Genomic DNA, 142,337 nt, shown 5'->3' on the forward strand with positions numbered 1-142,337 from the left:
ATATTAAAAAAAAAAAAAAAAGGGCTATCTTACCTAAGCTTGTCCTTAGTGTCTGGGAAAGGGAGGAAGAGCTACACGGCTTCCCCAACACTACCCAGCAAGTTTTGAGTAGAGTCAGGTGTAGGACCTGTCTACTCTTGGACGGTCTTGGAGTAGATGGTCTGCAAGAACAGCCACAATTCCCCCATCCCTGTATGTGCAGGGCTCCCTTTCCACCAAGAAGTAGACTTCATTTCCCTTCCGGATTTGTTTGCCGGGCTGTTGTAACAAAGTACCACAAACTGGGTGCTTAAGACAACATAAAGTTGTGGGCGCCTGGGTGGCTCAGTTGGTTAAGCGACTGCCTTCGGCTCGGGTCGTGATCCTGGAGTCCCAGGATCGAGTCCCGCGTTGGGCTCCCTGCTCAGTGGGGAGTCTGCTTCTCCCTCTGACCCTCCCCACTCTCATGCTCTCTCTCTCTCAAATAAATAAAATCTTAAAAAAAAAAAAAAAGACAACATAAAGTTGTCTCACGGCTCTGGAGGCTAGAAGTCTGAGATCAAGTTGCAGCCGGGGCCACGTTTCCTCTGAGCCCACTAGGGCAGTCTCTGTTCCAGGGCTCTTTCCTAGTACTTGACAGGTGTGAGAGCATTAACTCCAACCCACCATGGCATTCTCCTTGTGGAAATGTCCAAATTCCTCCTTTAATAAGGACACCAGTCATATTGGCACCCTACTCCAGTATGACCTTCCAGTTAACGCCACATTCTGAAAAAGCAAAAGTTAGAACTTCAGTGTATGATCTTGAGTGGGTAAGGGCCACGATTCAACTCGTAACACCTCCCATTGAAGCTGGGTCTTAAGGCCTAGGTCTTCAGAGTCCTCCGAGCTTCTGTCTTCATGCTCTGGAAGCTGGCGACTATGTAATGCCTGACTACACCGACTGGATGAGAGACCTGGAGAGAAAGGGAGGTGCAGGCCACCCCCAGACCTCCATCACCTCAGCTAAGGCATCGGATGTATGAGCGAGGCCGTCTTGGAATTCGGGTTGCCCCAGCCAAACCCACGGAGCAAGGGTGAGCTCCCACCACCAAGCTCTGCCCCAATTACAGAATCATGAGCAAATAAATGGTTGTTTTAAGCCACCGAAGTTTGGGGTGGCTTGTTTTAGATGGAAGGAGAGCACAGCAACAAGGCTCCAAAACAGGGCCTTCATAATTAATACTGGATTCTTCCTGCTGGAAGCCTTCTGCCAGAGCCAACGCCTGCCTATCGCTCCGATAAAATATTTGGGTCTCACTGCTGGCTGAGTGGCTGGGAATTAGGACAAAGTTCTGCTTGTATATAATGAATGACACCCTCTGACCTACCTAGAAGCTTCTGAGAGCACGGGTGAGATGCTGAGGCTCTGGCTGCGAGCAGGAGTGAGCAGGGGAGGGGGCAGAGAGATACTGAGGGGTGCTTTGTGTGGGTGGGCCTACAGCCAGAGCTTGGACGCACAGAGCCAATTGTGTGGGCTCCAAAACACTGGGACTTGGGGAGTAGAGGAATGCAAGTAGTGAGAGGTCTTGGCTGAAAGGAAAATTGGAATAATTAACTGCTGAGAACGAGTATCTTCAAAAGAGCTTAATTTGGGGGGGGGAGGAAGAGCATCAGGGAAGACGAAGAAGTGATTACTTAGAATAGGAACAGAGAATTATATATGGAGAAGTGATGGAAGATGCTCAGACCATACAGAAAGTCCCCTTCTTCCCCCTCCAGTGGGTTATGCGAAGCGCCATATTGCCGACAGTGAGCATCAGTGAACACTTGCTGTGTGTCCCAGGGACTATTCTAAGCACTGTAGATTTTATCCTCATAACCACCCTAGGAGGTAGGGTCTGTTGTTTTAGGTTCATTTTATGGGTGAGGAAACGGAGGCCCAGTAACCTGATAAAGGCCACACAGCGATTAAGTAGCAAAGCTGGGATTCAAATCTAGGCATTCTGGCTGCAGAGTCTGTGTTCTTAATCATGAGTTAAGCTGCTCTGTGCTTTTTAAAGCCAGCTGAATGGATTTGCACACTGCCCCTCACACCTCTGCAGTCTTAAATATAGCAATTAGACGTGACTTGTGCTTAGGGCTTATGAAATCCACTCCAGGGGACCCATCCCCCATTGGGGATGGGGACTAATCCCTGGTAAGCTGCTCGTTAGAACAAGGTGACCAAATGGGCCAGGGTCTGCTGTTTCCCCCTTAGTTGCTGCTGCACGAAGTCCTGTATGGGACTTGCCTGCTGACTTTCTGATGTGATAATCTAAAAGCAGCCCCTCCCAGAAGAGGCAAGCCCCAGCCTTCCAAGGAGTCTGCCTGAGGCGGGGAGCCTGCTCAGGCTTGATGGGAAGAACCAGACTCTAGATCAGCAAGAAAGAGTCGTGTGTGCGCGCGCATAGGGGGAGGGGGTGCCTACCCCTTGGACACCCCCATCCCCGGATTTCTTCCTTGCTGCCTGGGTTCTGTGTCCTTATACACAGAGACATGGGAAGTGTCCTTAACTGGACATCTGGTCCATGTCCCTCAACTTACAGACAAGGAGTGTCCAGAGGAGGGGATTACTTGACAAGGTGTCCACCTCTCCTCTGAGAAGTGGGTCATCTCTCTTCCCAGCCTGCTATCCTGCATGGTCTTTCTTCTTGAAGGCTGGAGTGAAGAGGGGAGAGGAAGCAGGGCAGGCTGCAGGCTCCCCCATTCTTCCTTTCAGTGAGGGAATCCCACACTACACCTCGGCTGAGTCCTGCCAGATCTTCCCGAGCATGTGTTCGAGTCACGGCCGAGCCAGCATTCAGAGCATCTACCTGCTCCTCGGGGTGGGGGTCAGAATGTCCCAGGAAGTGGCAAAAGCAGTCTCTGCTTGAGGCTGGGGCCCAGAGCTCGGTCACCAATTTTGTTTCCAACTTTGTTCTTTTTCCCCAGTAAGAATGAGCCAGCCTCATTGTGAAGTGGGAAATAAGGGGCCAGGGATATGGGCAGTCAGCAACATTTATAACCGTCCCTTAAACCTCAATTCCCAGACTTCTGAGGTCTTAGGCGGCCACCACCTTCTGTCCCTAACAGGGCACTCTGGCTCCCATCTTCCTGACTCACACCTGAGTCCTTCACCCTAGCTTAGTACCCAAATGTGCACCAGGGGCCCGTACTGTGTGGGGTGCGGCCAAAACACAGACCCTGTCCTCAAAGGCTCAGGCACAAGAAGAGTCCTTTCTTCTCACTCTTTACCAGGACCTCTTTGGGTGGGGAGACAGTTATTTTGTGAAGACATATCCTGCTTCTGTAGAATTTTCCCATTTCCCACCATTCTGCCCCGAACCGTCAGCCCTGGCAGCAGAGAGCTAGCTGGAGTAGTTGTGAGATATCATGCTGTGTCCCCTGCCTTGTTCCTTCCTGGCCAACTCCTATTCAGCCTTTAAAACCCAGTCAGTCCTCAACCCCACAGACTAGATTCTGGATTTTATTCACATTCCTACTCATCTTTGTCACATATGCGATCTGTTCACATAGCTTCCTCTTTGTGTTTCTTCCCTTCTAAGCTTAGACTCAGGTGGCCCCCAGTGCCAGGGACCCCTTGGTAGTGGCCGTGTTGAGTGGTCTAGGACCCTGAGGGCTCAGAGGGGGTGATGCAATGTCTGCTGCTGGATGCACTGACCATTTTCAGATTCACTGGGATGCATCCCTGCTCTCTACCCACTGTTCTCTCTCCACTTAGATGCTTCTTCCCATCCCCCCAGAAGATCAAAAGTCTCAAATAGTGTCTAATTCTCTTCTTGCCATTCATGTAAATGAATCAAAGATGAATTCTACTTTAAATAAAAAATAGGGGTGCCTGGGTGGCTCAGTCAGTTAAGTTAGGATCCCAGGGTCCTGGGATTGAGCCCTGCATCGGGCTCCCTGCTCAGTGTGGAGTCTGCTTCTCCCTCTGCCCCTCCCCCCCCGCTTATGCTCTCTAATAAATAAATAAGTAAATAAACAAACAAATAAAAATATTTAACAAATAAGAAACAGAAGCGAGGAATTCCAACCTCCTATCCACAGACGTATGTGTGCAAGTGCCCATCTGCCTCGGTCCCTGCGGTGTCAGACTCTGGTCATCCCACACCCTCACCTCTGTGCTGGGCCTCTGCCCGGGGCTGGGAGCTCTCTCCACCCCCGTGGCCAGCAGCGCTCCCTGGGCCATCTCTGTCCTTCGGCTCTCTCCACAGGCGATCTCACGCCCTGACCCTCAGTCTGACTTCCTGAGTTTCAGCAGCACCTCCGGGGGCTCAGCGTTGCTCTGCCAGGCCCCAGGGGACTCAAGCTCAACACTGTCTGTTAGGGCCTGAACTGTGCCCCCACAAAATTCACATGCTGAAACACCTCTGAGTGGGACTGTGCTGGAGATAGGACCTTTCAAGAGGTTATTAAGATAGAGTCATACGGTGAGTTCTAGATGACGGGTGTCCTTGTAAGAAGAGGGAACGAGGACACAGACAGGCACAGAGGGAAGACCATGTGAGGACACAGGAAGATGGCCATCTGTAAAGCAAGGAGAGAAGCCTCAGAAGAAGCCGACCCTGGCGACAGCTTCCTCTCGGACTTCCAGCCCCCGGAACCGTGAGGACGTTAATTTCTGTTGCATAAGCCCCCCAGTCTGTGGTCCTTTGTTTATGGCAGCCTTAGAAGATGGATACAGTGTCTAAAGCTGAATTCATTTCCAAATCCAAACAGAATAACAAGGAGGGACAGCATCTCACGCCGTCCAAGGCAGAAATCCAGGCACCCACAACTCTTCCCATGGGCTGCATCAACTGGTCACTAAGTATTGTGATTCCAACCCCTTCTCTTCCCCATCTCGCTGCTCTGGTTGAAGCATTATGCATCACCTTGCTTACCACAACCGCCCCTCTCCCTCTAGTGTGCTGTGCTTGGAAACCGACCCTTCTTGCGACTGCCAAGCAATCCTTTAGGGCAAGGTTTTCAGTCTCAGCACCACTGACATTTTGGGGCAGTACAAGTCTTTGTTGAGGGGAGGTCTGTCTGTGCTCTCTACCCACTGCACACCAGAACACCCCCTCTCCAGTCGTGACAACCAAAACTGTCGTGCCACATCACTCTAGGTTGCGAACCATTGCTTTAAGGACAAGTGACCCTGGATGCTGGCACTTGACAGCCACTGAAGATTTTATACAGGAGAAAATTCAAACTCCTTTGTTGCCTCATTGGTTCCCTCTAGCATCTAGAATAATTCATGCCACATAGTAGGCGCTCAATAAATATTCGAGAAAGATAAGGCAAAACCAAGGTCCTTTTTCTTGAGCTCCCCCTTCTTCTATCTCAAGTTTCAGCTACAAACTACTCACCACCTGAATAGAACGTACCTGTGCTTCCCATATCTTTTCCTCTGCCAGTCTCTGCCTGGAACAGCTAGCCCTCTCTCCACCCCAACCCACTTTTAGTATCTGGCTCAAGTGCCAGTCCTCTGGGAAGGAGGAGCTGGGGATTCCCGTGTCCTCTAGGCGCACCCTGCACGTTTCTCACCCCAGTTTGAGCTTTAAGGAAGAGGGAAGACAGAAAGAGACAGCAGATCGGCTCCTTGCCGTAGGCAGGACGACTACCGCACGCCACCCAGTGCTTACAAGAAGCAAGGGGACTCCCCTCACGATCTCCAAAATGCCGAGGACCTGAAGCCCTGGGGAGTTCGGAAGGTGGGGCGGGGGGGGGGAAGCAGGGAAAAGGCAAGAACAGCAAGCCTAGTCAAAAACTTTCACGAAAAAGCAGTCAGACCCCAGGACCCTGCTTTCACCTTAGAACTGGCAGGCACCCGTGAACACAACCAGAAGAAAACAGGGTTACACCTCGGAGCAGTCAAATCTAAAAGGCTCTGGGGTCGGGCATCTCGGGCACAGCTCGGGGGGAGAGGTGAGGAGCAGCCTGAATACTAGGCATTACTGAAAATCTGCACCAGGGAAAGAAACAGCCAAGGCCTCCACACTGTTTTGAGGGCGGGAATTTTTTGTTAAGCTTCTCATATGGGCGAGCTGCTGTAGAGATCCTCTAATCTTCCCTGTCATTGAGGCTAATGCCTTTTAGTGTCCTGTTCTGATCACCAGCAGGATAACCCCCCTCCTCTCCAAGGACTCCACAGAACCAACTTTCCACCGGGCTCCGGGGTCCTGGGTCGGTGACAAAGGGAAGGTGGTGGTACTTGCAGGAAGTTGTCTGGGTGTAGACCGTGCTATGGCCAGGGCCAGAGCGCACCCGCCGCCAGCTCTGGTAAAAACACCTTCACGAACACCCCAGCCCAGCAAGGGTAATGCCTACTTCAGGTTCATGCTTTAGGTAGAGCACTTGTTAAGACTTTAGTGCTTTCAGTTTCAGACCGCAACCCCCAAGGCAAGAATTTCTCTGCTTCTCCATCATGACCCCACCAAGGACTCCATAGTTGGAAAGGAACCCAGGCAAGCCTCTCCCTGGGGACCCAGGGACATGGCTCTGTGTGGGGCTCAGCAGTGGGTGTCGGGGGAGAGGGGCTGAGTCCAGACACAGACTTAAAAGACTCTTCCTGCTTATTTCGAAAATACACACAAAAAAGGGGTAAGAAGTGGGGCGCCTGGGTGGCTCAGTCGTTAAGTGTCTGCCTTTGGCTCAGGTCATGATCCCAGGGTCCTGGGTTCAAGCCCATCGGGCTCCCTGCTCCGCGGGAAGCCTGCTTCTCCCTCTCCCACTCCCCCTGCTTGTGTTCCCTCTCACTCTGTCTCCCTCTCTCTGTCAAATAAATAAATAAAATCTTAAAAAAAAAAGGGGGGGGTAAGAAGCAAGAAAAGAGAATGTGACTTACATCTGTTCTAGTTTGGGACCATGAGAGAAGGTGAAGGCAGCTCCAAGTTTATCTAAATAAATTATCCGGCTTGCTCCGCCCACTTGTAATTGACTCACCCGTCCGGTATCTCATCACAAGAGAGCCTCAGGGTTAGGTGTCCAGCCCTCATTGGCCGTTCTCCTTCCCAATGCCTGGGGCTCCTGTAGGGCGAGGAGGGGTCTCTCTACTTAGTGGTTTGAACCCACAGAGGAAGAACTGCTAGTATGTACGAATTCATGTGTCCGGTGAGGGAAAAAGCCGGGCAAGAAAGAGGAAAGAAAATGTCAGCTCTTGGTTTCTGGGTGAAGATACCAATAGTGCAGGCCAGACGGACTTGCTGAACATTGACTGATCCAGGTCCTTGAATAGGCACTGGCCAGGTTTTCCTAACCTCCTTCCCCTTCTACTATACCTTAACTCTACCTCTAACCCAAGCCTGTAAGTCCTTGAGGACCTTCAGAAAGAGACCCATTCAGTTGCCTGGGCTGGACAATTTGCATAGGTCCACAACTCCTCTTAAAGGCCTGCAGCTTAACAGGTAGGGGTCAAAGTCTATGGATCTGAGCACTGTGTTAATGAGCTCTAGGACACTAAACAAGCAAGGCTCATAGATATTGGGAATCAGTTCGTAGGTTAACATTAAGAAACTTGTCCCCTGAACCCAAAGCAAGGCCACTGGGGACACATCCAGGTAGCCCCAAGGCTCACTGGTGCCTAAAAAAAGCAGAGACCCATCCTGAGTAATATGCTAGAACTCAGTGTGTGAAAAAAATCAAAGCAGGTAGATTCAGGCCAAGAGTCCAGGCCCTACCCTTCTGGTGGGGGCTGGGCTGGGTTCTGCTCAACGGCCTCGCCAGGGGCAGAGCATGGTCCCATGGAGATGTCCCACCTCTACAGAGAATACATTTCTGTCTGGCTGAGGGGCTTTTCAAGCACAGGAGAGAGAGACCTCCTTGAACCTGGGCCGTGCTGGAAGGGACCAGCCAGTTTAGTCCTTAGGTCCTGCCAGGCCCTTCTACTGACTAATACACTGATTGCTAAGACTATATGTGGCTAGGTCCTAGAACTATAATACCTTTCTCATCAGGGACCCCTTTAAAAATAAAAAAATATAGACTTTTTTTTTTTTTTTTTTGCCTAAAAGGCTCATAGACACTTTAAAAAGTATTTCAGATGTTCAACAGCCCCAGGCTAAAGACCCTTGGTCTTTTGGAATCCTGGTTCTTGGACCCTGTGCCTTTACTTTATATGGCATGGGGCTAGAGCCCTAAATTGTAAGATGGCTGCTGCAGATTGGCCTGTGAATTCATGTGGCTTCCACCTCTACTGCCCTCTGTTGGCCATGAGGAGGGAGGATAGGTTAAAAACAAAAAACAGAACAAAACAAAAAAACCACTTGACTCCTTCCTGGCATTGAAACCCAGACAGACTTTCTGTCCCAGAACGCTAGGCGCAAACTTCCAGCAAGCTTTCGCCAGAACCTCTAGAAGGCTTACCTTTCCTTGAGGTGGGTTGGGGATAAGGGGGTACACACAGGGAACCACCCCATGAAGTCAAAGCACCACAGTCCCGGTCCTGAGCCCCTGAATATTTGTCAGAGCGGTCTGATCGATCCTCCGTTATGCATCCCCTGGCTGGAACCACCGGACGCAGAGGCCACCCTGCCCCTTAACTTAGAAGGACGACAAGGAAGTTGGAAAGTTAGTGAAGGCCCATGCCTGGGCAGAACTCCACATCACAGAGCTCCACATCGCTTGAGACACTGATTGTATTTGTAGGGGGTTAGGGAAACAGTGGAATGAGAAATACAAAACTAGGGAGAGAGCGGACGTCGCAGATGCCAGGACCCCCTAGAACTCCTCGCTCTCATCCTCGCCGTCCATAGACTCTGTTCCCACTTCTTCATAATCCTTCTCCAGGGCAGCCAGGTCCTCTCGGGCCTCGGAGAACTCCCCCTCCTCCATGCCCTCGCCCACGTACCAGTGTACAAAGGCCCGTTTGGCATACATCAGGTCGAACTTGTGGTCGAGGCGGGCCCAGGCCTCAGCGATGGCGGTCGTGTTGCTCAGCATGCACACGGCCCGCTGCACCTTGGCCAGGTCGCCCCCGGGCACCACGGTGGGGGGCTGGTAGTTAATGCCAACCTAAGAAGAAACAGCAAATAGTGTCAGCCCCTGGTTCTGGGTTCCCGGGAAGGGGTGTGTGGAAGGATTCCCAAAGCTGGGAGAGGGGCAGTCCCCTGGTGTTTGGCATTTGCCAGTCTGCAAGGAACCCAGGGATAAGGAAACAAACAAATCCGGAATGTGGGACCTTCAAGACACTAAGACTAGTCCCTTCAAAGTCACCATCAAGAAAAAGGGTGGATGCTTTACATTAAAAGACTGAAGAGACAAATATAATGCCTGGGCCTGGATTATAAACTGACTTTGAAAAACGGATATAAAAGACATCTGTGGAAATGGGGAAAAGTTCAAATACTGACTTAGGTATTCTTATTTTGGAGAAGGATTATTAAAAAACAAACTGGTGGGTCATAGATAGCTGTAAATGAGTTTAAATGGGTCAGCAAAGCAAACATAAAGGAAGCCTAGCAGAGCCAGATGTTGAATCTAGGTAGTGGGTATATAGGTGTTACTTGTAGCAATCTCCCCACTTTCCTATAGTTTACAAAATAGCTTAAAAAATATAAAATCCTGTGAAGATCTCCAGTTGGATCTAAACTTAATCTACTTTAAACGTTGCTCTATTCAGAACATATACATTTCATATTCAGTGTTAAAAAAAAAAAAAGGTCCACTTCCCCCTTACCGCCTCTACGGACAGCAAGCTTACTACTTCCTGAAGGCAGCCTTTCTTCCTCTGAGTAGCTGAAGCTTTCCTAATATGGAGCTAGAAGAATCTGCCTTCCAGACTTCCTACCCCTGGTCTCTAGTTCTGAGCTACAGGACAGCTCTTCAGTCCTATCACACGGCTGTTGGCTTTATGACCGGAGTCCCTGAGTCCTCTCCCGTCGTGTCACGTCTGTGACAGCGTCACCGGGCAGGGAAGCTGTGGGTTTCCTAAATGCCACAGCTGCCACCTTTAATCTTTCTAATCTCACCCTGGAACAAAACCCATAAAACTTAAACTAGGTCACATGCCCAGTACCCTCTGGGAATGTGGGGAGAGAAAAGAAAGGGGCATAAACAAATTCTTCCTCATTACTCCAAAAGGAAGGGGCTGTGTTCCCAGACCTTCTGACCCACGTCTCGCCCATTAGCTGAATGGAAGGCCTTTCCGCGCTTCCAAAAGCACTCCCTTCCGGGCGGGAGCCATATTGGGTGGGTATGTCCCTGGCACAGGTGAACGGTCCCAACCCGACTGGCAAACCTAGGGAGTGCCCATTGGCCAGGCCGAAAGACATGAAACCTACTTTTTCTTTCATACAGGCAAGCTTTCGAGTAGAATAAAAAAGCTGTTATTTGCCCGATTCTCCCCATCCCTAGCACTTCTGTCGTCCTGCCTGCGGCTCTGTAGGAATCTCTCCTCTCAGCGCGTACACAGGCCGCATGCTCACCACCTCCCCTCCCCCCCCATCCGCGACTTCACTCCTCACTTGCCTTGAAACCTGTGGGACACCAGTCCACAAACTGGATGGTGCGCTTGGTCTTGATAGTGGCGATGGCAGCATTCACGTCCTTGGGCACCACTTCTCCGCGGTAGAGCATGCAGCAGGCCATGTACTTGCCGTGACGGGGGTCACACTTGACCATCTGGTTGGAGGGCTCAAAGCAGGCGTTGGTGATCTCGGCCACCGACAGCTGCTCGTGGTAGGCCTTCTCCGCTGAGACGATGGGGGAGTAGGTCACCAGGGGGAAGTGGATGCGGGGGTAGGGCACCAGGTTGGTCTGGAACTCTGTGAGGTCCACGTTGAGGGCCCCGTCGAAGCGCAGGGAGGCCGTGATGGAGGACACGATCTGGCCGATGAGCCGGTTGAGGTTGGTGTAGGTGGGGCGCTCGATGTCCAGGTTGCGGCGGCAGATGTCATAGATGGCCTCGTTGTCCACCATGAAGGCACAGTCCGAGTGCTCCAGGGTGGTGTGGGTGGTCAGGATGGAGTTGTAGGGTTCCACAACCGCTGTGGATACTTGGGGGGCGGGGTAGATGGCAAATTCCAACTTGGACTTCTTGCCATAGTCAACAGAAAGCCGCTCCATCAACAGGGAGGTGAAGCCTGAGCCGGTGCCACCCCCAAAGCTATGGAAGATCAGGAAACCCTGAAGCCCGGTGCACTGGTCTGTCTGGGGTAGGAGAGAACAGTGTTAGGATGCAGATGACCCACCCCCGGGCCCCAGCCCTCTTCTCCTGGCGGAACCCTCCTCTGTCGGCAAAGCTACTGTAACCCAACTGCAACTGTATTCCTTCTGGATTTAGGAAACAAACAAAGCAAAATAAAACTTTTAAGCATAATTTGTACTTAAAGCGTATACATTTTATTGCACGTACAATGAACGGTTTGACAAGGGTATATACCTATATCACCAAACTAATCAAGATACAGAAATTTCCGTGACTCCAGAAAGTTCTCTCATGCTCTTTTGCTTTGCCTCTGTAGAGGTGAGAAGAGACTACCTCCAGGGGTTTGGGGTTCTGGGGGACAGATGACCTCGAAGGGCACTGCTGTGTGCGTGAAGTGGCAAGTGAGGGATGGTGGGAGGGGAGAAGAGAGGAGAGGAGGGTCAGGTGGGACGGAAGACTGTCGTCAGACAGCTGGGCCCTCTCAACTTCGTGGCTTTGCGCCCTGGTTGCAGCAGAGTGGGAGGTGCGGGGAGGTAGTGGTGGCATCTTGTTGAACATAGAGATTCACAGGCCCCCCACTTCAGACTGTAACCCAGGGACCTGCGGGTTTAACAAGTACCCCCGCTGACTTCTGATGTAGCTGGTCCTTGGACGAGAAGAGCGTCAGTCTATACCAGACGCACGGGGAGTAACGATATAAAAATTCTCCATTTATTTGTGATATATCCATATATCGATTCACTATGTGGTACACCTGAAACTAATGCTATGGTAATTATATCTCAATAAAAATCAATTAAAGGAAAAGCAAACTTGATGCAAATTGATAACAACTAAAAAAACCAAAATACCCCCCCAAACAAACAGAAAACCCAAAAAACAAAACAACTCCCCCACCGAAAAACCTCTTAAGAAAATCCTAGGACACCTGGGTGCCTCAGTCGGTTAAGCGTCTGCCTTTGGCTCAGGTCATGATCCCAGGGTCCTGGGATCGAGCCCCGCATCGGGCTCCCTGCTCAGCGGAGAGCCTGCTTCTCCCTCTGCTCCTCCCCCCTGCTCATGATCTCTCTCTCTCAAATAAATAAATAAAATCTTAAAAAAAAAAGGAAAAGAAAAAAAGAAAATCCTAAACCCAGGGGGTACTTTGTTTTTGCAAGCACAGAATCCCATTCCTCAAGTCAATGAATGGCAAGTCCTCAGTCTGAACTAGTGAGCAGCACAGAGTAGGTCTGGACAATTCCTCTAGAGGACCAGTGCCAAAGTACTGGCTCCTAGTTGGCCTCGCTCCTGGTTCTCAGTGCCTCAGGCAAGGGATGGGGTAAACTGGGAAGTGGTTAAAAACTAACCAGTAAGCAGGAGCCTCTCCCAGGTGTAAAGTTCTGCTTAGGAGTCTAAGAACAAGCTGACCTGCCAAGGCAGCTTCCACCTACCTGCTGGGGGAAGAGAGGGATCAAAGCTCAAAGAAGGCTTGGATTGGACAACTAGACCTGGCAAAGCTACGAACCAGCAGGGCAGGAGCCTGAGTCCACAGACTCAAGGCAGAACTGGTTAGTCAGGCTTCTAACCCTAGATCCACACCCAGGACACGCAGCTCCCCCTAGGGGAAGCGGAGGAGACAGACAAGCCAAAGGAGCCGTCAGGACACCCCGGGCGCCGGCCACAGCCACAGCCACAGATCTGTGGTTTCCCTTTCTTCCACACACGTCCAGCCTCCCAGGCCAGGAAGAGAGAGTCAGGACACACGGATCTCCTGACGGTGTCAAGGGCACTTGGTCCGCTCACCAGTTTTCGGATGCGCTCCAGCACCAGATCGATGATCTCCTTCCCCACAGTGTAGTGGCCTCGGGCATAGTTGTTGGCAGCATCTTCCTTGCCAGATATCAGCTGCTCAGGGTGGAAGAGCTGCCTATAAATGCCAGTTCTTACCCCATCTTGAGGGGAAGAAAGAGGGCAAAGGTAAGAGAGGCTGGTCCCATCCCCCACGAGGACACAGGCGTTAGACCTATGCTGCTAAGCTCCCCCACGTATAACTGCAAAAGGGAGCATGGATGGCCAACAGCCTTCCAGGGACCCACTTGCAAAGTCCAGTTAGTCCTCCCTGGGCCTGAGAAGGGGTAAGTCAGGGGGCCCCTTTAACTCTGCCTTCCCTCAGAGCCACCTCTACGTGGTGAGGAATCAGACGGGGTCTAGGGGAATCTCACTTCACTTTTGATTGGGACTAGAACATAGACTGATGCAGAAAACCCAGTCCACAGTTTACATCTACAAAACTATCTTTGGAAACATGGGGAGATGGGGGAGCGACTGGGTGGCTCAGTTGGTTAAGCGTCTGACTTTGGCTCAAGTCAGGATCTCAGGGTCCTGGGATGGAGTCCCGCACTGGGCTCCCTGCTCAGTGGGGAGCCTGCTTCTCCCTCTCCCTCTGCCCCTCCCCCCGACTCATGCTGTCTTTCAAATAAGTAAAATCTTAAAGAAAGAAAGAAAAAGAGAAAGAAAAGGAAAAAAGAAAGAAAGAGAAAGAAAGATGGGGAGAGGGGTAAAGTTTTCAGGAACAGGAAACTGAGGCGACCCAGATGCAGAAAGGAGGAAGCAGAGAACACCCTGGGAGCCAGCAACAGCCAAGTTCACATGGGTCCACATACTATTAAGGGGCCCCTTTCAGTTAAGGCTGAGCAGGGAGCCATTAAGAATGTTCTCAGTGCCCAGTCCCTTAGGCAATGTTATCCTCAAGAGTGTGCGGGTAGGAAAAAGGAAGTTTAAAGTTTCTTCTTCCATATCCATTCTTTTCTGCAGTCCTCATTCTGGGTCTGACCCCTGACTCAAACATCTGGCAGTTTCTGGGCAGAGCGGTTTGACTGATATCCGTCTCAGCACAGGAAGCCCTCAGGACCCCTCCTGAAGTCAGAGTCTAGACAAAAGCAACAGACTTCAGTGTTGTTCTTGGCAGGGGGCTGCCTGCATTCCAAGAGCTTTTCCCCTAAGCAGGGCTCCCCACTGACTTTGGGGCTGGCAAAAAATACAGGCTGGAGAGGGGAACCCCCGCCCACTCACCTATGACAGCAGGCTCCAGGTCCACAAAGACAGCCCGGGGCACATGCTTGCCAGCCCCGGTCTCACTGAAGAAGGTGTTGAAGGAGTCATCGCTGCTGCCCAGCGCCTTGTCACTGGGCATGGTGCCATTGGGCTGGATGTTGTGCTCCAAGCAGTAGAGCTCCCAGCAGGCATTGCCCATCTGCACGCCCGCCTGGCCCACATGGATGGAGATACATTCACGCTGTTGGGGGAAGCAGAGAGATGATGGGGTGTGAATGGACAAGGGAAGCAAGTGGGCCTTGAAAAGGCCCTGGAAGCACCCTTGTATCTTTCCTCCCTGGAGACTGAGGCCTGACAGTGAGTTACATGTTCCCAAACCCAAAGACTGGGTTCCCTTTCCTGACCTTCCCACACTTTAAGCCAAATGATCTCATTTTCTTTTTCATTTACTGAGGGCTCGAGAACGAAGGTGGCTAAAGCCCAGGTCTTCAGGGGCAGGAACTAGAGAAAGCCGATACCAAGCAGCCAAATCCCACTGCCTAGTGCCCTGTGTGCTGGCTGGGGTGGGACAAGGAAGCTCAGAGTCCTGCACAGCAAGATGGAGCCTCCAGCACTGGACCCCTAGGGGAAGAGGTCTCCCACGGTGGGGACTCTGTGTCCTCTACACTCTGAAGGGGCAGAAGACGAAGTTCAGGTCTGTGGATTAACAGAGGCAGTGGCTCTGGAGTTAGAGCTAGTTTGAAAGCTCACCTGCAACCTCCCCTTTTGGGGGGATAGGCCCTGACTCTGGACACTTGTCCTTGCCCACTGCACTACACAGTCAATCCAGGTAAGTACTGCTCGATGGTCACAATGGAGCCAGAAGACTCACCCTGGCCCTTTCAGCTCTCCTGAGGTAACTCCTACAATGGACAGACTCTCATCTTCTGGTCCTTCACCCCCAACCCACAGTCTATAGGATCCGTGTGAAAGGGCGGCACACTTCCCAGATGCAGAAGGGGTCTTCTAAGACAGTCGGCAACAGTTTAGCAATTTTAGGAGCTATCCTTCAAGGCAGCCTCAGAGCCTTTACAGGGGCTCAGGACACAGGCGGGCATCTGATGATTCCTGTGAGGCCCTGAGGCCTGACACGCCCCGAGCTCTTTGGTTTAACTGAGGGACTTCACGGGCTTGGGCATCAGAAGAGGAGAGAAGTGGAGTAAAGGATATTCCTCCTTAGACACCAGGAGCTCACGGACGTGCCTGACCAGGGATGGGTCAAGGTCGTGCCCCTCTGACTTCTGGCCGCGAGTCCGGCCGCGCCAAGACAAAGGCATTCAGAGGAACAGTTCAGAACTGGAGAAACCTGCTGGAGTTTGCGGAGCGGCCCAGGTCCGGCCTCCAGCGCGGGAGTGTGACTTCACCCGGAGGCGGGGACTGCGGCTGGGGGCGGGCGCCTCTTTGTCCCGGGCCGCCGCGGGAGAAAACTGGGGCGGGTCCAGGCTCCCGACTCCGGAGCGCGCCGCACAGCCGGACCGGGGTTGGGGGCCCCAGGCTGCGCGCAGCGCGGGACGCACCCCGCCACGCTGGCGCCCCGCCGACCCCGCGCCCCGGCGCCACCTCCCTCCCTTTATCTTTCCTCCCTGGAGACTGAGGGAGCGCGCAGAACTTCTCCAGCTCGCATCCGCCTCTCCCGGGCCAGGGGCTCAGAGAAGCAGCGCTCGGACGCGGCGGGCGTCCCCGGCCTTCCGCACAGCCCCCCACACCGTGGTCACCGTGACCGCCCAAACCCCCCAAGAAGCCCCGCGCAGCCCTTCGCACACACCCTGGACTGCCCCGCGCCCCGGGCTCCCCTCCTTCCCGAGCAGCTGGCCCTTACCGGGGACCCTCGGGCGCCCCCAGCATGCTCTCCCGCGCAGTACCGCCCTCATCGTGGACTCCGCCAGTACCCCCCAGGTCCCTCTCACCATGGTTGTTCCGACAGGTGACGTTTGCGGAGGGTCGTTGACCGCAGACGCGTTACGAGTCTCCAGCAACACCACGAATCCCGGTGCAGACAGGCTAGTTGGGGCTTATATATCCCCGCCCAGCTGCCGGCCATGCCTCCCAGCGGGGCTCCCATTGGGCCGCAGCCGGACGGGGCCCGCCCCCTCCGCGTCTCTCATTGGGCCAGGTTCCCACCGAGGCCCGCCCCTCTCTCCGTTATTGGGCGGGCGCTTATGAAATATCCCCGCCGTAGCCGGTCATTGGGCAGTTTGTAAAGCCAAAGGGAGGGAAAGCCTCCGGGGTCCGAGCCCTCCAGGTCAGCTCTACCCTCTTTGCCCTCTGTTGGAGGTGTGCCAGGTCTGAGAGGTTGGAGCTTTGGAGAAACACCATTGTTCCGTTGTTGCCTTAGCTCATTATACGGGTAACATGGCGGACCTAGTTCGAAAAGTGCATAAACCTTGGACGGTGGCGCAGACTTGAAATCAGCAACCGCTAGAGAAGGAAAGATGCTGTGATGAGAACCAGGTACTGGGAGCGTCTGGGGAGAGACAAAAATGCGGCTCAGGTGGGGGAGGGGGGCAGGCAGGTGTGGGAGAGAGCATTCCAGGAGCGGGTAATTGAAATTTACCTCCCTTTGCGGCAAGAGCTTCAGATCAGGTGACTCAGATTGCAAGAGAGCAAGGAGTCCAGGCTGGCTAAAGCAGATTGAAGAGGACTTGTAGGGTGAACATAGATGTTACTTTGAAGAGTTTGCACACAATTCCACTGGCTATGGGGCTCCTTTGTGGACTCTTGACTAGAAGAGTGATGTGCTAAGCAGTATTTTCGGCAGTTCATAGATGTTACCTGTGTTTTTTTTTTTTTTTCCGGTTGTGGTTTCTTAGCTGTCTGAGATGAGGTTTTACTTCTAAATACCTAAGCAAAACAAATTAGCCCATTTCCTAGTTTGGGAGGGTTAATTGGCATTTGGTTTTATCAAATGACTGGACACCCCACAATGATTACCTTAATATTTGTTCAGCACATTCCAGAGGAATCCAAAGCATCTGTCATCTCCTGTTCTCACTTCCCATTGGAAAGGTGACTGCACCCAGATTATGCCAGTCAGGCCTGGAGATTTGAATTGTTGCTTTAGGAAAATCTATAATGACTCTCTGTTGATACAACCCAGGAAGACTCAAAGTTACTGTGTCACTCACCAATGTGACATCAGATCAGCTGCCCCCTGGATTCTTGGCACCTGTTTTTCCACAAGACTCTAGACATGTTATTCAAAAGTATTCTGAAATATTTTGAAACTAAATGCTTGTCTAGGTGGCTTGGTGGTTTAAATTCAGGGTGCAAAGGTTAACTTCAGACTCTGAAGAGTGTTCTTTGATCTCAACCCTTGTGTTTTATGAGGCTGCCAGCTTTAAAGTGGTTATCTCTGGTCAAGGGATAAGGTGAGAGAGTGTGGGTGAACATTCAAATAAGTACTTTGAAAACCCTTGTATATACAAAGCTAAGACCGTGGTTATTCATTGTCACAGGCCCAAGCAAAACAACTCAAATGTTACATCTTACTGAATATGGGCATATCAGTGATTAAAATGAAGCTATCTGGCCATAAACTCAAAAAGCCATAAACTCAACACCATCATCTCTTCCTTGCCTGGTCCTGTTAGGCATTCAGCCCACCAGCTGGTAGTGTCTGCCAGTTCAAAATGTCCTTCCATTTCTTTATTGAATAGAGTGAGTGGGCTCTACCCCCAAAAAACTATATTTGCAACAATAATCCTGTGTTATTTGTGGAAATGACACAAACCAACCTCCCTTGACGATATGCTTCTTTATAGAGCACAAATTAATATTAGTTCTCTTATAAGGTGTTTGGATTTATTTCTATTATATAGACGGCTGCGAAGCTTAGATTCTTTTTCTAACTTTCATCATCTTTTTCTCTATAGCACTCCACTGATCTCAAGCTTAGTGCCATTGCAGATGTGCCATTTTCACACAGTTCTTCAGGAATTTAAGATATTCCAAAGTTCGGAGGGAAAGGTCATAGTTACCTCTAGGTTTCAGGCAATTGAAAGATTCCTGATAAGTCTGCATCCTTTCTCTGTAGGTACTTGCTCCCTATCCTGCCTTGCCATAAAGAATCAAATAACACTGAATTGAAAGGACAACCACAGTCCGACCGGGCGAGGGAGGGACAAAGAAGATGGAGAGGCTTTGTGGGAACAAGAATATCCTGTTCATCCACTGGTGAAGAATCAAGGTAGACAGGGAGACACCAGGGCCATACCTGAGCTATTCATTCTTGAGTCAGTGCCAACATTGTAGAGGTAGTGCCTGGTTTTCAAATGACTGAATTATTTAACAATTGATGGTCACTCTAGCAAAGTTGCCAAAGTTTGGTGTGTCCATGAGCTCACTTCCCCCCCCCATTGTCTTATCTTGAAATTCATCTACCCTGTGACTGGGGCAACTGCTCCCTAGGATGGAACATCCTTTCCACCCAATCCCTATTTCGCATCTCATACCAGAATCCATTTAGGACAAAGTAGGGAAGGGATGTATAAACTTATGGGAGTTGATCACTCTCCCCTCACTTCCTTAGGACCATAAGTGTCCCTAGCCCACATTCTGTCTCCTCACTAGTCCCCCCAGGTCATGGTTCATCCTGGCCCCCAATCTGAAATAGGATGTCTGGGGTCACCAGGTCTGGATTTTGGAGGGACCCTGCTCTAATTGTAGCAGAGGACTTGTTCCTGACATGAAGAAATTAGAACCATTGATTGTAATATTGTGCTTTGGGTACACGTAGTTTTGTGTCACAGGCTACTAATTACTCATCATGGATAATACATTGTTTCTATACAAGGCTAAATGAATTCTTTTTTTTTTTTTTAAAGATTTTATTTATTTATTTGACAGAGAGAGAGAGAGAGCGAGAGCAGGAACACAAGCAGGGGGAGAGGGAGACGCAGGCTTCCTGCCGAGCAGAGAGCCCGATGCGGGGCTCGATCCCAGGACCCTGGGATTATGACCTGAGCCGAAGGCAGACGCTTAACAACTGAGCCACCCAGGCGCCCCAAGGCTAAATGAATTCTAAGTTTCAATAGATTTGAGTGAATTTAGTGGATACTTCTCTCACCTAACCTTAAATTCTGACATTTAAACACATTTAGACATATTCCAGGAATTTAATTCTCCAAACACAAGAACACCTTGGTCACAATGGAAAGATTCACAGTACTGAAGTTAACACCTTTATTTTCTTACCCTATGAAGACTTAGATGTGGTCATGACCACATAGATGTACTCTGTGCATGATCCTGTACCACATCTGTTTTCATGGTCTTTATCAAAAAGCTTTGGGGAAAAAAAAAAACAGTGTGGTACCTAACCTCTAACTCACTATTATTCACTGCATCAGAAATATAATTCATTTTAGAGACGCCTGGGTGGCTCAGTCAGTTAAGCATCTGCCTTCGACTCCAGTCATGATCCCAGGGTCCTGGGACCGAGCCTCACATCAGGCTCCCTGCTCAGCAGGAAGCCTGCTTCTCCCTCTCCCACTCTCCCTGCTTGTGTTCCTGCTCTTGCTATCTCTGTCTCTGTCAAATAAATAAATAAAATCTTTAAAAAAAAAAAAAAAAAGAAATAAGTCAAAGTTTAGGATGATGACATTTTTCTCCAGAGTGCGTTTTTGTTTGCTTATGCCAAGGGTTTGGGGAAATTGCCACTTTGGGATCAACTTAATCTAATTTCAAGGACTGATATCATTGGAAGCCAAGCTACAATCCCCTAAGAGAGCCTTTCTATTTCCTACTTCTGGCTCACCCCTATTCTTGGGGTGCAAAAGACCGAGTGCCTCAACCCAATGTGACAAACACTTACCAGGTCTACCACTCTCTGACAGGCCCAGACCCCTACTTCTGGAAGGCTGTCACAGTCGCCCACCAGCCTCTGACCTGCCCCCCTCCACATTGCAAATGCCCCCAACAGAAGAGTGGCCTGTAATACTGGGCCCACTTCTCAGGGCCTCAATCTTCTCAGTGGTCCTGGTCCAGTAATTCTTTAAACACTTTAGCTCTCTGATGCCTTTGGATTTTTAAAATATTTTGTCCAGCCTTTCTAGTTGCCCTCAGTGGGATGGTCATCCAAAATTACCTATCCACCATTATCAGGAACAGAAGTTCTCATTGGTTACACATTGGAGTTACTTGAGTAGGTTCACACACGGCATAGTAACAATATGTAAAATGTCAGTACACCGCTGTCCACCTCTGATTCTGTGTTAAAAAGAATTTTGTAGAAACAGTGAGGCCTTGGAAAAATCAATTGCTCTCCCTAACAGCAACTGCAGGTTTCTGTACTCATAGCAGCAGGTTTCTATACTCATGGGCTACTTCTTTCTACCTATGACAAAGCGGTTAATGATTTCACAAGTCTTTATTGAGAGCCTATTATGTATAAGGGGAACAAAGAGGTGACATCCTCATTTTATAGCAGACACTAAATGATTAATTTGTTGGAAGACCTCAAGAGAAACCCTAAGGTTCAGGTTGCTGCTCTCCTCTGCTTTTTCAAATTGCATATTCTTCCCAAGGACATACAGGAATCTAACTTCTACTGTTTAAATGCCTTTATTTCAAATTAAACTGCAAAGGCAGAATAACAACTTGATATTTTTGGCTATTGGGGCAACAATGTTTGGCAGTTCTTTAAAAAAAAAATACAAATGACCAATAAGTGTATAAAAATTTCATTAAACAAAATAAATGCAAATTAAAACAATGAGATGCTTTTTCTATTAAAGTGGCAAAATAGTCTTTTAATGATAATAAATACCCAGTGTTAGGAAGGTATCAGAGAAACGAGTGCTCTTCTACACTGCTGGAGGAGGTGAACTAGCACAGCTGTTTCTGAAGAATATGTGTCAACAGAGCAAATCCATGAAAACATGCATACCCTGCAATTCTACTTCTAATAACGTAGGAAATAATTGAGAATGTGTATACAGATTTAACTATAAAGTTGCATGTTACATCACATTGTTTATAAGAAACTGGAGACAATCTAATAGTAGATTAAGTAAATTATAATACAGAAATACAATGGAATACTAAAAACAAGGGTGTCCATAGATGGTTATCTGTTAACATGGGAAGTCAGTATGTTGTCAAATGGAAAAAGCAAGTTATAAAAGAGCACAGTATGATATAGTATTTATTTTTAAAAACCATATATGTTTATATATACATATAGAAAAACACTGAGAACCGGAGTTTCACCACATTACCAGAGGCAGTCTCTGGATGGTGGAAATGAATGATTAAAAAAATGTTTATACCCATTTTTGTATTTATCTGCAATGAACGTGTACTATTCTGTGATTAAAAAAGGAAAAAAAAGTCAAAGTCTAATTTAAAAAAAATGCTTTGTGTACGTTTTGGCTTGTGATAGGAGGGGCCACATGCCCCTAGAGGCATCTACTTGGTTTTGTTCCTTCTGACCTGAGTGGATAATTCTCACAGTTGTTTTTCTACAAATGCCATAATCATGGACATTTGACCGTCTAGAGAACAGTTCTCTCATTTTCAGCTAGAGCTCACCGAGGCTATGACTGGGGAAGGAAGCCACCTTTCTAGAGTAGGTTGGTTGCAAAACCATGTCCAAGGCCTACACTTTAGTTGGGGAACCCTTAGAAAAGTTCTGGGGAGAAAGAAGGTAGAAGCAAGCAGAAAATAGATACAGAAGGATGGGCTGTAGATTGTAGGATTTCTATTTAGTCCTTATTTCAATTTTAGGGTCTCCTCAATCTTAGAGGTAGGGCTTATGGGAGGACACCTGAGACCTGTTCACAGAGATTCCTAAGATGTTGAGTCACTTCAGAAGAGAAATGAGAGAACAAGTGACAATCATACTGAAAGGTTAATAAGTTTGCTAACATTGAACTGTTAGAGCAACCCCACAGCGATAGAGATAGTGGCATTTGGACAGAAAGTTTGTGTTCTGGGTTGGTACAGGGATTCCCATTGAACCACAACTCTGAGGACCATGCTTAGTAGGTTCAGTAAATGATGACACTATCCATTAGAGAAGTCTCTCCTAAGAACAAAGGAAGAGTTACTTGCGCAGATAAGACAAACCTGTAAAGTCATGTATAACGTGGCAAAGGTCTGTCCCTCCTATTTCCCATATTCTCCACTCTGAGTCAAAACCAGGGCTGAGTTTTCCTGGGGTGGCTGCCAGATAGGGCTGAAAATCTGATTCTCAACCTACTTCTAATGTAAAGAGAAACCACGGCAAGATTTGAAGGGAAAAGGGGATATATTCATCTTCACAATAAAAAGTCACTATAAACCTAGGGACTCGGCTCTCAAACATGGTATTACAGGTGTGTCCGAAGTAATGTGTTTCTTATTAGTTTAAATACCGAAGTCTGTAAATGCTATACTTTTAAAAAGAATAAATTACTGTAGATAAAGTTAGTCATACAACAAAGTCACTCTCAGACACTTGTATGCTTTCTTGAATGAGACAAAAATGTGGAGTTTGAACTATTAGCACGAGCATCAGCTGTCATGTGTCATCTTGGCTAAAAGGCTGAATGCTGCTCTTACAGAGCAAGACACCAGGGAGCCCAGGGTCAGAGAGCCCAGGCAGGATGCCAGGGATGAGAGCAGATTTGTAGACCTGTTCCAGTGTCCTGCAACTGGGGGAAAAGGGAGATTAGGAGATGTGGGGACGCAAAGTGAGCTATTTAAGAGGCATGCACTTGAGGCTTTAAGGAAGCGGGATTAGCCCTATGCATGTTCAACCGGACATGTCGATACTCATAATTTACATTAGTACAGAGAAGGTGGCGGCAGAGTGGTTACACCAGGTTAAAGGCCAGTTCTTGAGGGGAGTAGCTTTTATAGTTGGGGGTGGAGCTGTGTCCCCCTCCCCTCAGTTACTCATGGGAAACCCGTTCCAAGGCCACATAGAAACTGTTCTTGTCATCTAGGCAATGCCAGCCAATTGGTCCGATTTCACAGTCTGCGCACACCAGAAACTTGATGTTGCCCACGTCCTTGGTGAAGCCCACGTTCTCGAAGATGAACATGTCATCAACCAGCCAGTGCTCCTGGAGGAGATCGCCATCAGGATTGCTGCCATCAGCCAGAGCTGGCTTCTTTCTCATGGAGGGAAGGAAAAGCTGCAGGGGAAGAGAACACAAAGAATACGCAGGCTGACTGGCCCAGTCACATCATCACCCCCATTCTGCTTATACTTTACATTGCTTCCTGGCAGTTTCTTGGAATGAAAACGAGATCAGCAGCCCTAACACTAAGTTATAGACCAGAATGCTGAGTGGCTTCTCTGTTGCCTCTAGTCCATGCCCGGATTCTTAAGACACAGGAAAGAGGTAACGTGCTGCTGTCATGTGGCTTCACTGCTGTCCTTACCATGGTCTGTAAGGCCCTGCCTGTTCCTCATCTCCGTCTAGGTCATTCTGCTGCAGCCACACTGGCCTTCTTGCCTCCTTCCGACAGGGTGAGTGTGCTCTGCCCTCAGATCTCGGCAAAGCTGGCTCCTTCATGATATTCAGCTCAAATGCAACCTCTTCAGGAGGCCTTCTCTGACCAAACAATGAGTAAGATTCCCATACTGCCCATTGTATTTTGTTTTTTAAAATGCCTTTCCTGCGTGTAATCGATACATACACTGCACATATTTAAAGCGTACAATCTGATACATTTTGGCCCATGCAAATACTGATAAACCACTCCCAGCAAGATGACAAGCGTATTCGTCACCCCCGAAAGTCTCCTTATGCCGCTGCCTCTTTCTTATCATTCTCTGAAATTATTAATTTATTGGCTTAGTTATTTACCATGGGTCTCCCTCCACTAGAATGTAAGCCCCAAGAAAGCAAGGAGCTTACCTTTCCTGTTCACTACTATAACCCCAGCGCCAAGAATAATAACGGATACGGAGCAGGAACTCAAATATTTATCAAAAGAATACATACAGGATATCTGGCTTTGCTCTAGTCTATCAGTATGACGTATATGCTGGATTTATCTTACCAAAAGAGCATTAAAAAGGAAAATCTAGTTCTAGAATTTGGAATATTATCCCGAGGATCCTTGTACCCCCTAATCAACATGCCTTCCCGATCATTAGGACAAAGCCTCACACACATACACACCCTTTAATTTCTTCCCTATAAGGTTAGTTTACGCACTTTTAGCTGCCCCAGCGTACTCGAAGATACGATGCCAGCAAAGCTTCTTACCCCTCTGCTCCTCATCATTATTGCTGCTGCCAGTACACTTATTTTCCACCCCAGGGTACGCTTCCACTGCATCCCCAAACTCTAATAAAACAGGATGGCCTCAATGTGCTAGTCTGACATTAGCAAGCAGAATAAAAGCAAAAACCAGGTTTTTTTTAAATTAAAAAAAAAAACTGGACCGACATCAGTCCAAAAGAGGCAAATGCTTTGGTAGGGATGAGCAAGCCTCTTCCTGAACTCGACTGTTAGGGAATCACAAAGCTGCTAGTATGTATTAAATACCCTGGAGTTTGCACTTCTGAACTCTGGGCCAGATTCTGGCCAGTGGCTGTCCCTAATAGGGAGGAGAGAGCACTGATCCAGAACATTCTACTCCGCATCTGCCCAGCACTTGGCTTAGTAAAACAGGTATCTGTGCACTACCCTACGTGGTGTCACCTGAGACATCATCTGAGGACATCACAAAATAGGACAGTCCCTCCTCTTATATTGTCATTCCAATCACCCTTTTCACCTCATCTAATGTTTAAATGAGTCCCCATTGCTTTGTTTTACCCTAAGTGAAAATGGGAACAGGCAGAAGCAAAGAGGAATCAAAATTCAGGGACCAGGAAACCTGGATTCCAAACCTAGCTGTATCTCTCTGGATTTCCTACAAGTATTTCTGGCCTATAGTGTAGGTGTGAAATCATCTTAACTAAACATAAGGCAAGTGAAACTTTAAGGGGAGAAAAATCAAAGACTTTTTAAACATTAGCCTTTAAAAAGTGTCTAAGAAAGGAGCATCAGCTTCCCTCCCACTGTTTTTTGTATTGTTTTGTTTTTATAATGCAAAACACCACCTCTGCAGTCTCTTTTTTGAGTAGTGATTTAAGGGAAATACTATTAACCATTCATTCAAGGGGTCAGACTGGGTCCTGTTCCCTCTCTTTCTCAACATTCCCATTTTTATTTAAATCCTGTAAGTCAGATCCACAAGGCTAGACTTATATATATATGTACATTGTACGTGTATCTGTATGGCTCTCAACCCATTCTCTGCAGTGCCCAGGGCTATTGCAGGGTCAAGTTTTGGAATCTAATATTTGGAATACAATTAGGCTTTCTAGATAAACATTGGGGTGGAAATCAAAAAATTACTATCTAATTTGAGGCTGCTAACTTAGCTGGTTGGAGGCCAAAGTTGCCAGTTACATCCCTGACCAGGTGGGTTAACTGCTCACGACCCCAGCCAGTACCCTAATCCTGGACCATCTCCTCAGAGAGATGTAGAATACCCCCAACTCAGTGAGATTGTCAGTGGAACTCCTTTTCCTTTTTCAAGAACTGCTAACAAGGGCACCTGGATGGCTCAGTTGGTTAAGCATCTGCCTTTGGCTCAGGTCATGATCCTGGGGTTCTGGGATAGAGCCCCGCATCAGGTTCCCTGCTCAGTGGGGAGTCTGCTTGTCCCTCTACCTGTGCCCCTCTCCCTGCTCGTGTGCTCTTTCTCACAAATAAAATCTTTTTTTTTAAGATTTTATTTATTTATTTGACAGAGAGACAGCAAGAGAGGGAACACAAGCAGGGGGAGTGGGAGAGAGAGAAGCAGGCTTTCCGCTGAGCAGGGAGCTCGATGCGGGGCTCCATCCCAGGACCCTGGGATCATGACCTGAGCCGAAGGCAGACTCTTAACGACTGAGCCACTCAGGCGCCCCACAAATAAAATCTTTTTTTTTTTAGAAAAGATTATTTATTTGTCAGAGAGAGAGAGAGAGAGAAAGAGCACAAGCAGGGGGAGCAGCAGGCTCCCCGCTGAGCAAGGAGCCCAATGTGAGACTCGATCCCAGGACACTGGGATCATGACCTGAGCCGAAGGCAGAGCTTAACTGACTGAGCCACCCAGGCATCTCATAAATAAAATCTTTGGGGAAAAAAAACAAAAACTGTTAGCCACCCTTTTAAAAATATTTTCTTTGTAAAAATCCATTCTCATGGTAGAAAACTTGGCAAGCATGCTACAATATAGATGAAAATAAAAACTGTTACAATACAGAGCAAACTTGTGGTAACTTTTTTGAAACTTTCTCCCTTCTGTGAGTATTTGTGATGGTTTTAAAACGTGCACAGATTCTTTGACAATCCTTCCACCAGGAGGTGGAGTCCATGCCTCTCTCCCTGAGCCTGGACAGGCCCCTTTGCTAGCCCCTGATGATTCAAGTGCGGTGGAGGTGACAGGCTAGGTTAGAAAAGGCCAGGCCACTTTTGCCGGTTTCTGTGGGACCACTTGCTCCGGGAGCCTTCAGCTTCTATGTAAGAATTGCGGCTCCTGAGGCCACCACGTGGAGAGACCATGGGGACAGATGCCCCCAGAGCCTGTCCCGGTGCTCAGGTGTTTGAGTCTTCCCAGTCCACAGGCAGACATGTGAGGGAGAGAGCGTTTCAGATAACCCTTCTGCCTGCACACGAAAGACCCCAAATGAGAACTGTCTAGCTAGGCCCAGTCAACTCCCCAGATTGTGAGCAAAATAAATGTTAATGTTTTAGGTCACCATTCTTGGGTGATCTTGTTACACAGCAATAGAGAACTAGAATATTGCCTAACATAGTTGAAATGCATGTTCCATTCTAATTCCTAATTTTTGTGATCAACTATATATACATACCATAAAACATCATTTTAAAAAAAGATTGTATTTATTTGAGAGAGAGAGAGTGTGTGTGAGCAGGGGAAGAGGCAGAGGGAGAGGTAGAGAGAGAATCCTCAAGCAGGCTCCCCGCCGAGTGTGGAGGCTGATGTGGTGGCGGGGGGGTGGGGGGGTAGTGATCCCAGGACCCTGAGATCACAACCTGAGCCAAAATCAAGACTCATGCTCAACTGACTGACCCACCCAGGCTCCACTAAAACTTACCATTTAAATCATTTTTAAGTGTGTGGTTTAGTGGCATTAAATAAATATATATATGTTGTGATGCAACCATCACCCCCTTCACCACCATCTCCAGAATTTGTTCATTTTCCCAAACTTGGTACCCATTAAACACTAACTCCCCATTTTCCAGTCCATTGCAACCACCATTGTGCTTTCTTTCTCTATGAATCTGACTACACTTGGTACCTCATATGAGTGGAATCATACAGTATTTGTCTTTTGGTGACTAGCTTATTTCACTTAGCATAATGTCCTGATTTTTAAAATGTTTAATCAGGGGCGCCTGGGTAGCTCAGTCGTTGAGCGTTTGCCTTCAGCTCAGGTCATGATCCCAGGGTCCTGGGATCGAGCCCAGCATCGGGCTCCCTGCTCTGCGGGGAGCCTGCTTCTCCCTCTCCCACTCCCCCTGCTCGTGTTCCCTCTCTCGCTGTGTCTCTGTCAAATAAATAAAATCTTTAAAAATAAATAAATAAAATGTTTAATCAGTTTTAAAGTTGTTGTTTTTTTTTAAGATTTTATTTGCTTAACGACTGAGCCACCCAGGCGCCCCAGTTTTAAAGTTTTATTGAGGTAACTGTAGGTTCACATGTAGTGGAAGAAATAATACAAATAATATACTAATTAGTTCTATATTAAGAAACAATACAGAAATTCCAGGTACCCTGTGTTTGGTAATAGAGTTTTCCCCGATGGTAATATTTTGCAAATCCAGAGTATAATATCACAAACAGGACATCAACACTGATACACTCCATTGATTTTATTCAGATTTCCCCAGTTTACTTGGACTCATTTCTGTGTGTAATGTGTGTGTATACAGTTCTGTCAATTTTACCCCGAGTAAGTTCACGTATCCGCCACCACAGTCAAGACACTGAACAGTTCCACCACCAGGAGGATCCCTCACGTCACTTTTATAACCACACTTACCAAAGCGCCCAGCCCCCAGTTCCTAGCCCCGGCAATCACTCATCTGCTCTCCATTTCTAAAACTCAAAAATGGCACAGAAATGGAATCATACAGTATGTAATATTTGGGGACTGGCTTTTGTCACTCAGCATAATTCCCTGGAGATCCGTCCAAGTTGTATGTATCAGTAGCTCACTCCACTGTAGTTCATTCCAGTGGATGGCTGTACCACAGTCTGTTTAGTCATTCCCCTGTTGAAGGACACCTGGGCTGTTTCCAGTTGGGGGACAGTATGAATAAAGGTGCAATGAACATTCATATACAGGTGTTTGTGTGAACGTAAGTTTTCATTTCCCTGGGATAGAGGTCCCACAGTGTACTGGCTGGGTTGAAGATTAAGGACATGTTTTGCCTCAGAAGAAAGTGCTCTTGGGTGTGCCCTCAGGTCCTCTGCTCTCATATTCTTCACCAAACACCGCTCTATACTTTCTCCTATGAGTTAATCTTCCACTGCCCACTCCTGCCACAAATCTCTCCCTCCAAAAAATGTAAAACAGCAAATTACTCTCTTCTATGATAACATCATCACTGTTTCCTACATTCTCAAACTTTGGTGAGGGTTCCCTTTCCTCTTTGTCTTCATGGGGAAGTAAGGCTCTTTGCTGAGGACACCAGCACTGGCTCCCCAGTGCTGCCCATTCTCTGACACTCCACCTACTTCAGGATCAGGAACGGGAACCAGTGCTCTCCTTGCTTCCAAATTATTACCCCTACATCCTCACATCCACCTCTGCTCCTTTAAGGTTTCTGCCATCTGGTGACCCCTCACTCTCATCTGAGGTGGCCTGGTCACTCTGCACTATCCACAGCTGACTGGCACCTGGCTCAGTCTCCTTTGTGATTCCACATCCTACCCCCACTTGTGAGCTTCTACCCCCCCAAGGGGATGAGTCATCCCCAGAGCTCCCTCACCTCCTCTATTCCAATCACCTTAACTCCATCTGGCCTCGTTTCTTGCCAGTTTTATTACATCCTGTGTTCTGGCCAAGTTGAACTTTTCAGTTCTTTAAACATACCAATGCTTTTTCTAACAACTGTGACACATCACACTGCTGTTCCCTCCATCTCTATTCAGCTTCATTATAATTTCCTCTGTCATCAACTTTAGATAAGATTTCAAGAAGTACCAAGTTCAAGGGTATGAACATTTTATATGTAAAACCAAACCAGTTATAGGGGCACTTGGGTGGCTCAGTCGCTTAAGCGGCTGCCTTCAGCTTGGGTCGTGATCCCAGGGTCCTGGGACTGAGCCCCACAGAGGGCTCCTTGCTCAGCGGGGAGCCTGCTTCTCCCTCTGCCTGTCGCTCCCCCTGCTTGTGCTTGCTCTCCCCCAACCTCTGTCAAATAAATAAATAAAATCTTAAAAAAAAAAGTTATAGGGCTTACAAAGAACACATGCTGCACCAACAGTGACATACTAATCCATTCTCACCATGCTAACCCATTATTTACACTGGGCTAATAGCTTTTGTTCACTAATTTATTTAAATCTAAGTATCTATTAAGATCTTACTTATGTGCACAGTCTTAAGTGTAGGAGATACACAGGTGGACAGGATACAGGACCTCATAGGCTAGTGCTATAAACAGCAAATACTAACAATATCGTAAGATCAACTGAGATTATAGATGTGAATGTGCTTTGTAGTCTTTAGGCCATGGTTTCTCAATCTCGGTACTACTGACATTCTGGGATGGAGAATTCTTTGTTGTGGGGCCAGGAGGAGTGGGGGTTGGTGTCTTCTGCTTTGCAGGATGCCTCGCAGCATTCCTGGCTTCTACCTACTAGGTGCCAGCAGCACCCTGTTATAGACTGAATGTGTTTCCCCCCAGATTCTTATGTTGAAACCTAACTCTCAATGTGATAGGTCATGAGGGCAGAGCGTATTTTTAGGGACAATTTTGAGTGATAGGCTATGCACATAGCTGAAATGAGATTATACTTTACACTTTCCTGTGGGTATGTTACATCTCAATAAAAATTTACCAAAATAAAAAACTGTTCTCAACTTTCCCCTTTGGGGTGATGTATGAAGGAGATTAAAATCTGTAACTTGAAGAAAAGATTAGAATAGAAATTAAATCTTTCTTCAAAATTGATTTTCGGGACTTGATGTGTCCATCCCACTTGAAACAGGATTCGTTTGAGAAACTGCGTTCCACCCAGCACCCTGGTAAAGCGTGTAGGTTACGGGAGTCATCTGTCACATCCCCTACACCAAAGTTGTTTCTGGAGCTCCTTCTGGGGCGGAGGGGCGCCCGACAGAAGGGAGACCGGCGGGTGCGGTGTGATGCGGGCCGCGAGTCCAGGTACACGGGCGCCATCGGGCCGCTCCGCAGCGTGGAGCTGCAAGAGCTGCGGGCGTCCCGGGCCGCCGGGCCCTCGGAAGCCGGCGGGCTCGGCTCAGTCCTGCACCGCACGCGGAGCAGCAGCGTCCACACCTAGCGCGGGGCTAGGGCCGGGGGTCCGGCCGGCCCGGGAGACCGGCCCCGGGCTGCGCTCCGGCCGCGCAACTCCGGCGCGGGCAGCCTCGGGCGGAGCCGGGCCGCGACGAGGGGCGCGGTCTCCGGAAACGCGCGCGGGTACCCGGACTCCAGCCGCCGCGGCCCCCTGTGAAGGCGTGCGGGTGAGAGCCGCCTCCAACCTGCCTCCCTACCTGTCGGCGGGAGAAGAGAGCGGTCCCTGGCTGCAGCACCCGGGAGCCACAGCGTTGGCACAGCACCGCCTTCCGGTTTCGGCCCTCGGCTGACACTAAGTCGTTCAGCGGCTCGGCTGGTTCCATCGCCGCTACCGCCACTGCTTCCTCGGCCACGACCGCGCAGGCGCTGTCTCTGCGGGATCTTTTCGGAACTGCGCTGGCGCGGCTTTCAGAGACGGGGCGGGGAGCGCGCGGTCACTCCCCCTCTGCGCAAGCGTCCGCTTCCCCCGCTCTGGATTCTACTGCGCAAGCGCCTCATTCATTGCTTAACCTGAGTGGTTAGGTGTCCGCTGGCTTTGTGACAGGGTCACTCACTTCCTGGGACGTGACAAATCCTGTCTTCATACTCACCTGGTCACTGGCCTTCCCTTACTATTGAGTAAAACCCGGGTAGATAATTCACGAAAGTTGACCATACCTTTTAGTTTACTGAGATTTGAATTTAGTCTTATAAACGAACGGGGACGTTTCTGGAGGCAATGTGAAGGGAATCTGGGTTACACTACACATCAGCAAGTTTTACCAACATTAGTTTCTTCAGTAAGAGACTACTTAGAGGGACGTGTACCTTTTTGGTGTTGGAAAAAGATGCCTGGAAACTTTACTTGCTGGTCTCTGTTCTGATCATAGTGACCATTTACTATGTGGCAAAACACCGTGTTGAAATGCTTTAGAAACAAACCTATTGAATCATCACGATTTCCTTATGGGGTTGTCACTAATTACTCCCAGTGCACAACTGAGGAAGGTGAAGATCAGAAAGGTTACTTTCCAGGGTCCATAGATCCAGGCATGGCTTTAAAGCCACTGCTCTTGGGGTCATTACACTACTTTCCCGTTCCATTTGATTAGTCCATAGATCTCTAGCTTATCAGTTCTAGTGCATTAGGCCATGGATATCCTGAAATGGCAAGGGAAGGAGAACATGAAGGGGAACTAAGCCACTTGATTAGGTAATGTCTAATCTACTCATCACCCCCATCTGTTTTTCTTTTTCCTTTGTCCTTCAGTAATTCAACATTTAGTGAGTCATTCTGTAATATAACTAAACCCTGAGGATACAATGATAACAGGCACCCTATATTTGAGAGCACAGTCTAAACAGGAAGACATACCCCAAACCAATGACATATGATAAAGACAATCATGGGAACAAAGATAAATGGAAGCCAGGATTAGGGAATAATCCCCAGCTGGAGAGTCAGAAAAAGCTTTACCTAGGTGACATCTGAATTAGGCATCAGAGTGTGACTGGGATTTTGTCTGAAAAGCAAGACTATTTCAGATAGAACAGTGGAATACCTGAACAAAGGTGAAAACAAATTTAAGAATGGTTAGTAGTCCACAACACATTATACCTAAGCTAAGAGAGAATAGTAGAGGGAGGTAAGATCAGAATGGTAGAGTGGGCCCAGAGCACCATGGGTCTAAAGTCATGCGACGGAATTTGAACTTTATAATATGGGCAATGGAAATCTATAGAATTTTAGGCCAGAAATAACTTTGATATTCACTGAATATTTGCTGTATATTAGGTATTGTAATGATCCTACTTGTACTTTCAGAAGAACACTGATGACAAAATGGAGGGGCTAGACTAGAAGAAGGAAGAGTAGAGGTAAAGCAATCAGGAAGCTATTACTCCATGAGTCTGGGCAAGAGGCCTGAACTATGTGGTAGCGGAGGGAATACAAATATAGGAATTTATTTGGAACTTTTAAAGATAAAATCACGTAGAACGTAGAAATGAACTGGATGTCTGTATTGTAATGGGGATGACACAAGATAAATAAATGACAGATCTCTGAGGCTGGATAACTAAGTGGCTGGCTGCCATCTAAGAGAGCTAGAAAAACAAGAGGAACCCCCAAATTAGGGGTACCTCTGTGTATGTGCATGAGCAAAGTGTGTAAGACTGGCAAGAGTGGAAAGAGAGCAAAGAGTTTCAGTTTTCTGCAGAATATTCAGTTGTGGCTGCCATATGAAGAACTATTTGGGAATTTGGTCTGAAACTCGGAAAAATCAGCAGTAAAGATAACCATCAGTTCTTTACTCCCCACTTCTCTGCCTCCCCTGCATCTCTTCCTGATAGGAGGAGTCACATGTTTCATAGCTGTGGTTTGATCAGCAGGCTCCAATCCATCTGCTGAGGAAAAGTTGGCAGGCTCCTTTAGAGAAAATAACTTCCCCTTGGCCTCCCCCAGCCCTTTGCTCTGGAAATACAGGATTTTTTGCAGTTTTGCAGGCCTTCTGCATAGTTGTTTGTATAAATCTAAGCAAACAGAAATAGGACTGGAGTGACTAAAACCCTAAAAGTCAAGTGAGTATTAAATGAGCTGAAGATTGAGTCTTTATTCTATTTGGCATTCAAGTAAACTCCAAGTGTGAAAGGAGTCAATAAATATGCAATTTTATATAAATATTTTACTGATGAGAATCTCCGCAAGGGTAAAGGGGCTACCTCTTACCTATGTCTAGTACAGCTAGTTGGCTAACACATACGGTGAACGGGGAGAAGAGACAGGACATACAGCTGATTGCTAGGCCTGCTCCCCCCAAATATCTGCAACACAGTGCTGGTCAGCCATAAACTCTCTTACAGGCATTTGAGACAATTGATTTTTAATATTTTCTTAAAAAAATACAAAGGAAATGAACTCTTGAGGTCAATACAACTCAGGGAAAGAGGAAAAAATGAAATTTTGGAATAAAGGGAAAGTGCATCCTTGTATAGGTTATCACATCCCCAACACTCCCAATACCCCACAAAACCAAGAATTTCACTCCAAAACACAGGGGAACCTTGAATGGTGGCTCAGAAATGGCGATAGCAAGTACTGGAACAAAAGGATTTTGGTTGTCCTTGATTATTCTGTCCTGGGATGAATAAAATCCACTCTAAGGACAGGCGAGGGAAACTTATAGTAGGAAAAGGATTAATTGTACCAAACACAGCAGTAATAAGCACTCCTCAGCAGAAGGGTGCCCTTAAAAGAATGGGGCAGTAATCAGGTAGCTGCCCTTTTAGGCTGCTGCCACCCCCACCCCATCCCCAAATAAATAGTAATGAAGTATAATAGTGTAGTAGTATTTGATTCAACACAGAAAGATAGTGTCTCACCCACTCAAGGCAAACCATGCCATGGATAGGTGAGCCCTGGCAGGAAATAAGACGATTGTAAAATCACAGGTACTTCTAGTTTGTTCCCAGGCATACGGAACTCCCACATTTATTCCATGTCTGCTCAGCCCAACATCTGTTCACTCTTATTCTGTCAGTCTCCAGTGCCAAGATGCGCACCATTCTAGTTCAGAAAGACCATGGGGAAATAAAAAGATCCCTCCAATAATATACCCTTTAAGTCCTCCAGGTTATACTTCAGTGGTGTTCTAGGTTCACTCAAATTCCATCAAATTCCGTTGACTTCCCTTACTCTAAACCCAGTTCTGATATACCAACCCTGTCCCTTAAGGGAGTGCCAGGTCTCTCCCTAAGCCCCCCAAAATTTTGACAGGGGGCTTTTCCCTTTGTTATCCTCCTGAATGGAACTGTGTTGCCCCTAGCTACTGTAGACTAGGAAAGATATTCCTGGAAAACGAGACTTGGATTTTACCCAGCTGACTCAAGTTCGTATCCTTCCAATCATCTACGCCGGATACCGCCCACATCTAGTAGGTCACACTCACCTTCCTTCTCTGCAATACATGAGGCCCAACAGACAGATTCTCCTGAGCACGTAGAGTGCTCTCTAGACCAGGAGGAGAGGTGATCTGGCCTCTCAGATCCATTCAGTGTGCACGGGCTTCCCCTGAGTGTCTATTACCCACCCTCCTCAGGGACAACAACCAGCGCAAGGCGCAGTGTGTATCAAATAAGTACAATCATCACTGCACCGGTGCTTGTAATCACCCTGTGCGCACAGTGAGAAATAGATATTCTGGAAAGGATCCTTGACTCTCCCATAAATTGTCCCGTGGACTGGTCACTAGCCCTGGATGGTGCTCCAAAAATGGTCACTTCTCTCGAAGAACACACACGCCAGCATCACAGCGCTGGGTTCCCATGGATGTCACTACTTCCCAGTTGTCGATGATAGGGTCATAGCACTCAATGCTACTCAGCAGGGAATTCCCATCATATCTGAGTGGGGAAGAAGCAAAAGAAGAAAATGAACTTTCTATTCCTTTCCATACAGTCCCTACATTAAAGGCTGCCACTGGAGATGTCTCCCCCAACCCGAAGGCGGTCTTGATCCAAAACTTCCGATTGGATCATGTGGTCCTGGACGCATGATGACTCTAGTGTGGCTTCCAAATCCTTACCCTGCAATAGCATAAAGTCTCCCCCGAAGCACCGTGGCCCCTACATAGCATCGTGGAGTGGTCATACTAGTGACAGTTGTCCAGGAATCGGTGCGAATGTTGTATGCTTCAACAGAAGAAAGGTGGGCTGTACCATCAAATCCCCCCACCACATAAATATGGTCATTCAGCAGGGCTACTCCTGCACCTGGGGGAAAAAAGGGCATAGCAAGTGAATACTACTAAGCTTAGGATCAGAATTTGAAAAACAAAACATGATCACTGATGGCTAGCTGAATTCTAAGGTAGCTGAGGGATGTGGACTAGGGCCAGACAGGCCTAGAATAATCTAGTTGTCTTTATTATCACTATATTTAGAGAAAAGACAGGCAAAGAGGAAAATAGAACCTCACTCCTTTTACTGTAAGTGTTCAGTGAAGAAAGAACCACAACTCTGATTTGCTGATCCCCTATTTTTGACAGCAGCACCACTGCACATATAAAGATTTGTCAGCATGGTCTACTGTCCTCTCCCTTAGATATGACTTACCAGAGCGCTTGGTGGCCATTGGTGTAACATTAGTCCAGTGTCCTGTGTGGGGATCATATTTCTCAACTGAATTTAAGATATTCAGGCCATCATATCCTCCTGAAAAAGTAGAGACCATTTCAGAAAGAATGGGAAATCCTCATGCCCATTCCCAGGCTGCCTTTCTCTGAGTGTTTCAACTAATTCTTTTAGTTTCAGTTCTTAAGAGTTTCAATAATCCAAGGGCGCCTGGGTAGCTCAGTCATTGGGCATCTGCCTTTGGTTCAGGCCATGATCCCAGGGTCCTGGGATCAAGCTCTGCATCAGGCTCCCTGCTCTGCGGGAAGCCTGCTTCTCCCTCTCCTACTCCCCCTGCTTGTGTTCCCTCTCTCCTGTCTCTCTCTCTCTCAAATAAATAAATAAAATCTTTTTTTTAAAAAAAGGAGTTTCAATAATCCAAAGAGAAATCTGACACCCTATTTTCTGCTTCCACAAAAAAGATAATCCTAGCTAACAGAAAAGATACAAGGATAGACTATGATTTTAGTTGAAAAAAGCCTATGAACATTTAAAAAGGGATCCCCACCCAGAGGTTGCCACCTATTAAGTTCCCTCCCATCTCTGCCTCCGAGAATGAATACCTAGACAGTAGATCACTCCGCTGGCCACAACCAGTCCAGCGCCCTCCCGGGCTGTTTGCATATCTCCTAGCATGCTCCACTGGTCAATGTTTGGGTCATATCGCTCCATACTGGTATGACGCCTGCTTCCATCAAAGCCTCCAGACACATAGATCATATCTGCTCAGAATGAATGAATCATAGACTATTAGAGGATGAGAGATTTCTAATAACTCTTCTCTTTACAAATTCCCCACAAGTACTTCAAATGTTTGGGAACAAAAACAAAGTGTTTTTCACAGGTAAGTCAACTACCTGAGTATAGATAAGGAAGACATCACAGTTAAGACACCTAAAAAGATGGGGTGCCTGGGTGGCTCAGTCAGTTGAGTGCCCGACTCTTGATTTTGGCTCAGGTCATGAGCTCAGGAGGATCGTGGGATGGGGCTCCATGTCAGGCTTCATGCTCAGCAGGGAGTCTGCTGGAGATCCTCTCCCTCTGCTCCTACCCCCCCCAACACCTCTGCTAGCGTGTGCACTCCCTCTAAAATAATAATCTTAAAAAAAAAAAAAAGACATCTAGGGGCACCTGGGTGGCTCAGTTGCTAAGCGTCTGCCTTCGGCCCAGGGTCCTGGGATCGAGCCCCACATCAGGCTCCCTGCTCAGCGGGAAGCCTACTTCTCCCTCTCCCACTCCCCCTGCTTGTGTTTCCTCTCTCGCCGTCTCGCTCTGTCAAAATAAATAAATAAAATCTTTAAAAAAAAAAGTGTCTAACTTCGGTTTAGGTCATGATCTCAGGGTCCTGGGATTGAGCCCCTAGGATGGGCTCCTTGCTCAGCAGGGAGTCTGCTTCTCCCACTGCCCCTCCCCCCACTCACGCACGCACTCTCTCTCTCTCAAATAAAATCTTAAAAAAAAAAAAAAAAAGACACCTAAAAAGAATGGGGTCAGATGGAATCCTCAAAGATTAGCTGGAGTTTGAAAAAAACACAACTAGTGCCAGTTCTCCACTCAGCACACTGGAACATGATTTACCAACTCTGTTGTCAGTGTTGAAATATCCATTAATACTGAAAAGCTTTGGTAAGTAACATCAGTATTTCCAAAAGCAAAAAGGAATATTTAACCTTACCAGTATCCTCCACATTTCACTCTCCTGCCAGATAACAGGAGAGGTATGAACCCCGATCCAGCCACAACAAAATGGAAACACTGCCCTGCACACCAAGCATACCTCCTAGGGTGGTGGCTCCAGCAAGGCCTCGTCGGACATTCATAGGGGCTACAGAATACCAGACTCCATCCTCATCTGCTGTGTAGTCTAGACATTCCACTGAACTGAGGCGGGAACGGCCATCATAGCCACCAATTACATAGATCCGATCATGTAGGGACACTGAAGCCACATAACGTCTCTTACGAGTGATGCTCTACAGATTTAGGAGAGAAGAGGTACAAGTCATTTCAGGCATGCAAGTCTTAGACTTTACCTTTTGCTAACCTTCCTGTTTTTATCTACATTCCTCTCCTTCACTTGTCACCATGAACCCTTCTTGAGACGGTTCACCCTCAAGTGATCTCCAACTGCCTACTGAATGGATACCTCTTGCTTGCTATAATGCTTTTAAAGATGCAACCCTTCTGGACATTTGCCTCTTTCCAAGGCTTCCAAAAAGTTTAATGTCTTTCCATTATCCAGTATCTGATTCCTTTCTATTCTATCTATTCCAGGGCTAAAAACTGATATCCTTCTATAAGACAGGAAAGTATCCCCAAAGTGCTAATCAGAGGGTCAGGGATCCTAAAAGTTAGCAGGATAGATTAAAAGATTTCCATGTTTTCTGCGGTACCTGGGTAGCTCAGTTGGTTGAGCGTCTGACTCTTGATTTCAGCTCAAGTCATGATCTCAGGGTGGTGCTATCAAGCCCTGAGTTGGGCTCTGAGTTCAATGGGGAATCTGCTTCTCTCCTTCTCCCTTTCCCTCTACTCCTACCCCTACTCGATCCCTCTCTCTCTCAAATAAATAAATCTTAAAAAAGAATTTCCATGTTTTCTCAGAATTATTATTGTTCATCCAGCACTAAAGACACACGAAGGGAGATACAAACTTCAGACTTCAAATGAACACTAGTTCAACTTATTATTAAATTATTCCAATTTATTGTATGAAATATTGAATAATTATTACTCAATAATTTAACCCTGAGTTCAGTTTAACAGAGCGTGATAATAGAGCATGCTGGGAATTACACAAACAGCTCAGGAAGGTGCCCAAATAGTGGTGGGCCAGGTAAGTTTAATTTGACACAGGGCCTTTGATATTTCTGAAGTCTGATCTTCTGCCTAAACGGTAAATATCCACTGACTGATTGACTGACTGATCTAGAACTAACTATGTGCATGACACTGTTATGAGGAGCGTCATGCGGTAACTAGGCTTTGCTACTTTTAGGGCTGGATTAGTTATGATCTAGAGTTAGGGACTGAAGACATTTAAAATCTTTCCCCATGACTGGTTCCACCACTACTTACTGGCAAAAAGCTCCACTCCTGAGTCTTGGGGTCATATTTCTCTACCACATCGATGGGAGACTGCTGGCTTCCGAAGCCCCCAACCACCAGAAGCACTTCATTGGCTCCTGAGGACAAAGAGAGAAAAAGACAGATAGGTTACTTCACCACCCCAGGGGAAACAAGTTGTAGGATTTTGTTTTATGGGGCACAGAGAAGCAATCTGAAATAGGACATTCATCATAAGGCTGCCTAACAGGAAATAATTTCTTTCTGAGGCTCTAGCTCTTGAGGACCTGGATCTCAAATTTCAAGACAACATTAAAACTCCAGAAGGCAAACTTGAACACACCACACCATTCCAACCTATCTAGATGACTCTGGTTGACATAAGTGAGGTTCTCAGTGAAGGTAGGGGGGCTAAAGGAACTCCTGTCCCTTCTCAGCCTGTAAAACTCAAAATGGGAGTTTTTTGTAATGGGGAAAGAACATTCTCCTAACATTGTCTCAAGAAAGTTGGAAGTTACGGTTTAAGAACAAAGTGATAGGTTTTTTTAAAAAAGATTTTATTTATTTGACAGAGAGATAGAGAGAGAGCACAAGTAGGCAGAGAGGCAGGCAGAAAGACGGGGAGAAGCAGGCTCTCCGCTGGGCAGGAAGCTCGATGCGGGGCTCCATCCCGGGACCCTGGGATCATGACCTGAGCTGAAGGCAGCCGCGTAACCGAGCCACCCAGGCGCCCCCAAGTGATAGATTTTTAAAAATCTCTTTAAATTTTTCCAATTTAGCCAACTTTATGACCACGTTCCCTGCCAACTCATCACAACTACCATAGGTAATCATAACAGTAGTCTTTTAACGAGACACTTTTTTTCTATTATTTCCCCAAAGAAGGTATTTTGATGGCCTTTATATCTTCCCCTCTCCCATAAGGCCTTCTTGTGATAAAATATCTCCTCCTTGGGGCGCCTGGGTGGCTCAGTCGTTAAGCGTCTGCCTTTGGCTCAGGTCATGATCCCAGGGTCCTGGGATCGAGCCCCGCATCGGGCTCCCTGCTCCACAGGAAGCCTGCTTCTCCCTCTCCCACTCCCCCTGCTTGTGTTCCCTCTCGCTGTGTCTCTGTCAAATAAATAAAGAAAATCTTAAAAAAAAAAAAAACAAAAACCTCCTCCTTTGCCTCTTTCCAAAGAGCAAAGTCTTTTCAGAAAATCCTCTGTACATGTGCTCTACTAGAGCTCATGGAGAGAATGGAGCATTTTGTACAATTCAATTACTAGAAGGGCACTGAGGAGATCAAAATGATCTTATAAGTAACTGGACTTGAAAGAGCAAATGGAGTACCTTTAAACTGACAAAAACACATGCGCCCCCATGAATAATGGCTCTGAAAATTATAATCAATGGCTACTATAATCACTAGGGAAAAGCAAAACTACTACTTTATAATGCTCAATAGGAAGTACACCACTATCACCGATGAAGTATTCTTGCTAAAAAAAAAAATGAACCCGAATCTTGAAACTAACCAAGTCACTAGTCTAACCACCAGTTTATAGGCAATTCAGGGGAGAGAAGAACATACTAAATGACACTACACAGATGCAATCAGCAAAATCCAGAGTATGGGAAATTCTGCAAGTCAAACAGCCTGGTTTCTTCAACAAATAAATTGCAAGGGAATACCAAAGTAGAAGGGAAAAACCTATGGATTAAAAGAGACTAAAGAGAGATAGGAACTCAATGCAACATATGGACCTTATCTGGATCACGACTGGGGCAACATAAGTGTTCAAAAACAAAAACTGGGGAAATATGAACATGTCCTTGGTATCTGTTGAAAATAAATAACTGGTTGTGGGTTTTCTTTGAAGAGTGATAATGCCATTTTAGATGCATTTTTAAAAAGCTCATCTTTCAGAGATACATATGAAAGCATAATATATATGGATGGAATTATATCCCCTAGATTTGCTTCAAAATAGGCCATGAGTTGATAAATTGTTGAAACTGGATGATGGGTATGGGGAATCATTATATTATTCTGCTTCTGTGTGTTTGAACATGAACCCTTAAGTTTAACCTCATTAAAGAGGGCATCTGTCTTGTGTACTTGCCAAATAAAATAAGTGGACCCTTTTCCAAGGTGAGCCAGTAAGCAGGTCTCAGGTGTCAGTTCCTTTTAGAAAAGCAAAGCATTTGAACAAAGGGTCCTTTCATATTATGCTTATTTGTGCATAAAATTCCTTCAAGCTGGGAGAGGCCACGACCACAAAGTATTTGCTTCTTCCTTGGGAGCATTATTCCCCTATTTGTCCCTTTCTTACGGCATCTCTTCCCTCCCTTTGACTTGAATAGAGAAGATAAAAGCAATCCTATCCAAACACATTTCCCTTTACAGACAAATATGATGCTAGGGCACGCCTGGGTGGCTCAGCTGGTTAAGTGTCTGACTCTTGATTTTGGCTCAGGTCATGGTCTCAGGGTTGTGAGACCGAGCCCTTTGTCAGGCTCCATGCTGTGTGTGGAGCATGCCTAAGATTCTTTCTCTCCCTCTGCCCTCCCCCCAAAATAAAAAAAAAATAATAACAGATCTCTTTTTTTAAAAAGTGATGCTAGTGAATGATATCTGTATGGCTAAGACAATGAAAATACTCTGCAACTGAGAAGTATTTTATATGCTTTGCACATTTAAAAAATTTCCACTGATTTTCAGCTGTAATTCCTGTTGCTTTATGTAATTCCCAGAAACAAAAAATGACAACAACAACAACAAAAAACCAAGGGAAAAAAACCACTCTTTCTTGATAATGTGATTTCACTCAGGCAGCTTTTGAAGGATGGGGACATAAAAAAAAAAAAAAAAGGAAATATTTAGATTATGCTACAAAACCCAGAGAACTGACAGCACTTCCTCTTATTTCAAAGTTTCTCAGTAAACATTCTGGTAACTCTATGTCTGTAGTGGGACTGAGACAAAAGTCTCAGTGTGAGTCACTCAGTTATTTTATGGTTCTAAATGCCCGGGGCCCTAGACCATTGGTTCCAAAATTTCTTTGCCACGAAGGACTCTTTTCATTACTTTCCCAAGAGAGACCTTGTGTTCTCAAAGACTAGCTACTAACTTCCCCATTGCTGCTGGAGTTACAAGTAGGTGCCAACAGAGCTTTTGTTAAGTGTGAGAACACCACTGTTTTCACAATGAACAGATATACTTTTCATCAATTCTGATGTCTTTTTTTTTTAAGATTTTATTTATTATTATTATTATTATTATTATTATTATTTTTAGAATTAGGGATAGAACACAGAGCTTTTTTTTTTTAAGATTTTATTTATTTCACAGAGAGAGACACAGAGAGAGAGGGAACACAAACAGGCGGAGTGGGAGAGGGAGAAGCAGGCTTCCCGCTGAGCAGAGAGCCCGATGCAGGACTCGATCCCAGGACCCTGAGATCATGACCTGAGCCGAAGGCAGACGCTTAACGACTGAGCCACCCAGGTGCCCCTATTATTATTATTTTTTAAAGATTTCATTTATTTGACAGAGAGACACAGCGAGAGAGGTAACACAAGGAGGGGGAGTGGGAGAGGGAGAAGCAGGCTTCCCGCCGAGCAGAGAGCCTGATGCAGGACTCGATCCCAGGACCCTGGGATCATGACCTGAGCCGAAGGCAGACGCTTAATGACTGAGCCACCCAGGCGCCCCAATTCTGATGTCTTTATTTAGCTTTGTCTAGCATGAAAGCCATTTTTTTTTTTGAAAATTTGAGAAATAACTCGAGAATTAGTATAATTGTCATCCTTACTTGCATATTAACCCCCATTGGTTAAAAAGATTTAGAAATTGTATTTCTTGTGATTATAAAACGTAAGTAAAATACATGCTCGCCGCTAAAAGAACTCAGAAAATATAGACAAGTATTATGAAAAATGTTTACCCATAGTTCCACAACATGAAGACACACCAAAATGTAAGAGATTATTCCCTCCCAGCCTTGTTTCTGAATATTTGTAAAATATTTATTATTATTTTTTTATGATTTTATTTTATTTTTTAAGTAATCTCTACATCCACAACCAATTTGGGGCTTGAACTCACAACCCTGAGATCAAGAGTTGCCCCCCCACCTGTTTATATTTAATTTTCCCAAGATAATAACAAAATCTTTTAATACAAAATTTTATTATTCTTAGGCATTTCAGGTGTTTGTAATTTGGGACTATAAACAATCACATATAGTCCTGTGATAAATACGCTTGAATATGAAATCCCAGTTATTTTCTTAAGACAGAAATGGGAGGGCTGCTGGGGTGAAGAACATGAACTTTATTTTTTATTTTTTTAAGATTTTATTTATTTATTTGACAGAGAGAGATATAGTGAGAGGGAACACAAGCAGGGGGGTTGGGAGAGGGAGAAGCAGGCTTCCTGCTGAGCAGGGAGCCCGATGCGGGACTCAATCCTAGGACCCTGGGATCATGACCTGAGCTGAAGGCGGATGCTTAATGACTGATCCACCCAGGCGCCCCAGAACATGAACTTTAAAAAAATCTTTTAATATACATTGTAAGACGGTGCCTGGAAACCTGCTTCTCCCTCTCCCACTCCCCCTGCTTGTGTTCATGCTCTCGCTGCGTCTCTCTCTGTCAAATAAATAAATAAAATCTTAAAAAATATATATATATACATTATAAGAGGAGCGCCTGGGTGGCTCAGTTGGTTAAGTGTATGCCTTCTGCTCAGGTCATGATCGCAGGGTCCTGGAATAGAGTTCCAAGATGGGCTCCCTGCTCAGCATGGAGTCAGCTTCTCCATCTGCCTCGACCACACCCTCCTCCCCCGCTTGTACGTGTGCTCACTCTCCCTCTCTCAAATAAATCTTTTTTAAAAAAATATACATTATGGCGTGCCTGGGTGGCTCAGTCATTAAGTGTCTGCCTTTGGCTCAGGTCATGATCCCAGGTCCTGGGATTGAGCCCCGCGGGAATCCTGCTTCTCCCTCTCCCACTCCTCCTGCTTGTGCTCCCTCTCTCGCTGTGTCTCTGTCAAATAAATAAAATCTTAAAAAAAAAAAAAAAATATATATATATATACACACATTGTAAGATTACTTTCTGAGGTTAAACCAATTTATATTGCCATCTACACTATAAAATTGCCAATTCATCCTACTCTCTGTAGCTGGATATTGTTTTCTAATCTCTGGTGCTTTGGTAGACAAAAAATTGTATTTATTGTTTTAATTCTTACTTTATTACTAATAAGATTCTATTAGTAATTAGGTTGAATTTCCCCCTTTATATTTAGTAGTCAATTGTATTCCCTCCTCTGTGAATTGTACACTCAAGTCTTCAGTGTTTCTCTCATGTATTTTTATTATGAGCTCCTTATATATAAATGAGTTTAATTCTTTGCCGTGGTTGTAGCAAATCTACTTTCCTATTTGTCTTACAATGTTATGCATGATTTTTATTTAGTCAAATACACTGACCTTTTCCTTTGTGATTTCTTCTATTACTTTGTGCCTAGAAAGTCTTCCTCTCCCGGGAGAGCTCCTAAATGTTTCAAGGTCTTCAGACCCTAAGTTGGGGACAACTACTCTAACAAACTAATGTGAAAAGAGCTAGTGAAAGGAATGACTAGAAGGAAGCCTGTTTGTTCTCTGCCAATGAGTTGGGGGTGGGGGGGGGACTTGTTAAGTTAGGTTTTCTCTTTATCATGAAGAAAGTATGTCTAAAACACCTGACAAAAACAGTATGAAAAACCACATTAGTAGAACCGAGGCATCTTGACAATGCCATTGTCATTACTGGGGGCAGGAGTGCGAGTGGACTGTGGTGTGCTGTTAGCAGATAGCCTGCAGGACTGCTAACATCTCAGCTTTCAGAGACTACATTTCCACATGTATTGATCTTTAGCTCAGAAAAGGAGACTGTGACAAATTAGAAATGGCAATTTCCACTGCATCTTCTGTGAAAAAGTAATAGGTAAAAGGTAAATAACTAAGACAAAATCCCCATCCATTATTTGGCATGCTATTTTTATGTAGCTGTAAATTTAATTTTCTAATGCTGTATGCAGAAGAATCATTATTCTGGTAGCTGGTTTAGCAATCTCTGTGAAGAGAAATGGTAGAAGACATGATGGTAGGAACAATTTACTTTTTTTTTTTTTTGACAGAGAGAGACACAGTGATAGAGGGAACACAAGCAGGGGAAGTGGGAGAGGGAGAAGCAGGCCCCCGCAAAGCGGGGAGCCCGATGCGGGGCTCGATCCCAGGACCCTGGGATCATGACCTGAGCCGAAGGCAGACGCCTAACGACTGAGCCACCCAGGCGCCCCAGAACAATTTACTTCTAAGGCATTGACAAGGAGATGCTAAAATAAGAATCTAGTTGGAGACAGCTTCAGAATTTCTTTTACTGGCGCTTCTGAAAAATAATCTGACAACTCTAAGGGCATGTAGAATCATATTCTAATCTCTCAAGATCTTCTCTGTATTTCTAACATTTCTACACTGACCTACATTGACATAGTACTTATGCCATTAAAAAAATATAGGGGACAAATCATCATTCTACTTAAAGCGATCAGTAAACAGCTTAATTATCAATTAACACCTTCATATACATGAGTCCACAGTTAGATAAAAGTAGACAATAACAAAAAGAAAACACCACCCCATAGATCATTTATAACCTCCAAGAGTGGAATAGGGAGGACAGGAAACGGAAGTGAGGTAATATCTGAGTACTTACTACCTGTCAGCCTAAATGCCAGGCATCTTATATATACTATCCCATTTAATCTCCACAACAACCGACTGAAATAAGACATTAGTATCCTCATTTTATTTTATTTTTAAGATTTTATTTATTTATTTGACAGACAGAGACACAGCGAGAGAGGGAACACAAGCAGGGGGAATGGGAGAGGGAGAAGCAGGGGAGAAGCAGGCTTCCCGCTAAGCAGGGAGCCCGATGTGAGGGTCAATCCCAGGACCCTGGGATCATGACCTAAGCCGAAGGCAGACGCTTAACAACTGAGCCACCCAGGGGCCCCTAGTATCTTCATTTTAGAGGCAGAAGCACAGGCTCAGATAAATTGATATCTTACCCAAGGTCATACAACGGGTCACTGGTGGAGCTGTGATTTGAACCTAAATCTCTTTGCTAAAATAACAGCTAATGTAGGGCGCCTGGGTGGCTCAGTCGGTTAAGCGGCTGCCTTCGGCTCAGGTCATGGTCCCAGGGTCCTGGGATCGAGTCCCGCATCGGGCTCCCTGCTCTGCGGGGAGCCTGCTTCTCCCTCTCCATCTGCCTGCTTCTCTGCCTACTTGTGCTCTCTCTCTCTCTGTCAAATAAATAAATAAAATCTTTAAAAAAAAAAATAAATAAATAACAGCTAATGTACACAGCACTTGTCATGTGCCAAGAACTGTCCTAAGCCTTTTACATAAATTACTTCATTTACTCTTCATAACAACCTTGGAGGTAAGAACTGTGATGATTCACACTTTACAAAGGAGGCAACTGAAACACAGAGAGGATGTTTCCTGCCAAAGTTAATATACCTAGTAAGTGGTAAGCTGGGATCTGCACCCACACAGTCTGGCTCCAGAGTCAAGGCTCTGAACTATTGCATGTCACCACCAAAACCCCTGTACTTTCAACTATGCTGCGCTCACGTACTTTATACCATACTGCTGCTTTTCCTTCCTCTTTTCATTCCAGAATGTCAAACTACTACGTGGCATTTGAAATAATTTCTAATTCACAAGACTCGAAAAATAGTGAAATAAAACTATTATTTATTTTAAAAAAATATTCTATTTATTTATTTGAGAGAGAGAGACAGAGGGAGCACAAGCAGGGGGAGCGGCAAGCAGAGGGAGAGGGAGAAGCAGGCTCTCCACTGAGCAGGGAGCCCGATGAGGGGCTGGATCCCAGGACCTGGGATCATGACCTGAGCTGAAGGCAGACGCTTAACCGACTGAGCCACCCAGGCGCCCCAGTGAAATAAAATTATAACTTACACTGCCTAATACTTGACAATTTAGAAAGTGTTTTTACATACTCTATTCCACTTAATCCTCTAAACAGTTATGTGAAATAGATAGGGAAGGTATCCTTGGTTTGTAGGAGAGCTCAGGGTGGTGAAGTGACTTGTCCAAGATGACACTATTACTAACAGGTTAAAAACAGGTCTGGAACAGGTCTTTGTACTTCTTACAGAATGTTCTTTTCAATTATATCATGCCACCTGGCAAGGGGCAGTTGAAATATATCCCTTCCTTCTGCCAAGATGCCAGCTTACCTAGACGAGCCCTCGTCCTGGGTCCCTGCATCTGACTTCGCAGTTCAGGCCTCAGATGAAACTTCTTTGCTTCATCAACTAGATCCCTGCACTGTAAACTACAGCGGATGAAAGGCTGAAACACAGCAGAGAGCAGAGTGAGCCACAGGGGCCATGTCTTTAATATACAAGTATAAACGGCACACATAAGAAATAACTTTTTGATCTAGAAAACCAGTTCCAGAAGGGCTGCTGGTAATAACTATGCAGTGGGCTTCCACAAATTAAGAAAACAGACAATATTACATGGTTCAAAAATCAAATGACATAAAAAGATATAGTGAGAAGTATTCTCTATCCGCCTCAGCACTAGGCATTAACTATTTTTGTTTGTACATCCTTCCAGTGATTACACAAACACAAGTAGGAAATAGCTAATAAAAATTTTAAGGGAAAACCAAAAGGCTTCTGTTAATTCCTGGGATGACAGGAAGAAGTAAATCTTGTCTGAAATAATTTCCCCAAGGTTCACAGCACTGTCACGATGCCTCTGTCTCCTCCTGACAGAGCTCTGTACTGGGCATCTGTCCGTCACATCCCTAGATTCACTCCCCATCCTTCTCCACTCTGCTCGCTGGCTTAGGAGACTGGCCTACATGAAGTATGTCGTAGGGTCCCTAGGCCCTCTGGCTTCTGGCTGGGCTCAACCAATGAGGAGCTCTAGAAGAGCTCAGAAGGAGAAGGGGAGTGAGGCCAGGCTCCCTCACTGCAGGGAGTGGTGAATTTGGGATTTCAGTCTCCTGAGTTGGACTCGAGAGTCTGCATTATGAATCACAATATAAAGAACAGACACGATGGCTATATGAGTTGTTAGAAATTACAAATATGAAAAAAAGTTTGACATGTGACACTAACCAGCCTGCAACTTTTCTAATATGACCTGGAAAACTGTATGTAGTTAACTCCCCAAGAGGTCTGGGGCTGGGCCAAAAGAAGGAATGCATTCACTGACCTGGGCTTTATCTATATGTTAAACAGCAGTATTCGCCCAAAGTATGGTCAGGGTAAATCAGTGATATATATGGTAAAAATTATGAAAACATACCACACACAAAGAACTTGGGTTGGAAAAACATTTTTATAAATAAACACAGTATAACCCAAATTGATATTAAAATGTATCAAACTACTTTCATGTTGATATCACGAGAGGTCAAAAATAGACTTGATAGGCAAAGCATCTTTTTCAGGGCAATTTGGAACAACTTATGTTTGATGGAGAAGGGGACATTTATCATCTCATGTTGCTTATGTAAAACACATAGGGACATATAAAACAAAAAGACAAGAAAACAGAAAATTAAACCACAGATTTCCATTTCCAGAAGGCAGACTTGCCAAGCAATTGTGTGGAGACTACCTAGCACCATCCTCTCTGGCATTCCTAGACAGGCTAACTTGGGAGGCTCTGTGCCTATATTAAAATAACCAATTTTGAGTACACAATACTAAGTTCCAAGAGATATTCAAGGTTTTGGATCCTGTGTGTTTTGCATGCCTTACCTCAGCATCTATTACGTCTGTGATGTACCTGGGGGTCAGCAGGGGCATCCGGACGTACTGTAGCAGGTCAGGCAAGGATTCTTCTCGCTCCTTCTTAGCATGCTTCACCCAGTTGATAACAGCTTCAAAGACGGGCTCTTCAGAATCCACCTACAAGTGTATAATTACACATCATGGAACCCTGCTTTTCCAATTATCTCACAATCTCAGAAAGTAACTGTGCTTACTTTCTCTTCCTTGTTCCCCATCCCCTACACCATTATTTCCTCCCTTCCAGAAATAGCTAAGCTCTTGGGAAAACAACCCTTGTCCCACACGACTCACTAAGACCAGCTACAGAGCTGCAGTAAAATTGGGTAAAAAAATCTGAGACAGTGCCTAATAAACCATTAGTCACAAGTTGGCTTTTACTTCGGAAGTTTTTCCATTCCTGAATTTTTTTTTCTGGCCATTTTTGGAACTTTACAGGGGGAGGAGGAATCTGTTGCCCTATTCAAAACTGGCTTTTTTTTTTTTTTTCAAGTAAGCTCTATGCTCAATGTGGGGCATGAACTCACGACCCTGAGATCAAGAGTTGCTTGCTCTACCAACTGAACCAGGCAGGCACCCCCAAAATTGGCTCTAAAAATAACTTGTGTTTAAGGAAAGAAACAACAAATGTTGGAGAGGATGTGGAGAAAGGGGAACTGTCTTACACTGTTGGTGAGAATGCAAGTTGGTACAGCCACTTCAGAAAACAGTGTGGAGGTTCCGCAAAAAGTTAAAAATAGAGCTACCCTATGACCCAGCAATTGCACTACTGGGCATTTACCCCAAAGATACAGATGTAGTGAAAAGAAGGGCCACATGCACCCCAATGTTCATAGCAGCAATGTCCACAACAGCCAAACTGTGGAAGGAGCTGAGATGCCCTTCAACAGACGAATGGATAAAGAAGATGTGGTCCATATATTCAATGGAATATTACTCAGCCATCAGAAAGGATGAATACCCAACTTTTGCGTCAACATGGATGGAACTGGAGGAGATTATGCTAAGTGAAACAAGTCAAGCAGAGAAAGTCAATTATCATATTGTTTCACTTATTTGTGGAACATAAGGAATACCATGGAGGACATTAGGAGAGGGAAGGGAAAAATGAAGGGGGGGGTGGAATTGGAGGAGATGAACCATGAGAGACTATGGACTCCAGGAAACAAACTGAGGGTTTTAGAGGGGAGTGGGGGTGGGGGGATGGGCCTGCCCGGTGATGGGTATTAAGGAGGGCACGTATTGCGTATAACACTGGGTGTTATACATAAACAATGAATCATGGAACACTACATCAAAAACTAATGATGTACTGTATGGTGACTAACATAACATAATAAATAAATAAACCAAACAAATAAATAAAAATTTTTATTTTTAGCAAAGCAAAAAAAGTAAAAAATAAAAAAAATAAAAATAACTTGTGTTCATTAAGTGCTGTCTAATGACCTCCAGGATTGCTCCCCAACTCCTCCATCCAAGCCTGTGAGGCAGGAACTTGTCTTACATCATTATGCTATAATGCTGCAGTTTCCAAATAATTGTTAATTAGCATCTGAACAATTACCATTTATCAGGCACTGTGCTTTGAGATGATATATATAATTAATCATTTGGGGAGTGTATCTGTTCTGAGATACCTTTTTCAGAATGTAACAGTGCCTAGATAAAGACATCATTCTGTGAACTTTTCCCAAGAACTGAAAATAGAGAAAATGTTTCAGAATATTCATTCATTGGATTTACCAAACACCTACTAAGTGCCAGGCCCAGGGCTGGAAGCTGGTTTTACACTGGTAACAAATTAGACATGAACTTTGCTTTTATGTGGGGAGATAACAGTAAAATGAACAATCCCACTTTGTCATTATATACCATGTAGGAAAAGTACAGGGGCTATGAGACAGAATAACATGAGATTTTCTAATTCAGACTGATGGGTCAGAAAAGGCCTCCCTGTAGAAGAAATACATTTCAATCTGATGGATGAGTAGCAGTTAGCCAGGAAGAGTGAGAAAGTACTCCAAGGCAAACAGAAGAGCACATGCAAAAACCCTAGAGCTGTACTGTCCAATATGGTAGCCACTAGCTATGTATGGCTATGTATATTTACATTAATTAAAATTAAGTTAAATTAAAAACTCAGCTTCTCAGTCACACTAGCCACATTTCAAGTGCTCAACAGCCCCACAAGGCAGGTGATTAGCAAACCGGACGGCATAACTATCGATCCTCCCCATCTTCACATGATGGTCTACTGGACAGCACTGTCCTAGAGCAAAAATCAACAGACTACAGGCTGGTGTAGTAGAATGAATGAGAAAGGGGAAGAATGGTAAAAGATCAAGCTGAAGAGGTAACCAGGGGCCAGCTCAGAGAGAGCATTAGAAGACTGGAATTTACTCTAACAGCAATGGGAAACCACTAAAAGGTTTCAACCAAGCTTGTGATATGATCATACTGATGTTTGTAAAGATTACCCTGACTACCATGGGTAGAACAGTGTAGAAGGACCAAGAGCTGGGATACTAGTTAGAGGCTCCTCTGGTACATTAGGCAAAAGGTGATGAGTGCTTCGGGGTGCCTGGGTGGCTTAGCTGATTGGGCGTCTGCCTTCGGCTTAGATCGTGATCCTCAGGGTCCTGGGATCAGGCCCTGCATCAGACTCCCTGCTCAGCGGGGAGTCTGCTTCACCCACTCCCCCTGCTTGTGCTCTCTTTCTCTCTGTCAAATAAATGAATAAAATTAAAAAAAAAAAAAAAAAAGCGATGGGTGCTTAGACTGTGGCAGTGGTGATAGAAATTTATGCAACAAATTTATGGGAGGTCACACTAACCCAGCCTACTGATGGATTAGATGCAGAGGAGTGTGCAGAAGGCTGTCCACAATTAAAAAAAAATTTTTTTTAAAGATAAGAATGACAAGCTAATAGTTGTAAACAGCTACATGCCAGGCTCTGATATATTTAGGTTTAAATTAGATTTATCAGTTTATAATAGGGTTTTTCAATCATGAGCAGAGATCCTTGATCTTACTGAAGACAGAATAAACTAGCATTGCAGAGAAACAGCTAAACTGGGAGGAAAAAACCCCTACATTAATGCTTCACTATGGAGAAAAATTTCCCCATAATAAATTTTCACAGAGAACTATTTATGTATCAGGCACTGATATTTAATGATCAGAATGACCCTATGCGCTAAGCATGACTATTATCTACAGAAGAGGAAACTGAAGATTAGTGGTTAGGTTAACATGTGTCACACGGCCAAAATAAATCCCAGGATGATTCTAAAGCCCATGGGTTTTTTTTTTTTTTTTTTATGATTTTATTTACTTATTTGACAGAGAGAGAGAGAGAGCACAAGTAGGCAGAGTGGCAGGCAGAGGGAGAGGGAGAAGCAGGCTCCCCGCTGAGCAGGGAGCCGGACGTGGGGCTTGATCCCAGGACCCTGGGATCACGACCTGAGCCGAAGGCAGCCACTTAACCAACTGAGCCACCGAGGTGCCCCTAAGGCCCATGTTGTTTTAACCAGTACAATATACTGTTTCCCACTGTGTTAAATACTATCGTTTTATATAATTAAGAGGAAGTACTAGTTGGGGAGTAAAACATCTGGTTCTTCTTTCTGGCTGGTATATGGAAGAGAAAAAAATGTGCCATCTGCTGTCTTTCCAGAAAAAAAGACAGTCTTGACAGAGGCTGAAGGAAGACTGTACAAAAGAGTTCTTAAACTCTTATCGTCTCAGTTTCTGAATAAAAAAGTTAGTCTTTTGCTCTCCCTGTTCCATTTAATTTTATTCCAAAGTTCACATAGTTCTAAAATAAATGATTGCTGTAACTGCTTGCTGATTTGGTCAATGAGAAACTAACTAGGCAACCTGCTCATAGTTTCTTGGAACAGAACAATCCGGAGCCAGTTTGCCCAGATATGAGGCCTGGTTCTACCACTTACTAGCTCTGGTATGATGGGTATCCTCAAAGCCTCAGTTTCTTCCTCTGAAAAATGGAGACACTTTTGAGAACTACATTAGATAAGATATACCAAGAATAGTACAATTAAAATGAGAAGTCCAGGGTACAGGGATTTTTATCTTTTTTGTCTAATCGGATTGCTGGCACATGGAACTGTTCTGGACACACCATTAAGCGCCCAATAAATATTTAATAAAGAAACCAATAGTAAATGCTGAGTAAGTTTTAGCTCTTTTATTATTATGTGCAGTGAACTTCAAGTCTATAGTACTCATTCTATTTACTATATTTTCTAATGTATGGATAAATCAAGAAAAATCAAGATATTCCAGCAAGTTACCAGTTTCCCAAGTCTGAAGAATGTGCCATTTGTCTATACCTGGCATTCTAGTGCATGGACACAATGTCCTACCACAGCAAGAGTGAGAACAAAACTTTAGCAAATACTTGGCTCAGTAACATTTGTAACAGCAGCTTCTCTGGACTAATATGACACCATGTCAAACTAAAATGATTCCTCTTTAGTTGGAAACAATGTCACCAATGCGCCCTCATCAATTTTCCCTCAGGAAAGTCAGTAGGGAGGGGCACCTGGGTGGCTCAGTCGGTTAAGCATCTGCCTTCAGCTCAGGTCAGGATCCCAGCGTCTTGGGATCGAGCCCCCCATCGGGCTCCATGCTCAGCAGGGAGCCTGCTTCTCCCTCTGCCTGCCTGCCTACTTGTTATCTCTCTTTCTCTGTGTCAAATAAATAAATAAAAATCTTCAAAAAAAAAAAAAAAGTCAGTAGGGTAAGACAAAAAGAAAAAGTTGGCTAAAATTTTGATAAGAAACATTCTGAAGACTATTATATTACATAAAAATGCTAGTTTTAATAAAATAAATTAGTTATCATTGCATTTACAAAAGTGTATTATAGGATTTCTTTAGCAAATTCCTTCTATAGCACTTAGAAAATTCATCAGACTTTGATTCTTTTTAATATTAAAATGAGGTGCCACTAACTTCTGGGAATCCACTAATTCAAAATTCATTTATTATTATTATCTAAGGAGAGTGAGAGGAAAAAATGAACTCTTAGCTTTCCTAGAGAATCGGATTTCTCCTGACTGGAGGAAACAAAACCTAACAGATGGACTTCTATCCTACCACTTGGCTCTGCTAGGCATTTTCTAGGGGCTACTAACCAGAGAATTCAACCTCTGGGAATTAATGCCTTGGGCTTCAGAGACATCTATAGCCTATATTGGACTTCTCACTCCAATTGTCAGCCTAACTACAGATCTCTATGCAATAAAAACTCTGCTGAACTACTGGCACCATGATTTAGCATTAGGATTTACTAAGATCCTTCTTGCTGGGGTAAGTCACTGAACCCTTGCCCGCCCACAGGTAGTTTCCCCTCTGCTAGGTGAAAAACAACTCCCTCAAGGGGAGTTCATATGTCCCTTCTTCCCACTCCCTCATACACCCATTAGGCACTTATCATCTGCCTCCTGCTTTGATCACCAACCTTTCTTCACTTCCTTTCTGATCCACTTCCTTTTTGATCTAATTTTAACTTAGAAGGTTTCATTCTTTTTTCTAATTTCTTCACTTTGAATAAGTTCATTATTCTCATTATACTAAGTTTTGTCTTTTTGTCTGTCTCTACCACTACACACTGTGAATTACTGAAAACAACCGTATCTTCCTCACTTTTGGATCCATAGCACCTGGCAAATATAGTTTGAGAATATCTACTGCTGTAGAGTAGAAACTCTCAATAAATGTTTGTAAAATGAGTGAATGAGTAATAGAGAAGTGTTCTACAGAAATCTACTTTATTTCCAATTTCTGCTTATTCCACACACTCTTTAATAGTGACTCTTGGGACACCTGGGTGGCTCAGTTGGTTAAGCGTCTGCCTTTGGCTTGGGTTGTGATCCCAGGGTCCTGGGATCGAGCCCCACATGAGGCTCCCTGCTCAGCGGGGAGCCTGCTTCTCCCTCTGCCTGCTGCTCCCCCTGCTTGTGCTCTCTCTTTCTCTCTCTCGTTCTCTGGCAAATAAATAAATAAAATCTTAAAAAATAAATAGTCAGGGCGCCTGGGTGGCTCAGTTGTTAAGCGTCTGCCTTCGGCTTGGGTCATGATCCCAGGGTCCTGGGATCAAGCCCCGCATTGGGCTCTCTGCTCAGCAGGAAGTCTGCTTCTCCCTCTCCCACTCCCCCTGCTTGTGTTCCCTCTCTCGATGTCTCTCTCTGTCAAATAAATAAAATCTTTAAAAAAAAAGTCAGTTGTAAGACATCAGAGAAACATTAAAAAAAAAAAAAAATAGTGACTCTTAACCATTGGGATCATACACTGAGGAAGGTGGCTCACTCCCTCCCATCAAAGTGCAAATAAATTTGGCTTTTAATTTCAGGGCATTGAGTGAAACCTTTGGAGCCAATATTGACACTTGATTAAGACGCCCTGCTACAAAAACACAGTAATTCCACCTTGTTTTTCCCAAGTTCTGTAATGGCCCAGTCTTAAAGAAACCCGAATACCAAGCCAAATTTGTACCTGAATTTCATCACACTTGATTAACTTTTCCACCTCTCCTTGACTTAGAAGAATGAATTCTTCATGCTGTACCACTTCAGGAAAATGCTTCTGGCTAAAAACCTCAGCTGCTTGCATCAGGTCAACACAATTGTGAGTTTCAGCAAAATCCCTGATACCCAGGCAGTTGGAGGGGTCCAACTGACTTTCTAAGAACTCACAGCAGGCTTGCTTCACACCTAGGACAAACACAGACAATGAACACTTCACGGTACTTGACCAGGTGTGAACCGGTCTACATTCTTGGATCGAGATGTCTTCTCTACACGGTAACAGAGGAATCCTGGCTCAACACCTGGTGATCAGATTAGAAATTTTATGCTTAAGGAATTCAAATGCAATTTCTGTCTTATGTGCTATGTGACCTTCAAAGAAGGCCTTTACAACTATGTGTCTGTTTCAGCTTTAAAATAAGTATAGCAAGACAAATTGTTTCGATGGACACTGGCACAATTAAACAAAAATACCTATAAAACTCTTGGGAATCAAGCTTTTATAAAACCAATCACAATTTAACATAATGTACCTAAATTTCTACTCCATATGCAAACTTCTGACAGACTCCTACGAAGGAAAAGTAAAAGATACTAACACCAATCTCTTATTTCTCTAATTGACAAGTTCAGAGTATAAATCTAACTTTACAGCTGTGCACTAATGCAAAAGCTTCACACTGTTTTCAATCATGTATTAAAAAGTGAAAATTTTCAACCATGTGTTTGGAAAAACTGAAAATCACAGAAACATCAGAGCAGGTTAAGAAAGACGGACTGGGAATAGCAATATTTAATCTTGTGAAAACATTATATACTTTCATTTTTGTATGTCAATTTAAATTTTCAACAGATAATTTACATGATTGAAAAATTATAAGTACAAAAGGGTTTGCCATGAATAATCCCCCAGGCTCCCTATCCACTGGCCATCTAGTTCCTTTCCATGTAGCCTATGAATAATATCAGTCTCCTGTGTTTCCCTGTAGAGTTACTGTGTATATATATGTAAGAAAATACGTCTATAATCCCCTCTTCTATTTTTTAAAAAACATAAAAGGTGTAAATGCTCTCTTCTGAAGAGCCAAACACTCACATGCGGAGAGGCTCTTTGATACTGCGACTGAAATCTGATCTTCTGTGCCACAGGCAGTAAACATGAGTGCCCATGGTCTGTCTCCATAATCTTTAGGATTAAGTTTACATCACTAATTTTAAACATTTCCAAGGCTACCTTAGCACGACAGCAACTTTAACATCTGTACCTTTCAGCTGGAGCAGACAGGCTGCAGGGAGCAGTTCCTGCACGTTCTCCACTGTCACATGTACGGTTTCAGTGTACACAAAGTCCAACAGAATTTCCATGGTAGAAGCAGTTAAACCTTGAATATCAACATAAGGTTTCCCCTTCTCTGAAAGCTGAAAATTCAAAGGGTATGAAATAATGGTGGTTATAATTCCACGAGATGAAGGCAGAATCTCATATCCAAGAGCTTGAAGGGATGTTAACATTAATTGAATACACAGCTTTAAAAAATTATGGTCTAATTTGTTTGATTTGTAAAGCAAATATGGCATATATTTGTAGCTTTTCAAATTGGGGGCAGCTGTATGTAACCCAAGAGCACACAATGAGGTGACACCTTGGGATATCAATTTTACCAGTGAATAATTTAAAACTCTGCTTTCATAATAAAACATAGATCTATTACAGAATAGAATGCAAAAATTCCGTGAACATACTACTGGTGTCCCTCAGCTTTTAAAACACAAAATTTCAACGAAATTTCATGCTTGTAGAGGACCCTGTGGCTTACAGCTCCAGACCCTCCAAGATTACTCAGTATTGTTCTATTTGTCCTTAGACTACATTTGGCAATGACGAAACATGCAAGTCATCTTAAGGGGCCTTCTACTGTGACACTAAACATAACTAGTTTGATACTTTTTTTTTTTTAAAGATTTTATTTATTTATTTGACAGAGAGAGACAGTGAGAGAGGGAACACAAGCAGGAGGAGTGAGAGAGGGAGAAGCAGGCTTCCCGCTGAGCAGGGAGCCTGATGCGGGGCTTGATCCCAGGACCGTGAGATCACGACCTGAACCGAAGGCAGACGCTTAATGACTGAGCTACCCAGGCACCCCTGTTTGATACTTTTTCAAAATAATGGATCGAGTCTATTTCGGGATTACTGAATTGTTAGTGGCTTATTTAGTCCAGAATATATCCTTAGAGTAATGGGTATCGAAGAGGCCAGATAATCATAGAAAACTGTTGACTAAGAGTGGAAATCTTCAGTTTTACAGAACTGTAAACTACCTGAAAATTGATTGCCTTATGAAACTTTTATTACATCTGAACCTTAGTTAGAAATTCAAATTATTCACAAAACTCCAGTGCACTTTCATTACAAACTAAATGTCTTTATCAGCTTTGATTTCTCCATCAGCCCAAAATAATAATAAAAAAGTATTCTCTACCAAGGCCAATAACAAAATCAATCCCTAACATTAAAAATGTCACTAGTACATCATTTTGGAAAAATGTTTTATTAACATTGCACATAGTAAAGATATTTGCAAAGAGAAATATGTAAGTACATCTATTCCAGAAATTTCTTATTCAACAAACCATATTCTCATCAAATAACTATTTTTTAAATATGAAAATATTTCACTATTTATTGACTCAAGCAATTTATAGTATCATTTCACATTTATATTTGCTTTATAATTTTTCCAAGTGCTTCTTATTTACTATTATTTCACCTAATTCTCACAGCAACCTGCTAAGGATTTAGAGGTCTGGTATTATTCCCATTCAAAGAAGTTATGTGACTTAACCAAGGTATCTTAACTAGTAAGAGACAGCTAAAACTCAGGTCCTTTTGTCTCACTCAAATGATCTTTCCGTTGGACCACATTCGAGGAGCGTTTCAGGGCCGGAAGAGAATAATGAAACCATGTAGTTCAACTACTTTATTTTAAAGATCAACCCAGTGAAGTTAGATGGTTGTCATGGTTCACGCAGCATTGCTAAGAGAACTGAGCCTAGGACCCAGATCTCTGGACCCTCTCCTTTGTATCAATTACTCTTAAAAATAAAGACAAAACCATCTGGCATTTTCTTGCCTAATACCAGTTTTTAAAGAAAGACTATAAAATAATCCCTGATGAGAAAAAAGAAAGAATTCTTTTATAGAACTCCATACCAATTTCAATGTGCAGAGAGAGTAAAGACAGACTAATTTTCCTCAAGCTGACAAAGAACAGGATGTACAATATATAATTAGTAGTCAGCAGTCCTGATCCATTAGTACTTCATGCTCAGCAGCTGCTGAGAGAACCTTCCTTACCCAGTTAAATGCCAACTGCTTCTGATGCTCTCGGGCAGATAGTTTTTCTGGAGGACAATATAGGACATGATCTATGATGTTATATTACACAAGAGCATTTTAAAATTAGCCTGAATTAGCAGGAATGATCTGTCAGGTTTCCATGTTTTTCCTACCAGCCATGTGACCGAGCTTTGGCTCAGAGCATCATAAACTCTTTTGGCTTTGAAATTATAGAATATAAAAAAATCCACATATCAGAGGCTGAAGAAGCACAGTAGTTAAAATTTGTATAAAGCAAGTAAGATTTGTATAAAGCAATACAGCATATATTCACAGCTTTTCAAATACGGCATATATTGTTTAGGTTTAGAGTCAGAAAATTTAGGAATAAACCCCATCTCTAGCATTTATAAGCCGTGTGACCTAAGGCAAGTCATTTAATATCTGAGACCTTGTTTCTTCATTTGTAAAATGAGATGGTAACATCTAACCCTACGGTGAATGACATATAGCCATCACTCTCCTATTCAGATCCAATGGCAAAATCTTCACTAAGGTGATGAGATTAACTAAATACTGATGGTTAAAAAAAATTTTTTTTTTAAGATTTTATTGAGAGAGAGCGCACGCATGAGCAGCGGGGAGAGGGAGAAGCAGGCTCCCCTCAGAGCAGGGAGCCCGACGTGGGGCTCGATCCCAGGACCCGGGGATCATGACTTGAGCCTAAGGCAGACGCTTAACCGACTGAGCCACCCAGGTAACCCCCCCCGCTTTTTAATTTTTAAAGGAGTGCCTGGGTGACTCAGTTAGTTAAGCCTACGACTGTTGATTTCGGCTCAGGTCATGATCTAAGGGTCGTGAGATTGAGCCCTGCGTCGGGTTCCCCGCTAGACATGTAGCCTTAAGATTCTCTCTCTCCGTCCCTCTGCCCCCTCCCCGATCCCTGCTCGTGTGCTCTCTTAAAAAATTTTTTTTGAAAATAGCGTTTTTTAAAAATAATGTTAACATAATGAGATATTTCAGGCATATGTATAAGCAGAGATACATGATATAATACACATTGGTGTACTCTCACTCAAGCTTAAAAAAATTCAAGAGCCTGGGTGGCTCGTAGGTTAAGCATCCAATTCCTGATTTCTTGATTTTGGCTCAGGTCATGATCTCAGGGTTGTGAGATCGAGCCCTGCGACAGGCTCCATGCTCAGGCTTCCCTTCTCCCTCTCTGCCTTTACCCGCCCCCTGCACCCTGCTCTTGCACTCTCTCTTTCACTCTAAAATAAATAAATCTTTAAAAAAATTTCAAGATAATTGATTTAAAATGTAAAAATCAGACTTGAGATTTTTGAAAAATAAAAAAGCTGCAGTGCTCTCTGCTGTCTGGCTTTCTAAGAGCACTTCACAATATATTCAACAGCCCTACTCTTCATTTTAAGTATTCTGCCAATTACTAAAGCAGTCTTTTTTTTAAAGATTTATTTATTTGAGGAGGGGAGGGGCAGAGGGAGAGATTCTTCAAGCAGACTCCCAGCTGAGTGGAGGGGAGCAGGAGGGGAGGCGGACTCCATCTCACACCCATGATATCACAACCTGAGCTGAAACCAAGAGTTGGACACAACCAGCTGAGCCACGCAGGCGCCCCTAAAGCAGTCTCTTTCATTCTTCTCTCTCTTTTTAAAAGATTCTACTTATTTATTTGACAGAGAAAGAGAGGGGGAGAGAGAGCCGCACAGGGAGAGGTAGGGCAGAGGCAGAGGGAGAGGGAGCCTGATGCGGGGCTCGATCCCAGGACCCCGGGATCATGACCTGAGCCGAAGGCAGACACCTAGCCAACTGAGCCACCCAGGCGCCCAAGCAGTCTTTTTTTTTTTTTTTTTTTTGACAGAGAGAGACACAGTGAGAGAGGGAACACAAGCAGTGGGAGAGGGAGAAACAGGCTTCTCGCCGAGCAGGGAGCCCGATGTGGGGCTCAATCCCAGGACCCTGGGATCATGACCTGAGCCGAAGGCAGACGCTTAACGACTGAGCCACCCAGGCACCCCTGAAGCAGTCTTTCTTAATACCTATAAGCACCTTTTTTCTTGTCGAATCAACCTTTTCCTTAGTCCCTTTAACTGCTTATACTCCACAGTCAGCATCTTTTTCCAAGTTATACTCCATATACCTATACAGTCATGAAGTCATTTATTAAGTCCTCCTCCTCTCATATGAAATTACTCTAAATCTACATTGGCAGAATGAATGTTGATTTTCTTCATATATTATTAGGTGGAGTTGGATGAGGACTGAATCCTACTCTTCTTTCCCTCCCTCCCCCTTATCTTCCTAGAATTCACTTTAAAATCTTAGACTTTAGAAGGAAAAAAAAAAAACAGGAAAACAAATTTTAAAAGTAAAATCCAGTAGCTGACATTTGGGTTTTACCACATGCCAGACACTGTTCTAAACACTTCATATGTGATTTTCTCAAATAATTGTCACAATAACCATATGTGACTGCAATTGCTAGTACCCCTAATTTAGAGATGAGGAAACTAAGACATAGTCTAAAGGCAGATTTTGACCAGAGTCTGTCCACTGAACCACCACACTACAGAAATTCACCATTATATCAAACTTTTACTATTTTATTCAATGAAATGAGACAACTACAAGGTTATAAGTGTGAATTTCATTTGTGAGGCATTAACTTACCACTTACCTCACTAGTGAACATGGCGCAGAAGTAATCGCTACAGGCAGCTAGCACAATCCGATGGGCAGGGAAGTCTTTCTGCTCTACTCTCAAAGTCACATCACAGAGGGTATTGCTCTTCCGGAGAGAGTTCATCGAATTGAGGATGGATTTAGCGTGAGTATTTGTCATTATGTCTTTGGGGGCCATAATGCCTCCCATCAAGCAATATGGAGAAAGAATGAAAGGGGTCCTTGGATTCTGCAAGTACAAGAGAAAAAAACCCAGAGCACACTTGAAGGATGAGGAAAATTAAACATATTCAATTACCTATACAAATAAGGAGGCTTCCTCAGACCCAAACACAAGTAGAGAGTACTCCTATTACTGGTCTTACCACAACAATCTAACCACAAACCCAAGTAAAAGCAATCTCTTCTTCCTCCAAATTCCAACATCGAATGCCCCTGCCACTTGACATTTATTATAATCAATACTCAACTGTACTGTAAATAGAAAAAAAACCACACATACCTTGCGTATCTTCACAATGCTGTCACAGTCTCAAATGATAAAATGAAAAGATAAAACTTCCTAAAGGTGTGATATCACTATTACTTAATATCCATAAATAGATTAAGTAGGTATTTAGAGGATAGGATTCTGTTTTATATATATTTTTCCTATCCTAGCAGGTGTACCTTAAATGTTTAGAAATCAAATGTAAGAAAAGAAAAATTGTGTATTCAACTTAGAGCAATAAAGGCCAGAGGCAGTGAAAATGAACTTTTTTCTAAAGAAGTAAGCAAAGAATTATTATGACTTCCAAATATCTCTGGATTTCTTCTTAAAAATGACATTTCAAATGAGGACCCAATACCTACCCTGAATAATGCAAACACTGCAAGCTTACCTATGGACTTTCACGTGATTAAGTTATTGAAGCTCTTCTACAGAAGGGTCTTCCTACTCTACATTAGTAGTAAACATCCAGTAGTAATTCCTCTACACTGAAACCAAGAGCCTAATTATTAGGATAGAAACCTATTAAAATTCCACTACTGATTTTACTGCCATAGCCAATCACTTGCAAAGTTCACTTGTATGCATCAATTAAAAAAACTCAGTAATACATTACATATTAAAAAAAAACCCAATGTACTTTTTACTCTCTTGATTATTGACAGGCTTTAGTGCCTTTTTTTTTTTTTTCTTTTTTTGTTTCAAGGACAATTTCTGGGGAATGAAATGGGATGGTTATTAAGAAAGTCTTATTTGGAATCTATAATCTTCTGAAATAATCTAAGGGGGAAAAAAATCAAACAATGATCTTCAAGAGTCCACAACTCACAACCGTAATTTTTGAATAGCACGAACGAGATCCTAAATTCTCATCTACTTCTATATACAGTTAGCATTATTCTTTTATAAGCACTCTAGAGATAATCTCTCCAACAACCTGCAACATCCATTTTACAGAATAGGAGGTGATTCACCAAAGCATATGACGTTTTTCAAAAAGATTTTCCTTAAGTCTATTTACTTCCAATTCTGAAGATGTAAGAAAAGTCTGAACAGATGCCCATTTACTGTGAAGATTTTTTGAGGAGTTACCACAGGGCTCAGCGTAGGACTGGGTTTTACAGTTTCAGTGTCAAAACCGACAGTAACCTTAATTCAGTGTAGTCTTCCTCCTTGGGGACTCCTGCCTCATCAGGCAAAATCTCAGCCCTATCTTTCACTCTCACATTTTTGGAACTTCCGTTAACATCTGAATAGAGGGGTTCCACCACGGAAGATTCGGGGAGGGGGCGAGAGCGGAAAGGTGTCAAATTCTAGAAAGACTAAATTCCAGGTGGGAGAAGGAAAGACAGTCTCCCCTCCTGACAACACCGGGAACAGCGCGGGCAGCTCCAGGTGGAGGTCCTGGAGGGGCGCGGTCAGGGAGGGGATGAGAGGAGGGCGCTCCAGGCCAGGAGCGCCCCCGGCCCCGCAAGCCTCCCTCCGCTCACCGGCGTCTCTGCGTTCCACCCCGGAGGGAGTCGATGGATGGGGGAAGGGCCGTAACCGGGAGCCGGGAGCTAGGAAGGGAAGAGCAGAGCTGCCCGCCACCGCCTCCTGCGACTCACCTCCGCTCGCGGGCCCACTCAGCCACACCGGGCCTGTTCCCAGCCCGTGAGAATTGGGTGGGGCGCGGGGCCAGCAGGCGGCTCAGGAGGAGCCTAAGTGCCGCCGCCGCCGCCCCGACCCGAAGGCTCTGGAGCCGTCACCGTGGTCTTCCAGGATCTCGCCTCCGCGGCCGCGCGACGTGATGACGTAATGCAACTCGAGGCCCGCCCTCCTCCCTGCACCGGGCTGCATCACGTGGGGAGGAGGCGTCACGTGACCTTCAGGTACCTGGGTGCCGGGCTTCCGCCCACTTAGAGAAGGGCAGAGAGAAAAGGTGGGGCAGGGTGGGGTCCGGCAGGGAGGGGCGGGGTGTACAGTGCTCTTGCCGCGTGATTGGCTGAGATCAGATTCTGCCCCAGTCTCCCGAGATCCGGCAGATTGACCGGATTCCACATTTCTAAACTAAGGAGCTGGTTGCGGGAGGTATGTTTTACCTGCCGGGTATTCAGGAACCCTCTCGCTTCGATAAAGCCCAGGGGGGCTTCAAATTTCTTCACGTCCATTGTCCACAACGGCCGTTTCCCCCGGACCATGGCTGTGGGGAGAATCCTCTGAGCCCTGCGATCCACTGACCTCAGCATTCTCTGCATCATAATGGGGCCTATTATCACCCTTGAGGTGGTTCTCCTCTACTTCTTGCAGTGCAGGACAATGCAGTGGAAGGAACTTGTGGTCAGTAGGAGTTGGGCGTTGTGAGGGAAATTGCAAAGGATCATATGGGAAGTCCCAGTAGTCATCATTTCCCCTCTTTCTCTTCTGCTGACTTTTCACCAGCTCGCGGGTGCTGAGTGTTCAGTTTAGTAATTGTGCTTCTAGTTGATTTTGGCACACTTCTCTTAGTGGTTCAGAGGGGAATGAGGAACTATCAACTTCCGTGAATGTCCAAACTATTTCTGATGATACAGTACTTCCCCCTTATCCAGGGGGCTTATGTTCCAAGGCCCCCAGGGGATGCCTGAAACCATGGATAAATGAATAATAATACTATTTATGCTATGTTTTTTACTATACATATGTATCATGAAGTTTAATCGTTAAGTTAGGCATAGTAAAAAATCAACAACAATAATAAAACAGACTATACCAATACACTAAAATAAAAGTTGTGTGAATGTGGTCTCTCTCTAAAATTATTGTGCTGTATCCACCCTTCTCCTGATGATATGAGATGATAAAATGCCTACATGATGGGATGAAGTGAAACATGAATCCCATGTTTTCCAGAGGCAAAATAGCACATGATGTAGACACTATGACAGTGTTAGGCTACCCACTGACCTGGCAATATGTCCAGGGGATCATCCGGTTCCAGATAGCAGTGACTACCGGTAACTGAAATTGTGGAGAAGGGAGAACCACTGTACTGTTTTCCTTTGCAGGACCTTTGATTTATGGATAATAAAATGATAACCAAGTGGGTAGCAATCTAATTTTACATGGTGTTTCCATCTTTTATATCATCTCTCTCTGATCTAAAAGTATCCCTGATTGGGCCACCTGGGTAGCTCAGTCGATTAAGCATCCAACTCTTGGTTTTGGCTTAAGTAGTGATCTCATGAATCATGAGATTGAGCTCCACCTCGGGTTTGGTGCTCAGCAGGGAGTCGGCTTGAAGATTCTCTCCATCTGCCAACCCCCCTCCCCCGCCCCGCTTCTTGCTTGCGTGCACGCGCTGTCTCACAAATAAATGATCTTAAAGTATCTCTGATTTACACATTGTGGTGGGCAAGCAGGATTGGCACAAGTTCTATTGGGGGTATTTGGGAAAAGTGAACCAAAATGATGACTGAAGATAACTTTAACTGAGTGATTTTCATAAATTTATCCCTCATATAGACTCATGCACATGTAAAATGATGTGTGCACCAGGTTGTCTGTAGATTAGATTGAAAACAAACTTAACATACATTGTAGGGAACTGCTTCAGTAAGTGTGGAACATCCATACAATACAATATCATGAAGTTGTGAACAGTGTGTATAGGTTGCTATTATTTGTGTAAAACTTTGGGGAAATATTAATATTCATATTTGCCTGTATATGTACAAAATGCATCTGGAAAGACACAAAATGTTGGTTTCTTTGGAGTGAGGAACTGGTTAGTCATGAGATAGGGTGGAAAGGAGATTTTTCCCTCTATAACTTGTGCCTTTTGAACTTTTCATCATGTGGATTAAAAATATGTCCAATTTAAATAAAAAGTAAAAATAGGGGCACCTGCCTGGCTCAGTCAGTGGAGTGTGCAACCCATGATCTTGGGGTGGTGAGTTTGAGCCCCACATTGGGTGTAGAGATTAAAAATAAAAACTTTAAAAAAGGAAAGTAAAAATAATCCCGTGTTTTCCAGATGCAAAATAGCACTTTAATGATATTGCCTAATTCCTTTCTGCTAAATTGAGAATTTTTCATGATGTGAGAGGGAACTTAAAAAAAAAAGTGGCTTTGTTTAGAATATGCTCACACTTTTCCCAGAGAATAAAAGATGGAGAAACTGCTAGCAAAAAAGCCAGAAGACTGAGGGAATTAGTTCAGGCTTACCCTACTTTCTTCAGGGATATAGTCTCAGCACGTTTTGGGTCTTTAAGTCATGGGGACACTATCCTTTCCCCACAAGAATATTTCTAGTCATTTGGATAACTGACCTGAAACTCTACAGCCCAAACTTATTCTGACTTTTTTAGGCCCATTCTGGAGGGCTAGGGCTGGATAGGGTGAGTCAGTCAGTCCAGTTCCATACATCATCCTGCCTTTATGGTTTGGGTATTTATATTAAAGGGTTTCAGGAACAGAAGACAAAGAATTGGCCTTGGAACTCTAGATCAAGTACATAGAATATAGGTTGAATCTCTAAAACCAGCTAGGCAGGATACATTGCATTTTTGCACCACCAGAGCATGGCAGACAAGAGAATGTACCTCTTAATTATTCACTGAATGTGATCAAAGCAGGGCCCCAGCCACTGCTTTGAAATTCATCACTGAGTTTGCACCCAGGTCACCTCTCCCAAGGGCTGTTTCCTGCCCCTTGCTGGGGATTGGAGAGATGCTAAGGCAGACCCTTTCTAGGGGAAATGGGACTCGGTTGTCAGGGGACTTTGGGTCAAGGCCTTCTCCCAAACAAAGGGCTTTGCTGAACCTTTTTTTAGATGGCAAGGCAGTCTAGGACGCTTCTCCCAACCTTCTCTCCCTCTTTTCTTCAGTGGGGGTCAGACCTGCATCACAGCCTCATGGCTCTCCCTGCCTTCTCTGGCTCCCTTTATATTTTCTTTTACATAGAAGCATTTCCCCTAATGAAATCCTTGTATACTTAATTTCATCTTGGAGAATGCTTCTGTGAGGACCAGACTGACAGAGTGTTCAAGAATTTCTTTAGATCTTGGGCGCCTGGGTGGCTCAGTTGGTTAAGCAACTGCCTTCGGCTCAGTTCATGATTCTGGAGTCCCAGGATCGAGTCCCGCATCAGGCTCCCTGCTCAGCAGGGAGTCTGCTTCTCCCTCTGACCCTCCTCCCTCTCATGCTCTCTGTCTCTCATTCTCTCTCTCAGATAAATAAAATCTTAAACAAACAAAAAAATTTCTTTAGATCTTATCCATTTGTAATAATTTAAGAGTTTACTAATGTTCCCAGAGTTCTATGTTTAAACTGAAAATGGATGTTCTAAGGATAGAGATAAGTTAGTCTCTGTCCTAATTTTTTTTTTTTTTAAGATTTTATTTATTTATTTGAGACAGAGAGAATGAGAGTGAGAGAGCACATGAGAGGGGGGAGGGGCAGAGGGAGAAGCAGACCCCCTGCCGAGCAGGGAGCCCGATGCAGGACTCGATCCAGGGACTCCAGGATCATGACCTGAGCCGAAGGCAGTCGCTTAACCAACTGAGCCACCCAGGCGCCCGTCTCCGTCCTAATTTTTAATTTATTGATAGGAAAGGGCTAGAGTCTGATTCTTAGCTTTTATTCTTGGCCTTTCTTTAATCAGAGCTTGGCAGTGTTTTGCCATCATTTACTTGTTTTCCTCTAGTGTCTACTATACAGCAGGTCCTGAACAAGTATTTAGGAAGTGAGCGAACCAGATGTACGCAGCCAAAGAAGGTAATATGCACTTGCTACTAGTTAGCAGTTCTGATAAAGGCAAGGGAAGATACTGAAATCAGGAGCAGAAGGGATTTTTAAATGATCTGAGGCTTTAGAACATGGGGTTTAAGTCAGCATGATCTGCATTCAGATACTGACTCCAAACCTGTCCATCATCTTGGGAAAAAGTTTTGGTCTTTTGGGACCTTAAGGTTTTCATCTGTGGAATGGGATAATGCTACTACTTCACAGGGTTAAAGATAAAAAAGATATAAAATGACATATGAAGAAGTACAAAGATGCTCAATCAATGTTCTCTCTCAGATCCTCTTTCCCGGGTCCAACTACTGACAAATGAGCAAACACATACACACTAGGTCCACTAATTGCTCTGGATCTCCGGATGGCCTCACATGCAAAATGGACGGAGGCAGTCGGATCAGATGCAGTCCGACTGCCTTAGGCTCAGGTCATGATCCTGGAGTCTCAGGATCAAGTCTTGCATTGGGCTCCCTGCTCAGTGGGGAGTCTGCTTCTCCCTCTGACCCTCCCCCCTCTTGTACTCTCTCTCATTCTCTCAAATAAATAAAATCTTAAAAAAAAAAAATGATCCAGGATAGACATCAGATACATTTCATATTGTAGAGCGTTGTTTCATAAAATGTTTGAATATTGTGTGTATATGCTCTATGCACGTCCACACGAAGTCGTCCTACCAATGTGCACTCCCACCGCGGCATCTGGTCTGTTCCACATCTATACCAACACCCAACACAATCTTTTAATTTGTGCCAACCTGGTAGGACTGAAATGGTTTATCACTTTGGTTTTTTTTTTTTTTTTAAAGATTTTATTTATTTATTTGAGAGAGAGAGAACGAGAGACAGAGAGCATGAGAGGGAGGAGGGTCAGAGGGAGAAGCAGACTCCCCGCTGAGCAGGGAGCCCGATGCGGGACTCGATCCCGGGACTCCAGGACCATGACCTGAGCCGAAGGCAGTCGCTTAACCAACTGAGCCACCCAGGCGCCCATCACTTTGGTTTTAATTTACATTTCCCTGATTACTACTTGAGGTTGAGAAACTTTTGCTGTGTGTTGGCCTAATTGGGTTCTTTTTTAAAAGAACCATTTGTTCTCCCAATTGTACAAACTTGAACTTTGAAGTGAACCCAACTTTGTAACTCAAGAAGATTCCTGTCTAACTGCCTACAGTTAGTGATTACTGCAGACCATGTGCTATCTAATGAACACAACACGTCAGGTTGAGCACAATTCGCAAAGGCCCAGAAAAGCATGGAATAATCTCTTGATGAGACAACCTTAAGCAAGGCAGCTTTAAAAGAACTGAACTCTAAAGTAATATGTAGTAGAGCTTTGATCACAGGGATGTATTCCCAACACCTTCGAGAATCTTCTATTTAACACTACTTCGGCAAACCAAACTCTCTAGTCCAATGTCTGTGTGATAAGTAGAGAAAAATAAAGCTGTATCGAGGAGCAGATGCTAGGAATTCAATTAGGCTCATTCATTGGCCTGCATATGCCAGCCTGTCAATGACTGTGATTCAAATTTGTATCTCAGCAGAATCTAAAACTATGTTACTGGTTTTAATCCTTTGGAGTTGTGTACAAATAGTTGAGACCACGCGTTAAATCCTTCAACGCCAAGTGTCTTCTGTACTTTCTTTTATTATCATCATAGTCTTTGCATCAAGGTACATAGCAATGATAGCAGGTTTCTTTTTAAAGCTTAGTATTAAATATTAAATATCTTTCCCCATTTTAATTTTACATTACTCTGCCAAGAAAAAAAAAAATTAAAAGTCAAGTTACTTGAAGCCTGGACACACTTCCATGATTAGCCGGGCTATGTAAAAGTTGGTGGCTTTGTTCTTCCTGCTGTAAAAGCAGATCCAGGCCCAAGAAAGATGGGACCAGGTTCTAACTGTTTTTGAAAAGTGTGCTACAAAAATGGATGGCCTGTTATAAGCCAGGTTACAAAGTAAGGATGGGGGTAAGGGAGGGATATTTTCCTCCAGAAACAGAATTTCTGAAGAGTCCCAGTCCATCATTTTTTCCCCAAAATGGTTGGAGGAGGGGTCAAATCTCAACATGAGCTTCGAAGTACTGTCTCTGTGAGGGGACGGTAGTTGCCTTGCCATCGAGGGGGGCTGCTGAGGAGGAGCATGGCTAGACTGGGCCATCCCCGCCCTCCTCAGCTAGGGAAATGGAAAGTTTATTGCCCAGTGGGTGTGAAAGTGGGCTGAAGCTTGGTTGGTACTGAATTCTCTAAGAGGTTTCTTCTAGAAACAGACAACTCAGACTCTTCCTCTCACGTCAACAAAGAAGTTATTTTTAAAAGCACTTGGGAAGTTCCTCCACCACCGCTCAGGTGGGAAGGCTCAGAGAAGGGAGTCATCAGTACAGCCACCCTCTAGGCCGTAACGGAATTCTTGAAGGTTGGAGACCCCGTAGAAGTGGACGAAGGCTGCAGCCACCACCAGGACATGGAAAATCTGATGAGACTGGAACTGGAGGAATGACAAGAGACGGGCCTTTAGGACAGTGGCAAGGAGAGATTAGAAGTAAGTAGCAAGCATTTGCTTCTTCTAGTTTCTCCTTAAGAGTTTTTTTACATCATAAAAATGCTGTATTTGTTGTAGAAAATTTTTTATCAACCTTGTCAGAGATACACCAAAATGTTAATACCGGTTATCCCCCTGCCATTTCTCCTTATGTATATACAGGTACCCCGAAATACTACAGGATCCCTATGTCTCTTACCGCCTTGGACTTAGACCTTTAACTTTGGCTGGTCACTCACCATCAAGAGTCATTTCTTACCCATATGTCAAATTTCCCAGGAAAGAAGCGCTCAGGAATTCGAGCAGCATAAAGGCCAGCTCCGGTGATGTACATCACAGCCATGAGGAAGAACCAGCCCATCTGGCCCACTGTGGTGGCCTTGACAAAGCCCTCAGCGATAGTAAAGTGCATGGTGGGCACAACACCACTCAAGCCAAGTCCCAGGAACACTCCTGAACAAAGCAGACGTAAGATCGTCAAGCAAGGAACCAGCTTCCACTCGGCAGGCACCGCTGTCTTACTCCAGAATTCAGATGTTTATTGTGACAATTAGCTATTTTCTGGTGAAGAGGACATGTTTAGGATATGAACCACAAGACGGGTAACAGTCAGCAGACATTTCTTCAACATCCAGAATGGGAAGAAGGCTGTGTCAGTGCTGTTACCTTTTAAGGAGCACCAGGAACAAACATCTGACATTCTTTATTATTTGTTAAGAAATGTGAAGCCTTGGCCAAAGGCTCTGTCTAAACCCTCTCACAGCTGACTGGGATACAGAACCTCAATGGCAAGGCTTCAGGTGGGTGGCTTCCAAGTCAGAGAGGAGCTGGGCAGGTTTTCCACTAAGATCATAAAAGACTTAAGTATCGGGACTCTGACCTCCTGAGTAGACAGACCTACCCAGATCAGAAGCTGTCAAGGCTGCAGGGACACACAAGGTAAGAGGAAGGGAAGAATGGGTATTTGTCTCAACATCACTACACTACACATAACTGGAGGGCAGGGCCGATCTTCTGCATTTCTTTTTTTTAAAGATTTTATTTATTTGACAGAGAGAGACACAACAAGAGAGGGAACGTAAGCAGGGGGAGTGAGTGGGAGAAGCAGACTCCCCGCTGAACAGGGAGCCCGATGTGGGGCTTGATCCCAGGACCCCGGGATCATGACCTGAGCCGAAGGCAGACGCTTAACGACTGAGCCACCCAGGCGCCCCTGATCTGCATTTTTGTAGATGCCCTTGTTAAAGCACAACGCTTGGCACACGGTTGGTGCTTGATGAATATTTAATTCTTTTAACTGAAGGTTTAAGACACAGCACATAGTAAGTCCAAAGGGCCTGAAAACTAGTGGTAACTAATGTGTTGCTGCAAAAATAAAGCTTAAAAGCAGAGTCCAGATGAGACAACACAAAGATGTTTATGCTTTCGTAGCTGCTACAGTAGTTGTGACCAGTGTTTATGCTCAAGGTGTTTGTTTTTTTATTCACCAAACCAAGCCTTCCATTCCCTTAGGAAAAATAACTCCAGGTGTTTTAATTTGAACCCCTCGGTTTGAGTGCCTAGGACCAGTCACTAAAATGATGGCGCTCTGTATATTTTTTAACTTTCTCAAACCAAATTTAAGAGCAGTCATTTCTATACTTGCAGCAAATTGACCAGCTTGGTAGTTATCTGTCCTGCTAGCACGCCACTGAAATACTATGAAACACTGGGGAGAATTGAACTTTGAAAATTCATGGTGCTTTCCAAGTTCTAAACACAAATCAAGGTTTGGATGGGGTCCCCCAACTGCAAACCTTAGGGCCCAGGGTTGAGCCTATTAGGCTCAAGGCCCAAATATGTATGAAGTTTACACTATGTCTTCCTACCCACCTGCTCTTGTCTGCCGGTGCTTAGGAGTGGCAAACCGGTCCCACTGTGCCACAATGATGGCAGAAATGCCCAGGACGCAGACGATGGAGAGGTAGATGAGCCGTGGCTGTGGGGAGCAGTAGAAGGAGTAATAGAGCCAGGGGACAAAGCTCCCCATAATCAGTAGAGCAATCCCTGAATAATCCAGTCTAAAAAAGAGCCATAAAAATGAAATGAATCAGTGGGAGAAATGAAGAAATCCTATGGCTTGTTGAACTTGTTCTTTTAGTTCACCTGCTCCCAGCTTTGAACATCTCCACCCAGCCTCCCCTCATTTCCCATACAATTTATCCTACATCCTGGATCAAAAACCCACCAAGTCAAGCACGTCTATTTTGCAGTGGAAAAGTTTCTTTTTTTTTTCTCTCTTTTATTTTAATTTTTTTTATTATTATGTTATGTTAATCACCATACATTACATCATTAGTTTTTGATGTATTGTTCCATGATTCATTATTTGCGTATAACACCCAGTGCTCCATGCAGAACGTGCCCTCTTTAATACCCATCACCAGGCTAACCCATCCTACCACCCCCCTCCCCTCTAGAACCCTCAGTTTGTTTCTCAAGAGTCCATCGTCTCTCATGGTTCATCTTGCAGTGGAAAAGTTTCTTAAGAATCCCGGATCACAGGACTTCATCCCTTCCCTTAGTTGTGGGCAGCCAAATCTCCCCCTAGTGGAAACTTCAGCTTAGGAGTTCTGTCACTATCCAGCTGATTCCCAGCTTCCCATTCATGAAGGGCTCTGAATGTTCTTCAGTTCTGGTAACTTGAGTTCCCAAAACAAAACCCCTGAATTGGGAGTATTCTTAAGAGGTACTGTTCTGATTTAGTTGACTTTTTTAATGATAAAAATGTATTCCTGGTATTATGGGAAAAACAAAATAACCCGCCGCCACTACCACCAAAACCAACAACAACAACACGCAAATAAACAGAACTCCGGGCACAGAGTTGGGGAATCTGAAAAGCATTAGATGATGGATGTCTGGGGCCTCCAGCAGTGCATGGGCAGCGAAGATAAGCTTAACTAGACGGGTGGGTAGGAGAATTAGCAGAACGAAGCAGGCATACTTTACCACGCCCTGCTGTGGCTCCGGCCAACAGGAAGGTCAAGATAGTCCTGGGTACTTGCAGCCCACCAGTACCCCAAATTTCACAAAGGTTAGTACCATACAGGTAAAATCCATCTGTTGAGGAGGCTGCAGTGCATTTTCTCATGAAGGATTTAAGAGAAGAATTTCACCGCCCTATTATACCCACAAAATAGAATGCCCTTCCTCTGGGACATCAGGGAAACTTTAGGAATTATTGGAGTTTCCAGTACCCAGTCAGCCCTCAAATCACAAGATGTGACAAGATGTGTGTGGTCTTTCCGTACTGATGTTCTTTCAACTCACTTGGAAAAAGTCCGAGAGACTTTCTCTGAATGACAATAGACGGTGTGAAAGAGCCAGGAGAAGCTGAGGCAGAGCACTGCACCCAAAAAGAACATCCCAAAAACCACCTTCTCCTGTAGAGGGGCCATGAAGTACATATTTGGTCTGAGCATGGTCAAGATTCCCAAAAAGAGAAACAGCACAAAACCTATAGGAGGGAAAAGAAAAAAAAAAAGCCTAAGGAAAAGGACAGTACATGCACTTTGATAGTTGATGGTGTTAAATCAGTACTAAAAAACGGGGTTCAGCTGTGGGAACTGCAGTCTAAAATTTCAGGAGAAAATGGCACCAATCATAGAAACTCAGACTAAAAGAGCACTTTTTGAAATGCTGGCATTTTGTTTGGACAGTGGGAATTCATGAAATAGAAGCAACTGCCTCCACTGAGGACAGTTCTGCCAGGGTTCCAATTTCTTCTCCTGGTTCTAGGCCTTCCTCCTCTAGTCTCAAAGATCAGTGATCAAGGATCAATCAATCAGTCAGAACAACTTTGTTCTTTTCCTTCCCATGGACAAAGGCTATATAATCCCTCCCTTGGCATTTAAGGAGACAAAAACATTGGATTTCTTCCCCACCCAAATCACTCACCAAGCAGATGGGTCCAGATGTTGCCAGTTTCTGTATGGATGCGGAAAATGCTCTTGAAGCAAGCCCGGAAGGAGGGCATAGGTGGTCTATGGCCATGTAGCAAGTAGTCATTGTCCTTCAGCCAGTCAGGGAGTACGTCATATGGGATGACCCTCCAGCGTCCCTCCCAGACCTGGAATATATACACTGTAAGAAGGGCCCTGAAGAATGCTAGTTTCCCCAAGGACAAGGATTGAAGGACAGCCAGTCTAGGAGAATGTCAACCAGGCTTCGGGTGGTAGGTAATAGGGAACCAGCCTGGACCTACAGATGTCCAAGGCACAGTATGAACGAGGCCATCGCAGTACTGTGTATCTTGACCAATTTTTGCTAATGCCTTTGTTCTTGCGTCATGTTAGTTTATCTGGATATGCTTTAGATAAATGTATCTCAATCTTGAAAAAAATATGGCAGGACCTTCTTTAAGCTACTTGAAATTTCACAATTAAGTAAAAATAGTGAATGAAAACAAAGAAATAGAAACTATATATAATGGTTTTGAAAACATACATTTTATCGTTCCTTTGCCCCTCTAATCCAGGAGATTCTGGTTGACCCCTGCTCAGTCCTTTCCCCCCAGTAGATTCCAAGTCCTTCCTAGGTTGGGACTATGTCTTTTTAGAGCAGGGGTTCTTAACCCAGGACACACGAAATGGATAGAATCCAGGGAGGGATGGAAATCTGGATGGGAAAAAAATGATCTTTCATTTTTGCTCACCTCTACCTGAAATCTAACACTCCCCTCAATTATAAAAGTGAGCACCAAAGCACAGTAGTGCTGGAAGCTGCGACTGTCACCCATAGAAATCCAAGATATTTTCATACACTAGTTTTGCAGATATCAAAATATTGTTACGCTTCACTGCTTAGAAATGATAAATTTTAATAAAATACATTATCACTTGTCATTAACGCATATCCAGTGTGTTCATAAAAGGAGCCCACATTAAAATTTCGGAACTTTAAAAATTAAAAAATTCTAACGACTGCCAAAGGGATCCATAGCAAAAAAAGCTAAGAACTTCCGTTTTAGAATATATTGTGAGCACTGCCTAACACGGTAGGTAGTAAAAATGTAGCTAGCCTTCCCCTTGATTTACTTCATCTTGAGCAAAAACAAACCCACAGGCAGGAGTAAAAGTTCTTCAATCCAATGCGTGTTTGCTGCCCTTCATCCAGGACAGAAGCTACTGGGCTGTACCTTGTACACAAACTCCTCCATCTTTTCCATGGCATGGTGGGCCTGCAGGGGAAGTGTCAGTACCCGCACCTCCTCCTCCTCTTCCTGGGGCACTGGGCATGCTTGCTCTTCTTCAGCCTACAGGGACAAAAAATACACAAAAACCAATCCTAAGAGCCATCTCATACACTGTGCTAGTCCAGATCAGAAAGATCCAAAGAAACCTGAACTCAACACTTCCTGCCTGGCCTCTCTCCTACCCATAGGACCTTGTGGCTTTTTCTCCAAAGGCATTATAGTTAATGAGTTCGTAACACTGTAGCTCAAGCTTGATTAATACTTTGCAAATGCTGGAGTGAGAGCTCAATTCAGCACACAGGAGGCAGACTGGTGGGGGCTGACGCGAAAGGGATACGCACACCAGTTCTAAATGTTCTTTAAGTTTGGATGGCCCCTCCTTACCTATCGGACAGTGGTTCTCAACTGTCCCCAACTTCCCAAATATCTCTCTATTCTAGACCACTAAATCCTCAAAACAATGGAAGAGACAGAGTCTCAGAGATTCCTTTAACAATTTAAATCTGTTCATGGTTCCCTGTTCACTGACTCTGGGGATTATATCATGACTGAAACTTTGTATTCCTTGCAGCTCCCAAGAGTCTCAGGGCCTCCAAACTGGTTCTGTAGAAAGCAGCAGCTTTCTACAGGACAGGACAGAGTCCTGACCCCCAAGGAGCTTTGACACAAAGTGTGCACACGGGAGAGCACTTCCCTATCAAGGAGAGAGACTTTTCTCTCAGTCCCAAGGCTCCAAACCATGGAGATGGAGAGCTGGGAGGTTCAGCTCCTCTTTCGCTCTCCTGTTGATGGTCCCTGGGAAACGAATGGTTCCTCTTAAATTGTGTGGTACAGATTCCTGCTTGCCTACCCCCATATCCATTCTCTCTCTCTCTTCCTCAGTAACAAAGCCCTTGGTTTTATTCAGGGTGGGAATGTTACTGTAATTTTACTCAGGCCCAATGAAGAGATGACATTGCCTACATTCCACTGCAGCCGAATATAACTATGTAACTAAATTCTGGCCTATGGGATGTAAATGGAAGTGTTGCGAGATACTTCCAGAAAGGGTGGGCCCTTCTCCTCTTTCCCCTTCCTCATTTTCTGGTGGCTGGTAAGGGGGTGTGATGGAGGATCAAGACAGAGGCCTGACAGTCGTGGAGCCCTGTTATCAGCCTGGGATGGGTTACTTCTAGAATTCTTCTACATGAGACACACTGTCTTCTGTCTTGTCAGAACTATAGGGATTTTTGTTTGTTATATGGAGCCAAACCTAATCCTAACTGATGCTTCCTTCATTCACAGGCATTTACTAATTACTTACTGGACTTCAGGCCTTGTGTTAAGTCCTGGGGTTATAAAGATGAGTGAACTTGCAAAGCTTACAGTGGAAAAAGGATACAAATAAATAAAGATACATATAATACAGTATGATAAGGACTGGATGGAGATATTCCCAGGGTGCTATGGTCCCTCCTTTGGGGAGAGGTGAGATCTTAAAAAAATGGACACTGACACAGGCCTAATGAGAGGTTCTGATTAAGGCAATGACTCCTGGGAAGACAACTTACTTTGGTTGGGTTGGCAGTTACCCGTTTGCCCTTCTCTTCTAGCAGGGGTCCCAGTTCAGCCAGCTCCACCGTGTCCGTTTCCCTGTTACTGGCAGGAGCCCCATTGCCCTGTGCCACCACAGATCCTTTGTGAGAAGACATCTGGCTGGTACCTCAATACCCTGCAGCTTCAGCTTGGGGAAAGGTTGGGGTCTCTCAGCCCCAAGGGGCAGAGATCTCCCTGTGATGGTAAACACTAAAAGCAAACACAAACATGAAGGGTATTGACAAGTGATTCCTCTTACAGTTTCATTTCCATGAGTCAACACTGAATAAGACACAGCTAATCAACTCACACCCTACCTCCAATTCTAAAGGCTAGGTAATTGCTAAATTAAAATCTATTCCTTGTTCTCCCTCTTTAATGTTAGTCTTGACTCAGAACTTCACTAATCTTACAGTTAAGGTTGAAAATATAACATCTGGTTGCTTGTCTTCAAAGGATCTGTGGTAATCATACCAAACTGTCACCACAGAAAACCAGCTACTCACCCTCAACCCCCTCCCACAGGTGTGGAGCCCATTTAGTGAGAAGAGTCTAGCCCACCATTCTCAAAGCTATTCTGCCCAAGAAAGGCTTGGCTCTGAGAATGGGGAGCAAAAGTAGGAGGCCAACCCCTGGCTGTAATTACAGTTGACCCTTCAACAAGACAGGTTTGAACTGCAAGGGTTCACCTATATGCAGATTTTCTTCAAGACATATATGTACAGTACTGTAAATATATTTTCTCTTCCTTATGATTTTTAATAACAGTTTCTTTTTTCTAGCTTACTTTATTGTAAGAATATAGTATGTAATGCATGTAACATACAAAATAATGTGTTAATCAACTTTATGTTATTGGTAAGACTTCTGGTCAACAGTAGGCTATTAGTATTTAACTTCTGGTTAGTCCGAAGTTACACGTGGATTTTCAACTGTGCGGGAGTCAGTGCCCCGAACCTCCGTGTTGTTCAAGGGTCAACTATATTTCAAGACCACCCAATCTTTAAATAAATTAAATGCCAACTGAACTCGGATGGGCTTTTTCTACAAATGATCTGACAAGTGTGCCTCATATGCAGAAGGAACTTGGTTGTGAGCTAGATGGTTAATTTCTCTGCAATGTCTACTAATTCTACTGTAGGATTATAGCCTGGGTTCGACACTTGGGTAACAAGCTTTCCTCATAATCTCTCCTTAAAGCAAGCAATAACTTACCTGGGAGCAGGAAGTTGAAGACAAGGAGGCAGCCCCAGCCTTGCCCTTTGCCAAACACATACCAAACAACCAGCTCAGTAAGAGCTTGTCCCAACCACCATAGCTCATAATCTAAGCCCCACTCAAATTAGTTTTTCAGAAACTAGAGACAGGTACACAAATCCTTAAGGAAAACCTGAGAAACCTAGAACTCAGTTTTCTAGGAAAAACTTCTAATACTTGAGGTTTTCCTGAGTTGGACTTCAGGCAGTGGTCTTCCAATCAAGCCTCAGGGAGATGAAAATGATATTGAAAAGAGAGAAAAGTGTCCAAAGATGCTCACCATCTTGTATATTACTAGCCCCCCGCCCCAACAAAGGAGTTTATTACTCATAGCAACAGTAACGACCAGAATACTAGCATTTTTATGCACTGGCTCTGTGAACCCAATGACCACAGGGCAATGCAAAGAGGGTCAAGCAGCACCCGCACAGGGAGTGGGCTGCATTACCAGAGAGGAAATTTAAGCTTAGGGAATCCAAACCTTTAATAATAGGCAGTAACCATGACTGCTCATGAGAGAGACACTCTATCTCCCACCGCTGTTCACTACACAAACATCTTTGATTTCTTATACCAGTTCTCTTTTTATCCAAGACTAATTACAGTTCCTTCTCAGGGATTATAATTGGATATAAGTAGTCAGATGAGGGCAGTCCTTAAATTTCAAAAGTCATGCTATGTTCAACTCACCAGCACAGCTGAAAGCAATAGGCAAATCTAGTTCAAGAGAGCAAACAGTAACTCACTGCACAGCAGATCTTTATATGGTGTCAACACATAGATAGTTCTTCTTCCTTCAAATGTGCAAGATTCTGACAAGACAGGTGCCAGCCCACAGCCAAAGCCAACAATTGAGCCTAAGGAGAACAGGAAACTGGAGGCCCCTGAAAACCTCAGGAAATAGACAATCCCCTTAAGAAACACTGGGAAATCTTTTTCAATGGGTTGACCACAAAACATATTTCCTTAGAGTGAAGTACTCCTGAATAAACAGCTTTACTAAGAAATACTCTATACTAAAGAAAAGAAAAATAAAAAGCTTTGGGCACTTTGGACAAGTCTGAATAGGGAGCATACACTTAGCTCAGAACACTGCTGCCGGGGCAAAAACAACAACAACAACAAAAAACCCCCCCAAAACTCAGGTTCTGTGATATGTACCCTTGATTTTGGTCAGAACCCATATTTCAAAATGAATGAACGAAGGGAGCAGCATTCTAGTCCGCAAGCATATGACTTATTAGCTTCTTGTCATTAGCCAAGGGTTTATGCACTTTTTCTTGTGCTTGTGGGGCTTTCTCCTTTTCCCCAGAGTAAGCCAATATATTCACGGAATATTTAACAAATATATTTAGCACTAGCACCCGAAGGCATTCTAAGGTACTGTGCAAAACACACAGCTGAACAAGTGTCTTCAAAGGAGCCTATCATCAGATGGCATGAGGTCACTTGTGTTTTGTACAAAGTCAGTGATGTAATTTCACGTTTCAGGAGGGCAGCGGAGGGAGAGAACAATAACCTAGAATGGCCACATACTAAATTCAGTTATTTCGAATGCTGTGTAACTATTTTACTAGAGGCAATGAGAATAATATAGATAAACCTTAAGTTGGACAGTTAGGGTCAGAGATCAAATGCAGAATCCAGCTTGGTATTCTTCCTAATTTCCTCATTTGAACTGCAAAGTTTTTATGCCCTCAAGTCTAGTGCTCTTCTAGGATGATCTCTGTCTCTTGGCCAACATGTCTTTCCCCTTTCAGTCCAAATCACTCTGTTAATTCTTCTGATGCCCTCCAGCTCCTCTTATCACTAGTTCCTACACCTCCCCTCAGCATTGTCTTCTAGGCCCAGAGTCACTAAACCTAACAGACATCCCAGTTAACTCACAAACCAGCCATCAGCTACAACTCATCATACAAGATATGGCATCATGCATCATGTAAAGTACATACAATGGAGGTCAATGGAGATCATGTCATCATAGTGAGCAAAGTCCATTGTCCAGTTTGGTCTTCTAAACTGTAGCAACACAGAGACAGGAAAGGGAGAGATAGGGATCGGAGGTCTGGCAAGAGAGAAGAGCAAATAATACTAGGACCTGGAAATATAACTTCTTATAGGGTGACCATTCACAAACAACTGGGAATTATTACAAGCAAGTGTTTTTGTCTTTATTATATAAAACCAGCATAAACCCCTATGGTATTAAGACCGATTCTGGGAGCACTCAGAAGAGCCAAATATACTTCAACTTTCCGCCAGCTTTCTCTATCCTTAGTATTAAAGAGGAAACACATTTCCCCTCAAACTCACCACACCCAATATGACAAATCAGAACTGGGCCAAACTCCACTGAGTGCATTTTTGATGGGATTTCTTCAATTCAAGCTAATAAAAATCTTTACCACTAAGCTTTCCAACTGGATAAACCTATGATATTAGAGAATAACGCTGTGGAGGCAGGGAGGTGTTTGTGCTCCTATAAATAAGATAATCCTGTGCCACACTTGGGGAAAGAACTGATTCTTAATCACCGGCCAGTTAGCCAGAGAGTTTACTTCCCTCACAGTTTCTGGAGACATTTATTTTGAGAACCAGTTCCCAAGTTTTCCAAGCACACTCCTTCCCTGGAGTCAAAGGCGTAAAGCTTCTTCTGTGAATTTTTAATCTGGAGTTTCTGGACCCTTAGAGATTCTGTGGGTAGGCATGGGTAGGCTCTATGTCTGCCTGACTCTCTTATTCCAAAGCACGGTTGGGTTAGCAGTAAAGTCAAAGAACACAGACGTCCTCTCCTCTACCTATGCTCTGTTCGGGCGCGCGGTTTCACAGCACTGCTGGGGAAAAGTGAGTCAAGGCAAAGACCTAGGTTTGAAAATTACCAAACTGCAGCAAGTGAGGCCTAAGCTTTCTCACCTGATGCTGGGTGTCACCGACTTAGTGTCTAAAGTGGAGAATCACACTCTAACTTCCCTTGTAGCTCTTCTCCAGCTATCCCAACAGAAGACTTTTTGATCCCACAGACTGATAAGCTTTCCAAATGCCATGACCAATCAATCAATCAATCAATAAATAAATATTAAAAAAAAAATACACAGGCTGATGAAGGAGGTTCATGCCAGTCCCTGTTTTTAATATTTGGCTTTCAGATATATGGTCAATACACTTACACAGGAGAGCAGTCACTTTACACTGCGTACATCGGAAGCCCCAATCTAGATGCATACCTAAAAGCCAATCAGTTGGAACTGGTTTGCCTACAGGGCACTTTCCAGGGTTGTTTCCACTGAAGATAGTTATAAACTTTATGAACATTAATCACGCCCCCAACATTTCTGAGAAGGAAAGGGGAATTAACTTTGAGCACAGTGAGAGGAACAAAGTTTGGTGGGCGATATTAGAGACGAATGGAGGTTAAGGACAAATGGTAATGACTTTGATAAGTACCAGTACCAGAAAAAACAACAGCAACACCATAATTAATAAAGCTTCTGGGTTTAACGTGACTGTTTAGTTCACCAGTGCAATCACACGTAGATAGGACAGGATAATACAGCAAGAGTTTTTTTTTTTTCTTTTTTAAGATTTTATTTATTTATTTGAGAGCGAGTGCACGAGCGGGGGGGACGGTCAGAGGGAGAAGCAGACTCCCTGCTGAGCCGGCAGCCCGATGCCCCCCCGCCCCGGGGCTCTATCCTAGGACCCTGAGATCATGACCTGAGCCAAAGGCAGCCGCTTAACCAACCGAGCCACCCAGGCGCCCCTACAGCAAGAGTGCTAAAGAGTTCAGTTTGGCTTTATATTATAGGGGTCAACGGAAATTTCCTAGGGAAATAGAGAACAAACTTAACTGGCCTAGAGAGAAACACAAATTCTATTCTATTATCCATCTGACAATACCTATTGATTGTGCCTACACAGATAAGGCAAAGGAGAATTAGAGGAGGCAGTAACTTTTTCTACTAACATCACTACAAGGCTAAATGCCATTAAGTGCTGGAGGAATTCAGAAGAAAAGCTCAATTTTAGTTGGAATGACCAGGAAAGGTTTTGTGGAAGACCTTAAGGAAGTATCTTGATAGATAGAATGGAAGTAGTGGCCATTCCAGAAGTGTACCTGGTATGACCAAGGCACGCTTGAAAGAACACAGTCCCCAGGGCAGTGAATAATCCACTTTTCCATAAGATAAAATGAGGCCAGACTTTAAGAAACTGAAGATAGCCTAAAAGCCTACTTAAGGTGGTATCCTTCATCCATTAGCAATGGTGAGCCTAGTGATTCTTTCCTACTTGCAGGCAAAGTGGTCATTTATTTTTTTTAAATCCCTTGGGAATCATGTAATTTCTTGGCCATTGAGAACAGAAGGCTCTCACATTCTATTCTGCAATTAGGTATGGTTTTGTGGAGGTCTACCGGAAGATGGACCCTCACAGGTAACACACCACAGTTTTTCAGATTGATTCCCCAAGTACCAACAACCACTGTATGGGAACACAGAAGTTACTCTGTAATAAATTTAGTGGCTGCAAGCTGGAAACTGCTAGCCTGACACTGCAATCTATTTAGCACCGCCCAGTCTAAATTCCTGGTACTGTAGATACTATAAAATATCAGCAACAGCCGTTGCCCTGTAACAGGTGACCTAACCCCATCAAGAGAGAAAGGCAGTGAACAACCCCACTACGACTTCACTCCAGAAAAGAACCAGATATTATGGTGTTAACTTAATTAATATCAGCAGCCTATATATTCCCTGCTGTGTTTTCCTTCTAAATACTTGGGGGGAAACAGTATGGTTAATCTAGTAAAGTAGTATGTAGGCCTCTTATTGCTCCTGACACCTGAAATTGTGGAAACTGAAATTCGCCTCGTCAGTTTCCCAGTAGCCTGAGAAGCACTAGAAACTGAGGGAAAGCATGTATCTGTTTTATTTTCTTAAAAGCCAAAGACTTGAAGACCAAAAATCTCACACATGAGATGGCATACATCAATGTGAGATTTCTAAGGGAATAAAATTCCATATTCCTCCCAAACAATTTCGATTTTGCTCACGTTCCAGCTTTTAGGGTTACCTTAAATAAAGGTAAATTGTCCACTAATCTCCCTTTCTCCCCCCAGTCGAGGTGGGCACACTGTCGCGGTTTGATCTGCCAAAGACTTGTCGTCGAGGACCCCCTGGGGCTGCCCCGTCACCAAAGGCTGAGAGAGGCGCTTCTGCGACCCAGGCCCGCACCCCCCACTCCCCACTTGCCTCGCGCAGCGGCCTGGGGACCCGGCTTAGCTCTGGCCTGGCCCGTCCCGATACGATCCCCGGGCCGGGATCCCGACGTCTCAACTCCCCGGCAGGGCTGGGAAGACTCAGCACTCACCAAAGCGGTTGGCAGCCCGGGGGGAAAAGCCGAAGGCGAGCAGCCCACCCGCCCTTAAATTGTTGTGGAGGCCGCCTCGGAGGCGGCGCGCAGTGGGAGGGGCCGGAAATGTTTACAACCTCGACCGCGGAGCAGCCCCGAGGCGCTGCCGGCTCCGGCTGGGGGTCTTGAGACCCTCGCGGTGTCTGGGCGGGTCAGCCCCACGGGCTGTCCCCGCCTCAGGCCTGGGCCGAGGCTCCCGGGGGTCCTAGCGCTGCGGCCGATCCCCGCCCACCCGCTCGCCGCGGCAGCCCGGGGGGAACTTACGGCCGGCGGGCAGGCTCTGCTGGGGGCCGCGGTCCCCCGCGCTACATCCCGCGGCGCTGGAGGCGGCCTGCGGCCGAGCGGCCCCGGTTCTTCAGCGCCCTCCCCGCGCCGGAAGGGGCGCGCGACCACACGGCGTCACCTCCGCGGCCGCGTCACCTCCTCTCGGGCTCTCCCTCCCCCTACTGCCAGGCATTCCTCCCGCAGTCCCAATCACAGGCCGGGTCCCCTCGGCCACGCCTCCCGAGCGCGGGGTACCACCCCTTCTGGCCCGATCCCGCCCCCTCTGGCCCGGTCCCGCCCCCTCCGCGGCAGGCACCACCCTCGAGGCCCGGTTTCTTGCGGCAGGCCCCGCCCCCTGGCTCGGCTCCAATGGTAAACTCCGCCTCTCCAGACCTGGGGAGGACCACACCCCCAAGTCACTAACTGGTGCGCGTGATGGAGAAGGAATTTCTGGGAATTAGACCGGACCCAGCGAAGGAATGCCGAATTCCCTACCATGCACCTTGTCCTCTAAATTGGGAAACTCTCTCCACTTTATATGTTACCAACGCCAGTGGTTTTATCTCCGAAACACTTAATTTCTTCTTCAATCTCATGGTCCCTTTCTCCCCTCCACGAATGTTTCTTTCTTTTTTTTTAAGGTTTTATTTATTTATTTGACAGAGGGTTAGATAGAGATAGAGAGAGCACAATCAGGGGGAGTGGCAGGCAGAGGGAGAAGCAGGTTTCTCGTGGGAGCAAGGAGCCCTGTGCGGGGTTCCATCCCAGGACACTGGGATCAATGACCCTAGCTGAAGGCAGACGATTAACCACTTGAGTCACCCAGGCGCCCCTCTACGAATGTTTCTTCAAGTGCCTACCATGTACAAGGCACTGGGCTAGACTTTAGTTTTGACTCCTGTTACTTCTCTTCAGAAACAGCGGGATTGTTTCTAACTAGTCTTGTTTGAGAGAACTCTCTGCTCCAGCTCCCTGCTCCCACATTGCAGCCAGAATGGTGGCCCTGGAGTGCATGTCAGGGAGACTATTGGGCGGTGCAGCCCTCCGCTGAATCACAGAACACAGAAACTTCGAGGAACTGACAATTTTCTCAGTTCTCCCAAGGATAGTACAGAGCTAGTGCTATTCTAGATGCTGAGAGAGAAGGCAATTTGTTATAATCTTACATGGACGCCTCAGGGCAATGGGATTAATTCTTTTGGTGCTGGTTAAAAGCTTGGGCTCAGGAGTCACGTAGAACCAAGTTTCCGACCCTGGCCAGCCTATGATCTTGAGCACGTTAGTGGTCAAGAGAATGATCTCATCTGAAAAATGGGAATAAAATAGTGTTATTTCAGGGGCGCCTGGCTGGCTCAGTTGTGGAGCACTTGACTCTTGATCTCTGGTTTGTGAGTTCGAGCCCATGTTGGGTATAGAGATTACTTTAAAAAAATAAAACCTTGAAAAAAACTGTGCTATTTCACTGAATCTTTGTCAGAATTAAATGAGATAATTTATGCAGGCTCTTAGTGTGATGCCTGGAAAATGGTGAATGCTTCATCAAAGTTAGCTATTATGAATTGCCCGCTGTACAAAACCCTCAGAAATTTCACTGTCCACAGGATTGAGTTTTAAGTTTTTTTACCGAGACATTACAAAGGCCTTTATCAGCTGGTTCTCACTTACTCTCCAGACTCATCTTGCTCTACTTTCCCTCTGGCATTTGGGCCTCACTGAACTTCTCCTACTTCTCCAAATATGGACATCTCTTTTATTCCTCCAGGCTTTTGCAAATGCTGATTCTTCTGCAGGATTGCCCTTCCTCCCATTCTCCGCCGAAAGATCCAAGCAATTGACAAGGCCCAGTTCTGAGTTTGGCTTTGGACTGAGACTGCTAGGTTCACATTCTGGCTCTGCCAGCCACGGACCAACTGTATGACCTTTGGTAAAATCTTCGTCATAGACTCACAGGATTATCATAAGGATTAAATTATACAGATGAGTATTTAGCACAGCACCTATTACATGGCTAACTCAAAAATGTTATTCTCTTTCTCCTACTCTGAATCTTTTCCAAACTCTTCCCATCTGTACCTTGTATCTCCACTATACTATTAATCACACTGTACACTGTGTTGTAATTGTTTATTATTTGTCTATCTTACTCTAGACCAAGTTCTTTGGGGGGGGGCAGTTTAAGACCAGTGTTGGTCAGAATCGTATCCTTGGGAACTAGCAGTGCTTGGCAGGTGGCAGGTCCTTAATAAATGTTTGTATGTTGAGTGAATGAGGCAGAAACCCATGTAAGACAAGGAACAGTGAGCTCTTGCGTGGGACATTCTCTTTGTTGGGCTGCTTCACTATTTGAGCCTAACAATCCAATGCAAGATCTTTCTTTTTGGAGGTGAGATGGCCAAGTGTGTCTCACAGAGCACAGTGGCATACACATACTAGCTGATCGAGAAATGTTTGATGAAATACTAGTAACAGTATTTATTGATGACTCCGCTGTATGGAGGGGTGAATTCTGCAGGCCCCACAAGCCTTTCTTGTGGGGCCCCAGGGAAAGCAACACATAGTTCCATGCAGGGTAGCAATGTTGACCTTCCTCCTACGATTGATTCACTGTTCTGTCCCAATGGGACTAGCAAAGAAGATCTGAGGAAGCTGCCCTAGTCCGACCCTGGGAGAAGGGGGTGAATTATCATAGCAGAGGTGAAGGGCAGTCAGGATAGATGGGCCTGGGGGAGGCCAACTCTCTCCAGGCACCAACAAGTCTGGCTGGGGCTGGTGGTGATATCAGGTTACTATTTAAAGGAGAAAGTTTCTCTTCCAGACAGAAAGACAATACTTTAGTTGGTTTGCCAGGTACCCTGAAGTAGAAGCATGGTGAAGGAGGGGCCAAGAGATGGCAGGGAAAGAGTGGCCAAACCAAGGGACCACTGTGATCATACCTGGGTTCAAAAAGCATCCCCTCCAACTTGTGTTCTCCCCCACCCTTAAAAGCCTCCGGGGAGAAGTTGAGCTTCTGGCTCTGCTGAGGCAGCTGTTAAGTGATCCCTGAGTTTGGCGGCAGGTCGTATTTCAGCACATGGCCCTAGCGCTCAAAGGTTCTCTGGAAGGCCTGGGAGAAATTCTGTGCTGGGAAATGCTTCCTCCCAGGATTCCCAGGTGCGAAAAGCCTTAGAAACAAACACAACAACCCGTTAGGTATAACCCAGGGGCCTGAGCCCCGTTTATTTGCACAGCCAGAGGTTTCTGCCACAAGCAGCTGTCTTAGATTGTGGGTGGCCATCTCCTTCCAACCGGGGCTGGGGCAGGGAGAGACAGATTCCCTTCTCTGAGGTCTAAAGAAATCCTTTTCTCCTTTCCGGCAATCTCTACGAGACATCTGTAAGGCCGCTCAACTTGCGCTCACACGTGCAGAATCTGCTTGAGGTAAGCACCAAATATTAAGTAAAACCCATGACACAGGTTGTTCCTTTCATCACAGGCACCCAGTGTGATGCTATCAAGGAACTAGCTAGTGTCGGGACAAATGTACACGCTTCCTTCTTTCTGACCCGTGGAAGACAGTGCTCCACAGGCCTGACCTGGACCTTCTATCACATGGAGATCTGGGGGGCCCCTGCCGGGAACTACTCAGCCCTGGCCCTCTTCCATGGCTACAAGGATGCTGTTCCTGCAGGTATCATCCAGATTTCGGCTCCAGAGTAAGACAAGAAGGCTGATACTGTCAGGAAAGGAATCTAGGGCTTATAGCGTTTGAGTACTGACTGAGGACAATTGCAGGGAACAGGACCAGGAAACAGGACCATGGAGCAGGATGCTCAGTAGGTGAATCGCATCTTTTGTGAGTAGCCCAGTTTGTCCAGGTTGGGATGGCAGGCCAGCTGCACCATCGGGGGTGGTCCACAGAGCAGCAGCAGTGCGTCGTCCCCTGGGGCGGGCAGGTGCTCCCGGATCATGTCGGCTGTCACAAAGCCCTTGCTGTAGGCCCAACCTGAAGTACAGAGGAGAGGAGAGACCAGACACTCCAGACTCATGCTGGCAAGGGGTCGGGTACCATAAGGTGGGGAGGGGTGAGTCCTGGGTAAAGCCTCTTGAGAAGGGATCAAGTTGTAACAGTAGCTGGGTGGGTATCCTCAGCCTGCTCCAGGTTCACAGCCATCCCTCCCCGCCCAATGAAAACAGGAACCCGAAGGAAGGGGCCCAGGAGAGGCACTAAGTCTGTGCACTCACACTTTTGAGTTTGGCTGTGCTGGAGGGTTGGTTTCACCGAGATCAGAACCCCCCCCCCCCACCAGGGAGAAGGCCCTGATTTGCGGATGTCCAGAAATGGGGCGGGTACCTTCTGGGGGGTGATCCAGAGTGAACCAAAGTTTAAAGCGATTGGGATATCGGGCCTGCAGCTCCTCCAGGTCCTCCCGCAAGATTATGTCCTTTTCAGTCTGAAAGCGGAAGCCAAGTCTTTAGGAACCTCCTCAGGCACGCGTAAAAGAAGTTCTCTGCTATAATGACTTTCCAACCAGGATGGAAATAGAAAGCTAAAGTTCTAGCGAAGAAGCAAGACGTTTAGAGAGATAGCATGAGGGGAAGGAGAGGGGAGTAGCCCTTATTTACACAGTATGAGGGAATAAAGATGGAATATTTAACAAAGGAAATCCAAGGAGCAGCTTTCTACACTTAGAACTAGGTTCCTTACATGTTTTCTTTTCATTTTCCCTTGGGGGGCCAGGGAAGGATTTGGCTCAATGCTCTGTCCTCCTTGTGGCAGGAGAGGTCCTCTCCCTTGCAGGGGGGGACCTTGGGCAGAGGCCACAACGGGCACTGGACCGGCCGTGCCTGCTGGGGCCACACCTCTCAGCCTCCACAACTTTGAAGACCGAGGCCTGACAAAAGTAAACCAACCTGGTTGGCAAAAAGCAGGGAGCACTGGGTTGGATCTTCAGGGTCTTTCAGGATGGCCCGGATCAGCTGTAGCATCGGGGTGATTCCTGCAAACAGACAGCTCACGATGAGATAGGATGGCCGCAGCCCCTCCCCTGTCCTCGCGCCTTAGCTGATCAACCTGTCATCTTTTTTTTTTTTTTTTTTTTTTAAGATTTTATTTATTTGACAGAGAGAGACACAGCGAGAGCAGGAACACAAGCAGAGGGAGTGGGAGAGGGAGAAGCAGGCTTCCCGCTGAGCAGGGAGCCCGATGTGGGACTCGATCCCGGGACCCCGGGATCATGACCTGAGCCGAAGGCAGACGCTTAACGACTGAGCCACCCAGGCGCCCCAACCTGTCATCTTCATTCTACACCTTTACCACTCCGCTCCACCTTCCTTTAGTACCCTAATCCTCTGTCCTCCTGTGTGCAGCACTGACATTCCGGGACAGAGATGCCCTTGATCCCACACTCCACTTCGTATCTGGCAGGCGAATTGTGGTCATGCTCACTATTCACATAAGATCATACTGTCGAAATCCTTCTAAGGAACCAATCTCAGACTCTTCCTCTGAAAGTCTATTGGAGGCTAGGACTCAAATGTCACAGATGAGTACCTAGTGATTCAATGATGAAGGTTCAGTAACACTGGACTTGTGGGTTGAGAGCATGTGCTTTGGAGCTGGACAGAGCTAGATACTAATCCTGTCTCTAGCCATTACTATTTAACCCTGTGGAGACCATTCGACCTCTCTGAACCTCCACTGTTTTCATCTGTAAAAGGGGAAGACTAATACCTACTTCATAGATATGCATGCATATAAAGTGACTAGCATCGTGTCTAATACAGAAACATCCAATGTTTGTTCATTTTCTTCCTTCTCGACTCCCCTATTTCTAGCTGCTTCTCTATTCTCACCTAAAGATTATTAGATTCATTCAACCGGAGGTCTTGGGAGAGCCCACATGATTGATTTCTCTCATTCTATTAGTTAAAAAAAAATTTTTTTTTTCTTTCTACCTGATTATGATTTGTTTTTCAGATACTAGAGAGTTCTAGGCATTGCCAGGAATCCACTGATTAACAGCTTGGCTATGATTACCAAACCTTCTGAGAGTCACTTGGGTGTTTTCATGGCAACAATCAACAATGGTGGGAGAGGATGGCCCCTCAAGTGATATACACCTGTTCCGCCGGCAATCATCCCTAGTTTCTTCGCCACTTGGGGTTCTGGTAGAGACTTTTTGTTGGGCTGAATGCTAAAATTCCCTGAAAAGTCAAGTGAAGAGAGGGGTGGAAGAAAAAAGTCAACACCAGGAAATAAGAAAACAAATACAGAACTGAAAATGTGTCCCAGGCCAGTTTGGCAGCTGCTATGCAATCGGATCCCGGAGCTTGGGTGGAGGTTTGAGTTGAGCAGCCCTGACAATAATACACTTGAGGGACAATGGGGCCAGGACTATCTGTCCCATATTATTAAGTACCAGTCAGTTTAGGGCTACACAGTGAGTCATTAGCTGCCTCTGGCAGAGGGTCACTCCCTGGTGAGGGCAACAGGCATGGAGCCAGGCGTGAATCTGTTTTCCCAAGTGGCACAGAGCAGCTCTGGAGGCTTGCTAATGCACGCAGCTGTTCCCATGGGCAGGGATGAAAGAAAGCTATCTCTGGCTATTTGAACCGCTCAGCCAGAGAAGCGAATCTCAGAGGGAGGGAAACAGAGACATGGGTTTGCTTTAGGCATGTCCACAGCAGTCATGGCTGGTGAATTCTAGTGGATAGGGAACTGACCCCTGTGGCAAATGGAGCTGAGAAATATGCCTCTCTATCATATCAGTGCTATGTTTAAAGGAAGGGCAGCTCTGGGCCTTCCCCATGTGCACACATACAGGCATGTGCATGGCCACACTGGGCCAAGATGACCATGGGCACTGAAGAAGGCTTAGGGAGGAGAGAGGCCATTACCTTTCCCGGTGTAAGTGAGCAACCCGCTGGGCCCTCGAAACTCCACCACATCCCCAACCTTCAGGCTATTCAGGTACTGAGACATCTTCCCTCCCTCAGGAAATTTGGGGTGCACACCCTTCAGGTAGACCTGGTAGAACAGAACATACTTCATTTGGAATGTCACTAACTTCTGAGCCACCTGCTGAACGGTCCTCCCTGAAGCTGGGGCAGGAATTACGCACGTGCCATCATCCCCATTCCAAGTTCTTTCTTCATATGCCCAAAGGACACGTGTCTCCTGCTATCAAACAATTCTTGGAAGTTTACAAATCCCAGAAAGAGAAGGATAAGGAGCTCCTGGGGCACCTTCCTACCCCCTTACCTTGATGACAAGATCCACGTAGCCTTGGTCCTCATCACTGGTGACAGGAGTGTATGGCCTGATGACCAGGCTGCCATCGATCCGGGCAGAGAGGTAGACATGTTTGCCTGGGGACCACGTGGAAAGCTACATAAGGGCTGCTTGTGGACAAGCGGCGTTCCTGTTACCTTTCGAAATACTCAAGGAATTTTGAGAGAACAAGGATGTCTTGCTTCCTAGCATGGTTCCAGTGAGCTACCAGGCAGGGAGGACCCCTTTGGGCCACCAGTTATATCCTTCATAAGCCCCCCATTGGAGAAACTCATCAATTACTACCAGGACCTTAGCAGTGGCAGGTGATCTGAGGGTCCGCCAATGAGAACAAAATTAGTGTTTGCTTGGGGGGAGGTATAAGCAAATCCTGCAGGGAGGAGGAAGAACCGGTGAGTGTGAAGGATGTCTGGGGGCACAGAAGCCACACCCTGGAGTGGTCCGGGGGTCAGTGGTACCTCATGGATCCAGAGCTGGGTAGGGAGGGGAATCACCCTCTTCGGATACCCGGGAAAGGAGCCCACTGCACACTTTCCTTACCCACAGGCAGCCCCAGAATGTGGTGGGCGGTGGGCAGGGCAAAGCGGAACCTCTTGGTGTTGTGGCTCACAGTCTGGAGGATGGATGACACACACGTTTCACCAGGCAAGTCTGGTGCTGCAAAGTCCCTTGGGTGGATGGTCCCCCCTCTACCCAGGTCCTTCCTCCACAACTTACCGTCTTGTCTAGCAGTCGCAGCAGGTACTTCTCATTGGGGTCCAGGAGAGTGACCTTTGGCCGGCGGGACCTCCGAATCAAGTAGGAGCCCAGAGCCAGGCCGAGCAGAGTCAGCAGCCCCACCCCCAGGGAGGCCAGAAGGACTGGGCTCTGTGGGTAGAGGAGGCAGCGTGACCATCATGCTGGGGAAGAGCCCGGGGAGGGGGTGGTGACTGTCCCGTACGACCAGCCGCCCCAGGGATGGCGACCCCGAGCTCCAGCGCGAGAGCCTGTCAGGGCCAGAAGGGTAACCTGAGCAGGGTCCCAAGCCCCACTGTGCGGTACCGGGACCCCGGCATCCAGGGCAGGTGCAGCGCCCTACGGGGCGGGGTCGGCGGCGAGAGCCCCTGGTCCGGAGCGGAGTGTCCAGAGCCAGATGGGACGTAGTCCCCTGGTGCAGGGCACAGAGCAAGGGTCTCACCGGCTGGAAGCCCATGACCGCGCACCTCTTCCTCCGCCGCCAGGCCGGCGGACAGATCCCACAATGCGTCGCGGGGAGGGCAGGAGGCGGGGCCTGGTGAGGGCGGGGCTGGTGGGCGGAGCGGCTCTGCGCCCCACCCCTTTGTCCCAGACCTGGTGGCCAGGGGGCTCAGGAGCCCCTGGATTAATCCAAGATCTTTTAAGGCCGCAGCTCCCCTCCTCCACCCACTCCCTAGCCTTCCATCCCTGCCACTTCGATCTGCTCACCCCGAACAAGTTGGGAGTCCCGTCAAATGTAGAACGACACCAAGGTGGGTGGGGACTGGGAATCTGAGCCTGCGAATGCTAAACAGGAAGCTGTCTGGCGTTGAGCCAGAGACGCGCCCACAGTTGAGCAGGAAAGGCTGAAATTACCTTAGTTTTCCGACAGAATGAATTGCAACAGAATTGAACAGTCTGGCGGAGGCTCCTTCAGGAATGAGCGGTGTGGCATGGCAACTTCATTTCCTGGTCCCACATGAAGGTTTTGCTTATAAGCGCCAGGCCATCGGGGCCACTCAGTAGCTTCCTTTGGGTCCAAATCCAGCTTCTTGTCCTCATCTGAGTTCTCCTATCCTCAGGGTCAAAGACCTGGGCTTTGGAGGCCAACTGTACTAAATAAGAATCTCGCCTCTAGCACGGACTGGCTCTGTGACCTTAACTTCTCTGTGACTCTTCATCTATAAGTGGGTATATACTGTCATCTGTCTACTCCACAGGTTTGTTGTGAGGCTTAAATGAGATATGTAATGTGCCTAGTGTACTACCTGTTAGAGCAAAATACTTGACAGATGATCTCAGCTACTATAATGGCTCGGAAGATAGCACTGATAGGGTTTTAGATCTGAGCTCTAACAGGTAAAATGAGACAAGCAAATGAACAAAATGGGACAAGGGGAGTCAGAAATAGACACTGAGAGCCACCGAGCTACACATTTGCCAAAATGGCCATTCTTTCTTATACGCAGTTTCCCAACCAGACTGACATTTGCCCTTGGTTTCTTCTGAGGTCTCTTGCCTTGGCTGGTAGATACACATCTTCTTGAATTTTCACATGGTCTTATCTCTGCGTGTTTGTTTTCTAATCTCCTCTCTTTATAAAGCCACTAGTCATATTGGATTAGGGCCCACCCTACTGACCTCTTTAAAGACTCTATCTCCAGTCACATGCTGAGGCTAGAGGCTAGGACTTCAGTGTATGAATTTTGAGGGGGCAGGTGACACAACTCAGGCCATAATAGAAGGGTGCTATTTTACATGCCATTGCTTCTTCTTTTTTGGGGGGATATACAAATATTTATTTTATTTATTTATTTTATTATGTTAATCACCATACATTACATCACTAGTTTTTGACATGCCATTGCTTCTTAAAATTTTGATTTCTAATTGTACATTATTAGATAGAAATAGATCGATTTCTATGTGTTGACCTTGTATTCTGTGATCTTGCTAAACTCATTCATTAGTTCTAAGGGTTTTGTTTTGTTTTGTTTTTGGTAGATTTCTTGGAATTTTCTATACAGACAATCATGTCATCTGTGAATATAGATAGTTTTGTTTCTTCCTTTCCGGCCTATATGCCTTTTCTTTTCCTTGCCTTATTGCACAGACTAGTACTTTCAGTACTAGTACTGCCTTGTTCCTGATCTTAGGGAGAAAGCATTCAGTCTTTCACCATTAAGTGTGATGTTAGCTGTAGGTGTTTGTTTTGTAGCTGCCCTTTATCAGGTTGAGGAAGCTCCCTTCTATTTCTAGTTTTCTAAGAGTTTTTATCTTGTGTGGATGCTGAACTTTGCCAAATGTTTATTCTATCAATTGATATGATCATCTTTGCTTTATAATATAGTGGATTACGTTGGGTTTTTTTGTTGTTAATATTGTTAATATTGAGCCAGTGTTACCTTCCTGGGATAAGCCCCACTTGGTTCTGGTGTATCGTTCTTTTTATATACTATTGTATTTGATTAATATTTTGTTGATAATTTTTACAACCATATTCATGAGAGACATTGCTCTGAAGTTTCCTACTTCCTGTACTGTCTCTGTCTGGTTTACGTTTTTAAAATGTGTTGTTTGAATCCAAATAAGGTCCACATACTGAGATTTGTTTATGTTTCTTAGGTATTTTTAAAGGTATAGAGTTCCCCTCCATCTCTCGCCTTTTTTTTCCCTTACAAATTTATTTACTGAAAAAACTAGGCTATACTCCTAACCACTGTAATAAGTTGCTTGTAGAAGGTATTTGAGGCCCAGTGTCCAAAAAACACAGCAATCTCTAAGTCTATAGATATTCCTGGGTGAATCATAGTAATTCCCAGGGGGTCCTACTGATTAGCAGGAAGGTGGGTAGTTGTTATCAGGGAGCTCTGTTTCTCCTTCTCAGATAGGGAGCTCTGTCTGGGTGGAAACCTATAGTCCAGGATAGTAGAGGGTGCATCTCTTGCTTTTAGAGTGTAGATCAAAGAAGTGAATATGAGCATTTAGTGTGGGGGTTGAGGTCAGGCGGTAGGAGAATGGATTTCAACAGAGGTGCTAACAAAAGGCAGGAGCAGCTGGATTATGAAACCAGGGGGAATCCAAGAAAAAGAAAGTTGACAAATGGGAAAACCATCACAGAACACACTTGCTGAGTGCCGATCATGTCTCAGGCACTATTTTAGGCATTGGGAGATATAGAGTTGTACAAGACACAGACCCTCTTTAGAGGAATTAATAATCTGGGGGCTCCAATCTTTAAAAAAGAAACAAAACCAAAACCCCATTCTTGGCTCCCCATTGTTCTTATAAAAACAATCAGGCATAACCTCCAGATTCCCTAAAAGAAGAGCCCCTCTCTAGTTCTTCCTCACATGGTGACAGACTCCATCTGCTTTCTCCCCTTTAGCCACACCCTCTTTCATTTTATTTTATTTTTTTTAAAGATTTTATTAATTTGAGAGAGAGAGACAGAGATAGTGAGAGAGAGCACGAGTGGGGAGGAGAGGGAGAAGCAGGCTCCTTGCTGAGTAGAGAGCCTTATGCGGGGCTCGATCCCAGGACCCTGAGATCATGACCTGAGCTGAAGGCAGATGCTTAACCAACTGGGCCACCCAGGCACCCCTTTCATTTTCTTGAACAATCATGTTACTAGGATCTTCATAGTCTTTGCAAGTACCATTCCTTTTGCCTAGAACATTTATCCCCCATCCTTCCACCCACCCTTCAACTAGGTTTTTCAAGCTTGTTCAGAGATTGTGGCAGGTGCAATTCTCAGATGGCCCCCAAGATTCCTACCCCCTGTTCTGCCCTTGAGTGTGGGTGAGACTTTTGACTATGATGGGACAGTCACACTCAATTGATTAGGTTACTTTATATATGACTTGTCTTGGTAGACCCCAGAGAGTTCGCCTGCCAGATTTGAAAGAGAAAACTGCCATGTTGAGAGAGGGCCATGGAGCTGGTACCCGAGGGCTGCCTTGAGATGCTAAGAGCAAGCCCCCAGGTGACAGCCAGCAAGAAAACTAGGACTTCAATCTTATAGTCACGACGGACTCGATTCTGCCAACAATCTGAATGAGCTTGGAAGAAGATACCGAGCCTCAGGTGAGATTGTAGCTCTGGCTGACAGCTTGTTTTCATCCTGACCATAGGACCCAGCTAACCTGTGCTTGGACTCTTGACCCACAGAAACTGTGTGATTATAACTTTGTGTTATTTTTAGCTACTGTTTGTGGTGATTTATCATGCAGCAATAGAAAACTAATATAGAGCTGAACTAAAGCATCTATTCTTTATTTTTAAAAAAGGTTTTATTTATTCATTTATTTGAGAGAGAGAGCACGAGTGGGGTGAGGGGCAGAGGGAGAAGCAGGCTTCTCACTGAGCAGGGAGCCTGATGTGGGACTCGATCCCAGGACCCTGAGATCATGACCTGAGCCAAAGGCAGACGCTTAACTGACTGAGCCACCCAAGTGCCCCTAAAGCATCTATTCTTTAGAGGAAACTTTTTTTCAGCCACTCCAATCCCCAATAACCCAGTCTCTTTAGACATCTTGACTCTGTACTACTTTTTCTTAGCACTTACCACAATGGTTATGTCTGATCCATTTTGTAGTCAGTTATTTTCTGTTTCCTGCCTAAATTTTCAGCTCCATGGGGTAGGGACCCACATATTTCCAGTACTTCACAAAGTGCTTTCATACATTAGGGGTTCATTAAATATTTTAGGGGTTATACACTGTTCTGGTATTACAGACAGCACAAGAAAGGAAAACTTTTGTTCAATCTCTATGAATGTAAGTGTAAAATTAATAAAATATTAGCAAATTATATCCAACGATTATTAATTAATTAATTTATTTGAGAGAGAGAGAGTGAGAGAGAGAGTGAGTAGGGGGAGAGGCAGAGGGAGAGAATCTCAAGCAGACTCGGTGCTGAGAGTGGAGCCCCATGTGGGGAGCCAATGTGGGGCTCACTCCCACAACCCTGAGATCATGACCCGAGCTAAAACCAAGAGTCGACGCTCAACTGACTGAGCCTGAGCCACCCAGGCGACCCTATCCAACAATTATAATTTTTTTTTAATTTTAAAGATTTATTCATTTATTTGAGAGAGAGAGAGCACAAGTGGGAGGGGCAGAGGGAGAGGGAGAGAGAATCTCAGGCAGACTCCATGTTGAGCACAGAGCCTGATCTCACGACCCTGAGATCATGACCAGTGCCGAAACCAAGAGGCAGACACTTAACTGACTGGGCCACCCAGGTACCCCTCCAACAATTATTATTGTTATTTTTTAAAGATTTATTTGTTTATTTGAGAGAGAAACAGAGAGAGCACAAGCTGGGGGAGGGGCAGAGGGAGAGGGACAAGCAGACTCCCCACTGAGCAGGGAGCCCAACATGGGGCCTGATCCCGGGACCCTGAGATCATGACCCAAGCAGAAGTCAGACCCTTAACCAACTGAACCACACAGGTGCCCCAACAATTATTAAAAAACAAACAAACCAATAAACCATAATCATGTTGGATTTATCTCAGGAATGTAAAGATAGGAAATCTCTATGTAAAATTCTCAGCATTAACAGATTCATGGAGAATGATCACATGATCATCTCATTAGTTGCTGAAAAACATTTAATAAAATTCAACCCCATGAATGGGTGATGGACACTGGGGAGGGTATGTGTTCTGGTAAGCGCTGTGAATTGTGCAAGACTGTTGAATCTCAGATCTGTACCTCTGAAACAAATAATGCAATATATGTTAAGAAAGAAAAAAAGAAGAAGAAGAATGTAGCAGGAGGGGAAGAATGAAGGGGGGGAAATCAGAGGGGGAGAAGAACCATGAGAGACAATGGACTCTGAAAAACAAACTGAGGGTTCTAGAGGGGAGGGGGGTGGGAGGATGGGTTAGCCTGGTGATGGGTATTGAGGAGGGCACGTTCTGCATGGAGCACTGGGTGTTATGCACAAACAATGAATCATGGAACACTATATCTAAAACTAATGATGTAATGTATGGGGATTAACATAACAATAAAAAAATTAAAAAAAAAAAATAAAATTCAACCCCATAATTCTTAGGAAGCTAGGAATAGATGAGAACTTTTCCTTAACTTGATAAAGATTATACATCAATATTCTACTGCAAATATCATATTTTAGATACATTTCCATTAATTAGGAACAAAGCTAGACTCTCTGTAACCACTGCCATTATTTAATATGGTATTGGAAATCCTAGCCCAGGCAGTGGCAAACTTTTTCTGTTTGGGTTGAATAATAAATATTTTAGGACATATAGCTTGTGTTGCAATTATTCTACTGTGCTGTTGTAGCATGAAAGCAGTCACAGGTAATACATGAATGAATGAAAGTGACTGTGTTCCATTAAAACTTTATTTACAAAAACAGGTAGTAGGAAATATTTGACATGCAGGCCATAGTTTGCCAATCTCTATTTCAGCCAATGCAACAAGATAAGAAAAATAAGTGAGGAATAAGAACTGAATGTGCCAAAATGGTCATTATTGGCAGATAGTGTGCATCTGCATAGAGAATTCAAGAGAATCAATGAGCTCACTATTATTAATACCAAGAAAATTCAAGATGATTTCTGGATACAAGATTAAACTAAAATATTGAAAATTCCAGGGACGCCTGGCTGGCTCAGTAGGTTAATCACTGGACTCTTGATTTTGGCTCAGGTCATGATCTCATAGGTCATGAGATTGAGCCCCACATGGGGCTCCGCGCTCAGCGGGGAGTCTGCTTGTCTCCTTCTCCCTCTGCCCCTCCCCCTGCTCATGCTGTCTCTCTCAAATAAATAAATAAATAAATAAATCTTTCAAAAGTCCATTATATTATAATTGACAACTATAAAGTATAAATATTATAGTAATAGTTTAATATATTAATATCAACCGAAAATATAAACTATGTAGGAATAAATATAATGAAGGAGGTGCAAGGCCCTGATGAGAAAATTACCAAATTCCCTTAAAAGACATAAAAAGTTATTTCCTATTTCAGTGGAAGGCAGCTCCATCTTTCTAGTGATTTGGTCAAAAACTTTGTGGAGTTATTCTTACTGTTTTCTCAAACCCTACAACCAATCATTCAGGAGATTCTCTTGGATCGATTTTCAAAATGTATTAAAAAATCTGACCACTTCTCACTACCTCCACTGCCACCACTCTGGTCTAACCCACCTTCTCTCACTTGGATGCCTGTGGAAGCATCCCAATTAACCCTGTTTCCATCCTTGTTTCTCTATAATCGCTACACAGCAGCCAGCGTAATCCTTTCCTAACTTCAGGCAGATCATGTCACTCCTTTACTCAAACCTCAGCGGCGATCTCTCTGCCTCACACTTATTTATTCTGGTCGTTGCCTCTCCCACTTCAGTATATGCCGCCACAAGGGTAACTATCTTGGTCTGCTTACTGATACATCCTGAGTACCTACAACAGTGCAAATAATAAAAGAGATAACCACTAGCTCCAAGGAAAAATTATACATGGAAGAAAATACAATCACAGATTGCTACTGTGAAATCAAACGATCAAGCAATCCCTAAGCACAGTGTAGCGGCTAGGTTGTCTTGCCACACTTCCACAAATGCAGTTGCTAAGGGAACAAAGAAACTGTTATTACCCATGACACAGCAGGGAGTCCAGACTCCATGATGCAGTAATTCCCTTTGCTCCCCTCCCCAAGTTCTTCCTGGGAAGAACAGTGGATCTGTGTCGCAGCTGAGAAATGCTGCGACCGTGGAAACTCTCAGTCTTATAAGGGGACTGCTAGCAAACCCCACCTTCGCCCCTCAGGGAGTCATTATCTTTATTATCCTGGTTTAGGAAACATCTTCTCTGAGGAGGGAAGGGAGACCTTATTATTCTGCCGTGTCTCTGGAATACTGTGTCTCTAAATCTCTCCAGAGAGAGTTCCTGTCTTTTAAAACAAACCTGCCCTCTGCTGTGGCAGACAACACTGGTTCTAGCTTCTAAGGCTGTTTGCTGTATCAACATCCTTGAAAAGAGAGCCCAAGATATATAGAAATGCCTTGGAGGACTGCCTGCCAATGACTTGTTCAGCAATGAATACTTCACATAAGCATCAGAATGTGATTCCTGGAGAAAACTATATTGGAAGAATGGAAGGATAGGTGTCTATTTGTGGAGTAGCATAAAAGGGCTAACAGCTTAACTGTCATGGCACGGAATTGTATATAAAGCTAATCAAACAATGGTAATGTATTATTTGGAAACATGGATGCAAATAAACACTGGAAGAAACAGTTAAAGGGGCTGAAAGTAGTTATGTCAGGTCACACTCGCTTTCCCTCCGATGTCTGTCTGCTCTTTCTCGCTCACCTTTGCTGGTTCCCCTTCATCTACTCGGCCTCTTAATATTGAAATGATCCAGGACTCAGTCCTTGAAAACCTCCTGGTTTTATATGCTGACAAATTTCAAAATTTGCAACCAGGAGGTCATTAGAAATCTTGACAAGGCAGTTTTGGTTGAGTGGTAGAGGCAAAATCCCGAGTGGAGAGGGTTTGAGAAATTCATAGATTTTTAAAGTATGGATACAGTCCCTTTGAGGATTCAGATCATCTTTCTAGTACAAATCCCAAGTAAAACCTCATATTTGACAAAACACCACAATTCAAATGTAAAGAATCATGAAGTTAAAAGAAATCCTAGTAGAAATTCCTTAAAACGTCACACTAAGAAATTCTGTTCTTTATAGACATTTTTCTAGATACATTTTATGCATGCTATGACTTACTAGCTGAGCTAGTGGTTTTGCCTTTTGTGGCTAAAGTAATTTTTTGATCTGTCTGCTATGTGATAATTCCATTTCCTCCTTGCATAATTTTGACACTTTGTGCTTTTGAAAAATTGTTTAAAAGCAGTGTCATCCTGGGGCGCCTGGGTGGCGCAGTTGGTTAAGCGTCTAACTCTTGGTTTCAGCTCAGGTCGTGATCTCAGGGTCGTGGTCTCAAGTGAGATGGAGCCCTGCGTTGGGCTCCACGCTCAGTGAGGAGTCTGCTTCAGATTCTCTCTCCCTCTCCCTCTGTCCCTCCCTCTTGTTCTCTCTCTCTTTCTAAAATAAAAAAATAGGTCTTTTTAAAAAATACATAAAAGTGGTGTCGTCCTGTCAGGTATGCTGCCGCTGATTCATTGGAAGGCTGGTTTCTCAGCATGGGCACTGTCGACATTTTGGGTGGGATCATTCTTTGCTGTCAGGGCTGTTTGATCTGTTGCAGTTTGTTTAGCAGCACCCCTGGCCTCTTTGTACTAGATGCCAGGAGCATCCCCCAGTTGTGACAACCAGAAATATCTCCAGACATTGCCAAAGTTCCCCTGGTCAGGGAGGGGGGCAAAAATCACTCCTGATTGAGAACCACTGTTAAAGAGAGAGTCAGGGAACCATGGAATGCAGGGAGGCTGGGAAGAAGGTACTTCTATAGTGAGAGTAGAATGGAACTGAAGAAGCAAAACCAAACACTTAGTTTCTTACCTCATTTTATCTTTGCCTTAGTTCTGGTCTTTGTCACTCTTTGTTATTTAAAACAGTCCCCAGTCCTCCGGGAACGCTATGTCTGTGTTTCTGTATCTGCTCTGCTTATGGTGTATCTTTCTTGGGAAGGCCTTCCATGGGTGCAGAAAGAGCTCTGGAAATGACTGAGATCATTTCTTTCTTTTTTTCCCCCCCAGTTGTTTCAGTACCCTCTGTTTTCCTGCCCACTACCTCCTCATTGTGAGTGGTACTGTGCCTAGATCAGTCTTTACTAAGGACAACTGTATGAAACAAGTCCGAGTTCTTCATGCCCCTTTGAGCAGCGTAGGTCATCAAAGATTAAAGGCAGAAATGGTATTTCGGGGAGTGAGTACTGTATAGGATGGCTGTTTGCCAATACAATGTTACTTGCAAAAACAGTTGATGGGCTGTATTTGGTTCAAGGGCCTCAGTTTACCCACTCTTGCTCTACATCCTTTCCAACACATGGTACCGTCAGTCTTTTACATTTTAGCCATTTAAAGTTTTACTTGCAGTTCCTAGAGGAGAAATGACACGATCTCCTCTTGAAACACTTCCTCTTTTGTGAAGTTCCCTGTTGAAGTTTTTTGCCCATTGGCTTGTCTGTCTTTTTCTTAGTGATTTGCAGCAATTTTTATAGATTTCTGGATAGACATTCTTTGTCTGTTACATGTATTGCAATACTCTTCTCCCACTCTGTAGCTCGCCTTTCACTCTCTTCAAGTTCCTTGGATGGTATATTTGCTCCTATACTGAATATTGCCTTCCCTATACATTCATTGTTTTTTGTTTCTACTGTTTTACTAAATTCTTATGATGGATGCTAAACTTGTTGATTTTTAGTACTGCTTATTTTCTAATTTACTAGTCTTACTTGTTTTCATTTAAGGCGATAAATTTCTTTCAAGAACAGAATTAACTTCATGACCTAAGTTTTCATATTAGTAATTCCATTATGACTCAGTTCTAAATATTTTCTAATTTCTATGTGATTTTTCTTTAGCTTTTGAGTTATTTAGAAATATGTGTGTTTATTTCCTAAAATGTGAATTTAAAAATATTTTTGTCATTAATTTAGAAACCAGAGAGATTAGATCCTAATTGTGTTGTTGTCAGTGAACTCTGTGTCACTTCAATTCTTGGAAATTTGTTGAGATGCTACATGGTCAATTTTCATAACTGTTCCATGTATACCCTTTTAAAAAGTATAAAGGATGCAATATTCTATATATGTCCATTGAATCAAGCTTGTTGATTATATTCAAACCTTATTTTTTTTTTTTTTTAAAGATTTTATTTATTTATTTGACAGAGAGACATAGTGAGAGAGGGAACACAAGCAGGGGGAGTGGGAGAGGGAGAAGCAGGCTTCCCGCTGAGCAGGGAGCCCGATGCGGGGCTCGATCCCAGGACCCTGGGATCATGACCTGAGCCGAAGGCAGACGCTTAACGACTGAGCCACCCAGGCGCCCCTATATTCAAACCTTATTAATTAAAATTTTTGGATCTATCAGTTACTAAGATAGGAGTTAAAATCTCCCACAATGATGGTGAATTTATCCATTTCTCCTTGGGGATTTTGTCAATAATAACTGTCTCTCCGAGGTAAAGTCTTTAGTTATTTACATTGTTCTACTTCCCTGGTGAGCTGCATCTTTTTTTTTTTAATCTCTACAGCATTTATATTCCAATTTTGTCAGTTGTGTTCTCTTTTTTAGTTGCTTAAAGTATATATATATTTTTAAATTTAAATTCAATTAATTAACATATAACGTTTTATTTGTTTCAGGGGTACAGGTCTGTGATTCATCAGTCTCATATAATACCCAGTGCTCATTACAACACATACCCTCCCCAATGTCCATCACCCAGTTACCCCATCCCCCACTCCCCTCCCTTCCAGCAACCCTCAGTTTGTTTCCTATGATTAAGAGTCTCCTATGGTTTGTCTCCTTCTCTGGTTTCATCTTGTTTCATTTTTCCCTCTCTTCTCCTATGATCCTCTGCCTTGTTTCTTAAATTCCACAAATCAGTAAGATATATAATTGTCTTTCTCTGAATGACTTATTTTGCTTAACAAAATACCCTCTAGTTCCATCTACATTGTTGCAAATGGTAAGATTACATTTTTTGATGGTTGTGTAATATTCCATTGTATATATATACCACATCTTCTTTATCCATTCATCTGTGATGGACATCTGGTAAGCTGCATTTTTTTTTTTAAAAGATTTTATTTATTTTTCAACAGAGAGAGAGACAGAGAGAGAGGGAACACAAGCAGGGGGAGTGGGGGAGGGAGAAGCAGGCTTCCTGCGGAGCAGTGAGCCCAATGTGGACTTGATCCCAAGACCCTGGGATCACGACCTGAGCTGAAGGCAGATGCTTAACGACTGAGCCACCCAGGCGCCCATGGTAAGCTGCATTTTTTTTATCAAGCTATCCCTGAGATATGTCTTGATCTTCTTTTCCTCTGGTAATGCCTTTTTTTTTTTTTTTTTTGCCTTAAAGTCTTGTTCAATGTAATTTAATTTTTGATTGTATTAGCCAGTAATATCTTTTTCCATGCTGTCATTTCCAACTTTTATGTGTTATTAAGTTTCAGTCCTTATAAATAGAAAAAGTTGTATTTTTTTCCAACCAAGTAAGAAAATCTTTTTTAGCTAATGCATTTAGTTCATTTTCATTTATCAGATAATATTTATATTTATGAATTTATTTACACTATTATCAGGTACCTTCTGTTTTTCTTTCTTCTCCTTCTATTCTTGTCTTCTGGGAGAATTGGTTGAGTTTTTTTTTTTTTTTCCTCATTACATTTCCTTTTCTCTCTGGTTTTGGCATGAAATACTATTTCTAGCCTTTAGAGTTATTCTAAAAATTTAACATGAATGTTTTTACTTAATATTTAAAGTTAGTATATTTACTCTTCCATTGAACTAGAACCGTAGAATACTATAATTCTAATTAACACTCCCCTCTCTATAAATGTGTGTGCACATACATACAATAGCTATATAAGATAAAATTCATTCTCTAACTTCTCTTTATTTTGAACCAAGATTGGAATTATGATTGTCATTTACAGTCTTCTAAATCTCTTAAATCTTCTCTCATATTTTCCCCCATCTTTTTATCCTGTGCTGCATTATGGATAATATCTTTAATTCTATCTTTTAGTTCACTAATTTTCTATTTGATTGACTTTAATCAGATTTTCAACTTATCCACTGGGTTTTAAATTTCAATTCTTACTTTTTCCTATCTTCAGAAGTTCTATATTTCAGAAGTACCTGGCTGGTTCAGTCAGTAGAGCATGTGACTCTTGATCTCTGCGTTGTGAGTTTGAGTCCCAGTAGAGTGTAGAGATTACTTAAATAAATAAAATTTTTTTAAAAAGTTCTCTATTTCAAATATTCTCAGCCCTTTTTCTAGTTATTTATTCTTTACTCACATTTTCTTTTTTCTTTTTTTTTTTTTTTAAAGGTTTTATTTATTTGACAGAGAGAGACACAGCGAGAGAGGGAACACAAGCAGGGGGAGTGGGGGAGGGAGAAGCAGGCTTCCCGCCGAGCAGGGAGCCTGATGTGGGGCTCCATCCCAGGACCCTGGGATCATGACCCGAGGTGAAGGCAGCCGCTTAACTGACCGAGCCACCCAGGCGCCCCTCTTTACTCACATTTTCAATCTTAACTTCCGTTTTTAAAAATATATTAAAAGTTATTTTTTTCTGGGTCTGATATTTTCAATATTTGAAGTCTTTTCAGCTCTGATTATGGTTTTCTTTTTTTTCCTGGTTCTCATTATGGTGCCATATTTCCTTGTGTGTTTTGTGAGTTTTTACTGTGAGCTTAAGTTTTGTAGAACTTTGTGAGGATTCTCTAAGTCCTAAATTCCTCCAAAAGATTTAAATTTGCCTTTTCCCAGAATCTTGGGAGGCACTACCGACTTGAACTGTGACTAATTTAAAATATAATCTTGGCTGGAGATTTTTGGGAGCACTTGGTAATGTTAATTTGGATCACAGCAAATCCATAATGGGCAACTTGTGTTTAGGAATATCAGGGAAAAAATTTTTCCCGTCTAATAGTGCAGACTGAGACAGGTAATTTTATTTCTGTTCCCTTCTGTGGTGGTGTCTCTTTCCAGCTCTCTATGATGAGCATGCAGCCACTAGGTATTGCAGATTTACACGGTGGCCTCCCATTATCCATGAAATCTTAGGTATCCCTGACCTTTTCTTTAGTCTCATGCCACCACACAGCTATCAAAATGGAGCTCATAGGAAACAGACTGAGGGTTGTTGGAGGGGAGAGGGGTGAAGGGATGGGGCAACTGAGTGATGGACATTATGGAGAGCACCGGATGTAATGAGCACTCGGTGTTATATAAGACTGATGAATCACTGAACTCTACCTCTGAAACTGATAGTACACTGTATGTTAGTTAATTGAATTTAAATAAAAAATAAATTTAAAAAATAGAGCTCAGTGTTACTGATATTTAGTTAATTCCCTCAGAGCAAAAGCCAGCTTAAGTCCTTATTTACCTATCTGGATTCTTATTTTTGTTTAACTTTTTGGTCTCTGAGTATTTCTTAGATTCTTTTCATTTCTTTGATATACTTAAAAACAGTTTTTAAGTAGTTTGTGTAGTTTATTTAGTTGTTTTAATCAGGAGAGTTTTTATAGTGTTCATAGACAAATTGCCAGTAATAGATTCTTCTGTAGTTTCTTTTTGTAATTATGCTGAGTAAAATACATGGAATTTTTTTGCATGAATGAATAATTTTGTATATATTATATTGAAGCTGGGGTTTTTTCACTTAATGGTGTGTCTTGAAGATCTTCTCAAGTTATACATAGAAGTTTTTTTTTTTACAATAGCAATTTAGGTAATTTGAACCTTCTTATGCAAGACAACTAGAAAAGCTGAACAAAATATAAATAGCGACTGATTGAAAGCAATAGCAAAGTAACAAGATAAAGAATTATTAGGTCAATGCGAAAAAAGGTTTCTGCCAGCTGACTAAACCTCTATCGGAAATTTTTAATGGAAATCTCACCCCAAGATTTTACTTTCATTTTATTGGTCAACCAAATTGTAAGGAACATGGGAATTTTGTTCTTTTTTAGGTGTGTACATGGTTTCCCATGATGTAATTGTTTCTAATGAAATGGGAGAATAGGGGCGTCTTGGTGACTCAGTTAAGTGTCTGACTCTTGGTTTCGGCTCAGGTCATGATCTCAGGATTGTGGGATCGAGCCCCATGTCAGGCTCCACGCTCAGTGGGGAGTCTGCTTGGGATTCTTTCTCTCTTTGCCCCTCTGCCTCTCCCCTCACTCGTGTTCTCTCTCCCTCAAATAAATAAATAAAATCTTAAAAAAAAGAAATGGAAGAATAAATATTCTAGTGAGAGGCAACTGGTTAGACTCAAATATTTTTTTCCTTTTAAATTCAGGAAACATTTCGGGGCACCTGGGTGGTTCAGTTGGTTAAGCATCTGCCTTAGGCTCAGGTCATGATCCCGGGGTCCTGGGATCAAGCTCCGCATCGGGCTCCCTGCTCAGCAGGAAGCCTGCTTCTCCCTCTCCCACTCCCTGTGCTTGTGTTCCCTCTCTCACTGTGAATAAATAAAATCTTAAAAAAAAAAAAAAAATCTGTGAGCACCTTGGACTTCCCAGCCTCCAAAACTGTGAGAAATAAATTCTTGTTTATAAGCCGCCCAATCTATGGAATTCTGTTACAGCAGCCCAAACAGACCAGGACAGGTGTATAGATCTGATCTGAAGTCAGTTCCACCATGATCATAGTTCCACCAGTATAAAGACTGCTATAACTCTAGATAGGGCAATAACTCCTTCATGGAAAGATCTTGGGATGTTATACTTGTTTGCTGATAAGAACCCAGGCAGTTCATGGTGACTCCTTCCCTCTTTCTGGTCCTTGGAATCCAGAGGACATTGTCTTGTCTCTGCCCCTCATCAGACTGTGTTATCTATCTTGAGTAACCTAGAAAAATCAGAATTAGGATGACCACACATCTCAGCTTATCTGGGGCAGTCTTGCTTTCCACCTGTTGTTCTAGTGTCATTTTTAATAGTGCTTCCTTTCATTCTCAAAGTGTCCCAGTTTGGATAATAAATTACACGGTTACCCTACTCAGAATGAGCAGGCTTTGATCGATTTTAGCTTTATTTCTGGTCAGCCATGTGGATTCCATTCTCAAGCCCCACCCTTCCAGTGTTCCCATTGTGCTAACTCTCCTCTTCCTCATTCTGAGTCCAGACTCTGATCTGCCTGATCAGGAGCCAAGACTTTTGAGATGCTAGCACAATCAATCGTATACAACTCAACTCCTCCACAGAATCTTCTTCATAAAATACCCTCTGGTCCAAATGTCCTTCCACCAGTGGACCTAGTAGGGTATAGCGGGTGCAGCCTCTGGAATCGTCCAAGGGATCATAGCCAAGTTCCACTTGTCCCTGCTGTAGCCAGTACAGCCCTTGTTTGTCAGAACCTGTCAGCACCTCTATCCGGATGACTTTTTGTGGCTTCTCCAAAATCACTGTCAGGTAGTTGCCTTCTATAGGATTGAGGACAGAGTAGCTCTCCTTGTTCAGAATATAAGCGTACTGTGGAATAATATTCAGTTCTGCCATCATGTCAGTGAGGACGTTGGCAACAGGGTTGTCTGGTTCATCAAAGACCTCTTCCTTCTCCACAAGAAAGCAGGTGTCCTCAAACAGAGAATAATTGCCCATGTGGTAGAAGACCGAGGGACTGAAACGAATTGGAACATTTTGGGCCAAGAGTAGACGGAATTCAGAGAGAAACAAATGAATGGGAACGTTCTCATGGAAAAGGAGAAAGAAAGAGGTCAGGCGGGAGAGGTCACTGTTGTGGAAAACTTTCCCAGAGAGGCTCAGGCTGGAGAACTCTAGGATCACCCAAGGTAGTTCTTTCCAGGCTGATAATACCCAATAGATGGTAGAAATAAATTTGGGGGTGCAATGAACATAATCTTCTATCATCAGAAAGTATTCAGAAAGGTTGAGAGCAAAGTTCATGAGGAGGGCATAATTGACTTTCTGCCTGGAATAATGTGCTTCACAGGGTGAGGTGTGACTAACGTTATTCAGATCTCCTGGGAGAGGAGAGTCACTGAGACCACCATGGATCACGAGCAGCTTCTGGGCCTCAATGTGTGGTTTGAAGAGGCTTGAAATATTGGCAACTGTTTGGCTGAGCCCTTCGGGATCGGGATCTGACAGGTGGACCAACACTATGATACAACTCAGCTCAGGTTCTGAAGAAGCTTGGAAAAGGGACTGCAAGGTGTCCAAGAGGTAGCTCCCATGAGGGTGCTGCTCTGAGGAAATCCCCACCGTCAGCAGCTCTAGGGGTGGAGGGAGATAAGGGAGCCTTTACCACTTACAGATGGGGAAGAATTCCCAGGTCTCTCCTCTCACGTCTTCCCCTTAATGCCATACCTGTGATAAATTCACATTTCCTTTCCTTGGAAGAGTGTGGTCCAGATATGAGGTTAATCTCTGGTTAGAAGTTGTGAAGTGGTTTTATTTTATCACACCTTTAAACGGCTATTGGCGGAAACTTTATGAAGAACAAGTCTCCCTCTGATGAGGGAGGCTGCCATGTACTAAAGGTAAATTTCTTGGCTTGGCCAGTTAACCAGGTCTTGACCTCAGAGTTATCTCAGCTACTGTGGATCAACCAGACCTGGATTAGAGGATCTCCAGGGACCTACATAAACCCAAGGCTTCTGGCAGTCTAGTGTACAGCTAGTCAACATCCAGCCACCCTTTTCTTCCTCTACCCAGTGCTTTTTACCATAGCTCTCCTCTCCTCTCCTCCTCTCCCGTTCTGTCTTCCCCCCAGCCCGTGGGGTGGGGGACATGAATGAGCTTCACTATGGGATGGCTCCTTAACAGGTCACTGTGGACTTCTCATCTTGTTAGTCATTCAAGGGGGTGGCCAGTGGGAAGAAAGTACACTCAGGATTATAACCTGTACCAAATTTCATAGCATGGCCCTCCCTCAGAGCATCCTGCTTTCCTCCCCAGATGCCAGCTCATGTTCCCTTTTTACCCATCCTCCTTTTTCTTGTTGGAATACCTTGTCTGACCTCCTCCCAGTCTGACCACTCCCTCCCCTATACTCACTCTTTTCCTGGGGAGGGGATCCAGCCAGGAATTTGTAGTTGGCCCGTTGGAGTAAAGGGGAGGGTTTCTGCATGTCCTTGAAGGTCGCCAGATGGTTCTTACGTTCAGAGCTGATTTGCTTCTGATTGAACTGCCACAGTATTTTCTTCTTTTCCTCCTGCTGAGGATATGATGAACATCAGCCTGGAGACAAGTAAGGGGCAGATCCCCCCTTTAAGACAGGTGGGGCATGCCCCAGGATCTAGTCACCAGAGAGCCCAAGTGTCAGGACTTAGATGACTGCTGTCCCCACCTCATCATGAGAACACACAGGACTTTCCAGAAGAGGTGGTGGGCCCTGGAATCAGGTAGAAAGTAGGAATACCTGTAGGAAGTTCCTAGGCTTCTGTAGAGTAGAACTTGCTTGCCCCACCATGTCTCACATCTAATTTCTCTTACCATTATCAGGCTGGCCAAGGTCATCTAACTCAGCTTAGACTGTGCTGGATTCTGTGGCAGGTACTGAAGACCAGTGCCTGGTCCTGTCCTCATGGAAGACACCCACAGTGCCTCAATTCTAAACACCTTTCTTTTATTCCACTCGGACTATATGCATGTTTCTCAATCACTTCCCCACATCCACTTATGCTTTGCTGTAGCTGGTCTGAGGCATTAAGGAAAAATATAGACTCTCAAAACCCGAGCATGCCCTGCATTGGATTTGGTTTTCTTTACTTGCAGATGTTGTGCACGTGGGAGAAGTTATTTTAGGGCTCTGTGTCTCAGTCCCTTTGTATGAGAAATGGGATGACTAACCTCTCTCATGCCAGGCTCTGGTGAGGGAAGTGGCCAGCACTCAGGCAGTCCTCATCACATGCAGGTTCTGCCAGTCAGCATGGTTTTCTAGAAGTGTCTGTGCATTACTCTCTCTACACTAAAACTGCCCTCTCTTCCTCCTTGCCTTTATTCAAATATTATACATCTTTCAAGGCTGGTTCAATATTAACCTTTTCTCTGACACTCTCCTGATTCTTCAAGTGCCCTCTTCTTAGAACTTCTGCGGTGATAACTAGAGTGTTTGCATGACTGGAAAAAAATCCCCCCCCCCCCCACCGAAGTATTGACAAACAGTCCAATCTCTGTCTCTGGTACTTACCAATGATAAGTTATATGTAAGATGCTCTTCATTATTCTTTTGGAGGAAGAAGTTCAGGAAGATTAAGGACACAGCAACTATGATATATTTCCATAGGCAATGATGCATGGTGCTGGAGCCTGGAGCAGCTCTGCAAAGAAATGTGAGCAGGATACAGATCCTGAGTGCCTCCAGCTCAGAAAAGCATAGCGATGGCCTCCTCTTGCCTGGAAGTCTCCCACTTCTTTCCCCTCTTCCCTCCTCCTGGACACCATTGCCAAATCATGTCAGTCGTCTTTTCCCCACCCACTTCAACCCTCCTTCCTACTTGTAGCCATCTGAGGAGAGACAAAGGCCAAAGAGTTTGATTCTTTCCCACTTCTACCTTCTTCACCTCCTGTCTGGGTTTCCAGGTGAAATTGGAGTAGCTTCTTTTGTTTATCCACTCTTGGAGTAGAGACCCAACCAGAGAGGATGTGTTGCCAAGAAGAGGAAATCAAGTGTTAGACATTAATCATATGCTTCCCTAAACTCCAAATTCAAGTCAAAGTCCCTCCTTGGATGTTATTGACCCATAAATTGGATCTTGTCTGTTAGTTCCCCATTTACTTTTGTGTCTGATCCTTCTTCCCAGGATTATGTTAGGCAGATTATGATGTTTTGAATCAAGTCAGAGAGACTAAGGGAAGCTCTTGTTAGTATATCTCTCCCCATCCTGAACTGGTAAGTAGGATGGAAACCTAAAAGTGACAAGAGATTCCTAACCACGTGAAAGTCGTTACCATGTTTGGAGTGCTACATCATGGAGTCTTTCTGTCTAACAGAAGATGTGGCTTGAGGGTTTATCGGAGAGCTGGAATTTCTCTGAAATCAAGGAGAAAATAATATTTTTATGCATGCAAGATGGGGTCCCAGAGTGGCTCCTCTGAGGTAGCAGAAACTAGTCACCCCTCCCAGGAGACCCTGCTTGACAACCATTGTCCAGCCTGAATGGGGGGCTGGTTACCACTCCAGCCTCACATCAAGCACCTGTTTCTAGATAAGGTGGAGCTAAAGTTTTAAAGCCGGCTTTCCAGTCTTTTATCTCAAACCCAGAGGTGTGGAAATTAACCGTTGGTTTGAATCTAACTAACGAAAGTGGATATTGAATGTTCCCTTCCCCTATTAAAGGATTGCCACAGATGGTTCCTGGAGGTCTTCTCTCTCCCCGTCTGCCCCCTCCCCACCCAGGCTCTGTGATGCTGTGCTCCCTGGGGGATATGGCAGTCACCGCAGATTGGCCCTACATCTACAGTTCTTCCGTGGGCCTCCCACTTCCCAGAACTGCCCAGCGGGCTTCTGAAGGTTCCTTTTCTTCTCTTTATCTGCTCTGTCTCATTACCAAGATCACATTTCCGGTTCTTCCTTGCTCCTCTCACCCCTCCCCTCCATGCTTGACTTGGCATTAGGCAAAATGCAGATTTGGCCTTTTACTAAGTAAAGGATAGAACCAAATGACATCGTCTCTTATCAGTGCAGCTTTTTAGATATGAAAAACTGAACCTGGGCGCCGGGGTGGCTCAGTCAGTGAAGCATCTGACTTCAGCTCAGGTCATGATCCTGGGGTCTTGTGATCGAGTCCCGCATCGAGCTCCACGCTCGGTGCAGAGTCTGCTTGTCCCTCTCCCTCTCCCTCTGCCCCTGCCCTGGCTTGTGCTCTGTTTCTCTCTCAAATAAATAAATAAAATCTTAAAAAAAAAAAAGAAAAGAAAAGAAAACAGAACCTGTATTTAGAATAAGATTTTACTTACAATAATGTTTTATTTCCTTTCAGGTTTATTGAGATATAGTTAACATACAGAACTATTTACATAGGTTTAATGTGCACAGCACAGTGCCTTTACTTACCCATATTGCAAAATGATTATGGCCATAAGGTTTAGTTAACATCCATCATCCCATATAGACACATACACATACATACACACATCTTTGTGATGAGTACTTTTAGTATTTAGTCTCTTAGCAACTTTCAGATGGACCATACGGCAGAGTTAGCTATAGTCATCATGTTGTACGTTATATCCTCGGTGCCTATTTATTTTATAACTGGAAGTTTGGACATTTTGACCACCTTCCTCCACTTCCTTCTCCCCTTAACCCCCCACTTCTGGTAGCCACAAATCTGATCTCTTTTTCTGTGAATTTGTTTGGTTTTTTTTTTAGGTTCCACATATAAAAGAGATCATATAGAATTTGCCTTTCTCTGTCTGACTTATTTCATTTAGAATAATGCCCTCTGTGTCCACCCACGGTGTCACGGGTGGCAGGATTTCCCCCTTTTTGATGGCTAAAGAGTATTACACACCATTTTCTTCACCCATAGTAGTGCTGTTTTGAGAAGTCCATGTATTTAAAAAATACAGTCTTCCACCACGGCATAACTACCTTGAACTAAAACCCTTTTTCCTTCTCCTCTCTTCCGTTCTTTGAATCCTCTTCTTCCAATTTTTCTCCCCCTCTCCTTTCTCCTCTAGGAACCAAAAAACAAACAAGCAAACAAATAAACAAAAAATTATTATTTTTTTAATTTTTAAAAAAGATTTTACTTATTTATTTGACAGCGAGAGAGGGAACACAAGCAGGAGGAGTAGGAGAAGGAGAAGCAGGCTTCCTGCAGAGCAGGGAGCCTGATGCGGGCTCGATCCCAGGATCCTGGGGTCACGACCTGAGCCGAAGGCAGACGCTTAATGACTGAGCCACCCAGGTGCCCCAAACAAAAAATTATTATATTGAAGTTGAGATGATTAGAGAAAACTAGGACAATTTTTTTGCATTAAAATTATGTATAATTTTGATGTTCAATTTATTATTATTTTTTCTTTTATGGTCAGTGACTTTTTTTGGTCTGTTTAAGAAGTATCACACTCTACAAGGTTGCAGAGATAGTCTCTTACGTTTCCTTCTAGAAGCTTTGTAGTATTAATTTTCCCTCCAGCTTTATTGAGGTATATGGTAATTGACAAAAATTATATGCATTTGAGGTGTATGACTTGATGTTTTGATATATGTTTACATTGTGAAATAATCACCACAAGCAAGCTCAATAACATATCTGTCACCTCACATAGTTACCATTTTCTTTCTTTTCTTTTTCTTTCCTTCTTTCCTTCTTTCCTTCCTTCCTTCCTCCTCCTTTCTTTTGATGAAAGCCCTTAATATCTACCCTACCCTCTTAGCAAATTTCATGTATACAATACAGTATTGTTAACTATCTTCACATTGCTGTACATGAGATCCCCAGAGCTTATTAATCTTGCATAACTGGAACTTTGTACTCTTTGACTAAGATCTCCCCATTTCCCCCTTCCCCAGCCCTGCCAGCCACCATTCTACTGTCTGCTTCTAGTAGGTATCTACTGGTATCGTACACTAGATAGGTCATACGCTGTATACACTAGGTATTGTGTTTGTTTTTCTTTTGTAAACTAAAATTTAATTTTTATATGGTAAAAGCACCTTTTTTTAGCATAGAGTTCTATAAGTTTTGACATGCACATACTGTCAGGTAGTTGCCACCATATTCAAGATCGAGAACACTATCGTCACCTCCTGAAATGTCCTCATACTCTCTTGTAGTCAATCCTTTCCCTCACTCACAGCCTCTGGTAGCTATTCACCTGTTTTCTGTCTCCATAGTTTTGCTTTTTCCAGAATTTCATACCGATGGAATCATGTAGTATGTAGCCTTCTGAGTCTGGTTCTTCTCAGCATGCTGCATTTGAGACTCATCCATATTTTTGTGTATATTAGTAGCTCATTCCTTTATTCTGCTGAGTGGTAGTCTACTTTACGGATGGCCCACAGCTTCTTTATTCATTCATAATTTGATGGATATTTGGGTTGTGTCCAGGTTTTGGCAATTACAAATAAAACCTAAAACTAAAAATGTTCCCTATCAGGTTTCTGTGTAATATAAATTTTCATTTCTTTCAGATAAATACCCAGGAGAGCAATTGCTGAGTCATACAATCAGTGCATGTCTACTTTATAAGAAACTGCTAAACTTTTTTCTAAAGCAGTGGGTCATTTTGAACCCCCCTCCCCCCCAGCAATATATGAGGAGAGTTCCAGTTGCTCCCAATCAATACTTGGATTGTCAGGTTATTTTTAAGACATTTTATCCCTTCGAATAGGTATATGGTAGTATCTCATTGTGTTTTCAATTTACATTTTCCTAATGGTTAATAAAGTTGATCATTTTCCCCCTTCAAATAAGTTTTTAAAGCTATATACTTTATTCTAAGGGCTGCTTTAATTGCATCCCATAAATTTAGAGGTTGTGTATTCATTATTATTCAGTTCAAAATAGTTTCTAATTTCATTTGCAATTTCTTTTTTGACCCATGAGCTATGTAGAAATGTTGCTTAATATTCTAAATCTTTGGAGATTTTCTAGATATGTAATTGTTCCTGGTTTCTACTTTTATTCCTTTTTGGTTCGAGAGCATATTTTGTATGATTATAATCCTTGAAACCAGGGTAACCCTCTAATACACAGCCATTGTTATGCTGCGGCAAAATATTTGGCAAAATCTTCTCGCCTGGCCTTGCTTTTGGTTTCCCACCTTACCCCTATCCTGACTTTTTGGCTTTACCTTTCAGTCTCTGATCAGATAACTCTTTGAAACTGAAGCAGATCTGGCTTCTCTGGCTTGCCTTGTCAGTCCTTTCTTTGGCACCATTTTGTCATCTCCTGGCTTCCTCCATTTCTGGCTGGGCCCATTACCATCTTGCCTAGATAAGCCCTGGCCTGGGGCCTGGTCCCGATTGGCCTTCTTGGCCCAGGCACCCTGGACAGGAAATAGCCAATTTTTTTTTTTTTTAATTTTTTTTTTTAAAGATTTTTATTTATTTATTTGAGAGAGAGAGAGAATGAGAGAGAGAGAGCATGAGGGAGGGAGGGTCAGAGGGAGAAGCAGACTCCCTGCTGAGCAGGGAGCCCGATGCGGGACTCGATCCTGGGACTCCAGGATCATGACCTGAGCCGAAGGCCGTTGCTTAACCAACTGAGCCACCCAGGCGCCCAGGAAATAGCCAATTTTTCTCCTAAACCTACAATGTTCAAGGGATTGTGATGGGATTAAGGAAGCGCTGGTGGCTAAATTTTGTTTCACCTAGTCAATCTGGGTGAAGATGCTCAGAGCAGAAAGGGCAGTGGCCCTCGGAGGCCAATTGCCAATTGGAGTAGTATATTTCCCTGCACTCGTAGACGTAGCCAGCCTTGCTCTCTTTCTACTGATGTTTTTTGTACAATTCCATGAGTCTATAGCCAACCTCTCACTTCCATGATGCAGCCCTGACCAGACTTCAAGACCTACACCTGTGTGTTTTGTGGGTATGCTGAAAAGGTGGAATTTTCCCTGATCCCCTTAACAGGGATTTGAAAAGATGGATTATCCCAGATAATCAGCCACCCAGTGAGTAGCCTAGGAAGAACGTGGCAGCATTCCTGGCTGCCCTTCATGAAACTCCACCTGAAGATACCTGAATTGCTTCACTGCTACTAGCCTTCATCATAAAAGGAGCGGTGCTGGTTTTTTAAAAACGTAATGTCAAGAAAAGCTTCCAGGGACAATGTTATAGGGGCTGGGCTGGTTTACTGAACCAGAGAGCCCAGCAGAACTGCCACATGCTTTGTCAGGTTTTGAACACTGCTGGCCATATGTTCTCACTTGCTTTGCCCAGCCCAGGGCAGGCATCTGTGTAGAATGGAGAACGGCAAGCAGGGTCATGCCTGGATCGCCTTGGGATGAATAACACAGCTCAGGGGTTGACCAGTTCAGGACCTGACTGGCAGCCGACGAGCTTCAGAAGGTGCTCAAAGAGGAGGCTCAGAGCCAGCTTGTAGGTCCATTATGGGCACTAGAACCCCAGCTGCTTTTATTTCTGAAGGTGGGGCTCACCAACCTACCTCCTCCTTTGTGCCTTTCAGAGGCAAGCAAGGCCCAGAAATAGAATAAAGGTGCAGTAACAGATGTCCTCTTTTCCTTAGGAGCCATTTTGTCTCTGAGAAACGATTGGGTCATATCCAGTTCACTAGGCCTGTACTATACTCAGGGATGGTCCTATTTGAGGACTTTCTAGACTGACAAACTCAAATGTTCTTCAGAGGGAAAGGGAAGAGTATCCAGGGGATGCTCTTTTTTTTTTTTTTTTTTTTTTCTTTTTTTTTTTATTGTTATGTTAATCCCCATACATTACATCATTAGTTTTAGATGTAGTGTTCCATGATTCATTGTTTGTGCATAACACCCAGTGCTCCATGCAGAACGTGCCCTCCTCAATACCCATCACCAGGCTAACCCATCCTCCCAACCCCCTCCCCTCTAGAACCCTCAGTTTGTTTTTCAGAGTCCATTGTCTCTCATGGTTCTTCTCCCCCTCCGATTTCCCCCCCTTCATTCTTCCCCTCCTGCTACATTCTTCTTCTTCTTTTTTTCTTTCTTAACATATATTGCATTATTTGTTTCAGAGGTACAGATCTGAGATTCAACAGTCTTGCACAATTCACAGCGCTTACCAGAACACATACCCTCCCCAGTGTCCATCACCCAGTCACCCCATCCCTCCCACCCCACCCCCCACTCCAGCAACCCTCAGTTTGTTTCCTGAGATTAAGAATTCCTCATATCAGTGAGGTCATATGATACATGTCTTTCTCTGTTTGACTTATTTCGCTCAGCATAATACCCTCCAGTTCCATCCACGTCGTTGCAAATGGCAAGATCTTATTCCTTTTGATGGCTGCATAATATTCCATTGTATATATATACCAAATCTTCTTTATCCATTCATCTGTTGATGGACATCTTGGCTCTTTCCACAGTTTGGCTATTGTGGACATTGCTGCTATAAACATCGGGGTGCACGTAGCCTTTCGGGTCCCTACTTTTGTATCTTTGGGGTAAATACCCAGTAGTGCAATTGCTGGATCATATGGTAGCTCTATTTTCAACTTTTTGAGGAACCTCCATACTGTTTTCCAGAGTGGCTGCACCAGCTTGCATTCCCACCAACAGTGTAGGAGGGTTCCCCTTTCTCTGCATCCAGGGGATGCTCTTAATCATGTTTTAGACATAGACTTCTTTGGACCTTCTCAGAAAAGTGCATAAAACATACCCAGCCACTCGCACACCCCTCAATACCTACTTATACAAAGACCACAACTCCTCCAACCACCCGTACATATACCGATTCACACCCCCACACCCCCGCACGTATATCCACTCCCACATGGCCACACATCAACCTTCCACAGACCAACCCCACACTCCTACATAATACATCCTCTTATACACACAATACACTCTTCTCACTAACACACTTACCCACTACCTCCCCACCCACCTGTATATTCCATACATACCCATAAGCACCCATACAGATACCTCCTTACAAAAACCACATACACATCTCACACACTCAGGTTAGCTCCAGGTTAAGAACTCATCATTGTAGGGTGTCTTTTCACAAAAGTCCCCTACTCATGGACTTCTGTATCTGACAGCCTAGAATTTAGGATCCTGAGGAATCTCTTGGAATAAATCATCCATGCTTTGGAGCAGTGTGGGTGGGGGCCCCTCCTCTCTGCTGTCCTTACCCTCTGTGCTTATCTCTAACTAGCATTTCCCATTATATGAGGATGTGATATTCTAGTATGTATTAATCTCGCCACTAGTCTGTAAACATCTTGAGGCCAGGGACTGTATCATCAATCTTTGAATTCCCAGTGCTTAGCATAATGCTTAGCTCATAGAGGGCACTCAATTAATTTTGAGAGAAGGGGTGACTCACTTTCAGACTGCCTGAATGAAAATAATTCACCTACTCAACAAATGTATGTTGAGTTTCTATTGGTTGTCAGGTGCTGCACTAGTCTTGTAGGAGATGAAAGGAACAGCAAGACTTTGCCCAGTGACTTTTGGAGATATAGTCGAATGTGGGAGACAGGCAGACAGAAAGTTTTAATACCTGTAGGGTATTTATTTGTTCAATTCTTATGACATGGAAGGCACTCAATATAATTTCTTGATTGAATGAAGTGCTATGGTAGAGTTCAGCATAATATATTATGAAAAATAGCAGAAAGATGTTAACTCTGTCTCTGGGTGATCAGGAAAAACTTCCCAGAGGAGATTACATTTGAGCTAGAATTTGAGAGCTGATTGGGAATTTTCCAGGTGAATCTAAGGGAAAGGGCATATTAAACGATCTGAATTTTGGCTGCAGGAGGTAGAAGGATATGAGTCTGAGAAGTTTGATCCAGATTGTGAGACTCTTATGAGTAATACAGGGCTGATGTTCAACCCAGTTACTAACCAATTAGTAAACACCTGCCCTTGGGTGTGGTCCAGTGTCCCAGGAGGCATCTCTTTCCCTTCCCTACTTCTCCCCAGACCTTCCATGACCTAGCAACAAGAGTTAAGAATTAGCACTTCAGGGGACTTCTAGGACCCTGTCCTAGTGCTGGGGCCAGTGCCTGTTTTTTTTTTTCCTTAAAGATTTTATTCATTTATTTGTCAGAGAGAGAGAGAGCGAGAGAGCACAAGCAGGGGGAGCGGCAGGCAGAGGGAGAAGCAGACTCCCCACTGAGCAGGGAGCCCGATGTGGGACTCAATCCCTGGGATCATGACCTGAGCTGAAGGCAGACACTTAACCGACTGAGCCACCCAGGTGTCCCAACCAGTGCCTGTTTTAATTGAAGTGTTCTTGTTCCATCTAATTTTAAAATTTTCAGTACCACCTCTGATACAATGCAAAGAAAAAGACTCGAGAGAAAGTTAGTATTTACTGAGCAATTTTTGTGGCAGACATGGTAGAGATGGAATGGGAAGTCACTTGCTAATGTGTTCTTATTGAGTCCTCATAAATGCCATTGAATGTGTATATTAGTATCCCTACATATGAGGAAGTGAGGCTAAGTCAAGAGAAGAAATATTTATTAAGAGTCTGCTATTGATAGATGCTGCCTTGCTCCTGCCTTTGGCCATGGATCTTGGTATTTGCATTTCTGGGCTCTAACTCTTGGGAGACTTTGCTCAGCTGTCTTAGGATATCCCCACTTAATTTTGATCACGAGTAACCAACTGTATTTTCCGATCAGCACACAACAAATTTCTTTTAAAATGGACAGAAGGTCAATAAAAGACAGCCTGATGTAGAGACTCATACAAGATGGGTGGGGACAATACAGTAAGAGAAAAACAAAAAAGAAATAGTTACTGAAAAAAAGACTAGAGAGAGAGAGAGAGAGCAGGGAGAAGGGCAGAGGAAGAGGGAGAGAGAGAGAATCTTAAGCAAGCTCCACACCCAGGACAGAGTCTGTTGCAGGGCTTGATCTCACGACCCTGAGATCATGACCCGAGCCGAAGTCAAGAGTCCAACACTTAACTGACTGAGCCACCCAGGTGCCCCTGGGATGATCCCCTTTTGTATCAGAAATGCACCCCATTTATGAGCTGAAAGTCTAAAGCCCAGTGCTTCCACGTCTGTGTGGTTGCACAGATTGTGTTTTGCACGAGGGGAGTGGTAGGGAACTGAAATCCACCACTATAAACCCTGGTTTGGGTATTCCAACTGGGAGCCAGCCACCTTAGGAGGAGCGCCTTTTTCTAATTTATGCAAAAGAGCAGTATAGGCTGGGTTGAATCCACTCAATGCCAAGGTGGGATTACATGTGTGTGATTTACTGGGATTTATAGCCTTCAAGAATGCAATGGAAATCGCTTCTCGGCCTTTTGGCTAAGATCAAGTGTAGTATCTGTTCTTATCAGTTTAATATCTGATACGTCCTCTATCCGAGGACAATATATTAAATGGATTTTTGGAGTTAGGAGATGGAGTAGGAGCTTGCTCCGTCCACTCCACGCATCGACCTGGTATTGCAGTACTTTCAGGAACGGTGCACCCCCTTCGGGGGAATAAATGGTGTTCCGAAAATAAGAAAAAAAAAAAAAGAAAAAAGAATGCAATGGAAGTTTGACATCGGGGGAGGGAGGGAAGATTGGGTAGAAAACAGCCTGTACATCAGTGCAGTTTCAAGAAACCTCAGACAGGCTGATGGGGAGTCCCCAAGCCAAAGTTGCCCAGTGGAAGAATCCTGATCTTGTTGGAACTGGCCTGTTTTAGTAACCCTGATGTGCTCAGTCCCTGGTGAGGAACAGTCTGTGGGAAGTATGCTTAGTCTTTCAGTGAATTATGCTCCTCACAGCAGGAGAGTGGAGCAGCACATTTTCGTGGCTGCTGTAGTCAACCCCTTGCACCACACAGATCTACTTCTCCGTTCACGTTGGGGAGCAGCTCCTCCCTAGTTCCCATTGGTCTCTCTTCCTGAGGGGAAACCTCAAGAGCGAGCTATAGCACTCATTGCTGTAGTTGCATCAGGGCCACGACTCATGCTGCTCTTCATTCTCCTCTCCCACCTATTCGAAACTGCTCTCACCCTCAGCTATTATTTTGGCAGGTCTTGGTGGCTTCCCTTCCCTGGTGGTATGACCCAAACCTACATTTCTAAGAGGTCTGAGTTCCTGTAAGTCACAAACCTTCTTGTACTAGGGTTGCTGCAAATGTCCATTCACAGTTACAGTGGGGCGGGGGAGTACCCGCAGGTGCCCAAGTGGGTCACCTGGATTCCATATGTATTGTTTTCTGTTCTGTGTAAAAGTAACCCTACCTCCTCTTGCTGATCAAGGACAGTTACTCTTCACACAATGGTGACTACTTGTCTTCTGGTCTCGGGACACAAAGAGTCCAAAGTGCTCTGATGGCAGCTATTACATGTAGTTCAATAGGCCCTTGCTGTGTCCTTTGGCAAGGGTGCAACCTCTTTGGGAATCAGCACTTTCAGCTCTGGAGAGTCCAGAGTTGCAGATATGGGAAGCACAAAATCCCTTGGTGGGTCATGGGGAGTGATGGTAAGTGGGGCCCTCTCCTGCTTTCACCTTTAGGTTCCCAGACCCCTATATTCTTTCTTCTGGGGAATCATTTAGATCCTCTGATTTCATGTATATACTGCATCCTGAAGGATGCCATCCCATACTTCCAGAGTATCTCTGAGCTAGTACTTCCTTCAGCTGTACCTTTAGAAAGGCACTCCAGCGCTCTATGAGGTCAGCTGCTTCTGGATGGTGTGCCATATGATATGACCAGTGGACCCCAAGGTCAGGGGCCCACTTCCGTACCTCCTTTGTTGTGAAATGGGTCCCCAGATTAGATGCTATGTTGTGTGCAATTCCATGGCTGATGATCAGGCATTTCATAAGCTCCTAGACAGTGGTCCTGTCTGAGCCTCTGTGGGCAGGAAAGGACAACCCATACCCAAAGTAGATCCCTATTCCTATGAGGATAAACTGCTGGCTCTTCCAAGATGGAGCTTGCCACCAAGTATCTGGCTGGTCTTCTCAGGGAATAGGACCATAATGGGGACTTACATTGGTCTCTGTTGTTGACAGGTTAGGTATTCAATGGTAGCAATAGCTAGGTCAGTCTTGGTAACTGGGAGTGTATGCTCTTGAGCCCTTATGTAGTCTTCATATCTGCCCCCATGGCCACTCTATTTTTTTTTTTTTTTTTTAGATTTTATTTATCTGACACAGAGAGAAACAGTGAGAAAGGGACCACAAGCAGGGGGAGGGGTAGAGGGAGAAGCAGGCGCCTCACTGAGCAAGAAGCCCGATGCGGGACTCGATCCCAGGACCCTGGGACCATGACCTGAGCCGAAGGCAGACGCTTAACGACTGAGCCACCCAGGTGCCCACGGCCACTCTATTCATGTGGCCATTGTGCCACTTCCATGTTGCCTAATGTTACCTGGCTGAATCATTTGTCTACTTGGTTGTTCAGAGTCTCTTCCATGGGGATGCTTTCTGGTGGTTATTAATATGTGATACAAAAATTTTCACACTTTGTGCCCATGCCCATATGTCCTTCCACATTCCTCTATCCCAGTCCTTTGTATCTGCAGGCTTCTAGTCCTTTCCCTTCTAGGCCCCTTATAAGACAGTTAGACCTTTTGTCACTGTCCAGAAATCATGAATGACCAGACACCTGTTTAGAACTCTGCTCATTGGGAAGATTTTCCTGTGCTATCTTTCAAAATCACCCCTAAATGTGTCCATAATGCAACCACCATCTGTTTTCAGCTTATACCCACATGTAGAGCACACCTATATGTAAATCAAGCTTGGGCCTTTTCCCTGTCCTTCAGCTAGTAATATAGAACCCTCCGTATGGCTATAGGTATGAGCTGGGGGAGGGTATGGTGTACTTATTTTGGATGGTATGAATTATCCACCAAGGCAGCTTATTTCTGCCTTCTGGCCCCACTTGATCCCAGATATACCATTTTCATCTTTTGATGGACAGCTGCTAGGCCCGTCTGACTTTATGACTTGGTGGGTATAACTGAATTCAGCTCATAATGGGAGGTTATGGACACATGGTCACCAGGTGCTCCATGCTCAAGCATTTTGTATCTATCAGGATTCATTACATGCCAAGAGCTGTTCTTCAAAAGGTGTATAATTTTCTGTTGCAAATGGCTTGACCTTGCTCCAGAATCCTAGGGGACTGCATTGTGATTCTCCCATGGAGGCTTTTCATAAACTTTACACTGCATCTTTTCCCATCAGCATAACCTCTGATACCATGAGGTCTGCTGGATTGTATGATCTCAGTGGCAAAACTTCTTGTCTTGCAACCTGGACCTGCTGCAAAGCTCTTTCTGGCTCCAAGACACATTCAAAGCTGGCAGGTTTCAGTATCACCCAGTAAATGAGCTAGAGTAGCATTCCTAGATTTGGAAACTGTTGCTTGCAGAACCCAAAGAGGCCTACCAGGCCTTTAGTTTGGAGGGAATATTCTGGTACTCCCTTGGCCACTGGACTCTAAAATACTTCACTCAAGTGGCAAATTCCTGAATTTTACCCTCTTACCAAGACCTCCAGCATGTAGCCACTTACTTGTCTTGTCTAATCAGTATGATGTTCTGTGGGATATCTAGGCAGTCCAAATCTCTTTGGACTATATTATGACAGAGGGCACGAGAGTTTACATTGTTCTTTTTTTTTTTTTTTTTTAAGATTTTATTTATTTGACACAGAGAGAGAGAGAACAAGCAGGGGGAGTGGCAGGCAGAGTGAGAGGGAGAAGCAGATTCCTTGCTGAGCAGAGGGCCCAGTGTGGGGCTTGATCCCAGGACCCTGGGATCATGACCTGAACCCAAGGCAGATGCTTAACCAACTGAGCCACCCAGGCGCCCCCGAGTTTCCATAGTTGTGGGGCAAAAAATGTGAATGAATATTGTCAACTCATGTGAGTGTCAAGTCTTTCTGATTTTTTTTTCTAATCAGAATAGAAAAGAATGCATTTTCTAAGTCAATGGCTGCATAGTATGTGCTCAAGGGCATATTAATCTGCATTAACAATGACAGCATATCTGATACACAGCTGCGATCAGGGCTACTAAATGGATGAACTTGTGGTAGTCCACGGTCATTTTTTAGGAGCCAGCTGGTTTCTGCAGGGGCTAGACTAGTGAATTAAATAGATATTATAGGGACCTCCACAATTTATACTTTAGGTCTCTACTAATGACATTAATCTCTGTCATCCTTCCCTTCCCCACTTGGCATAGAATAATTTTCGATTTACTATCTTGGCCAGGGGTAGGGGCAGTTTCAGAGGTTTCCACTTGGCCTTCTCCTCTATGATAGCTCTTACCCCATAGACCAAGGATCCAATGTGGAGTTACTCCACCTGCCAAATACATCAGTTCCAATTATACACTTAGGGACTGGAAGGATGACCATTGAGTGGGTCTGTAGACATAGTGGTTCCGCTATAAGCATGACTTTGGCAAGGACACCATTTATAATGTGGTCCCCTTAAGTTCCCACTCTAACAGGAGGCCATGATTATGCTTTGATTCTGGATATCAATATCAACCCAGAACTTGTGTGCGATAGTTGTGAAAATGTCTGGATATTCCCCTTCCCCAGTTGTGCAATTATCCAAGCAAATGGCTATAGGTCCCTTCGGTAAAAGAAACTGGGGAATCGTTACAGGATATATTGTTACAGGGTCTTCCTTCTAGGGATTTGGCCACTTCTTCTGTCAATGTATATAGGCCTGAAAATTGGCTTGAGTCCAGGAACTAAGCAAGAGACTGTCCTCAACCTCCTGTTCCTCCATTTTTGCCTTTTCTTGCTTGTAGATCTTAAGAAGCAGTCTTCTCATCTGCCTATTTTGTCCATAGCGATGACATGTTCTATTTACCTATTTTAACCTCTATTTCCACAACTTGCTGAGGGTCACGAGTAACCAGTCCCAAATCCTCACCTTACTATCCACTTCTGCAGAGTACTCTCAGTACCCCCTTGTATTAGTTCACACCTGCCAAGAAGCTGACATGAAAATGGGATTAGACATCCAAGAGATTTATTAGTGGAGGGAGAAGGAGAAGGCTACAGGGTGTAGTGAAGGTCTGACAACTGTGGAAGGTGACGGAGAAGGAAGAAATTGCTAAGAGTCTAGGACTGCAGCATGGTTCCAAGAAAGCTTCCAAGCCGTGATGGAGAGTCCTTGAGCCAATGTCACCTGTTGGAGGAGTCCCCCATCTTACCAGAATGGGCCTTACTAGTACCCCTGCTATAGTCACTTACTGGCTGGGAGCATTCTGTGGGAAGTATGGCCTTGACACCAACACTGTGGGGCATCCAGAGAACAGCAGTGGAGCGGTCAGTTAGTCATGCTGCTTGTAGCCGATTTCAACAATGCATTTTTATGCCTACCATATACACTTGTCCCATTTCCCTGCATTTGATGTTCCCAAAGCTTCTACCTCATCCTTGTTTGGCTTCCCCCGCATCCCTCTCCTTGTTTCCATCCCATTATTCTGTTTCCAAATCCCCCAACTCTTTCTATCCATTTTTATTACAACTCATTTGGACATGCTGCTTGGTTTTTTATTTCATTTCTTCCCAAATATCCCTCTTAAAGTGGTCTTTTCTTTTTCCTTTATCCCCACCTTCATGGATTATAGTTCTCAAGCTAGTGAAAACCAGACACTGCACATTATTTGAGTTCAGGGCTCAGGGCTCAGAGCTCAGATTTTTCCTGGAATAGAGGTCTCATACCAAAACTGAACTGAAAAAATGTTGGTAAAATATCCAGTTTTTCCTATCAGAAACATCCCAGTTACCTTATAGTCCCAGAGATAAGACTATGCTGGAGACAGGAGCAACCAAAAATCAGAAAATTACTTTTTAATAATTTTGATGCTATTTAAAAAGGAATACCCTGACATATTAGGTGATCATGTAGGAGGAAACTCTGCCTAATATAAAGGTTACCCAATAAATATTTATCAAATGAATGACTGCCTCATAATGGGATAATGAAATCACAGAGAAAATAGTCATGTTCCTCTCCTGACCAACCAATTTTTTTGGTCACGTAGGAAGTTCAGCCTTTAATGACTCTATTTTTTGGCTGTTGGAAAGATCCTCTGTCTTCTCTCATGCACTGCTAGAGTCTCCGGATATGAGCATCAGTCAGTCCTATCCGCATGTTCCTGTTGTTTCTAGAAGTCTAGTGTTCTTGCCCCAAGGGAAGAATTTTGGATGGTAGATCCTTTTGCATAGAAAACCAGGGAAGGGTTAAAAATCCTGCCTCTTCCATTAGTGGCTCTCTGGGACCAAGAGGATGTTACCTTCACTCTGCCTTTCAGCATGCTGTGTCTTTTGTATTAAGAATCCTGAAAGGACCCAAGAGTGAGATGTCCTTAACCAATTTCAAGACTTTAATTTTTTTTAACCTCTACAGAGTCTAACCTCCAACCTGATCCCTCCCAGAACTCCCAATGGCTTCTTCAATATTATTATTATTATTATTTTAATTTTTAAAAAGGATTTTTATTTATTTGTTTGAGAGAGAGATAGTGACAGAGACAGCACGAGAGAGAGAGTATCAGCAGGGAGGAGAGGGAGAAGCAGGCTCCCCACTGAGCAGGGAGCCTGATGCGGGACTCGATCCCAGGACCCTGGGATCATGACCTGAGCCAAAGGCAGACCCTTAACCAACTGAGCCACCCAGGTGCCTGGCTTCTTAAATATTATTTAACTTCATTTAATCCACAGGTTGATGTGCCTGACTATTATTCCAGAGGGTGGAGTGGCCGTCACAAGCAATCTCACACATTTTACTTTCTTCCCAGACTCATTAGATAATACCTGCTTATTCAGCGTGCCATTTTCCAGTAGCCCCAGCAGAATATAGTCATCACAGTCATTGACCCTATTAGTAGCATCATAGCCCAGTTCTACTTGTCCCTCTTCCAGCTGATTCTTGTTTTTTAGGTGAGAGCCAGTCAGCACTTGAACTCGGAACACTTTGGCAGGTACATCCAAAACCACAGTCAGATGACTGCCAGCCTCAGCTGATTTGGTATAAAAGAAATTCTTATCCAAGCTGTAGGCATTCATGAGAACAGAGCCATTGGCAACCTTCAGGCTAGTGTAGATGGAAGCAGCAGGGTTGCTGGGAGAACCAGGGTCATTTTCCTCAGTCTCTTTATCTTTGAATTTGGATTTGCTGTCAAAGAAGGAGTAATTACCCATGTGCTGGAAAAGGGAAGGGAAGAATTGGATGGGTGTTGGTTGCGTGAGAAGTTCATGAAAATGAGTGAGGAGGTAGTCATAGGGCATTTCTTGGTAGAAGAGGAGAAGGAAATGAACTAAGCAGGGAAGATCTCTAGTACGGAAGAGTTTTCCAGTGAAGCCCAGCTGAGAGAAGTTCAGAGTCATCCAAGGTTTGTTTTCCCAGGCAGACACTATAGTAGCTATCTGGGTGACAAATCCTGGAGCACATTTCACATCATCTTCGATCATCAGAAAATAGTCAGAGTGGTTGGTAGCAAAGTTCATGAGGAAGGCAAAATCCATGTTCTGCTTGGAGTGGAAGGCTACATAGGCCGGGGTGTCATGAAAGTTTTTCTTAAGGTCCTTTAAAAGAAGATAGTTTTTAAGAGGTGTATTGATCACTACTAGCTGTCTGGTCTGGATATATGGTTTAAACAGGGTTGAGATGCTGGAGATCATTTGACCAAGCCACTTGGGGTCAGGATCTGCCAGGTGTACCAAGACAATGAAGTGTTTCTGCTCAGATGAGGAGGAAGCAAAGAAGAGAGACTGCAGGGTGTCCAAGAGGTAGCTCCCACTGGGATGTTGAACTGAGGAAATCCCTATGGTTAGCAGTTCTAGGATTGGGGAGAAAAGAGGACCTTTAACATCTTCGAGAAGTGAGGAAAATACTTGCTATGGGTGAGGTTATACTACTTTCTTAGGTCTTTCCATATGCTAAATTCATTTGTCCCTGTGGTTATTTTACATTTTCTCTCCCCCAGGCCTGGGTATGGACCATATTAGGAGTTAAAAATATCTGGTCATAAGTTGTGAGTTAAAAAAAAACATTATCTTTGAAAAACTATTGTGGGAGAAATAAAGAAGATAAACTAAAAACATTGCATCTATGTCTCCTCCCACCCAAAGTCTCACTGAGAAACCAGGAAGGTTGCCATGAAAAAATCATACTATTTGAAGAATTCCTGGAAGATAGAATATGGAACAGGATTGGTGGAGAAATCTAAGTAGAATTTATAGCCCAAAAGACACACAGAGAAAACAACTGCACAGATGCATCTATACCAAAAGCCTCAGAAAAGTTCTAAGTTTGAGCCACCAAATACAGAGGTATGGGCTCTTGGATGGTCACCTGGATAATTACAGAACTGTTTCCAGAACCACTGGACCAGTGATCACCAAGGAACTGGTAGTAGCAACACCCACCCCCAGGCTAAAGTCCTAAGGACTTCTGTCTAAATAAAGTGGAAGGTCTGCCAGGCAAAGGCCCAGGGTGTGAATCCTGGGGCTGGAGAGAACATCAGAACTACAGCCAAGAACTCTAGGCAACAGATGAAGGGGGAAAGGAGATAACACAGCTGACTATGGCATTTACCTTTAGATTCCCTCAAGTAGACGTTCAGAAATGTAGAGGCTGCCAGAGTGTCTAAGCAGATAAATGGGTGAAATTCCCTAGATGACTTAGGGTTCTACTAGGAGAGATAGTGGGACACTTCACCCAGAAGATCTGATATTCACATTCCTTACTTCCTCTATGTGTCATTGCTCCCCCATAATCTAATGAGGCAGGCTTCTGTAATCATAACACACTTCTACAGAGAGGCAAAAAAGGAGTGGTTATCTGTAGAGAATTATGCTGTTCATTCTAGATCCTTGAATGTAAATCTGAAACAAGAATCAAACATTTGAATCATCAAACATTGAATATAAATATGAAACAAGAATCACCACACACAAACAAGACTCAACCAGAAAGAGAACTCCAAAAATATAATAGAGGAAACACTGAAATGAAGAACATCTCAAATATACTATATCAATCCTCAGAGAGATTGAGGAAGAAATCATACTTTTTGGTAAAAGAACAGGATCATATGAAAAGAAGTTTGTAGAAAATATGGATATGGGGACTTGACCAAGTTCAGCTTAGATTTGTCTGGTATGTTCTTCCATCAGAAGGCACACAATGGCAAATTGTTTCTGTTTTTAGGATGTTAGCAGCCTTTGATGTTCAGTGTCTAGATCCATTAATACTCTAAGGGTTGTAATATGGTGATATTCTAAGTCAAACATTCCTTCTCCATTCATTATCTGGAATGTTTCTGTAAAGTGAAAATTCCCCTAATCTCCTCTTTGGTTACTCAGTGGTATAGTTCATACAGGAAAGTGAGATAAGTATTTGATTCTTTCCCTTTATTTACCAGCTTTCAAAATAATGGATTGGTTTCCTAGCATTTTCCAATGGTGACAAAATTGGTTAGTTGGTTTTTTGTTTGTTTGTTTGTTTTGGTATCCATATGAACTCATGAATTTTATGTTTCAAACCACTGAAATTTTATTGATGCTTAAATTGTCTTATCTTAGGCAAGTAGCCTCTTGAAGTTGGATCCTGAGCCCATTTAATACAACTTTAGTAATTTTTCTTTTTTAAAAAAAGATTGATTGATTGATTGATTGATTGATTGATTTTAGAAGGGAGGAGTGGAGAGGGAGAGAATCTCAAGCAGACTCCTGGCTGAGCCAGGCTGGACCCAGGGCTCCTTGTGGGGCTCGACATCACGAACCATGAGATCATGACCTGAACTGAAAGCAAGAGTTGGATGCTTAACTGACTGTGCTACCCAAGTGCCCCTCAATTTTAATTATTTTTGAAAGATTCCTTGCTATCTGGTATGACATTTCCTGCCTTGGACCTGGAATCAGCCATTTTTTTCAAGGAGGACTGGTTATTTTAGTATAAAATGGTATTACTCATTGCTAGTGGGTCATTTCTAAGCCCTAGTGGACAGAGCTAAAAAAAATTTTTTTAAAAGATAAAATACATCATGGGTTCAGACTGATATTTCAAAATGCATTCAATTCAAAAATACATTTTAAACTTGAAGAAAAAAGTGTTTTTCCTTGCTGAGAGTTCATTCTATTTTTAAGACCAACAAGCTTAAACCCTCTTGAACTTAATCTTGTTTTATTGACAATAAATAACTTTGCACTGTCCTTTGAACTCTTAAAGTGTTTGAGTCAGTTAATGCTTATTCTGTCGCAAGGTTTATTTTTTCTTATCAAATACCATCACAACTTATGGGGATCAAATGAGTACCATAGTTGGACCTCAGAAGGGTACACAATGCCAAAATGAAGCTTGTTCAGCAAAGAGAATCACAAAATCCTGATTGAGCTGACAGATAAAAGCCACATATTCTCTAGCCATAGACTTCATAACAGATGCTAGCACAGTTACCAGCGATAGGGGAAAGAGGGGTACCATTACTGCAGAAGTCAGTGAGGACCACAGTCGGACCTAGGCTGGAGCTATACTTTTGAGAATAATTAGCATATAGATGGTAGTTAAGGCTGTGAGACTAGATGAGGTCACCAAGGCAGTGAGTCTAGACAAGAACTAGGATACATCAACATTTAGACATTGGAAAGAGAAGATAAACCAGCAACAGAGACTGAGGATCTACTAGTGAAGCGAGGAAAACCAGAAGATTTTGGAATTCTGTAAGCAATTGAAGAATATTAGAACAGAGTGATCTACTGTATCAAATGCTGTCATAGGTCCATTTCCTTTCTAGTGCCTTCTGTCTCTACTCTTGTCTGACCTGTCCCAGCATGTTCCATACCCCTTGTGCATACTCACTTTTTTTCATAGGAGGAGCTCCAACCAAGATACGGGAGTTTACATTTTTGAGCAGTCCTAAGTTTTTCTGCATATTTTTGAAGGTTTCCAAGTGGTTTGTTCTACCAGGGTTGATCTGCATCCGGGCTCTCTGCCAAGCTACCGTCTCCTTTTCCTCCTGAGAAAAAAGTAAGTTTCAGCTCTAGGATTCAAGCCCTTTGGGAATAATAGTTGAGTGGATTCTCTTTGTATAACACAATGAAATATCTCCAGGATACAGGGCAGGTTGCTCAGGGCTGTCTTCGTTTTCTTCCTTATTCTCTAAAAAAGTTCCACACTAGGGATTCTTGTATAGACTGTGGGTCCTGGGGTGAAGGGAATTGGAATTTCTCTAGCTCTCCTGGGTTATATGTAGGAAATGAGACAATGTCCGTCGATGTCATTCTTCACTCACAATCATCCCCTATGACTACAGCCTGATTTGGGTTCCGTGAAGGGTAAGACATATATTAAGTGTGAGAGATACAGGAGAGAAGGTAATTCCACCCGAATGTCCCAATCTAAACTCTTTCCTGTTGGTGGCACTTCACTCTTCCAAATTTGTTTACTACTCTCCCTTTTCTTCTTTGTTCTTTCTGGTTTCTAGTGCAATTTTCTCAACTCCTTAGACTTTTTCTTGGCTTAGATAAATGACTTAACTTTTCCGAAATTCAGCATCCTATTTTATAAAATGGGCGGGAGGGGATATGTAACTTTGAAACTGAAGGAAATTTTCTAAAATGGGAAACTTACTAAACAAAGAGAATATTTTATGTCTCATCAATTGCTATTAAAAAAGGACCAGCTTTGCTGAAGTATTAAATAAGTGTTATTTTTTCTCAGCCCTAAATTCTCTCTTCTGGAGTGCCACATCCCTTATTGTCTATATCAAAGACAAATGATATGTTGAGTCCTCAAACTTATCTTTTTTTCTTCTTTGAGTGTCTACAGTGTTAGTGACAATTTCACACAAATAGACACTTAGATAATCTGTTTTTTTTTTAAGTCAAGGGATTTCAACTTTGCCCCATCCATAGTTTCTGGTACTCACCAAAGATAGGAAACTTGTAGTATCAAAGGGATTTTCTCTAATGAAGAAGAAGACTGGGAACACCATTGCTGTTGCAATAACGATGAATATCCATAGGAAATCTTTCATGGTGTTGGGGTTGGGAGCTTTTAGAGCTGTTTCTCAATCTGTGATCCTTGGATGTATATTCAGATGTCTGCAATTTATACAGTATTGAGAAAAGTTTTCATTTGACAGTAATATTTTTTTCATGAATCAAGGAAGTTTATAGTATACAGTTTACTTGTATATGTAGCATTCTTTTTTAAAAAAGAGTTTTTAGAAGAGCAGTTTTAGGTTCACAGCTAAATTGAGAGGACAGTACAGAGATTTTCTATATACCTCCCACTCCTACACATGCATAGCCTTCCCTATGATCAACACCACTCACCAGAGTGGTGTATTTGTACAACTGATGAACCTACATTAACACAGCTTTATCACCCAAAGCCCATAGTTTACATTATGGTTCAGTCTTTGTGGTGTATTCTATGGGTTTGGACAAATGTATAAATGACATGTATCCATTATTATGATATCTTATAAAATATTTTCACTGCCCTAAAAATCCTCAGTGCTCTGCCAATTCATCCCTCCCTCTCTCCCAATCCCTGGAAACCACTGATCTTTTTACTTTCTCCACAGTTTTGTCTTTCCCAGAGCGTCATATAGTTGGAATCACATAGTGAGTAGCCTTCTCATATTGGCTTCTTTCATTTAGTAAGATGCATGTAAGGTATTTCAGAGTCTTTTCATGACTTTATATCTTATCCCCTTTTAGCACTGAATAATATTCTATTGTCTGGGTGTACCACAGTTTATTTATCTATCCATTCACCTACCAAAGGGCATCTTGGTTGCTTCCAAGTTTGGGCAATTATGAATAAAGTTGCTAGAAATATCCATGTGCAGGTTTTTGTGCAGACATGTTTTCACCTTTGGGTAAATACCAAGGAACTCAATTTCTGAATTGTATGTTAAGAGTAGTTTAGTTTTGGGATGCCTGGGTAGCTCAGATGGTTAAGTGTCTGCCTTTGGCTCAGGTCATGATCCCAGGGTCCTGGGATGGAGTCCCATATCGGGCTTCTTGCTCAGCGGGGAGCCTGCTTCTCTCTCTGCCTGCAGCTCCCCCTGCTTGTGCTCGCTTTCTCTCTCTCTCTCACAAATAAATAAATAAATAAAATCTTAAAAAAAAGAGAGTTTTCCATAAGTTGCTGTACCATTTTGCATCCCCATGATAATGTATCAGAGTTCCTGTTGATCCACATCCTCACCAGTATTTAGTGTTGTTGGTGTTCTGGATTTTGACCATTCTAATAGGTTTGTGGTGATATTTCTCATTGTTGTTTTAATTTTCATTTCCTTGATGGCATATGATGTGGAACATCTTTTCATATGCTTTTCTCCATTTGTGTATCTTCTTTGCTTAAGTGTCTATTAAGGTCTTTCATTCTTTTTTTTAAGATTTTATTTATTTATTTGACAGAGAGAGTGAGCAAGACCCTGGGATCATGACCTGAGCTGAAAGCAGACACTTAACGACTAAGCCACCCAGGTGCCTCTTTTGGTTCATTTTTTAATTGGGCTGCTTGTTTTCCTATTGAGATTTTTATTTATTATTATTTATTTATTTATTACTTTTTAAAAGATTTTATGTATTTATTTATTTAAGAGAGAGAGAGAGAGAGCACGTGAGTGGGGTGGGAGGAGCAGAGGGAGACGGACAAGCAGACTCCCTTCTGAGAGCGGAGCCCTACTTAGGGCTCTATCCTACGACCCTGAGATCATGATCTGAACCCAAATCAAGAGTCAGATGCTCAACTGACTGAGCCACCCAGGTGCCCCTATTTTCCTACTGAGTTTTAAGAGTTCTTTGTATATTTTGGGTAACAGTGCTTTATCAGATGTGTCTTTTGCAAATATTTTCTCGCAGTCTGTGCCTTGTCTTCTAATTCTCTTGATACTGTTTTGTGTATGGCAGAGGTTTTAAATTTTAATGAAGTCCAGGTTATCAATTATTTCATATGTCATGCGTTTGGTATTATATCTAAAAAGTCAACATCATACCCAAGGTCATCTAGGTATTCTCACATGTTATCTTCAGTCCTTCAACTTTGTTCTTCTCCTTAAGTACTGCATTGGCTATTCTGGGTCTCTTGCCTCTTCCTATAAGCTTTTAAATCAGTTTGAATATCCATAAAATAACTTGCTGAGATTTTGACTGGGATTGTACTGAATCTATATATCAAATTGGGAAGAATGGATGCCTTGACAACATTGAGTCTTCCTATCCATGAACATGAACTCTTCATTTATTTAGTTCTTCTTTGATTTTGTTCAAAGTTTTGTAGTTTTCCTTATATAGATCTTGCACATATTTTGTTAGATTTATATCTAAGTATTTCATTTTTGGGGGGAGCTAATGTAAATGATATTGTGTTTTTAATTTTAAATTCCACTTGTTCATTACTGCTATATAGAAAAGTGGTTGACTTTTATATATTAACCTTGTGTCCTGCAACCTTGTTAAAATTGCTTATTAGTTCCAGGAGGCTTTTTAATTAATTCTTTTGGATTTGTTAAATAAATGGTCATGTCATTTGCAAACAAAGACAGTTGTATTTCTTCCCTCCCAATTTGTATACTTTCCTTTCCATTTATTTATTTATTTATTTATTTATTTGTTTGTTTGCCTTATTGCTTTAGTAAGGACTTCCAGTACAATGTTGAAGAGTAGGGGTAAAAAGGGACATCCTTGGCTTGTATCCGATCTTAGTGGGAAAGCTTTGAGTTTCTTACCATTTAATATGATGTTAACTGTAGGTTTTTGGTAAATAGTTTTTATTAAGTTGAGAAAGTTCCCCTCTCTTCTTAGTTTATTGAGAGATTTTATCATGAATGGGGTTGGATTTTGTCAAAAGCTTTTTCTTCTTCTGATAACCTTTTTAAATCTGTTGATGTGATGGATTACATTAGTTGATTTTATATGTTAAACCAACTTTGTATGCCTGGGATAAATCCTACTTGGTCATGGTGTATAATTCTTTTTTACATTGTTGGATTTAATTTGCTATTTTTGTTGAGGATTTTTGCATCTAAGTTCATGAGAGATATTTTGTTTTCATGTGTTTTCTTTGATTTTGGTATCAGCATAGTATCAACCTCATAAATTGAGTTGAGAAATGTTCCCTCTTCTATTTTCTGGAAGAAATTGTGTAAAATTTGTTTTAATTACTTAAATGTTAGGTAGAATTCTCCAGCAAACCCACCTGGTGGGTTTTTGTTTTGGAAGGTTATCAGTTATTAATTCAATTTAATAAATATAGGCTTTTTAGATCATCTATTCCTTCTTGTGTGAGGTTTGTCAGATTGTGTCTTTCAAGGAATTAGTTTATTTCATCTAGGTTATCAAATTTGTGGGCATAGAGATAGTGTTAATATTCTTTTATTATCCTTTTGCTTTCCATGGGATCTGTGGTGATATCCTCTCTTTCATTTCTGTTATTAGTAATTTGTGTCCTTTCTCTTTTTTTTCTTAGTTACCCTGTCTAGGGGCTTATTGATTTTATTGATCTTTTCAAAGAACCAGCTTTTGGTTTCATGCTGTTGATTTCCTGTTTTCCATTTCATTGATTTCTGCTCTAATTCTTATTATTTCTTCTGCTTACTTGGATTTAATTTGCTCTTCTTTTTCTAATTTCCCAAGGTGGAAACTTAGATTATTGATTTTAGGTCTTTCTTCTTTTCTAATATATGCATTCAATGTTATAAATTTTCCTTTAAGCACTGTTTTCACTGCATCCCACAAAATTTGATAAGTTGTGTTTTCATTTTCATTTAGTTCAAACTATTTTAAGATTTCTTCTTGGTCTTCTTCTTTTTGGTGGGCAGCAAAGCAGGGTTTATTGAGCGATAGCAAAGTGATAGTACAAAACTCCCAAAGAGAGAGGGGACCTGAAGGGGTTGCCTTAAGATTTCTGCTTTGACCCATGTGTTATTCAGAAGTGTTTCCTTGGTTTAAGCTCCATGTATTTTGGATTTTCCAGTTATCGTTCTGTTTTGATTTCTAGTTTAATTCCACAGTGGCCTGAGAGAAGACATTGTGTGATTTCGATTTTTTTAAATCTTTCCCCTCCCCGCTCCTCCTGCCCTGAATTTTGCTATTTCAGTGCAGCATTCATAAAGTGTTCAGTTCTTAGTGAAGGCAAGTCAGCTGGTAGAACATAGAACATGTTTCTTTTTATTTGAAACAGTTTTTTTCTTTTATGGTTTATGAATATGAGTACTTAGAACCAATTGTTCTTTCATTCTGTCATTGCTTTATATTTGTCAATCTTATTTTCTCTATTAGCAGTAAGTTCTCTGAAGGTAGAAGCTGTTTTTCCTTTGTGCTCTCTATGCATTTAAACATAGTGCTGAGGATACAATAGGTGCTTAATAAATTCTCGCAACTTTTGATTCTATCCTTTTAAAAAAATGAGATGCTTTTAAAATACATTCAAAACCTTAAGACTCATGCTCAGTATGGTCAGGGCTAAGTAATATAAGTTGTGGGAAATGACTGAGCTCTTGATCTCTCCAGAATCTTTTGGTACATATAAAATTGTTAGTGATAATTGATGGAAATGACTACTATTAAAAATAGGGCTTCTAAACAATTTTTAATCTATATATGCCTGTCCATGTATTGGTGTAAAATGGAATGTCAAAGAAGCACTGGGAATAGAATACTAATATATGTGATGACAAGTGGAAAATAAAAACAGAGAAACCAAAGGCAATAAAAACGTAAGGTAATTATGATTTCGGTCTACTGGGTTCTTTTTCTATTCCTTTAAATTTGTTAAGATATGTCTTATGGCCCAGAATATGGTCAATCTTGGTGAACATTCCATGTAGACTTAAGAATGTGTATTCTGCTGTTGTTAGATGAACCAGTCTGTGGATATCAATTATGTCTAGTTGACTGATAGTGTTGTTGAGATTAATTATATCCTTACTGATTTTCTGCCTGCTGGATCTGTCCATTTCTGATAGAGTGGTATTGAGGTTTCCAACTATGATAGTGGATTCATCTCTTTCTCCTTGCAGTTCTATCAGTTTTTGCTTCATTTAATTTGATGCTCTGTTTTTAGGTGCATACACATTAAGAACTGTTATGTCTTCATGCAGAATTGCCCCTTTTATCATTATGTATATCCTTAAAAAAAACTCTGATAATTTTCCTTGTTTTAAGTCCTCTTTGTCTGAAATTAATATGGCTACTCCCTCTTCCTTCCCTCCCTTCCTTCCTTTCTTTCCTTCCTTCCTTTCTTCCAATACTATGTTGAATAGAAGTGATGAGAACAGGTTTCAGTCTTTCACCGTTGAGTGTGAGTGTTTTTATAATAAAAATGTGTTGAGTTTTGTCAAATGCTTTTTCTGCATTAATTGAAATGATCAAGTGGGGCTTTTTCTTCATTCTGTTGATGTGGCATATTAGATTGATCAAATTTTGTATGTTGAATCATTCTTGTATTCCGGGAGTATATCCTACTTCGTCACGGTGCATATACCTTTTAATACTGAATTTGAGGGGTGCCTGGGTGGCTTAGTTGGTTAGGTGTCTGCCTTCCACTCAGGTCATGATCTCAAGGTCCTGAGATCAAGCCCTGCATTGGGCTTCCTGCTCAAATGCGATTCTGCTTCTCCCTCTTCCTATCCCTCTGTGATCTCTCTTGCTCTCTCTCAAATAAATAAAATCTTTTTAAAAATACTGAATTTGGTTTGCTAGTATTTTGCTGAGGATTATTGGATCGATATTCATAAAGGATATTGGGCTGTGATATCCTTTGCTTGTGGTGTCTTTGTCTGGCTTTGGTATCAGGGTAATGTTGGTCTCATAGAATGATTTATGAAGTATTTCTTTCTCTTCAGTATTTGGGGAAAGTTTGAGAAGGATTGGTACTAGTTCTTTAAATGTTTGGTAGAATTCATCAGTGAAGCCATCAGATCCAGTGTTTTTTGGTTGTTGTGGGGAGATTTTTGATTTCTGATTCAATCTCTTTACTAGTTATAGATCTATTCAAATTTTCTATTTCTTCATGGTTTAGTGTTAGTAGGTTTTGTGTTTCTAGGAATTGGACATTTCATCTAGATTACCCAATTAATTGGCATACAATTTTTCATAGTACTCTTATTTATTTATTTTTAATTTTTAAAACATTTATTTATTTGAAAGAGAGCAATAGATTGAGAGAACGAGCTGCGGGAGGGCAGAGGGAGAAGCAGACTCCCACAGGGAGCCTGATGTGGACTCGATCCTAGGACCCTGGGATCATGACCTGAGCCAAAGGCAGACACTTAAAACCGATTGAGCCACCCAGGTGCCCATCATAGTACTCTGTTATAATTCTTTTTATTTTTGTGGAATTGGTAGTAATATCCCCACTTTCATTGCTGATTTTAGTAATTTAGTGTTCTCTTTTTTTCTTAGTCCATCAAGCTAAGGGGTTTTCAATTTTGTTGCTCTTTTAGAAGAGCCTGCTTTTGGTTTCATTGATTTTTATTCTATATTTCATTGATCTTTGCTTTAATCTTTATTACTTCCTTCCTTCTGTTATCTTTGGGTTAGTTTGTTCTGCTATTTCTAGCTCCTTGAATTGTAAAGTTAGGTTATTGGTTTGAGATTTTTCTTACTTTTTGGTGTAAGCATTTATAGCTATAAACTTTCCCCTTAGAACCACTTTCACCATGTCCCATAAATTTTGGCATGTTGTATTTTTATTTTCATTCATTTAAATATTTTCTAACTTCTTTTGTGATTTCTTCTTTGATTCATTGGTTGTTTAAAAGTGTGCTATTTAATTTCCACAATTTTGTGAAATTTCCAGTTTTCCTTTTGTTATTGATTGCTAACTTTATCCCATTTTGGCAAGAGAAGATACTTTGTATGATGTCTATCTTTTTAAATGTATTAAGACTTAATCTGTGGCCTGACATATGGCCTATCCTGGAAAATGTTCCACGTGCACTTGAGAAGAATGTGTATTCTGTTGTTGGTGGGTAAAGTGCTCTGAAATGCCTGTTAAATCTAGTTGGTTTATTGTGCAGTTTAAGTCCTCTATTTCCTTATTTATTTTGTGTCGTTGTTCTGTTCATTATTGTCAGTGGGGTATTGAATTCTTCAACTATTACTGTATAACTGTCTATTTCTCCCTTCAATTCCATCAGTTTTTGCTGATTATATTTTGACGACCTGTTATTAGGTATGTAAATGTTCATAATTGTATCTTCTTGCTGTGTTGAACACTTTAATGAACTCTTATAATGTCCTTCTTTGTCTCTTGTAAACTTTTTTTTTTTTTAAAGATTTTATTTTATTTATTTGAGAGAGAGAGAGAGAGTGAGAGAGAGAGCACAAGAGGGGGTAGGGTCAGAGGGAGAAGCAGACTCCCCACCGAGCAGGGAGTCTGATGCGGGACTCGATCCCGGGACTCCGGGATCATGACCTGAGCCGAAGGCAGCCGCCCAACGAACTGAGCCACCCAGGCGCCCCTCTTGTAAACTTTTTTGATATAATGTCTTATTTAATTTCTATTTTGTCCAGTATAGTTCAGCCACCCCTTCTCTTTTGCTTAGTATACGCATGGAATATTTTTTTCCCATCTTTTCACTTGCAACCTGTTGGTGTCTTTGGATCTTAAGTGATTGTCTCTCAGGGTGCCTGGCTGGCTCAGTCAATGGAGCATGTGAGTCTTGATGTTGGGGTTGTGAGTGGGTATAGAGATTACTTAAAAAGAAAATTTTAAAAAATTAAAAAAATAAAACTGAGTGTCTCATAGATAGCACATAGTTGGATCAGATTATTTTAAAAGATTTTATGTATGTATGTATGTATTTATTTATTTATTTTATTTAACACAGAGAGAGAAAGACAGAGAAAGAAAGAGAAAGGCAGAGAAAGGGGATGGAGAAGAGAGAGAGGGACAAGCAGACTCCGCACTGAGTCTGGAGTCTGATCACGGCCCAATCCCAGGACCCTGAGATCATGACCTAAGCTGAAATCAAGGGTCAGATGCTCAACCAACTGAACCACCCAGGTGCCCAGATCAGCTTTTTAAGTCAATTCTGCCAATATCTGATTGGGAAAATTTAGTCAATGTACATTTAAAGTAATTACTCCTAAGACTTCTGTCATTTCGTTATGTTTTTTCTAAACGCCTCACAGTATTTTTGTCCCTTATTTCCTGCATTACCATTTACTTTTGTGTTTAGTTGATTTTTTTTTTTTTTTGGTAGCAAATTGTTTTAATTATCTTCTCACTTCCTTTTGTGTATATTTTATAGCTATTTTCTTTGTGGTTGCCATGGGGATTACATTTAGCATCCTAAATTTACAACTCTTTAATCTGAATTTATACTGGCTTAACTTCAATAACTTAGAAACTGCTCCTTTACAGGTTACTAAATATATATATTTATTTATATTTATATATATTTATTTATATTTCTATATTCATATATATAAAAGTTTCAACCACAACACATGAAAGTCCTCACCTTTACTGGAGCTGTACTTCTGAGACTTCTTTTGGGGGGTGCAGAGGAACTCAGCTTCACAACTCTTGAGAGTTCAAGACTTTCTCCAAAGTCAAGAAGAAGAAAATATAATATTTGGGGGAGCTGGGATGGGGCCAGAATTTGCATCCTCTGAGGCAAGACAAAGTTGGTCACTGCTTTCAGGTGACACTCTGCCTGACAACCATTGTTCTCCCTCAATGGGGCCTGTTTACCCTCCAACTTCACACCAAACACCAGCTCCTTGGTGACAGTCCCAGGGAAGTGGTGAGGAAGTTCTGACACCAGCTTCCTGGGATTCTGACCTAGATCCAGGACTGTGGACTGGACCACATTTTTCTCCAAATAAAAGTAGTTTTATTGGTATTTCCCCCAATTTTAAATACGATGCATGTTCAATGTAAAACATTGGATTAATTACAAAAAAAAAAAAAAAAGAGAGAGAGAGAGAGAGAATAAAAATTACTCAAAATCCCAGTGGTAGGAGATAACCTTTAGTTAGCATCTGGGGAACATCTAGAATCAAAATGAGAAGGGTAGATTGAAATCTAACTTTATGGCAATAGAAGTCAAGTCACTCAGAAGCTCCCCAAGAAAGTCATTTGGGCAAGAGAATTTACCAAGTGTGGCAATCTCTCAGAGAGCTTAGGGAAGAAGTAAGTCTATCTCCACAAATTTACCAATTTCAGTTTCCTTGGGCAACTTTCAATTCCCACTTATTCCAGACATGCTGTCCTTTCCCCTAAAAATTGCTTTCCTCTTTATCTTGTCATCTTCTTTGTCATCCTTAATAATTAATGTCTTAAGTCTGTCTTTCCAACCTCCAGCTCCGTACCACCTTTTTTGGACTGCTCTGAATAAAACATACACTTAGTCACTATCTAAGAAAAAATAATGGCAATAGAATACTATCACTTTTGTAAGTCCAGGATTGCAGTGTCCTCTTTTAGGAATAACTCTCCAAAAGAAATAGATCTGATAAGAACCAGCTTTTATTTGGTGATGATGTTACTTTGATGAAACCATTTGTTTAAAAATGGGATTCCTGGGGCACCTAGGTGGTTCAGTCGTTAAGTGTCTGCCATCGGCTCAGGTCATGATCCCAGGGTCCTGGAATCGAGCCCCGCATCGGCGGGGAGCCTGCTTCTCCCTCTCCCACTCCCCCTGCTGTGTTCCCTCTCTCGCTGTGTCTCTCTCTGTCAAATAAATAAATAAAAAAAATCTTTAAATAAAAATGGGATTCCCTATTTCCTTCCCTTTTTCCTCTTTATTGATTTGGCATCCCCTTCCTCTTTTCTTCTTAATCCATGTTACCCCTTTTTATTCTTTTGTTTCTTTTCCCTGTAGCCAAAGACCACTTTGAGAGGATTATGTTGAGGGGCACCTGGCTGACTCAGGCGGTAGATCATTCCACTCTTGATCTCAGCATTGTGAGTTTGAGCTCCATTTTGGGTGCAGAGAATACTTAAAAACAAAAACAAAAACAAAAAAACAGAAATAAAAGAATTATGTTAAAAATAATGGACATGAGGAGCCACAGGCAGAGGTTGTAATCTTGTAACCATTGTAATCTTAGCAGGAGGAGGCTGTGGCCAGGGTCT

At 43.7% G+C, this 142,337-nt stretch overlaps 6 protein-coding genes and 1 non-coding gene across 11 annotated transcripts; 1 reads left to right on the forward strand and 6 right to left on the reverse strand.

Moving 5' to 3' along the window:
• Positions 1–8,600: 8,600 nt before the first annotated feature.
• LOC118527675 (tubulin alpha-1C chain) lies at positions 8,601–16,185 on the reverse strand. 2 transcript variants are annotated; one of them, XM_036079609.2, is made up of 5 exons: positions 16,108–16,185; positions 14,180–14,402; positions 12,911–13,059; positions 10,450–11,130; positions 8,601–8,994 (listed from the first exon to the last, which is right to left on the reverse strand). In XM_036079609.2, the coding sequence occupies exons 1-5, from the start codon at positions 16,108–16,110 to the stop codon at positions 8,701–8,703; spliced, it is 1,350 nt and encodes a 449-aa protein (XP_035935502.1). In that variant the 5' UTR covers positions 16,111–16,185; the 3' UTR covers positions 8,601–8,700. The 2 variants fall into 2 exon arrangements, with proteins under 2 accessions (XP_035935502.1, XP_035935503.1); XM_036079610.2 differs by lacking the exon at positions 16,108–16,185 and adding an exon at positions 15,033–15,715.
• A 4,557-nt stretch (positions 16,186–20,742) lies between these two features.
• RABIF (RAB interacting factor) lies at positions 20,743–31,140 on the reverse strand. The gene is made up of 2 exons (XM_036079608.2): positions 30,942–31,140; positions 20,743–23,319 (listed from the first exon to the last, which is right to left on the reverse strand). The coding sequence occupies exons 1-2, from the start codon at positions 31,065–31,067 to the stop codon at positions 23,074–23,076; spliced, it is 372 nt and encodes a 123-aa protein (XP_035935501.1). The 5' UTR covers positions 31,068–31,140; the 3' UTR covers positions 20,743–23,073.
• A 2,448-nt stretch (positions 31,141–33,588) lies between these two features.
• KLHL12 (kelch like family member 12) lies at positions 33,589–63,714 on the reverse strand. The gene is made up of 12 exons (XM_036079599.2): positions 63,526–63,714; positions 61,424–61,657; positions 56,654–56,807; positions 55,357–55,574; positions 48,806–48,955; positions 47,264–47,378; positions 38,968–39,074; positions 37,670–37,865; positions 36,456–36,614; positions 35,836–35,934; positions 35,307–35,493; positions 33,589–35,124 (listed from the first exon to the last, which is right to left on the reverse strand). The coding sequence occupies exons 2-12, from the start codon at positions 61,616–61,618 to the stop codon at positions 34,998–35,000; spliced, it is 1,707 nt and encodes a 568-aa protein (XP_035935492.1). The 5' UTR covers positions 61,619–61,657; positions 63,526–63,714; the 3' UTR covers positions 33,589–34,997.
• Positions 63,715–69,289: 5,575 nt separating this feature from the next.
• ADIPOR1 (adiponectin receptor 1) lies at positions 69,290–84,118 on the reverse strand. 4 transcript variants are annotated; one of them, XM_036079604.2, is made up of 9 exons: positions 83,962–84,111; positions 80,241–80,307; positions 77,007–77,241; positions 75,400–75,516; positions 74,160–74,331; positions 73,533–73,719; positions 72,093–72,280; positions 70,480–70,673; positions 69,290–70,166 (listed from the first exon to the last, which is right to left on the reverse strand). In XM_036079604.2, exons 3-9 carry the CDS (start codon positions 77,145–77,147, stop codon positions 70,038–70,040), a joined length of 1,128 nt encoding a protein of 375 aa, XP_035935497.1. In that variant the 5' UTR covers positions 77,148–77,241; positions 80,241–80,307; positions 83,962–84,111; the 3' UTR covers positions 69,290–70,037. The 4 variants fall into 4 exon arrangements, with proteins under 4 accessions (XP_035935497.1, XP_035935495.1, XP_035935498.1 ...); XM_036079602.2 differs by lacking the exon at positions 80,241–80,307 and having other exon boundaries at positions 83,962–84,118; XM_036079605.2 differs by lacking the exons at positions 80,241–80,307; positions 83,962–84,111 and adding an exon at positions 83,538–83,671.
• A 3,028-nt stretch (positions 84,119–87,146) lies between these two features.
• CYB5R1 (cytochrome b5 reductase 1) lies at positions 87,147–92,532 on the reverse strand. The gene is made up of 9 exons (XM_036079607.2): positions 92,409–92,532; positions 91,949–92,098; positions 91,772–91,844; positions 91,202–91,308; positions 90,838–90,967; positions 90,061–90,144; positions 88,852–88,937; positions 88,292–88,391; positions 87,147–87,943 (listed from the first exon to the last, which is right to left on the reverse strand). The coding sequence occupies exons 1-9, from the start codon at positions 92,421–92,423 to the stop codon at positions 87,771–87,773; spliced, it is 918 nt and encodes a 305-aa protein (XP_035935500.2). The 5' UTR covers positions 92,424–92,532; the 3' UTR covers positions 87,147–87,770.
• A 15,199-nt stretch (positions 92,533–107,731) lies between these two features.
• LOC118527639 (alpha-1,3-mannosyl-glycoprotein 4-beta-N-acetylglucosaminyltransferase-like protein MGAT4E) lies at positions 107,732–110,900 on the reverse strand. Its single transcript, XM_036079521.2, has 3 exons — positions 110,793–110,900; positions 109,658–109,814; positions 107,732–108,873 (listed from the first exon to the last, which is right to left on the reverse strand). The coding sequence occupies exons 1-3, from the start codon at positions 110,898–110,900 to the stop codon at positions 107,732–107,734; spliced, it is 1,407 nt and encodes a 468-aa protein (XP_035935414.2).
• A 9,634-nt stretch (positions 110,901–120,534) lies between these two features.
• On the forward strand, positions 120,535–120,725 carry LOC118527680 (U2 spliceosomal RNA). The gene has a single exon (XR_004913225.1). It is a non-coding gene; the product is annotated as a U2 spliceosomal RNA (small nuclear RNA).
• Positions 120,726–142,337: the final 21,612 nt, after the last annotated feature.

Source organism: Halichoerus grypus, chromosome 7 (assembly GCF_964656455.1).
Source record: "Halichoerus grypus chromosome 7, mHalGry1.hap1.1, whole genome shotgun sequence".
NCBI lineage: Eukaryota > Metazoa > Chordata > Mammalia > Carnivora > Phocidae > Halichoerus > Halichoerus grypus.

Excerpts from the sequence above, each read along its gene's own strand:
- LOC118527639 (XM_036079521.2), bottom strand. The coding sequence starts at position 110,900 with ATGCATCATTGCCTATGGAAATATATCATAGTTGCTGTGTCCTTAATC. Across the intron at positions 109,815-110,792 it reads TTACATATAACTTATCATTG|GAGGAAAAGAAGAAAATACT; the intron begins GTAAGTACCAGA and ends TATCCTCAGCAG. Across the intron at positions 108,874-109,657 it reads ATCCCCTCCCCAGGAAAAGA|AGCTGCTGACGGTGGGGATT; the intron begins GTGAGTATAGGG and ends CTCCACCCCTAG.
- CYB5R1 (XM_036079607.2), bottom strand. Across the intron at positions 90,145-90,837 it reads GCTCACTTACACCGGGAAAG|GGAATTTTAGCATTCAGCCC; the intron begins GTAATGGCCTCT and ends TTGACTTTTCAG. Across the intron at positions 87,944-88,291 it reads TCTGGATCACCCCCCAGAAG|GTTGGGCCTACAGCAAGGGC; the intron begins GTACCCGCCCCA and ends TCTGTACTTCAG.
- ADIPOR1 (XM_036079602.2), bottom strand. The coding sequence starts at position 77,147 with ATGTCTTCTCACAAAGGATCTGTGGTGGCACAGGGCAATGGGGCTCCT. Across the intron at positions 74,332-75,399 it reads TGGAGGAGTTTGTGTACAAG|GTCTGGGAGGGACGCTGGAG; the intron begins GTACAGCCCAGT and ends TATATATTCCAG. Across the intron at positions 72,281-73,532 it reads GTCTCTCGGACTTTTTCCAA|ACTGGATTATTCAGGGATTG; the intron begins GTGAGTTGAAAG and ends GCTCTTTTTTAG.
- KLHL12 (XM_036079599.2), bottom strand. The coding sequence starts at position 61,618 with ATGGGAGGCATTATGGCCCCCAAAGACATAATGACAAATACTCACGCT. Across the intron at positions 55,575-56,653 it reads CTGTCTGCTCCAGCTGAAAG|GTGTGAAGCAAGCCTGCTGT; the intron begins GTACAGATGTTA and ends TGTTTGTCCTAG. Across the intron at positions 35,494-35,835 it reads AATGGCCACCAAGCGCTCTG|GTGCAGGAGTAGCCCTGCTG; the intron begins GTAAGTCATATC and ends TTTTTCCCCCAG.
- LOC118527675 (XM_036079609.2), bottom strand. Across the intron at positions 13,060-14,179 it reads CCTGGAGCCTGCTGTCATAG|ATGGGGTAAGAACTGGCATT; the intron begins GTGAGTGGGCGG and ends CTTCCCCTCAAG. Across the intron at positions 11,131-12,910 it reads TGGAGCGCATCCGAAAACTG|ACAGACCAGTGCACCGGGCT; the intron begins GTGAGCGGACCA and ends CTCCTACCCCAG.
- RABIF (XM_036079608.2), bottom strand. The coding sequence starts at position 31,067 with ATGGAACCAGCCGAGCCGCTGAACGACTTAGTGTCAGCCGAGGGCCGA. Across the intron at positions 23,320-30,941 it reads CTCTCTTCTCCCGCCGACAG|CTTTTCCTTCCCTCCATGAG; the intron begins GTAGGGAGGCAG and ends CTTCCCCTGCAG.